General features: G+C 40.2%; 2 protein-coding genes, 1 long non-coding RNA gene and 2 other non-coding genes across 9 annotated transcripts; 4 read left to right on the top strand and 1 right to left on the bottom strand.

Moving 5' to 3' along the window:
- The first annotated feature begins 27104 nt into the window (after window positions 1–27104).
- LOC129173227 (uncharacterized) lies at window positions 27105–30924 on the top strand. The gene is made up of 5 exons (XR_008567196.1): window positions 27105–27638; window positions 27793–27826; window positions 28192–28283; window positions 29137–29220; window positions 29719–30924. It is a non-coding gene; the product is annotated as an uncharacterized LOC129173227 (long non-coding RNA).
- On the top strand, window positions 27938–28073 carry LOC129173714 (small nucleolar RNA SNORA9). The gene has a single exon (XR_008567291.1). It is a non-coding gene; the product is annotated as a small nucleolar RNA SNORA9 (small nucleolar RNA).
- On the top strand, window positions 29266–29399 carry LOC129173715 (small nucleolar RNA SNORA9). Its single transcript, XR_008567292.1, has one exon. It is a non-coding gene; the product is annotated as a small nucleolar RNA SNORA9 (small nucleolar RNA).
- A 599-nt stretch (window positions 30925–31523) lies between the features above and the next one.
- Window positions 31524–117290, top strand: myo1g (myosin IG). 5 transcript variants are annotated; one of them, XR_008567218.1, is made up of 24 exons: window positions 31524–31711; window positions 33413–33621; window positions 34381–34474; window positions 35239–35404; window positions 37151–37204; window positions 37343–37429; window positions 37516–37632; window positions 37712–37918; window positions 38728–38873; window positions 38964–39078; window positions 39279–39449; window positions 41081–41151; window positions 45405–45479; window positions 45622–45754; window positions 48196–48362; window positions 48466–48673; window positions 49125–49348; window positions 49459–49603; window positions 52499–52603; window positions 54230–54343; window positions 58270–58427; window positions 74381–74598; window positions 78121–78176; window positions 79886–80730. XR_008567218.1 is itself a non-coding variant. In XM_054764130.1 (22 exons), exons 1-22 carry the CDS (start codon window positions 31617–31619, stop codon window positions 74541–74543), a joined length of 3024 nt encoding a protein of 1007 aa, XP_054620105.1. In that variant the 5' UTR covers window positions 31524–31616; the 3' UTR covers window positions 74544–74892. The 5 variants fall into 5 exon arrangements, 2 of the variants coding, with proteins under 2 accessions (XP_054620105.1, XP_054620106.1); XR_008567219.1 differs by lacking the exons at window positions 78121–78176; window positions 79886–80730 and adding an exon at window positions 117224–117290; XR_008567220.1 differs by lacking the exon at window positions 79886–80730 and having other exon boundaries at window positions 74381–74594; window positions 78121–78159.
- On the bottom strand, window positions 82012–89476 carry si:dkeyp-92c9.2 (uncharacterized protein LOC571482 homolog). Its single transcript, XM_054764132.1, has 2 exons — window positions 89050–89476; window positions 82012–87477 (listed from the first exon to the last, which is right to left on the bottom strand). Exon 2 carries the CDS (start codon window positions 87349–87351, stop codon window positions 86362–86364), a length of 990 nt encoding a protein of 329 aa, XP_054620107.1. The 5' UTR covers window positions 87352–87477; window positions 89050–89476; the 3' UTR covers window positions 82012–86361.
- Window positions 117291–126263: the final 8973 nt, after the last annotated feature.

Raw genomic sequence — 126263 nt, 5'->3', positions numbered from 1 at the left:
GATTAGCAGCCAGTCATGCTGCATATAGACCTGTCAGGTGTGTACTGTATGTCTGTCTGACTTGAGTCTTGTTCACATGAAATGTTGATAGCTGACTGTCTGTGGTGCTTTGTGAAGAAAGTATACAAAAACCTGACGTTATTATCTGTTGTTATTGTTTTGTTGTTAGGCCTTTCAATAACGTGAGGGTGGAGTTAAGTAGTGGCTCATTTTAGACTTGGAAGAGCTTATCACTGACTTGCAAACAGGATATGTTAGTCACCTTAGAGAACAGGCTACCCTTAAGGGATCCAGTAAATGTTGAGTCACACATGCTATGAGTGTCAGACAACTTGTGGTGCATCGCAACACAATACAGCGTCCCCTTTTATTTATTTATTAAACAATTGTTCTAAAGGTACATAGCATAAATCTATATATACATAAATACAGTAATCCCTTGTTTATCACGGTTAACTCTTTCCCTACCAAAGACGTCTATTGACGTCTTCGCGGGAGTCTTATTAATCTTGTGTGTGAATTTCTGACTTGTAGGCAATGTATTTCTGTCCCAGTAGGCAGTCAACAGTTCTCTTTTCCTCCAACCAACAGCGACAGATTGTCTAAGAAGAAGACGGATTGTGGGTTGAGAGAGGAAAAGGGCGAAACACATGCAGAAGTCGAGCAGCGACAACAAATACAGGCAGCTAACGCTGTCACAGAGCTTGTCTGGCGGTAGATCTGCCTTTAGTAGTGACGTGATCGTGAAAGATAGAGGTGACATGGGTGATGTAGGTGACGTAGGTGACAATGGCAGCCGAAGCAACAAACGCGTGGTTAGCGTTGCTGAGCCATGTGGCGTGACACCGGAGCCTGACACTGGAAGCAGTTCAGAGTTGGGTGACTTAGAACCCGACCCTGATTCTTCTGATGAGTGGCTGGCGTGTGGATCGGTCAGCAGCAGGGATTCATCCCCACATCCAGCAGACCCCACCGTCACTCTGCTTGAATTTGCTTCTCTGCAGAAAAAGCTTGTTTTCTTTGTTTTTTTGTCAAAATCAGGTGTTTTTGCTGCAACTACCCTATGTTCTACCGCCAATATCGAAAGACCCAAAAAGGTTAGAAACAAACTTTTTTTCTGATGAAAGAACAGAGTATAAAGTTTCTTTAGATATGTGGTTTATGTAGTCCTATAACTCAATATTCTGTGGGTCTTTAAAGTTTAGCAAAAATACCCTGGCAGTATGGAGCTCTCCGCTCTGAACATGGCTGGCAGTCATTGGGTAAATAGGTTCCAGACCCGACCGTTATAAGTGAGTTTCCCCAAAGTAGGAATCTTTATTTTGAAATTGAATATTTTCGTACTTACGGCAACTTGTTCACGACCTTCTAAATACAGTTTTTAACATTATTAAAGCCCTTGAAATAACATCAATATAGTCACCTTTACATTTGTATTACCCAATATAGTAAATACAATCAGAAAATGAGCCATTTAAGGCATAAATAAAACTCGTGCTTGTGTGTGTTGCAGTAAATGTGTTCCATGTGGAGGACAGGAAGTGACGTCGGCGGTTCAGAGTTTGAGAGCTTGTCGTGGGTTACAGCCGCCATAGTAGCTTGTGTTATTATTAGGATTGTTATTAGGATTATTATCTTATTATTATTGTGCGTGTGAGATCATTTAAACCTGCAATAATAGCCTGTTGTTCCGGCGATCAAGTCTGGCTGACACCGAGTGACCAATGTAGAATACACCATTCACAATTTGAATGTGTCTTCTGAAAGCCTTATATTTGTATTCTAGTTCATTTAGCCATTTTTATGCTTCAAAATGCTTAATTTAGACACAAAATACATACAATTTTCTTAAATATGCATTTTTTAAAACTAACAATAGGCTGTATTCAACCATGAAACAGTATGATATATTAATTAATATATGTCTGAAAAACTGTGATAGAGTGAAGCTACAAAATTTCAACAGCGATGTGGCGAGGGACAACTGTATACATAAACAGATATTTATATTATATTCGATTATTATAATTATATTTTATTTGATATTCAAAATTAGGTGGACACTTCATTGGGTACACCTGAATAATATATTGAGATCGAATACAAAAGCTGTGTTTTGAGAAAGGTATTAATTTTGCATCATGCTTATTAATTGCACTTATTGCATTGGTGCAGAATTGCACTGCATTTTACTGTTTGGAATATTGTATTCTTACGTTTTGGATTGCACATAAAGGTGTCCCTAATGGGGTAGTACTCAAGTGTTTGCTATCCTCTTTTGGACTGTTACCTCCAAGAAGCCATCATTGTAAAGAAGGCACAACCCCACGTTGCTGAACTCTTATCAGGCGCTGTGAAGTTAATGTCAGAAAAGAGCTCATGTTTAATGCGGGTGCTGCTGACGGAAGAGCGGAAAGAAAGTAAGTTTGGATCATTTGTACAAATGAGGACACTTCCTTTTCATCAGTAATGAGGACATACACTTAGGGTGGACTATTGTAGGGCATTCGGCCAGTCTACCCCCAAGGACAGAGCAGAATGGAAAATGTATTGCACAAAAATAGCCCACTCATACGCTCTTAATTCTCAGAAGTCCGCCCATGTGTTTTTATGGGTTATAGAAGATGGTAATGACTCACATTGCATCACATTAAAAGCTGTCATTAATGTCACCTTGTCCTGGGGTAGTCACCTTTTGTATGTTATATCAGCGTACAGATGTCGCCATCTGCCAATTCCTTAATGTGAGTTTATTGTGTAAGCGTGTCAGAAGGTCAATACATACATGTGTGTGTGAATGCAGTGCCACAGACCAGTGAGCGGTGAGAGTTTAAATATCTCATCAGCATGTGTCATCCGAAGGACTTGCGCTGGAAAAGTTACAAATGTTAATCTTACCTAACGGAATCACTGGTGAGGTGGGGGGTTACTGGGAATAATGTGTATATGAGCTCACTGTGGGGAATTAAGAGCAAATTCGTATCTGCATGTATCTGCCGCATGCAGCACACACAGAAGGCCAATAATCAGCAGAAAGGAGCTTTTCCCAGAATGCTGCGGATTACTTGATTTTCTCTGGCAACGGCATTTGCTGAGTGTTGAATACTATTAGTATAAATGCACACAATCAGTCAGATATTAGCAACAAATTTTTAAAAAACTTACAGTAATAACAGTGGTGAGTGACTTAAATAGCTTATACTTTACAGTGGAACCTCGGTTAGCATACACCCTGATAATTTATGCCAATATTTTGCCTTGGTTTGTGTAAATTTTCCTGTTATCGTACAATAAAGCGTGTCTCTTGTTGTTTTATTAATACACTGCATAGGTCTAACTGTATTCTCAATGTATTTTTTTATCACAAAATGTCCACGTGAGCAGCCTATTAGCTTGCGAATACATGGAAACAGGAATCGGAAGTCGGCTCTATGATGTCATCGGCGGTTGATGCTATAGTTCTTTGCTAGGTAACACAGTCACGCCACAAGTCTCTGCCTTTTTTTGACCACGGCTAAAAAATAACCTAAAATGGATCCCAAGAAAATTGCAAGTGCCAAGCTGAGAAACACTATGGAATTCAAGAAATAACTCACATAGTTAAAACAGCATAACTTGAAGGTGCTGTCCGTGTTGATCTCTCTGCCACATCCCCGTCTTTGTCAACAATCACATCTTCAATGGGGGTAAAAGTGACGTTAAATGTTCCTTAATCCCTTTCATTTGGCATTTGTATGTTTTTATATGCATTTTGAAGTGTTCTCTGTATGTAAAACTATGATTATAAACCTATAAGAACGTGTTTTGTGTTAACATTTTTGTTTTTCTGGAACAGATTCATTGGATTTGCATAATTTCCAATGGGAAAAATTGATTTAGTTAAAATGTGTTTTGGTTAAAGTCTGACCTTCTGGAACGTATTAATGACAAGCCAAGGTTCCACTGTATTGTTGTTTGAAAATTGTTATCACAAAATGACAAAGGACATGGTAAAACCCAAGGAGGTTTTGCTGTAAATTGAGCTAAAAATGTATGGGAACTTCAAGAGGGTGTCCAAAACAGACCAGCTATGACCAGCCTATCGATAAATACAGTCCCTTGCTTGTCTCGATTAGTTGGTTCCAGACCGGAATTTTGGTGCAGTAGGATTCAATATTAAAAAAGGGAATATTTTCGTAGTAAGAGCAGTGGGAGCTATGGAGGAATGACAACAATATTGATGAATGGACAAGTATAACCATATAATACGGTATAATAAACATATGTTTAAAAAGAAATATGTCCAAGTCTATGCTAAAGCATGGTAAATATCTAAAAGTGAAAAGGTTTTTAAAGATCATGAGCTTTGACTCATGGAGGCCGTGCTTATGTAACAACCAGGAATGAGAGCCTCTCATGCAAGAAACCAGTTGGAGGGGGTTCTGAGCTGCAGGTGCAACCGCTGTGGGAGAATAGGCTGTTTTTAACTGGCTGACCCTGCAAATAAGCTTTGCATTGTACCCAAATACATTCAAGTCATGCAGAGGAGAGAAGGAAGAGTGGAACGAGGGAAATGTTTGAGTTGAGTCTGTCTACGGGCATTTTTTTTTCATCAACTCAATGCTTTATTAATTTTCCACTTGACAAAATCAGTCAGTTCTAAAGGGGATGCAGATGAGCATGCATTTACACACTCAAGTCAAAGTGAAGTGAAGACTTGCATTTCAATGTTTACAGTACATTAACTGCAGACACCCCAAACCTCGCTACATTAAGCCTAACCACGACTACATTGTGGATAAAAGTCCAGTAATCCCTCGTTTATCACAGTTAATTGGTTCCAGACCCGACCGTGATAAGTGCATTTCCGTGAAGTAGGATTCCTTATTTATAAATATGTTCATAGAGCATAGAAAACCTCTTTACGACCTTCTAAATACGTTATTAGCATTATTAGAGCCCTCTAAACATGAAATAACACCCCTATATCACCATTACACTCATATTACAGGAGACATAATCAAAGAAAATAAGCCATTTAATACATTTAAAAAAATTTGCTTGTGTGTGTTGCAATAAATGTGTTCCGGATGTGTGGAGGACAGGAAGTGACATCAGGGATTCAGGGTTGAGTTTTAGGTTGGAGTGGATTACGGCAGTGTTATTATTATGATAATGATTATGTTGTTATTATTTTTGTGAGATCATTCAATAAAAGCCTCTTGTTGCGGCAATCAACTCTGGTGATTGTCTCACCGAACATTACAGCAACATTACTGACACCTAGTGACCAGTGTAAAATACTAGATATCATCATGTCTTTGAATACATCTTCTGAATGCCTTATATTTGTATTTTGGTTCATTTAGCCATTTTTATGCTTAAAAAGGTTAATTTAAGCAAAACATACATCAAATTTGCTTAAATGTGCATATTTTTTATTCAACATGAAAGGGCATGATTTATTAATTGATATATTTGTGAAAAACTGTGATAGAGTAAAGTCGTGACATTCGAACGGCAATGTGATGAGAGACGGCTCTATACCCCAGACACGCAAAGACATTCTAACATTCCACACTACAAAATAAGTAATACAAGTATGTATGATTTGTGCTGATATCATTTCAGATCAATATTGGTAAACTATGTAATTTTGGACTGTAAAAGATCTCACACCAGCCTAATCCTGAGCTTCTTCTGCTCTGGAGAAAAACGATCAGTCAAAACATAAACAAGCAAATGACGTTTTTTTTATTTTAATCATGTTTTGATGACAGAATGGAACGTTTGTTGAATTTTAGCGCTAGTGGCTGCAGGAATGAACCACCTCCCTCATCTTTCATGAGAGGAAAAGCTGCCTGTTGCTGATGAGCGTATCAGTCTGTCTGACCTCTCGCCTTCTGGCCATCGTAAGAGAAAAGTTAGTCTTCTGAGTGCACGTGAAAGCTCACGGCACATATCATGTGGTTCTTACAATGCCAGCATGTGCAGTCATATTACGACTGCACACCATAGCTGAAGGAGGTGTACATTCCTGCCACCAGTAGAATTGGTCTTTTAATCACCCAGAGCTTTAAATGAACCATGTACATGACCTTGGCCTTGTACATGACCTTTGTGCCCTTTAGGGAAATATATCCAGGAAAACATCAGGTGACATGTTAAAGCAAACCCCAACCGGAGCTTCTAAATGTAATGTCAAAAAAATAAACTGGGTGAACCAGCTGCTTTTTGGAAATAGCTGTGCTGTAGTACTCACCCTGATGATCAGTTGAACAGCCAAGATCATTACTGCTGTACCAAAAACACCACGTAGATCTAACTCAGCAAATAGTACACTTTTATTAGATCATTATTAAACTGATTAAGGCCGTATGCACACTCGGTCATTTGTACAGTGCTGGACTTGGGTGTAATTCCTTCTCCCTCTCTGTATTCTGGTGGGGTCATTGCAATTTCCCTGACCTTCGAAATTATTCTGAGGCATTCTGATTATTTGTATTATAAAAGATGGCGGCGGTCATTATTTTCAAGAGGAGCGATCACATGAGTTAAATGAGTTGTCTTTATTCCGCACATGAATGCCGTCGCAGTTGAGTGAGCCTGCCATGGGTTTGGACTTTTGGATTATTTATAGTGTTCCTATTTATTCTGTTATGAGGGCCGCACGGCGGCCTAGTGGTTAGCATGTTGGCCACACAGTCGGGAGATTGGGAAGATATGGGTTTGAATCTCCGTTGGGTTCTAAATTGTCCATAGGTGTGAATGATTGTTTGTCTATATGTGCCCTGCGATTGACTGGTGACCAGTCAATCGGGTGTATCCCGCCTCTTGCCCAAAGTCAGCTTGGATAGGCTCCAGCATACCCGTGACCCTAGTGAGGATAAGCGGCATAGAAAATACATGGATGGATTCTGTTATGAAATGTGTGGGTTGTCAATAAGAATGTGCAAGGAGCGATTGCATTACTTTTATTACTGTTATTCTATGACTCTGTTGCGTTGTGTACCCGGGTCTTGGCCCACCGAGTCCAGATGTGCCAAAGGAGGGGGAAGTGTTCCAAACTTGCACACATATCACACTCACACTAGCCAAACATGCTGGACCTTAGGTGTGAAATGACTGAACTGAAGTGAACTATGGAGATTGATTTAGAGTACACATGCAGACACGATGGCCGCGGTGCTCGGTCACGGATGAAGATGCGAGCGTCTTCATCACATACACACGAATGGAGAGGCGACAGTGCACAGGGACACGGCAGGAGACAAATATAACACAGAGCAATTTTTAAGATCAGATTTTTTTTTTGAGGTGGCATTTTTATGATGCAAATGTATTACACTTTTGAACGCATATTGTTTTGAGAAGCCAAACTCTTTACTTAAATGACCCACCAACTAAGCAGAACTATCCCGTCAGAACGGGAGTGAGTCACTGTTGAAATAGTCCACTGCTGATGGGGATGTTATCCAACTTCATGTCAAAAAATCCGAACTATCCCTTTAAGTCCGATCTGTGATCCAAAAAGCACCAGTAAAGCAAGCAAGAAGAAATCGTATTTGCAACCAGTGTGACAAGTTTGATTCATGCAATTGTTCAAAGATCGAGAAAATGTACGAAAACCAAGGCAAAGTCTTTGATGAAAATATTAGTTGAAACCTGAATCACACAAAAACTAAGGCGTTCAAAAACTCAGGTGTGACTGTTTGCGATATCCCACTATATTAGTCAGAATGCGTTACTGGCTAATTTTTCAGGATTCTGAAAAAATGCGCTTGACGGCCGTGGACAGGTCTTCTGTTTAAGTTCCTCTTCAAGCTCCAGTGCACGTTGACATCATTCTAGGCTATCTCTTATATAAACTAAAAGGTCTGTGCGGAGAAACACAGATCCTTGTGAAAGAACAAAGCCCTGTTGTGCCTTTGAATTTTCTTGATGCCTGACTGCGTGCGCACTCAATCCAAGACGCTGCTACCGTCATCTAGCCTGAAGTGTTGCACTCAGTGAATGATTGTAACTCCACAAAACCACGAATGACAGTCTACTCTTTACATGGTTTTCATTCTTCTCATTCTTTTGTGAATCTTGGCAGCGGAGGAGGGATTAGATGGGGTTGCATTAAAATGGAGCTATTCTATTATTGAGGTTAAAGCTACTGGAGCGTGACTGAAAGTACAGTGCAAGGTCACAATCAGGAGATTCTCCACAACTGTAAATGTGTGTCCTACAACAGCTTCCACTGAGCACATTACAGAAAATCATCTAAGTCACCAGATTTAGGAGGCTGCTAGGGTTGTGAACAATAAGCCGATGAGACCGGATATCCGGTTTGACAAGTGAGAGATACAGCTACGTCGGTAGAATCCTCCTGGATCGATAAGAAACAGCTATAAAATCTTAGATTAATCGATTGTAGAGACATGCACCGGGTATCGCAAGACTAGCAACCGGTTGACAGAATATCTCTTAAACAACACAAGAGCCTTGGCTGCTGGCGAATGGATTGTCGCCCATGCTCTGTAGCTTACCATGACTGAAGACGAGAATGGATGTAAATAGTAGCAGTGTGTACATTATAGCGATCTTATTTATCTTATTTATTATGTATTGTCAAAAACTAAGACAGGAACAACATGAAATTAAAAGCACTAAATGAATACAGAATCGCCATCCACCAGTACGAGCCTGGAATTAGTTTTTCAGTGAGACGATTTTACGTCACTGTTTGCCAGCATGAATTAACTTCAGGTTGTGCACGAATCTAACAAACAAATATGCACATTGATATGTAAGTCACAGGAACAACCAAACTATGAAAAAAAGTGTGACTTTTTAACTAGTCTGGAAAATACGGTACCTAAGAAATACTTTTAAGACAGAAACGTCCACTCTCATAGAGTGCAAGTGACATGCAGAAAATCAGTATATACCCTTTGAAGTTCTTCCAAAAATGATTTCAGCACAGTCAGGGGCTCAGCTATAGCACGATGGGGCAGGTGTCTAGATGGTACACTTGGCCGCAGGCTGGTGGAGGATTAAGAGCTAGTGTTATGAAAGAGGGAACATCCTCCTCAGGCACCAACAGCGATGCCACTCTTTTCACATGTCAAGTCACAAATCACCTCACGTCCATGTTACACAACCCACATTCTGTTCTGCTATAGTGTGGTTTGACTGCAGTCAGTAGTTTGTAGATCAGTTGCAGAAATTTAAGACAACCTTTGTATTATTAATCATTCTTCTGTAATCAGGCCGCACGGTGGTCTAGTGGTTAGTATGTTGGCCGCACAGTCACAGTCTGGAGACCGGGAAGACCTGGGTTCGATTCTCTGTGTTCTCCCCGTGCGTGGGTTTTCTCCGGGTACTCCCTTTTTCCTCCCACATTCGAAAAACATGCATGTTACGTTAATTGGCGACTCTTAATTGTCCATAGGTATGAATGTGAGTGTGACTGGTTGTTTGTCTCTATGTGCCCTGTGATTGGCTGGCGACCAGACAGTACTCCGCCTCTCACCGGAAGTCAGCTGGGATAGGCTCCAGCATGCCCCCGCGACCCTAGTGAGGAGAAGCGGCATAGAAAATAGATGGATGTTGTGTAATCTTGACCCATACTGTAACTTAAGTACTTCATTCATTCCTTATCATTGCCCTGGTAGTTATTTGGGATTGACATGGTGATTCAATATTTGACACATTTTATATTGTGGTTGTCCTCAGTCAGCATTGCAGAGATATTCTTGAATTCTCCGCTCCTTGTGTGTGTCAAGCCATGCTCCGTCTTATGTAATAGTCCTGGAGAAGTAATTGAATTATTTGTGAACAACATCGCGGGTTAAGTGCTATGATATGATTTGCATCAGTGAGCGCTTGTGTCCTCTTTGACAGACCATTTGTAGTTATTGATATATGACTCATGTTGTCCGCTTGCAGTACTTTACAAATTGTATTTCCATGCTGCAAGTGGTTTTCACTGTATGATTTGTCTGTTCTAAGTTTGCATGCACATTCCCCTGCAAGGTTAGTCGAAGCAAACAACAACAGAAGATGAACACTCACAGGCACAAATCAAACATAGAAAACCTATTTATGACTTTGTAGATACAGTTTACAAAGTCATAAATATGTTTTCTTTGGACGAGAGGCGGGGTGCACCCTGGTCGCCAGCCAATCGCAGGGCACATATAGACAAACAGCCATTCACATTCATACCTATGGACAATTTAGAGTCGCCAATTAACCTAACATGCATGTTTTTGGAATGTGGGAGGAAACCGGAGTACCCGGAGAAAACCCACGCACGCACGGGGAGAACATGCAAACTCCACACAGAGATGCTTTTGCTATGAAACATTGCGATTATAAAATAAACAAAAACAATTATCGAAGTGACAATACAACCGCAGTCAAGGCAACACAAAAAAACTCAAGAAGATTTTTCAATTCATCATGAGATAATAGCAACAATAACAAGAAAGTATAGAAAAACACATTTCCTTGATGGAGTTCAGGGCGCACGCGGCGCCGTGAAACATTTAACCTTTTTTTTAAGGTTCTGCATGGAACTAGCCTCTACACATGCAATGAGGATATTTATTGTATGCATATGTATATTGTATGTGTATATGTATCTCACCGCTGAGTTATTTTATCCGGGATTTTGATAATAAAGATGAAAAATGCAGTTTTGCATGCCGCTTGAGACGGCGTCTGTCGCCAGCCACAACTGATTGCTTCGACCGGCGGGGATTTCATCTTTTCTGCGGAGGAGCAACAGCGAATCAGTAGGGGACTTTGATGTCAGCTGATCGATGTCATGTGACGTCTATCTGGGTTACAGCATTTGAATGTCCATTGTGCTATCGAACTGAGGCCACTGTATCAAACGGTTCAATACAGATACATGCACTGTTGCTATTTATTACTTTTGCAAAGAGGTCAGATGACATACAGAGTGTATGCCAAATATATTACCTGCACATATATTACTTATATCTATAAATTATATATTTTTCCATTACACTTCCTATGTAAATGTATATAGACTAACGAGTCTACTGTATGAATGCTTACATCGATAACCATATGGTTTTTATTATAGAACATTTAGCAGTAGGCCAGTGATAGCAAGTTCCCTTGGAATTGTCTAGTATGTACCTGTATGTAGTATGTAGATCCAAGGTTAAGAATCAAGGTCAAAAGCTTTCAGTTTATTAGGGAAGCTTTACTGCATAACTGTCATAAACCTTGTAAGCCTTTACAACAGAGGTAGGGAACCTATGGCTCGGGAGCCAGATGTGGCTCTTTTGATGACTGCATCTGGCTCTCAGACATTTCTTAACACCATCAAATTTTAACAGTATTAAAAATAACGTTCAAAATAAAAAAAACTTTGTCATGCATTTTAATCCATCCATCCACTTTCCAGCGCCATGCGGGTGGCCATAGCCAATGCCAGCCGTCCTTCCCATATTTTCCAGCTCAAACACCAAAACTTGATTATTACCCGGGTCATTGAGAGGTGAAGAAGTAAACTTCCCTCCTTTAAACAGTCAGCTAGCTAATTCTGCACAGCAAACCCTTTTGATGAAGAAGATGGCAAAAAGAAAGACCGATACGGCGTACGATGTAAAACCATACGGCACCAGAAGTTGCATTGTGTTATCAAAAAGAATCAATTCAACGACTTATTGTTGGTCTTGCTTAAAAACGCACACATTTAGTTGTATTCAGTGTTGCAAAATATGATGTGGCTCTCACGAAAATACATTTAAAAAAAATGCGGCTTTCATGGCTCTCTTAGCCAAAAAGGTTCCCGACCCCTGCTTTACAAGATTAATGAACTTTACAGAGGTTATGAGACAAGACATGTTACAAGAAACTGAGGGCGTTATCGTCATTTAGGTACCTTTATAATTAAAGCCCACCAATTTAACACTTGAATTTAACATGCGGTTTTCTGACTTCTTCTTAGCTGGTCATTGTTCTTGTGCCCAAAAGTGCTTTTCCTACACCTTCTGCTTCCTCGAAGCTCAGGAATTCCTCATGCAAGGCTGTTCTTATTCTGAACAATGCCAAGTTTGTCTTGTGAGTACCCACGCTGTTTGTTTGGTCACTGAAGGAGGAATTTTCCACTGTATCCTTCCCGTAGAGAACAGCTTTGTTTCACAGACACAGGTGGAAGTGGGCCACTGCAGAATGTTGCTGCATATGTATGAGAAGGTTTGTTTGCTTCTTGTGACTGGATCACGTCAGGACATGCGTGGGCACTCTTAATATTTGCTTTTAATTTTTCCTCACCTGGAACAAAGGTAAATAAAACGGGGTGTTACCCTGTTGACGCCTCGATGTTGTAACTAAGGGAGTGTTTGCCTTTCCGATAAAACATTAAAAACATGTTAAACCAAGTTAACCTTGTTTAAATGTTTTATAAGTGAAACTTAAGCATGCCTGCTTCACAACAGAGGCCTAATCCTCTTAAATATATGCTTGGCAAGATGAAATCCTGACTTGAACTCAATAAGTGACTCCACTCTAATCTTATTCCAGCTGGAACATGGCCCATGATGCCACAACTTGTACACACATTCTCACACTCTGACACACACAACTTCAGCAAAATTGTTCGTCGCTTTAAAAGCAAATAGTATGACACTCATAGGGTGTATGGCAGCGGTGTCCAAACCTTTTCCACTGGGGGCCACATACTATAAAATGAACGGATGCTAAGGCCAAGTGTTATATATATTTCAAGAAAAAACTGCATCTCAGCTTTGTGATATAGGTGAAAAAGCATATTGTTAGTATGATCTTCACTGTTTGCTCTTTTTTCACATTTTTGCTTCTTTTTCCCCAAAATATTTTGACTTTCTTCTCGTAAATTTACTTCTCGTAATATTATGACGAGAAGTATTCCCATAATATTATAACTTTTTCTCCAACCTAATTTTCCAAAAATGACAACTTTATTTAATTGTGTTTGTTTCTCAAAATTTTACGATTTTTAAAAAAGTTACGTGGCTTTAATTTCATTTTTTCCTTAATATTTCAACTCCCTGCTATCAAAATTACATTATTTTTCCTCAAAATATTTTGAGTTTATTCTCGTAAACCTGCGACTTTATTCTTGTTAGAATACGACTTTTTTCCATTAATATTTTGACTTTGTTCCTGTGCTGTTTTTTCCATTTCTGCTGTTTTTTTTTTTTTTTCCATTTTCCAACTATTTCAACTTTGTTCTCATACGCTGTCTTCTCATAACTCTGATTTTCTCCCCATAATACTTTGACTTTATTCTCGTTACACTATAACTTTTTCTCACCACCGAATTTTCCAAAAATTACAACTTTATCCCTTGTTTTGTTTGTTTGTCTAATATTACGACTTTTTTCTTTAATACTGTATTTCAACATTGTGCTACGAAACTGACATTATTTTTCTTTGTAATATTTCAACGTTATTCATTTTAAAATGACTTTTTCTCGCTATTCCTTCATTTTGTTTATGACTTTGAACACGCCTAGTGTATGACATATATGATATTTTTGGCAGATCTTATAAATAAGGAATATAAACGGTGCATACCAATTTCCCTAAGGATTTGTAGTGTTCCGCCTGTTGGTTGGCCAGATGAATGGATCTCTTCCGTCATTGTTATAACATAAATCCCTGTTTTACCAAGATTTCATCATTTTGTCATTGTGTAAATGACAAAACAGCCTTAAATTTGGATATTTTGCAAAAAGTTTTAACAACAATTGATTACAGTGTCATTTTCTGTATCAATTCTGGATTTTTGGACTGGATCAGAAAAGAGGTGAGATCAAATCAAATTGCTCTGATGATCCAAGGGGTAGAATCCAATAGTAGGGCGCACACAACCACGAAAAAGTGATCATTTATTAATAAATTGATTTTTGAAAAACCGGGATAGAGTGAGGGAGCGCTGTTCGAACCGCGATGGATCGAGGGACGACTGTACATCGTTTTCACCCAGTGATCCATTCCTGTAGGGATGCGAATATTTACTAAACAGACGCTTTGTGGACGCCCGACTCACTATGTGAGAAGCACTGCCTCATGCGGTGGCATCAAAAAGCAGCCAAACACACCTGTGGAGTTAACACACAGTTGTTAATGTGCAAACTGTGTGTGTGTGTGTGTGTGTGTGTATATATATATATATATACTGTATATACTGTATATATTTATATAAAATCATTACTTTAGGTAATGCAGCCAACTACACCATAGTACACTGGCAAGATGACTATACTATGGTAGTATATTATGGATTTTATGGAATTTATATGGTTTATGGTATCACCCCCTCAGTCCCTCATCTGTGTCTCTAACAGGAAGCTTTAAAACAGGGCAAAGAATTGAAAATAAGATGCAGGTTCTGCTCGTAGCACCACAGAAAACAGCTGGTTGATTCAATTAAGCAGGTCAGCGATCAAAGGGCTGAGCACAGACTTTGGCTTTCACTTCCTGATGCTGCATGGCCTTTGAAGTTTGGCGAGTACATGAATGTTTTAAAACCAGTGTGACTTTGCGGTGTGCCGGTATATTACTTCTCCACTTTCTGATCGGGAACTAACAGAGTAGCTTGAAATGGAGTGTGAAAGATGATGTGTCCTGTGTCCACAGTGACTCCAAACATAGCTCAACTTCTGCAGGCTGTGAATGATCCAGCGCTGTGAACAGTGTGAAATGCCATGGACATACTGTAGTAGCTGCAGGCAGCTGTAGTACACACTGTTTTTCCATGCATGTGAAACGGGGACACTGCATCATCAACACATCACTACCAGTAGAATGTAAAGTGTGCGTCATGTTACCACAACAGTTTCCTTTTAAATCAAACTTACTGAAACTTATTTCTACTTATTCATGATTCCCTCCCACATGTGATAGTGGGACCATTCTCTATGAACCAGTGACGTGCAGACAGAGCCTCATCAATCATGTTGAAAAATAATAATAATAATAATGAGAAATCCATCCATCCATTTTCTATACCGCTTCTCCTCATTAGGGTCGCGGGGCATGCTGGAGCCTATCCCAGCTGACTTCGGGCGACAGGCGGGGTACACCATGGACTGGTCGCCAGCCAATCGCAGGGCACATATAGACAACTAACCATTCATTCTGTCATTTGTCTTTCTGTTCATAAAATACAGTAAATACTGGCATATTTAATTAGAATTTTTAATAAAAACACCTAATTTTGGACAGTCTTACAGTGTTCTTCATTATCATGAGACAAAAAAAAACAGGGCTCCACAATTTGTCCACTTTCGTTTGAGGAAATGATTAATTATTTATTTTTCTTTTGTCATTATTGTTGTTCTTCTTGAACGAGGACGTGGACTGTTAACTTACTGATGGACCAAAAAAAAAACACAATTATGGCTGTACTTTTAGAGGCGACATTGAAAAAGTTATTTCGACCGAGCAAAATTTGTGTCCCTTCTTAGGCGTAAAACGCCAAACTACATGTGACTTCACCGTCACGTTCACTGATTTGATCATGAGAGTGGATGGTCCCTGAGCTGAATCACGGGAACCAGAGAGTGGTCACTCGTCTGCACCACCTCACGTTCCACCATCATATGACAGAAGTTTAGATGGAGCAGGAGATTGTGTGTGTGTGTGTGTGTGTGTGTGTTTAACAAGCTGCTGACATGTCAGGGTGCATCAGTGCACTGATGTTTGTTCTCATGGGAAGACTTCAGCCACTTGCATTCCTGAACACACCACATGAGACGAATTAGACTAATATCCTGTAAGAGAGTTATATAATGTGGCGTCCTGCGTGTAACATTCTTTGGAAACTTATGTTAATACAGAAAGGTTTTGTGACTTTGGACAGTACCCAACCAATACATTTCTGACCAAGATGGCAATTCTATCATATTATAATATTAAATGATACGTGTGGACCCAAATTTTGCATGAATGTTGGTGTCAGTATTCTGCGTATCTCAACAGTGAGGGGAGAGGGTTGGATTATACATCTGTGTGTGTGCGTAAATGGGTTTAGTTGTGCATGATTCTGTAGAGTAATTCTCCCAACAAAACCATCATTCAGGAAACAAAAAAAATCAATCCGCTTCACAGCGGAGCTTAAACAGCAGATAAAAGTGTTGAAGGGGACTGATGAGAGCGCAGGAGGGATTTAACAGCCCGCTTAATCTGACTTCATGAATGAGCGAGAGTGAGAGGATGAATAGAAGACGAGGCGGATGCACAGCAGCAGAGTATTCTCAGGTCGTGTGCTGTAGTCTAGCCACATCCTGTGGAAACCGGCTCATTAGGTTTAGCATCGACAGCATCATTTGAAATCTGTGTACCGCAATTTTTCCGTTTGATTTTCGACGAAGATGCACTGAATACACAGAAAGTGTGCTGCATTTTAACAAAGTAAAACCAAGTTAAACATTTATAAATAGGAATAACATTACAATGTAATACTGTAGATTAGCGCTGCATCTATCGAATATTTGCGGAATCGAGTATTCTATTGAAATTTTTTCGAGTAATTGGAAAAACATAGTTTTGCTTGGTTAAAGAGCAATTATAAATACATGAGAAAATAAAACATTTCAATAAAATATTCTTTATAAGATAATTTTTGCAGAGTTAGAAGTAAAATGAATTCACCTGTAGTGGAATAAATTACTCTCATCAACTGTAAGCGAATGAGACACGCACTTCCTTGTTCCATTACACAGTATTGTCTGCTAGAAATGAGCAGCTACTGATTAGTGAGCTGAAATGTTTTTATTTTCCATCTTAACTCACAGAGCTGTGTTATTGCAGATTAAATAAACCCTATACGAAGTCACGTTACCACCATAATAAACTACCACACATTTGACAGTAGTCATAATTAAGCGAAAGCTAGCTCTCCACACGGCTAATGTTACGTTAGTAAGGTACATTAACCTTAATCTCGCTGATTTGCGCTACGTTCATTTTAGCTTGTCTTGGATCTTCCGCACCATTTGAGAGGAGATGATGCAACATGCAAGATGTGCTGTTGTGGTGTGCAAGTGCCGCGTTACAACGGATACACGTCACATGTTCCACTTGCTGTTTAGCCACATTTTCTGTCTGTTTTTTACATTTTGTATCACTTCTCTTTTGTTGCCTTGTCACTTTCTCTCACCTCTTCAATCTTCCCGCGCCCTCAAACATCCGCTTCCTTCTTCCTCCTCTGCATGGGTGATGTAAGCAGTTCCTCGAGGCAGAAAAAAATATAATTTTTTGTAATTGAGTTACTCTACTGTAGTTATTTGAGGAATCGTTGCACCTGACTGGTTTAATGCTGGGGTGCCCAAAGGTTTTCCACCAAGGGCCACATGCAGCTCATCATCCTCACTTCTAATCAGATCACTTGGTGGATGACGCACTTTCACGTCTGACTCGCTACCCCTATTTTACACTTTCTTCTTGTATCCGAATGTGCGTTGATTAAAATGCTGCTGATTCATGAGCTCTCAACAACAGCTGGGAGCAGATACAAAATGTACTAAGGGGACTGGCACAGTTTGAACTGATAAAGAATAAACTTATCTACCTCAAATTTACAACAAGACAAGTTTGTTTTATGGCCTTTGTACACATTTGACGGTGATGTCGCCTCAGGTAGAATTTCTGTCACAAAACACTGTAAGGAGTCCAAGCAACTCTCCCTGCACTCTTGTTATGTTTGGCTCTCACTAAAGTTTCTAATTATAGCAGATATTTGCCACAGATGGCTTCAGACATCTGGTGTTATGCGCCTTTGTTACTCTGCCACTGCTGAGCGACTCCTGCTGAGCAAAGTTCACTATGAGACACCACCGCCTTGTCCCGATATTGTACGTATTATTTCCTTGTAACACTGTAACACTTCCTTGTAACATTGTTTGACCATCATAATATATGGGTTACGTTAGTTACACACAAGGGGCAGCATATTTGAAACTGCTCTCAGTAGTTTGCAGTGCAGTTTTTCATCACTGAGGTTAAATAAATTCAACAATAGCTCTTTGACAGCAAAGATCAAAGATGATAATTATCTTTATAAAGACCACGTTTTTAGTACAGCTCCAATAATCATTATCTTTATAAAGACCACATTTTTAGTACAACTCTAATAATACAGTGGAACCTTTGGTTTTGTACGCCCCAGTTTTTGTAGGATTCAGGAAATGATTGTGAAAAATGCCTGTTTTTTTGACTCTGTTTCGGTTATTGTACGGCCAAACAGTGCGCCTAACAAAGTAGATGAGTGGCCAAACAATGCATCCACTTGTTGGTGATTCAGTCTCGATGAAGAATGGGGAGCTGTTCTTTTAGTGTTGCGACAGTATTGGGACACATTCGGCCAGGGAATCCTTCAATCATCTTTATTACGTGTGTGTGCGTGGTTTATTTGTCCATAGAATGCACACAGACCTACTCTGTATCAAGCTTCTTCCGCTTAACAAACACAGTGCACCATTCGCTGATGATGTGTTCAAGCGCACTATGTATTTCTGTGCTTTAAAAAAATAAACAATAAATAAACACAGCTGCAAGTGCCAGAACTTTGACAAAGAAGGTGAGAATCACTATTAAATTCAAGAAAGAACTCACAGAAAAGTGTGAAGGTAACGTCTGTTATAATAGGATTGTAACATAAAGGTAGGAACCCTTAACACAGGTTACAAGGGGGAGTGGTTTAAGGGAGACACAACAGATAGGGCGTGTGTGTAATTATGATTGTACCTGCAGTAAAGTAAACAGTTTAAACTGTCTACTCTTTAAAGTGAAACAGCGTCCTCGTGACTCTTCCATCACCTCCTCCCTCCACTCATCACCGTGTTCACTGGAATCCTTTTCCACTCCTCCTTGATGACATCATGGAGCTTGTGGGTGTTAGAGACCTTGCATCAGAGGTGTGTACTTATGAGGTGTGTACTCACTTTTGTGAGGTACGGGTTCTGGCTTATAAAAAGTGCTGTAAAAGAAAATAAATGTTGTGTTTGTGTGTGTGCATTATAATTAAGTGAGAATTTAGGTGTTTTATGGGTCATGGAAGTTTAAAAAAAAATGTCATGTTTTTCATTTATACTAGGAGTGTAAAAAAGTGTTTGCCCCCCTTCCTAATTTTGTATTTTTTTGCATGTTTGTTACACTTAAGTGTTTCAGATCATCAAACAAATTTAAGTATTAGTCAAGTGACAACACAACTGAACACAAAATGCAGTTTTTAAATGAAACGTTTCAGAAAAAGCACATTCTACCAACAGTAACATATGGTGGTGGTAGTGTGATGGTCTGGAGCTGTTTTGCTGCTTCAGGACCTGGATGACTTGCTGTGATAAATGGAACCATGAATTCCGCTGTCCAAAAATCCTAAAGAAGAATGTCCGGCCATCTGTTTGTGACGTCAAGCTGAGACCAATTTGGGTTCTGCAGCAGGACACACCAGCAAGTCCACCTCTGAATGGTATTCAAGAAAAACAAAATGAAGATTTTGGAGTGGCCTAGTCAAAGTCCTGACCTGAATCTTATTGAAATGCTGTGGCATGACCTTAAAAAGATGCTTCATGCTTCAGTGTGACTGAATTACAACAATTCTGCAAAGATTAGTGGGCCAAAAATCCTCCAAAGCGCTGTAAGAGACTCATTGCAAGTTATCACAAATGCTTGATTGGAGTTGTTGCTGATACTTTTTCACACCACTGTATATATTTCAAGAGAAAACTGCATCTCAGCTTTGTGATATAGGTGAAAAAGTGTATTATTAGTATGAACTTCGCTTTTTGCTCTTTTTTGTCCTTTTTTTAATTTCCTCCAAATATTTCAACTTTCATCCACCCATCCATTTTCTATGCCGCTTGTCCTCACAAGAGCCGCAGGGGTATGCTGGAGCCTATCCCAGCTGACTTGCAGTAGGCATGTGTCACAAACAAGCATGCACAGCTCCAAAACATGCATGCAATGCTCCAACAACAGGAGGACGCCAGGTGCGCGTAATAAACAAAGTAAAGGCTGCAGAAAACAAAACAGGAGGTGTGACAAAATAAACCGGAACTATGACATAAACTAAGAAATAAGCCAACTGTCACACAAGGAGTCATGCAGGTTGTGACAATTTCAACTTTCTTCTTGTAAATTTTCTTCTCGTAATATTCTGACTTTATTCCCATAATATTATAACTTTTTACGCAACTTAAATTTCCAAAAATTACAACTTTATGTGTTGTTTTGTTTGTTTCTCATTATACAGGGCATTAAAAAATATCAATTTTTTTTATTTCATCTTTAAACTTTGCTAAAGCTACTAAAATGACGTTATTTTTCCTGAAAATATTACGTTTTCTTGTAAAATTATGACTCGTTTTCTTAATTTCATTCTCTTAATTTTCTCTTAATTTTCACTTTATTCTTGTGAAATTACTGCTGATTTTTTCCATTTTTGCTGTTGTTTTTTTTTTTTTTAAGTTTTCTTGGTAAATTATATTTTTAGGAATGACCCCCGGGACACACTTTGGATTTACACCATTCAGCACTTTACTCAAACAGCAGAACATACTTGGATTTCCAGATCCGTGTATGACAAGAACAAGGTCAATGTTTGCTCTCGGCCTCCGGGGGAGTCTGAAAAAAAAAGCAATAACTAAAGAACCTTGGAGAAAATGAAGAAAAACAAAAAACAGTGTGATGAAAATTAAACATGAACTTAGCAGGACTTTTTGGCCTTACAGCTCAGTTGGGACTAGAAGAGGATTTCGTGTGAATTAGGCCTCAGATAATGAACTTAAAGGCATCTCAGTGCAATCTTGACCCTCTTCTAAATTAGCAATATAAATACCAAGGCCACTGATGTGGAAACATGCCAGACGATCACATTCTCTGACCGTGACATCCAGAATAATTGATTGTGCTTTTGTTTGGAATTATTCCTATTCAATGTATTGAAGGGAAACAAAACGCAGTGTTGTTAGTTAAATATATACATTTTCAAGTCGAGTCATTTTATTTGATTATGTTGCACAATATTACATTTATTTCCGTGAAATAGTTGACAACCATCAGTGACGTGCGGTCAGACTGTCATGATGAAAAATAAATAAAGGAATCATGATAACATAAAATCAATAATGATATTATTATATCATTATTGATTTTATAAATGTTCTTTCTGCGTGATTGAAATCATTTTTAACATTTTCTTAAATAAAAGTAGCACGTTTCCTTTTCACAGATTTCCCGACCAAATCCAGGGCAGAAAACTAAGATGAGGGTGCTCCTCCTGTTAAAAAAAAAAACCCACAGCGTTCAGAGGCGTCCAAAACTGCTTTCAGGGCTCACTTCCAAATGCGCAAACCTCATTATCTGACACGTTGGCATCGTTTAACACGAGAATACAACATTGTAACATTTATGAGTCATGAAAGAGGAAAAGCATAATAGGTCCCCTTTAAATCCATTTATTTTAGTGAACAATGATATTTTACAAATTAACAGTGAATGTGATTTATAGGAATGCATGGAAGCTGTGGCCTCAATTGCTTTGCTTTATGTGCTATGTCTGTGTTTGCACATGTCATAAATATGGTTTCAACCAAAATTTTGTTTAACAATATAACAAATTCTATAAAAAGAGAAAAAAAAGTAGTAATATTACCTTTGCCCAAGGCCAAATGTCACATATGTACCCCCTTTTCATAGCCGTCTCAGGCAATGCCTGTTACGACGGACTATTAAAATAATATAAGATTTTGAGAATAAAGTAATATTACGAGGTTTTTACGACAATAAAGTCGTAAATTTACGAGAAAAAACGTAAACGTAAGCGTAAAAAAAGTCATTGCCTGAGACAGCTATGAAAAGGGGGGACTTGTGTGACCTTTGGCCTTGGGTATGTGGAGGAGGCGGGGTAAGGAAGGCGGAAGTGAGGAGGGCTAGACATGCTAATCTGTTTGTGATCAACAGTTGTGTTTTGCAGCCACGTTAGACATAAAAGTTTTCCTGAAGCAAGAGGAAAGTTTCTTTCCTTCCTGAAGAGCTATGCTCTATTTTCCCTCTGACACGTATGACACGATGGCACGTAATATTATGACTTTATTCTCGTAAATTTACGACTTTTTTTGCCTGTAATTTATGAGTTTTTTCTTGTAAATTTACGACTTTATTCTCGTGTATATATCTATATATATTTTTTTTTCAATGTGGCCCTAATACTGGGTTGTAATTTCTTGCCACTTTATGTTGTATATTTTTAATATGATATTTCCATCTTGTAGTAAAATAGGTTCTAACATTTTATTCACTATGAAAAGAAGGAATGTCATAATGGTTACACTAAGTTAAGTACTCAGTCAGAGAGAAGTGAATATACCGTAACAATCTGGTGCATTCAGACGTGTCTCGTTGGTATTAGCGTTAGCCCTCCCACCCCACAGCTGCCACTAAAACGTGTATAGAAGGATTAAATCCATCAGAGGAAAATTCTCTCTGTGACCATTAGCAACAATTAATTGATTTTCCCAGTCGAGCCCCTGCACAGCCCTGCATGGTAACCATTACAAACCAAATGGCTTTACTCATAGCAGGAGATGGAGTGGCCATCACAGTGGCCTCACTTCCAACAACACCCACAGGTAGACCGGGAAACAAATGACCAATTATGAACCACATGCAGCAGCAGATCAGCATGTTCTGTCCCGAGACCTCCTCCATGTAAGCTGGCACGTTGTCAAGTTGTATGTGTGCTGGGCCACCCCCTGCCTCTTTTCTGCCTCCTCACATCTACCTCACAATTACCGCCTTTCTAATGGAGACAGAATCACAGAAATGTTCCAACCAGGGTTCTGGTTCACTCCTTTTACAGCTACGACTCTTGTCAGACTTTAATCTTCAGGCAACTTGGTAGCGTAGTGGTTCGCATGTCTGCCGCACTGTGCGGGGCGGACAGGAAGAGACACCAGGGGTTCAGAGTTGAGTTTTAGCTTGCCGTGGGTTACGGCCGCAACAGTAGCCTGTGTTAGGATTTACTGTGTCTGTTGTGAGATAAGTCAATCCTGCAATAAAAGCCTGTTGTTCTGACTTGTGCTTGTGTGGCTCACCGAACATTACAGTGACATTACTGACACCTAGTGACTAGTGTAGAATACTACATATCATCAGAGCGTCTTTTAGTGAGTCTTCTGAATGCCTTATATTTGTATTGTAGTTCATTCAGCCATTTTTATGCTTGGAAATGCCTAATTTATGTAAATAATATGTAAAATGTGTTAAGATAGGCATCTTTTTGACCAATAAGGTTGTATTCAACCATGAAACAGCATGATTTATTAATTAATATATATTTGAAAAACTGTGATAGAGTGAAGCTACCAAATTCGAAGTGCGAAGTGGCGAGGGATTCCTGTATATCAAATTAGTTAATCAAATACAAATGTCTTACAAATTGCTGGTGTATGCGTAATTGTACGTATAGCCGATGAGTGAATATTAAAGAAATTGGGTCACTTACTGCGTTGTGGCTTTTTTAATATAGCGGATTCATTATCATGTCACTATAATAACCAATTGGGAACAGAGTTAAAGCATAGCTGCATTGAAATTATTAATAAAGAAGAAGGAACAGAAAGAATCGCATTAATGTCATGCGGATAAGAGCTTTGACCTCAGGATTTTTCCACGTGCTCTAATTTGTCTGTACTGTATTATCTTGTCTTCCCTGCATGTGACCTGCAGTGAGACAAAACTCACACATGCAGTTGGTCCACACGCTGTGCGCAAGGTGGAAAAAACCCACTGCAACAACACAGAATCACTCTTTGTAAATACTTAATGCGGTTATGGTGTTTTTATGACCTGAACTGCACAGGACAAACCTGGAAGGTCGTAAAACGTGACCTTAAAGCAATCTGTGTGAATAGAGGGTGAACTTTTGCGAAAGATGTTTGAGTAGACAACAATATAAGCCCAGTTGCTCATTATAAAGAGGCTTTTATTGCTGTTGCAAAAGCAGTATTGCAAAATACCAGAATGTTCTGCTGTTTGCTCGAGAACAAAACATTTTGTACCAAAAAAACACTTAAAAATAACAACTGTAGACTGTGAAATCCAAACACAGCATGTGAAAATACAAATTAAACATTGTGCTTAGTCATGCTGCAAAAGAAACACACACACACACACACAGATGTATGTGATGCCCTAATGTGATGTGAAGTATCAGCAACACCATTAAGGGAAGGCTCTGGCCTCTCAAAACAAAAATATAACATTCATAACTGCGACATGAAGGGCAAGTTAGGGTGGACTTGGAGACAGACTGAGAACATCCTGCGCTGAGCATCGGGCAGCACTAAGAAGCTGACTCACTGAGCTCAGTGGGAAAATCATGTCCTGGAAAACGTCTTAGTGTTAAGATTCATCCGGTGCATTAAAACAACGGACACAAATGAACCGAGTGCCCTCTGTACGAATGCTGACATATTTCTGCTGTGATTTTGATGGACCGTTATGATTTTGCATTGTTGTGACATCACCAAGGTTAAGTAGAAATGTACAGTACTTCATAAAAGTGAGTACACCCCTCGCATTTGCGCAAATCTATCTTTTCATGGGACTAAGGTGAAGAAATGGCGCTCCATGCCCAAGAGAGTTAAGGCAGCGCTGGAAAATACCCAATCTTGGGGTGTACAGTCTCCACTTCATGCTTTTAATTTCTTGGTTTCACGATATCCCGTTTTTTCAAAAATGCATTAATTAAGAAATCATACTGTCTCGTGAATACATACAGCCTATTATTATATGGCACATGCACACACACACTCACAATCACATACAAAGTTAATTCGGCAAAATGAATATATCTTGACCGTCTTCAGAAATGAATTTGTTGTTGTCCTAGTTTGCACCGACTAAATCCTGAATGCACTCTTTTTCTGTGACTTTCAGTCTTGTTAAAAAAATCAAAATGCATTCATAGTATTTGTCAAACGTAATAGAAGGCCGCATGGTGGCCTAGTGGTTAGCATGTTGGCCACACAGTCAGGAGAGCTGGAAGATATAGGTTTGAATCTCCATTGGGCATCTATGTGTAGAGGTTGTATGTTCTCCCATACGTGCGTGGGTTTTCCACAGGTAGTCCGGTTTCCTCCCATCCATCCATCCATTCTCCATGCCGCTTTGGTTTCCTCCCAAATTCCAAAAACATGCATGTTAGGTTAATTGGTGACTCTAAATTGTCCATAGGTTGTTTCTATTGCCCTGCCTGTGACTGGCGACCAGCCCAGGGTGTACCCTGCCTTTCGCCCGAATTCAGCTTGGATAGGCTCCAGCATACTCCCGCGACCCTAGTGAGGATAAGCGGCATAGAAGATGGATGGATAAGCAGTGCTTATGACTTGTAGCAACCCAAAAATGTCATGACTTGGAACTTGCCTCGACCTGTCTTGACTTGAGACTTCACTTGGACTTGCACGTTTTTACTTGACACTTGGGAATAGAAGAATGGATAAAAGCAGACATGAAATTAGCTCTGCTTCTTCCTCCTCATTTTCAGACATGTTGTGTTATGCAAGTGTAAACATGTAATGTACTCCTATGTGAAGCATGTTCAAAAATAAACCACCAGCATGACGTTCAGGTGAAAGGGGTTAAGTGCTCATTAAGTAAATCATACACAAGTTATCCAGAAAACTGCAGTGATTGATTGCGTGTTGGAGGAGTTGCAGATATGTGAGCTAAAGATTTAATGTATTCCCATTGGCACTAATATTGCTTTATAATTGATATATCGTGGGTATCTTGTAGCAGAAAACACGCACTTGCATAAATTGACATGAAGGCATTTGTCACATACAAGCCCTGTGCAGTCGTCAATCATCCTCCTCGGATTAGCATCACCCCTGAGCAGTGATGCTCATGCTTGCGGAACTTTTAGCGCTATGCTCCGACATATACGTCAGAACAAGATTGAGAGTTTGGCTCGGAGCCGTTTCTTTCGAACCGAGCGCATGGGACTGAGATACAGGTATATGTAACTGGAGCATGTGTCATCTTTAAGGCAAAGTTGTGCATTTTATTTTTTTTATTGTTACTGCTTATTGCCCTTGCCCACTATTTCAATAAAACCCTTTTACGAAGGAGTGTTTCCTGTGTTCTCTGTGAGCTAAAAGAGTAAGCATTTTTGTCTGAGATATTTCCTTATAGGTTATTCCAGTTATGATAAAGACTTACAGGTCCCTCTGATCGCTAACAGATGTGTAAATTATCCCAGGTCCTTAAAAACAAAACAATTAGGAGGAAAGCAGCTATAAAATATAAACCGGTTTCTCTATCGTACTTGATCTGGATGAAACAGGACCGTCTCTACACAGCAGGCTATGAAAACGAGGTGAATTTCCCTCGCACTCGGCTTTGAAGTCTTGTCTTTTCAAGGGGGAGATGTACCCCTTTACACGGAGTAGCCAGGTAGGGAGGCGCCGCATGTGACAGAAGAAGCGTGGTCTTGCACCACCTAGGTAACTACGGTTTAGACAGTACACATAATGTACACATAATACATAATGTAACTTGTAAAACTGTTGGAATGTACAAGTCAGGGCAGCAGATTAATTATAGTTAATGGCCCTGTTTGTATGTCGCAACTGTTGTTGAAGCTATATAACTTACCTGCCTGCACTTGCCTGAAGGCCTTTTTGTATACTTCTGTGGGGTTTTTTGGGGTTAGTGCAAACAAAAGTGGATTGTCAGTTTTGGATGTTATTCCCAACACAATGCATGTCAACTGTGGAAACGATCACAGCAGGAAAACAAAGCTCTGATAGATCTTGAATGTCTGCTGATGGCTCAGGTCACAAAGGGATCTGCTTCTCTATGGCCTTCATTGTTGTGCACCAGTACCGTGTGAGTCACACACCACGAGCATCAGCGAGGAGGACGCTCTAGAGCTGCCAACTCCCACCATCAACGGCTGTCCACTGCATTATGAAAGCCCTCCTACATAGGGATTGTCCACCATTGCCAACGCAATGTATCTGTCTTTTTGAAAACAACTAAATAACAAACCTACAGAACCCTCCCATTTAAATAGGGACATGTGTACAACATTAAGTAGCTTTGTTTTAAATAGTTGTAGAACCACAGACAAGTTAGTTCACATTCTTTATTTTATGATCATTTATGCCAGAGATGAGCATCATTGTAAAGTATAATCCACCAATCGGTGGATTGTTCACCCATTAATAGGATTGTGAGCTGAGATTAGACTGTTGTAAAACAGGTTAGTTTTACCCTACTGATGATGTGCTGCAATATTATTTTCTTCTATAGTCGTGTGTCCAATTTCTGTATTTATAATTCTTTAAAGCAATAAAATTTGTGTGAGCTATGTAACTCATAAATGCACATTTTTCCCCGTTCACTTATTTATTTTCCTCATTTCTCCGCAATCACCCTACAGCCGCTTGCGGCGCTTTACTGCCCCCACTGGTCGAGCACGGTAACTAAGTAGGCTTACGTCACATCCGGGTAATCTGATCGTTGAACCGCGTGTCGTGGCAGCAGCTACGAACATTCGGCATACGAATCTGCTGCCATCCAATCTACGTTATTTATTTTATGATCCAGTTTACGTGTTATCATTATTTACTAAGGTAAGGAGTGCAATCTGTGATTGTATGTGTCTTAAAACGAATGTAGTTATGCGTGTACTGTAGTGGAGTTTCCTTGCTACCAACTTCAGAAAAGATGGCTGCAGCTGTTGTAATTCGACAAACATTCAAACTGTTTTTTTGTTAATTGTTCCAGACATGTATCAAGCGACGAATGCCAACATGGATAGGTAAGCCTTTTCCCTTGATCGTAGATGAGAGCTACATTGAAGCCTGCCACTTAAATGTCATATTGTTCCGTGAAGCTTGGTAGCTTTAATAATGCTGCATCGCGATGATTGCTGCAGACCTACCAGCAAGACTAAGCCCACACTGGCTCTGTTCTTTCCTTAAGTGTCTGCAAGAGAGACGTGAGGCTGTTTGAGGCCCTGCTTGTGACTATTAGCAGGCAGGGTTATAGGTACACCTCCAACAAGATCTTGTACTAACCTACCACAGTATGCCTTTGTAGCATAGTTTTTCATTGACTGAATGCTGTGAGGCTGGCCTTCAGAATAATGTGTGGAATTAAACCTAACTGAAACGTATTTTACAGGACTGACGAGGTGAAGCAAAGGGTTGCCCTATTCAGGCCTCCTGACTAACATCTGGGACTAATGTGAAACTTGGACAAAATGAAGAATTCAGGTTAGTATTAGCCAAAAACATTGTGATCACAGACATTGACAGATTTTAGGGCATAGTCACACTCCAGTCGCAACATGCTTGGGCCCTCTTACAATGGTTGCCTATTGTGAGTGCCCCGATGATTCATGCTCAATTTTAGCACACTTTCCTTCTTCTCCCTTTAGAACTGCTGGAAGAGATGTTGTAGGGCACTGCATGATTCCATGCACAGGCTCAACATGGCCGAGTCGCAGAATGACTAATGTGAATTTCAAAAAGTTCAAAATAATAGACAGATTTCATCATAGAAATAAATACAAAGTTAAAACCCACAATGGACGCCTTCACCTGTGAGTATTTGTGTAATGAAGACGTCATTTAATTAATGTGACTGGAAATAATCCACAAAGTTGGGGAAATTTTAGTATTACAGTGGAATTTCCCTGCTGTGGGATTAATAAAGTACATTACTGTACAATACGAATAGGAGTGATTGGACAAGATACTGCAGGGGGTCAGAAGAGGGTGGGGGAATCATGCCTAGTCCAGAACTGTACTTATGGCCGAGTGTGAGTATTCCCTTAGGTTGTGTTTGAAGCCATTTAAAGATGTTAGGAATATACCTGATGGCTGCAGACCTACCTGCAAGACTAAGCCTTCTCTGGCTTTCTTCTTTTCTAATATGCTAGAGAGATGTGAGGCTGTTTGAGAGGCCCTGCTTGTGGCTCTTCACAGCAGGGTTATAGGTATACCTCCAATATAGTCTCTTATTACTAACCCACCTTCATAATACCATAGTTTTCATGCATTTCGACTGGCTAAAAACAAATGTACTCATGCTGGAATCACATGACTAAACATAACAACTTAACAGGTTTGACGAGATAAAGCAAAGGCCTCCTGGTCCGGTCGTCCAGCTGACCTGTGAGACTCATGTGGAACAAAGTAGAGAATTCAGGTTAGTCTTCATGAAAGACATGTTTCAGGAGTGTAACAATGATGGCTGCAGACCTACCAGCGAGACTGAGCTTTCTCTGGTTCTGTTCTCTCCTTGAGTGTCTGCTAGAGAGATGTGAGTCTGTTTGAGGCCCTGCTGTTGACTCTAATAGCAGGGTTATAGGGAAACCTCCTACACTCTTTAATAAATTGCCATTATTGGTCAATGTGTTAATAGCTTGCTTCTGCAGTGTGAGACTGTTAATGTTGACTTTATATTGTGCGGTTGTAGTATGGTGCCCTCTAGTGTCGAGTGCAGCAATGAATCTGCGATTTCAACATCAGTCATACTGTATCTTGCGCACTTGGAATAGATGTAAAGATTTAAGACAATAATAATGACCAACAAATAAATCCCTACAGGTTGTATTTATCTGATAACATATGTAACATATTATCCCTTAACTGCTTTGAAATGATTATGTACAAATATTGAATTTTCTTGCCTTTCTATTTAAAGGGTTGTTCAACTCCCTGAACCAAACAGAAAATGGTGCTGCAAATCCTCATACCCAGACCATACATAGGTGGTTGGTGTGCGATATCTCCTTGCGGTGGCCTTGATGTCAACTTACCTTTTGAGGCCATTTGTGGATCGACCTGAGGGAATCTACAGAGCAGGTCTCCTTGTGTAGGCGAAGGCAGAGGCATGGACCTGAATCAAGAGATGGGCAGGTGATGCCTCATGAAGTTTTGAGGCCTTCCTTCAAATTGTGTTGAAACAGATTTGGAGCTTTGATGCTTTAGTGAAAAGCAACATTTTTCAAGTTAAACCAATATGTCACTAGAAGGTGTGAAACACAGGTCGCCATTACATGCAGACAAACTTGCCAATGCTGTCATTACAAACCAACATTGTTCAATAGCTTGGTGGTTATTATATACACAAGTTGGCGCCAAAATAACCAGTCAAAGCAATGACAGCCACCAATTCATTTCAAACAGTCAATACGCGCTGTGACGTATAACGCTTCCAACGTTATAGGTCACGTGATATTTGCAGAACGATACAAGTGCCAAAGCACTATTTAGAAGCAGTGTGATTCGGGAAGTATGACACAAGCTTTGAGGCTTTGGGCTCATTTTACCATATCTACTTGTCACAATTTTGAAGACTGTGGACTCGGGGCGTGACTCTCTGACTTTAGTATGACTTAAATGCTTTTATAGTGAGTGTTTAATGTCCCCAGTTAAAGTACTGTATGCAACTAATGTGATCGTTCTATAATTTCCATTAAGACAACATCCCCTTTGAGTCTGCCTCATTTAACTTCCAGTCAGGTTTAAGAACAAACAATGAGGGTGTGGATTACCTTTCTGTGCACTGACTAAATCCTCAATCCTCTGTCACCACTCTTTCTGTGACCAAGTCTTGTCATACTGCTTAAATAAAAAAAAATCAAATCTTATATGCGTTCATTGTATTTGCCATATAGCGTGTTACAAATGGCATTTTATTTGGGAGACACTAAAAAAAATGCTTGACTTCTAAGAACGTGAACATTTCAAGCCTATGACTTCGGACTTGATTCGACCTCTTCTTGACTTGAGACGTGACTTGCTCCCACCACTGGGAGAGTCAAATTGAGATGCATGTATTTCATATACTGTACATCCTGTCCAATGTTTCAGTGAAAAAGAAATAAAATTGATTTTATACATTAAATTGTAGTCATCTGTTTTTGTGGTGCAAGGTATCCTTCAATTCCATGTCACTATATCAACCTGCAGGTAAGTAAGTGGAAATAATAGTCTAAAGGTAATGCTTGCGCAGTGTTTAAAAACAAATCTATACCTATTTACTAAACGCTTCTACAAACTAAATAGTATTTAGTTGGTAAGCGTCCTATGCTTTGTCACAGTTGTGAGGAAAGCTAAATGAGTTCTCTTATAGTTAGTTCTCTTAACTCTTACATGACTTATCTTGATCTGGTTGAGGAACTTGTAAGTCTTCCCCAAAAAGCACCTTGCAAAGCCCCAAGAAGCTGTGTTTCTCTAACTAGACACTGGCTGCTCTGCTTTTAGAACCCAAGGCTGAGTAGAATACGTTCATCTCCTCGAGACTGGCAATTAGAAGTGAATGTCAGGAAGTAAAGCTACAGAGGAGGATGGAGAGATAATTCTTCTGAGATAGCCGCCTGCTGACTGACAGGATGACATGCTGCTGCTTGCAGACCACAAGACTAGAACTGCAAAAAAGCACTACTGAGAATCCACCACGAGTTCGCCACGCCTCCATCACTCACTGTCTTCTCAGCAGGTCCTCTGAAGACAGCCATACTTCTCTTTTTTGAGTCACTTTCTGTTCCCTATACGTCTTGGTTTTTTTCCCCCTTATTTGCTGGATCCAGACAAAGGATGGCAGAGATGGAGGGCCTTGAGTTTGGGAAGTCAGACTTTGTGCTTCTGGATGAGGTGACCATGGAGCAGTTTATGGAGAATCTCAAATTGAGGTAAGTGCTGACATGGAGGATGAGGAAGCTGTAAGCCTTTCATAGAAAGGACTTTGTGGTATTTCGTCTGTTTAAAAGATTAACGTGTAAAATTAGCTTAGTCCTGCTCTTTGACACCCTGAAAAGTTTTAATCTGAATTTGGCTTTTCTTTTCAACCCATCTCTTTTTTTCAGCTGTGTTCTGTTTAATTATGACCCACGTTTGCTTTGAATGGCCTTTGTAGAGGTCTCAAATGAGTACCTTTGTAAAAGCATTCAAATTTGTACATAGTCATGTTCTTTTTTCGTACTTTGTTCAAGAGCTAGGTGCAGGAAATCAATAGTAGTAATGATCTATCAACGCCATGTTAGGCTGATAACACACATTTGCTTTTAATTTACCATTGTGATATATCTTCACCCCATCACCTCAACCAACCCACCAGAAGATTATAGGCTCTGACAAGTTTCATTTCCTGCTTTCAGTCTGTACACACTCTTGTGCCATTTCCTGGCAGCTTGACAAGCGTTGATGAAATGTTGAAGTTCAGCCTTAGTGTTAAAATGAAATGGAAAATGAGCCCAGGCTACTATTTGGCCTATAATAAAATTACAATTTGCGCATAATGGGGCCCCCAATGCATCGTGGAGCCCTACGCACCGCACGTTTTGCGTGTAGGGAGGGGGCAGCTCTTGTAGCTGTGCGTAGCTTGTGGAAAAGTATTCAAAGTCTCACCGTTAGTTGATTAAGCAGATGTCTGAGTACTAGATCACAGCTTCAGTGATTAAAAAAAAAAAAAAAAGAATGTTTAACTGCAGCTGGCAGTGTCTCTTTGGCAGCATAAAAGGTTTGAAAGCAACTTATTACTTCCAGTGACCAGTGTGAGAGTGATAACACCAAGTTTAACACACCTGCTCCAGATTCACACCTGAGACCTTGAAACACTGACGAGTCACATGACACTGGAGGAAAAATAGCAAATTGGGCCCAATTTCTACAGTTTAACATAGGGCTGTGTTTACTTTTGTTGCCACCGATTTAGACAGTAATAGTTGTGTGTTGCACGGTGGCCTAGTGGTTAGCATGTTGGCCACACAGTCAGGAGATCGGGAAGATCAGGGATCGACTCTCCGTTGGGCATCGCTGTGTGGCGTTTGCATGTTCTTCCGGTTTCCTCCCACATTCCAAAAACATGCATGTTAAGGTTAATTGGGGATTCTATATGAATGTGAGTGTGAATGGTTGTTTGTCTATATGTGCCCTGCCATTGGCTGGCGACCAGTCCGGGGCGTACCCAGCCTCTCGCCCGAAGTCAGCTGGGATAGGCTCCAGCATACCCGCGACCCCAGTGACGATAAGCGGCATAGAAAATGGATGGATAGATGGGTTGTGTGTTGAGTTGAGAAAATTCACACTGTCATCCAAGCTGCACACTGATTACTTTTCATCGTATCAAAGTGTTTCTTTAGTGTTGTCCCAATGTGAGAGGTGGAGTCACTTTTGTGACATGCATTACATGTTTGAACCAATATGGATTTTGACTATGTGTAAAAATAAAAATGAGAGATTCAAAATCATCCACCAAATTGTTTTTCAAAATAATTGAAGATGTATGTTGTACAATCATTCCACCCTTAAAAAAGACCAAAGGTGATAACATTCATTCCCATGATGAGTGCATGTCGAGACTAAGCCATCAATGTAATCTTTTGTGTGGCCAGGTTTGAAAAGGGTCGGATCTACACTTACATCGGAGAAGTGGTGGTCTCTGTGAACCCGTACAGACAGATGGACATTTACGGGAAAGAGACGATCGACGTTTATCGTGGTCGTGAGCTGTATGAAAACCCACCTCACCTCTTTGCGGTGTCTGATGCTGCCTATAAGGCCATGAAGAGAAGAGCCAAAGACACCTGCATCGTCATATCAGGTTGGTCTCCTGACTGTAATTGTGTGCCTCACTTCATTCATTTTGATCTGTTCCATATCCACAAAGTTAAGACTTTTCTTGTCATAATTAGTGGCAGGAGGCATTATTGTATATTGTAATATGAATAGTGTACTCTAAAATATTAAAAACTATTTCTACTACTGTAGCAAAATCTACAAATGCACCACATACATACAGGTATATAATACCATACCATTGTTAGCCTGCTTATATAACTGGTCTGATGAGTTTCTTTGTCTCTAACTGCAACTATCCACTAATGAGCCCTTTCAGCCTTTGTGTTCCCATTTTGGTTTGACCTTGTGAGTTAAATAAACACATAAAATTACTCTTTTCTGGGCAGCAAAATAGAATAAGAACTAGAATATGCCTAATGAGCATACAAAGACAAAAACACACCATGTGCTTTCTTGAGGACTGAATAGGCAATTGCAAGAGAAGTATCACTTCACATAAAGGTATTTCACAGCACCCGTACCTGGCATTTATTAATAAAAACTAAAATAAAAATCAGTATTTTCAAGTGATCCAAAAATGTTCTACTGACAGTGTATTACTTTTTTTTTTTTTTTTTTTATAAATGAATCCTCTTTAATCATTGTCTATTCAGAAATGTGTAGTTTGTTAAATATGCTTTTGCAGATTCCACTTCACGTTCACTTTGAATGCATACATTTTTGTTGTATTATTATTATTTTTTAACCGAATGCCTTTGTTGGGATGTCTGTGTGTTTTTAGGTGAAAGCGGTGCCGGGAAAACAGAAGCCAGCAAATACATCATGCAGTACATTGCAGCCATCACAAACCCAAGTCAGAGGGCGGAGGTCGAAAGGTGAGCGGCGGTTGATACTTTTCGACACCACTTATCGAATCCATGTTAAAATGACTCACATATGGACGATCTCAACTTCAATCCTACATGCTCAGACGAAAATCAGTTACTGCCACGTCTGTCTCAACAAAGACGTGATATACTGTAGCTCTTTGTTGGCATTGCAATTCTCTGCTGGGACGCTAGGGGTGGTGTTTTCTGGAGAATCAACTGGGTGAGCAACCACAACTCTCACCGACCATTTAGCTTTCTTTGTCGCTAGTGAACAATTGCAATTAAAGAGAGACAGCGAGTGTTATTTCACTTTTATTGTAAATGTCGATCCAAAATCAGAGGAGAAGGTGCTGTACGCCCTCTGAACGAGTCGTATACACAGAAAATGATGTGCTAAAAGTCAGCAGGTCCGCGTCGCCGTGATGTGAGGTTAGTTTTTTTTTCTGGAGGTGCATGTCTTGCGCATGTTAGAATTCATGTTTCCCTCATGGAACCACAGCTCCCCAGTGTTGGCAGCACTCGTGCAGATGATGACACAACCACCGCAATGCCTCACCAAGCATGACACAATTATCTGGCTACTCACTTGTGTGGCCATCTAGCTAGACAATAACGGCTGAGTCTTATTAAATGGGTAGTAAATGTGTACAGCCATACATGCTGTACACTGACTTCTCTAACATACGGTTGCTTAAATGTGAGGGGTACACTTACATTTCTGCTCTTTTCGTCCCGTATGTTTTCATTCCCACTAACATGGGATAAATCAGTGTGAAGAATGTGCTACTGAAGTCCAACTGTGTGCTGGAGGCTTTTGGGAACGCCAAGACGAGTCGTAACGACAACTCCAGTCGCTTCGGCAAGTACATGGACATCAACTTCAACTTCAATGGTGATCCCACAGGGGGACACATCAACAACTACCTCCTGGAGAAGGTGAGAGTAGTATATACAGTATGTGTAGGCTTTTAAGGCATTTTTTTTTGTGGACATGAATATTTCATGAAGAGATGAAAAAGAGGTGTGAAGGATCAGCCATGAATAGAAAAGCTGGTGCGCTGCATGTTAATAAATGGCTCACCTGGGGGTTCTTAATGCTGCTTTATTTATCAGCTCCTTGAATGAGAGCTCCATAGTCATTCTTGGAAGGTAGAATTGATGAGAAATCATTGCTGAACCACCTTATTTCTCTCTCAGAAGCCGCACTCATGGAAATTAGTTATTTAGGAGTTGACTTTGTTTATTGCCAAGTGTTGCTGTGCTTAGCAACAAGACTCGACTTATACAGTACATGACAATACTTACTTGTTACTATTTTAAACAAAAAATGCCAGGTTTGGTTGTGACTTACAGATGAAAAAAGCTTTTGCATTTGTCACCACTGAGCCATTCTGCCATTCTTTGCGTTGTTTGTATGTTTTTTCTGGGAGGCCCAATGTCCACAGTCTTGGTTAGTTTTACATACCTGAATCTGTTTATCTTACCCTTTTTTCAGTATATCGTCAGGTGTGCGACTGTACAGTTATTTTTTCATATTTACATCGTGTACTAACACATTAGGCCTAAAATCACACCCAATAACCTAAAATCCGAGTCGGGAAATTTATTTTTTGTGCGTGTAAAAAGTCTAACATGTGAAATGACCCCTTCTTATCATTTAGAATGTAAATATTAAAATATATTATTCAAAAACTCATGTACAAATTTAGTAGACACCAAAATAAAGGTAGTCAAATAGTTATTGTAATAATTATTACTTTCAAAACCACTTGAGGCCACAGGCAGTTCCAGTTGAGTATGTACACAACAAATAATGTGGCCTATTCCAAAAAAATATTTTTTTTCCACCTCAACAAAACTCATATAACATTCTTGATCATCCAGAGGGAAAAGTCAGGCCTGTGTTGCCCTGTAAACGCCATGCTGTGAATCTTGGCCACTTGATGGCACTGTTGGCTCACCTTTCCCCCTGTCCGTCTGCATACATAGGCTGTTCAAGCTGACAAGCTTTTTTTTCCACCAATAGGAAGGTGGTTGTCATGTTTCATTGCCTGTTTACTTTCGCATTGAAAGCGGCAGCCTTCTTGCGCCAAAAGCTCTTACAATTGAGAAATAACGTGATGATACAATGACAAAATCATGGTAAACATCATCAATTTGGTTTGCTTGATTGATTTTTACCATTTAAAGACTCGTAGCCAGTTTGAAGTCTGCACTTTTTCGATGGGAGCTCTGTCATGCTGCACCACTTATTATGCTTTGCCTGTGTTTCCCTTGTTACTCCGAATATTTAATGTCCAACTCTTACCGTGTGGTTAATTGTAATATACCACCATTATTTAAATTGTGTTGTTTTCATGCAAAAACTACATAATCAAGCATGTTGTTTCAACTAACTTGCAACTCAATAGCTTGCACAGCCACTCATGGCTACTCCACTTACCTGCACGACTTGAAGAAACTATTTACACGCATTTTTCATTTAATTTGACACCTCATCTCGCATATTTGACTGACTAAACTAAAACACTTGTGAGATTTCTAATGTCAGCCTACTGTATTTTTGTCTTTTTAAAATTATTATGATAAACTTCTTTAAAAAATTGTATTTTTACAAACTCTTTTCTACAAGTGCACTAAACAACATTGATATTTTATACATTTTCGTTATTTTTGCTCAAGTCCAGGGTGGTCCAGCAGCAAGAAGGGGAGAGGAACTTCCATTCATTTTATCAGGTACAGCATCATCTGCGCTGTGGCTGCAAAACATGAAACTTTGTTCAGCAGCTGTCCTCATGGAAGGAAGTCAAATATTTGTAATGATTTGCAGCTCAGTAATGCTTGAGAATGGATGTGTTTGCTGTGCTTCCATAGTTACTGCGAGGTGGATCCAATGACTCATTTCATCTACAAAGTGATCCAAGTGTTTATGTGTACACTAAAGAGGGATCTGCATCCACTGTGAGTTATCTATCTTTAAAATTTTAGATGTGCCGTAAACATACAAACTCTTATTCTTATCTTACCGGTTCCCTTTTCCTTTCTAGACCTCTAATAACGACCACGCTAGCCACAAAGCTGTGATGAATGCACTGGAAGTAATTGGCTTCTCCAAAGAAGAGATTCTGTCAATTTATCAAATTGTAGCCTCCATCCTGCATCTGGTAATTGTTATCATCTGGTACTTGGTAGCATTTGCCTTAATGTGAATCAGGTCTAATGATGCCGTGTTGTCTTTTTTAGGGTAATGTGCAATTTGAGAGTGATGGTGAGAGTGTTCAAGTTTTGGACCTTGAAGCTGTCAGCTACATCTCAGAGTTGACTGCCACAGATCCAGACAAGGTCATCAAGAGCTTGCTGTACCGCACCGTAGCCACTGGGGGTGGCGAGGTCATAGAGAAGGGTCACACAGAAGAAGAGGCCTGCTTTGGGCGGGATGCTTTTAGCAAGGTACATTACAGCACAGTAATCCCTCATTTATTGCGGCTAATTGGTTCCAGACCAGACTGTAATAAGTGAATTTCTTCAAAATAGGATTCCTGATTTACTGTATAAATGGAATATTTTTGTAGTCAGATCATAGAACACCTTCTAAATACGTTTTTTAACATTATTATAACCCCCTTGACATGACATAACACCCCTATAGATACATTTACCCTCATATTACTCAATATAGTAGACACAATAAGAGAAAATAAGCCAATTAGGACATAAATAAGACTTGTGCTAGTGTGTGCTGCTGTGGAGCTGACAGGAAGTGATGTCGGCGGTTCAGAGTTGAGCTTTAGTTTGGCGTGGGTTACGGACGTAACAGTATCCCCGGTTAGGGATTATTGTGCCATTTGTGAGATAATTCAAACCTGCAATAAAAGCCTGTTGTTTCGGCGATCAAGTCTGGTGCTTGTGTTTTCTCACAAACACACTTAGTGACACCTAGTGACCAGTCTTTGAATGCGTCTTCTGAATGCCTTATGTATGTATTTTAGTTCCTTTAGACATTTCTATGCTAGAAGATGCTTACTTTACAAAAAATATGTAAAATTTGATTGAAGCCTCAAAATTCAAAGTGCAAAGTGGAGAGGGATTACTGTATATACACAGCCTGGCCAAAACTATGGTACAAAAAAGGGTCTTAAAAAAGAGGGTGTTGTCTTACATTTGGATCAGTAATGTAATGTAATATAATTGACTCCTTTTAACCAAGCTTTCTGGTGTACTTGTCACTGTTGTCTCCTTATGCCACCGTCTCAATGTAGGCTCTCTATGAGAGACTTTTTGGGTGGATTGTAGGCCGCATCAACGACATCATTGAGGTCAAAGACTACAACCCAGTACTTCATGGGAAAAACACAGTCATTGGTGTGCTGGATATCTATGGATTTGAGATCTTTGATAACAATAGGTCGGAGTTGTTTTTATAATCTTTTTTTTTTTTTTTATTGAAATACATAATACATTATAATTTTGTTGACATGTTTGTTGTTTTCGTCAGTTTCGAGCAGTTCTGCATCAACTACTGCAACGAAAAGCTGCAGCAACTTTTCATTGAGCTGATCCTTCAACAGGAACAAAATGAATATAACCGAGAGGGGATCCAATGGCAACACGTGAGTGCCAAAAAACATTCCCGACAATAATAATATTCACAATGATGCTCAAGTTCAACAATGTCACTGTATGGACAAACACTATGCTTGTGAATATTAACATCAACTTCCATGCTTCCACAAATAGTAAAATCCAAATAATGCTGTAAAAAATAAATAGGAAATGTACATATCAATAACGGTGTGTTATTCATTCGCAGGTTGACTACTTCGATAACCAGATCATTGTTGACCTTGTGGAGCAGCCACACAAAGGAATCATTTCCATTCTGGATGAAGCTTGTCTTACTGTTGGGAAAGTGACAGACACAATGTTCCTGGACAGTATGGACACCAAACTGGCGAAACATCCCCACTACATCTCCCGCAAGGTGAAAATCATTCACTAAAATCATCAGTTATCCCTATTAGTACACCTTCATTCAATACCTTATTCCTTTATTCCGTTATTGTATGACACACATACCAGACGGAAGAACTTAGCTTGCATAATAACCCACATTAAACCTACTCGTGTATCTAAAACACTGAATATTAAGAGCGGAAGAGTTGTCCGTAGGTGTGAATGTGAGTGTGAATGGTTGTTTGTCTGTATGTGACCAGTCCAGGCGTTAGCCTGGCTCTCACCCAAAGTTACCTGGGATAGACTCCAGCTCACTTGTGACTCCAATGAGGACAAGTAGTTCAGCAGTGCTTAAAAACATAAATAAATTAATAAATAATGCACAATCTAATAAAAAACAAAAAACATCCTTATTAGGCCACAGGTGTCAAACTCAATTTCGGCCCACCATATTTTTTTGTGTGGACTGTGAAAATATTGTAAAATAATGGGAATGATGCATGTCAAGAAACACTTCATAAAAATCTAAAAAAAAAAAAAAACAACAACATAATTTTAGTTATTTATTAATATTAGTTATTTATTTTATTAATTTTATTATATTATTTCATTTTATGGGCCGCACGGTGGTCTAGTGGTTAGCACGTTGGCCAACACAGTAACAGCTTGGAGATCGGGAAGACCTGGGTTCGATTCTCCCCTGAGCATATCTGTGTGGAGTTTGCATGTTCTCCCCGTGTGCGTGTGGGTTTTCTCCAGGTACTCCGGCTTCCTCCCACATTCCAAAAACATGCATGTTAGGTTAATTGGCGACTCTAAATTGTCCATAGGTATGACTGTGAGTGTGAATGGTTGTTTGTCTATATGTGCCCTGCGATTGGCTGGCGACCAGTCCAGGGTGTACCCCGCCTGTCGCCCAAAGTCAGCTGGGATAGGCTCCAGCATGCCCCCGCGACCCTAATGAGGAAGAAGCGGTATAGAAAATGGATGGATGGATGGATGGATTTCATTATTATTATTTCTTATATATTTGTAATTGTTTTATATTATATATATATATATATATATATATATATTACATACACATTTATTTAAATTGCTAAATGTCAAATTTGCACTGCATGCAATTTTTTTGTTGTTGTCAAACCCCATTTAAAATGAATTATACAATAGTTGCACTCTTTACTGTATAATTTCTGCTTGGCATCTTGACTTCTGATGGCAATGTAAGCAAATGAGGTGACTATACATTTCCATGAGTTTACAGTTACACGCAGCCCTCTGAGGGCAACCATACCTGCGATCTGGACTATGCTGAAAGGGATTTTTGTACACTAGGCTGTAGTTTTGCAAGCAAATATTTGTAATAAATTAATTCACTGAAATTTATAAATTTGAATTATAAACAAATCCTGTACAAACAAAATAAAAGAGGGGGGAAAAAATTAAGAACTGACAACAAGCTCCTTAGCAAGCCATGAAAATGACTACATGAATATGCAATTCTGAGTTCATGCCAGAAGAGGGCAGAGTTTTTCAGTCTTTGGCCTTCAATTTGTGCTGCAAAAAAACCTTTAGTGTTCTTATAGAATTAAAAAAAACAACAAAAACACTCATTTAGTGCCGAACTCACACACGTTTGCATTTTTACATTTCTAGCTCAGCCCCACGGACAAAAGCATGGACTTCCAAAAACACTTCCGAATCCGTCACTATGCTGGGGATGTCACGTGAGTTTGCCTTATAAACTATCTAACCGCTGTGTGCTGTGATTCTGTGTTTTGTGCATGTCAGGGGGAAAAAGTCAGGGTTCAGAAGTGTAATCCATATGATCCTATTAAGAGGTCAGTTTAGGACGTTTGTAGCAGTGCGTGCATTAAAAGAAACATTCCAGTGGTGTTATTACTGCTTGTGCACAGTTTTCTGTGCTCCAGACACATACGTGTAATATTAAATACAGATACAGTAGGACTTCTCTGATGGACTCTAAAGGCAACAATGTTGGACATTTTTGTATGATAAATGGAGCATTGACGCACTACTAGCATTACGGGGCGTAAATGTGCAATTTACTATCTTGTTTGTGTTTGTGTCATGGCAATCAAGTCCGGCCTCGCTCTCTTTAACCGCTGCACCTCCTTGATGTGCTCACTGATGCTTAATGTCACAGAGGCCAAATGGAGCCTGTGGCCGTCAGTGCAGCCATGGCTTTGGTTTCAGAAGAATCACACTGCTCACGTGTACTGCCCTCAATCTCAAGAGGGGCAGGACATGACTATATCTAGGGAACACATCAGGGAGGAGGGTGAGGACGGGCAGGGATGAGTCACTTTTGACTGTGATGTAGCAACAGCTGTAATCAAGAAGAACTGGAGTAGGATTTGCTGACCGTTTTTTTGACTTGGAATCCAGGCTAACATGATGTTGGACACACACTTAAGCGCAGAGCAATTGCATCCATATCTGCAGCTCAGGAAAGCAGACAATTACTATCCTGCTGCCATAGGGAGTATTTGGTATGAATAAATCAATAATGACTAATGACGTGGAAAAAACTGCACGAGGACATCAAAAGTGAAAGTGATTCATGCATATTTGTATATCATGCATTGATGTGTAGGGTTACGTATCTTTTCATTAATTCATTTACAGCAGGACGATTTAAATAACTTATCCATTTTCAGAAAGGTAATTTGTATATAAAATGAAAATAATTTTGTATATAATGTCAATGAAAGGCTCTGCCATACTAATAATGTTTACCTCGTGAAATGGCTGAAATTGGCACAGTTGTAAGCTAGTGATGGAAAATATAAATATAAAAAATAGAAATATAAAAATACCCCCACTGGCAAGCATTTTTCCAATAGTACTTCGGCGACATGAGATGATACACCAGATTGGGTCTACGAGAACGAGACGATACAAGATTTTAACATTACTTAAAAAAAAAAGTACAATGAAAAATGTATACAATATATTGAAATCTGCTAATTTAATTTCTACGTTACCTTGCATTTCTCCTCACGAGGCTACACTCTTCTGCACTCTGTGTGCATGCTAGCGGCCCCGCCTCCACCCAACAGAAGGGCTCACTCCATTCATGCTGTTGAACAAACGCGCCAAGGTGCTGAAATCAGTGCACAGAGTGAACTCTCTTCCTACCTGTTAGGGGTCGAGAGACAAGGAAACAGACACGCATGCGCGTGACAATATATTGAAGCCGGTAAAATGATCAAGTTCATTTTCATTTATTGTGTGATTAATTTATTATTGGCCCAGTGCCCACGAGACAGTTTCTTTCTGAACAAGAAATCTTGCCACATTTTAATCTCACGAGGTCTTGTGACATGCCTAATGAACAAGTTAAGCTTTGTAAACATTTTTTTCGATCTGAATATGATGATTGTTGCTCATGGCGGTTTCATATACACATACATGCCCGTTGTGCCGTGCACATACGCAAAAGCCGTTTCAGAAAAGCAACCGACAATTTCAAATCATTGTGTGTTTCAATGTATTTAGTGATGGGTAATGTAAGTAGCTAAACTTTATCAAATTGCTATCATTAAACAAACATGCATGTGCGTGTATGTAACGTGGGTCATGGCATGGACATCAGAGCAGGAAGACGGCGGAATATACACATTCCAAAAAAGATAGTTACCCCCATGTAGTACCTAAACAGGCAGACAGCACTTTTAAGGGCCTACCCAAAACTCATGACCATAGGTGAGGGTGGGAATTTCCGCGAAGTAGTATTCCTTATTTATAAATTTAATATTTTCGTAGTTAAGCATAGAAAAACGATTTACTACTCTCTAAATATGTTTTTAAACATTAGAGCCATCTAGACATTAAATAACACCCCTATCGTCACCTTTGCACTTGTAGTACCTAGTATAATAGAAATAATAACATTGAATAAGACGTATTACATACATAAGACATATCATAGACTCACACATGGAGAGCTTTCTGGACAGCATACTTCCTGCGGTGGCTATTGTCTCATCAGTGTAGCATTAGTGACAACTAGTGACCAGTGTTGAACAATACATACTGTATTACGTCTTTGAATGCGTCTTCCGAATGCCTTATAATGCATATGTGTATTTTTGGTCATTTCCCCCATTTTGATGCTTGAAAATGCTTTCATTTGAGCCAGGAATATGTAAAATTTGCTTAAATGTTTATACTTTTGGGCCAATAATAGGTCGTAGTCAACCATGAAACAGTCATAATTTATTTTGAAAAACATTGATAGAGTGAAGCCGCGAAAGGCGAACCATGAAGTGGAGGAGTCGGCTGGACAGTAATTGACAAATTTGTTCCTCATTGCTGTTGTACTTTCATATTCTACATTATAGCGTGTTATCATTTGTATTGTGTCAGACTTACAAAGTGTACCAACCCAACCCCTCTCTAACGATAAGTAATATGACATTACCTTTTGTTAAATGTGGTGTTTGAGTCAATTACAGATGCTATCATAATTATGACAGACAAGTGTGTGTGTGTGTGTGTGTGTGTGTGTGTGTGTGTGTGTGTGTGTGTGTGTGTGTGTGTGAGATGGAGCTTGGTCTTTGTCACCCAGTGTTGGGCAATGTCCAAGGTCACTCCCCATGAGCTGTCACTCCTCCAGGCCGGTGCTGCCCACCCTCTATCTCCTCCTATCTGAGTCAAGCCTGACTGTGGCTAAATATAACCCCCGCCCACCAACCCACCCGCCTCCCTCTCTGAACCAACACAAGCTTTGACCTACTTCGCCCATCCTCTTTCTTTTCCCGCAACCTCTTTTCCTCCCTCTGCAATACGGCAACCTTTACCTGATGTCAACTTTGTCATCAACACAAAATTCCCTGCAGCAATTCTGCCTGCACATGCAGCTGTTCAACCGATCAAGTTCAATTCCCTATCTTGCGTGATATCTCACATCTCGGTCACCTGGGTCTCGCTGACATACTCTTCTTCCCCATGTGTCAGCTTTGACCTTCACTTTCCTTTGAGGTGTCTCATCTCCGGAGAGCCTCTGCCCTTATCTCTGCTTGTCCTCCCCCATCAAGCCTGTCTTTTAAGTGAATGCTGCGGCTTGTTCTCTCCTTCTTCTCCTCTGCGCTCTTTGGCAAACTTATACCGGAAATGCGGTCAGGTGGTTGTGAGCCAGAGGACACATCTGGCATTGTGAGCCTCTGCTTGTCTGGGTGGTTGTGACAGGCGAGGACGTGGTCACAGGGCCACGCAGACGGCACCTGATAGACTTTGTTTATATGAGAATAGAGAATTGGCAGGAAATCTTTTTATTGAGGGGTTTTCAACTGAAACACACAATTCTCTTTGAAATTCTGCTTGTTTTTGCCTGAAAATGCAAAAAGGTAGCGTACATAACATTGAAATAATGCAGAAATGTATGCACCTTCCTTTATGGTAGGAAACATTTCTTATAAACAATTTAATTGTCTCATCTGCCTGTGTCACAGCCAGCAAGCGGTGCAGGGTGATGACGTAATGAGAATCATGCGCTGTCCCATTTCTTAGTGGCTTTTCCCCTTAGCCTTAGGTTTTAAGGGGTAGGGGAAGGGCTAAAGTGTAGAATTGGGATTGAGCCTAATTTATGTAACTGGTGCCATGGATGACATCATGACCTCCGATGCCTCACAAAGCCACCCAAACATTTTGGCGTAAAGCGGACAGATTAAATTGTAGACAGTTCACGTTTTTTGCCCCCGTAAACATGAGCTGTGTTCCTGTTTTGTAAATCTGCTAAGCAGTGTGGCTTTAATCCTCTGAGTCCCTCAGAAGCAAGAGTGAAGAGAAATAATGTCACAGACGCTGTGTAATCTGTCTTGCTTTGTGTCTCACTTCTCCTGTAATTTGAACATCTTGACTCTTGCCTAAGCGCTCTTCAGCGTAACCACACACCTTCGTCTGAACTACTTCTGGTCATAAAGTCTTTTTTACTCTCCCTCTTGGTCCAATACAGATACTCCGTGGAGGGCTTTTTGGACAAAAACAGAGACCTGCTCTTCCAAGATTTCAAGCGCCTCATGTACCACAGGTGCCAAACACGCCGTCATCATCAGGACACTCGTAACTGGGCCAATGGAACACATGGGTTTCCTCTTGGCCCTGTTAGCATATCATGCCTCGGCTCGCTGATTGAATCATGTCTTTTCTCTCTTTTTTGCACTCTTTCAAAGCTCCAACCCAGTTATGAAGGAGATGTGGCCAGATGGCCAACTCGGCATCACCGAGGTCACAAAGCGACCTCTTACAGCAGCCACCCTCTTCAAGAACTCCATTATATCCTTAGTGGATAAACTGGCCTGCAAGGTCTGTATAATACAGTTTCTGCTTGGCTTCTTATCTTTTGACCCCCAAAGGGAAGCTATAGGTGTTCATTTTGTTAACTTATTTTAAAATGACAGATTTATAGCTAAGATGTAGAAGCTCAAAGGTAACAAAGGTTACCACACACAAGTGACATTAGTATTGAAAGATTGAAAGGGTTGTATTTTTGTTATAAGACAATAGTAATAATACTAAAAACCAAACATTTATATACATCTAATTGGGGAAAAAATGCCATTAACATCATCACCTTGCGTAATTCATTGATGTATTTAAGGAAAATGGTGGCATATTCTCTATTTTGCAATGTTATGCAGAACACATTCTTAGATCACTCCACTTATCACTGATCTGAAAGTAGTACTGCTCTTTTTTCTTTTTTTTTTCCTGTGAAAATGTAACGCTTTCTTGCTGCTCGACCTCATCTTGTCCTGCGGTGAGTTATGAGGATGTGAAGGCCGCGAAGTTTCCTGCACCTCTCCTGGCCTTAATAGCTTAACGCTGGTCTGTTATTTCGGGATGATCTAGTGTCACGTTTTTGTACGGCTGAGGTCAAATGAAAGGAAAGTTCTCTTTGGTTCACATGGAAAGAGTCATATCTTACTTCAGCATCTGCACAGGAACACCTGTGCCACAATACACCCAGCATTTGTTTTTTTAGAGCTTCTCCGGTAATGTGTACTTTTTCAGTAGAATCTCCGCTATTCAGGTTACGATCCAAGAACCCCCCCAAAAAATTGTGAATCAAGGACATACCCTTAAAAACCCCTAAAAACGCTTATTTTTATGCTGTAAATATGCCTTTCACTGTTACTTAGCACATTTCAAATTCAGTTTTACACATTAGGAAACAATTCAGGCGTACAGTACACAGTATTGTACTTCAAAAAAAGAACTTGCAGTTACAGTACACAACATCACGTGTGGTCAAAGCATCTTCCTGCTGGAAAATATGAAGTGATTTGACGTTGAGACAGTGCCCTCTGCTGGATATAGGTGCCGCTCTCTTGTTCACTCAACCCACTTTCTATTTAAGTTACTGTAAAGAAAAACTATTTGCCTCAAAGAGAATTGGCGGGGATCTATTCTACTACGTACGATGGGTACCTGTGCAGATAAATGCTATTTTTAATACTCTTTTTCATGGACCCAGAGGATAAGTAGTTGTTGCCGTCGCCAACAGGTGGTCTGGCAAACTCATGACAGCGTTTTTAGTCGTTTTCGCAGGTCAGTGTGAGCAATGTTGTCTAAAATGTAGCATTTTGTGCCCCGAGTCTGCTGAATAGTGTTAAAAGACGTAATCGTGCACGAGCATCATAGATCTCTCTGCATGTCCTGAGTGCACCCACTTTGTTTCTCATACCGTAGAGTGAGCGTAGCCGTGCTCGAACAAGATAGTGTTTCCCTTGTGAAAATCCTGTTGATGTGAAGGCATCCATCTGCACTTAAATGAGCTTTTAATAAACTGATATGTTAGATGAGCCTCAGCTGCTGTGCAGTTCAGTTTTACAGTGTGGTGTACTACCGTTGGTATACTACACTGTTGATGGGGATGTCATACAACTTCATGTCAAAAAATACGAACTATCCCTTTAAGCACATTTACAAAATTTCTGACACGCTAAAGTTGGGGTTTTTATTAGCTGTAAACTATGATCAAAAAGATTCAGAAATACATTCTTAAATATTATATCTAATGATTCACTTTTTGGGGGCCGCACGGTGGTCTAGTGGTTAGCATGTTGGCCAACACAGTAACAGTCTGGAGATCGGGAAGACTTGGGTTCGATTCTCCATTGGGCATTTCTGTGTGGAGTTTGCATGTTCTCCCCGTGCGTGCGTGGGTTTTCTCCGGGTACTCCGGCTTCCTCCCACATCCAAAAACATGCAGCTTAGGTTAATTGATGACTCTAAATTGTCCATAAGTGTGAATGCTTGTTTGTCAGTATGTGCCCTGCGATTGGCCCTGCGATTGGCTGGCAACCAGTCCAGGGTGTATGGATTCACTTTTTCAATTTATCACTGAAATAAATATTGTATATAAGGATTCACTTTTTGAAGTAATCACTGAAATTCAGTTATCACTGAAATAAATGTGAAAAATATTCCAATTCATTGCGATGCCCTTTATAAAATTGATGTTGAGTTGTAATGTGATGTGATGTAATGTGTCTTATATGGAATTCTGTCAATAAAATAAACAATGTCTCATATAAGATTAGAGAGTTATTTCAGTATTATAAAAACGGGGCATTGGTAAGGTAATGATATAAGTTATTGACCCAAGTTTACATTCTCATTCTATTAGTTGTTTTCATTCCACAATGTCACTTTTGGTCATTTCTTTTTGTAGCACAGTGACAACACAAATAAAATAGGAAGGGAAAGTTGTATTCTACTACCTGTCCAAACTTGCCTTTCAGGAGCCTTATTATGTGCGATGCATTAAGCCAAACGAAGTGAAGTCCCAGCTGCTATTTGATGACGCTCGCTGCCAGCATCAGGTGGCCTATCTGGGGCTGCTGGAGAACGTCATGGTGCGTAGGGCAGGTTTCGCCTACAGGCAGCCCTACGCTCGCTTCTTGCAACGGTAATGGAGATACTGTACTGTACTGTATATGTGGCTGAACTGTGTGGTGTTCGATTTCATTTCATATTTACTCAACACTGCTATTTAATCCTACATTCTACAGGTATAAAATGACGTGTGAGTACACTTGGCCCAATCACCTGATGGATTCGGACCGAGAGGCCGTGGAGGCCATTGTCAGACAGCACGGTTTCCAAGATGACGTGGCGTACGGCTGCACCAAGCTGTTTGTGCGAACACCGCGGTCTCTCTTCACTTTGGAACAGGAGCGAACCATCCTCATCCCCATCCTGGTGCTTTTCCTACAAAAGGTCAGCCATGCAGGCATAGCTTAGCACCAGCTAGCCTTTGCATCATATACTTCAAAAATAAAGCATAAGAACTTTCTAGTGGGTTCTGAAGTTATAGTTGTGTTTTAATGAGGATTCATTGATCTGACAGTCCATTTAATTGACACGTAGGCCTGATTTAAGGTCCCGGACATCTCCACGTATGCTGATCCCTTTTAATCACCCACTATTAATGGGAGCCTGCAGTCGATGTGTCTTCTGCTCATGTTTAGATGAAATGTATGCTTGAAATCCAGTAACAGGGATAATTAATGAGATCCAGAGCACAGTTACATAAAAGTCAATTACAATGAAATTACCATCTTCCTTCTTCTTACATAATCACTTAGTTGGATGCACCTACAGAGAAGTCTGCTTCTTGAATTGGAGCATGTTTGTTTTCAGCTCAGTTTTCATTTTCAAATTCACATAGGTGTGGCGGGGGGCTCTTGCTCGTATGAGGTGCCGCCGGATGAGGGCCATTCACACCATCATGGGATGCTTCAAACGCTACAAGGTCAAGGCCCACTTCTGGGAAGTAGAGCAGAGGTTTGCTAATGTCAGGAACATGGCCGACTATGGAAAGAGCGTCGAGTGGCCGACCCCACCCGCCGCTCTGACTCAGTTTCACACCATCACTGTCATGCTGCATCGCAGGTGAGAGTCCAACAAAAATATAACACTATGAAATATAATCCTTGCAGACTACCACATTAATTCCCGGGTTCACGCTTGGATCTATTCCCTCATACCCGTCTTGTTTTCAGGTGGTGGGCGAGGCAGATGGTGAAGAAGATCCCACCATCTGACATGCTGGAGATTCGTGCCAAAGTTGCCGCTCTCACTGCTCTTAGCGGCGAGAGAAAAGACTGTGGCTTGAGTAGAGCTTGGGAGAGAGACTACTTGGCCAATGTAAGGATCAACAGCCAAGTCTTTTGCACCTGTGAGAGTACAGTATCTCACGAAAATGCACACACCACTCTGGTGGCGTTTCAGAAAGCATTTTATCACAGTGTATCTTCTCAAGGCACAATACTATAAAAATTTAACTTGGATATAACTTGCATAGGCAGGGTAAAGCTTGAAAAGCTCAGTATTGAATAAAGCGAAGTTTGTTCTTGATCAAAAATCCCTCCACACTCTTTACTGTTCTCTGGTATTACCATATCTAACTTATTGTGTGGAGATATGGGGTAATAACTATAAAAGCACTCTTCACTCGCTAAATGTACTGCAAAAATGATCAGTGGGGATAATTCATAATGCCGCGTATAGAGAACATATAAATCCCTTATTTTTGAAATCACAAATATAAACATTTGCTCATTTAGTAAATTCTTAAACCGCTAAAATAATGCATAAAGTTAACAATAACCTGCACACCCAAAAATGTCATACAGTACTTCTCTACAAGAGAGGAGACATATGATCTTCGGGAAAAACGCAACTTCAAACACTATGCGAGAACAACGCTTATTAAAACCCACAGTATTTCAGTATGTGGAATGAAATTATGAAACGGATTGAGCAAGGAACTCTAACAATGCACCAAGATGAGGCAAAGAAGTCTAAATAATGAATACTGACCAACTTCTCATTCATAACTAAGCTAAATTGCAACAGTCGTTTTTAATAAGGAAGTCCCTAATTCAAAATGTAGGGTAGTTAATTGTTCCATTTTACATTTCCTATATTTTACTTTAACATACTCGGGGTTCATGAATCAAGTTTCAGTTTCTTATCACAGGAAGACCCCATTTGCTGTGTTCTTGTGACTTTTCAGAAACAAATCATAAAAATGCATTGCATTTAATTTCATTTTGTTGTCAGAAGGCTTTAACATGTGAACTTTGTGCCTGTTGAGACTCGCAGCAATAATCTGCTGTGAATACATACAGTATACTATAGCGTGCATGTCACAGCCCTCACAAGAAAACAATGTGACCAAGGCACTTGTAAGCACAGTGGTCCTCCTATGAATCCCACACTCTGTTCTTTGAGTAGCTTAATCTTGAGGTTGTTTGGTCGCCGGAGGCTTTAAGGGACGCCTTCAGGGGGCGTGAGCATGACTTCAGCACAGCCCTGAGTCACTCCTGCTATGTGTTTGTGACGGCCCGTGACTCAAAGTTCTCATTAAGGCCGCCGGCTTCACGTGATTGGAACTTAATGCTACAAAGATGTATAAATGCTTGTAATGCAGCATGCTTGATGCCTATTATGTGTGACAGAACTAGTGCAGAAAACGCAGAGGGTATACGAGAATTAGAGCAAAAATGTATGAATCACAAGTGAACAAGTGTGGTACTTCGGTTTTGGTTTTGAATTTGTTCCAAAAGATCTGACAAAAACTGGAAAAAAAGAAATCCCAAAGGAGATAATAAATCCCATCAATCTGTTCCAGACACCCAAAATATTAACAAACTATAGAAGCACTCGGAGAGCACAGACCTGCCAAGCGCCATAGTTCCCCCCATTTTGTGACTCACAATAAAACAATAATAATAATCCTACATCTTTTGGATCAGTCTTTGCTATTTTGTAGAACCTGTTGGAAACTTGTCCTGTATTATTTTTCCATGTGCTCTGACCATTTTTCGTGGAGTTATATACGCAAATGCCGAAAATGGTCCTATTTCCAATGTTAAAGAATCCTTTTTAAAAAATTCCTGGATCCAGACGGTGATCTGGTTCACCCCCGGAATTTAATCATTTCGTCCTTATCCCATTTCTGACAATTCCTGAAAATTTCATCCAAATCCATGGCGGAGGTAAACATATATTATATAGGGAATAACTATAGTTTTACGTGCAGAAAATAATGTGAAATAATTATAAATCATGAATGAAATGGGCAAATGAACATCTAACGTTTCACCTTTTCATATAATAAGTTTGCGAAGACGGTGAGGAGTGCAGATAGAGAAGTTGGACGCCATCTTTCTACTTCAATGATTTCTTAACTTTGATAGTTTTCCTTAACTTATTTATCATATTGCTGGCACTCGCAACTTTCTTTGGCCCCATGGTGAGTTATTAAGCAGTCGCACCAGTGAGTCACCAACACATAGGGTGCTCTGTCTGAGCTCTCGACTCCGCGGAATGATACAATAATGTTAATGTTATGTGCAACGTTACTCGCAATGTTGTATGATAACCGAGACAGTGTGTGAAAACCGGGGCAAATCATACGAAATGTGGGGCGTCCGAAAACCGAGGTTTGACTGTAATTCACTCTTTGCAGTTTTGGGAAAGATGAACATAATATTACAGCCTTACTGTTTATGACGGGCAGTTTCCCCAAGCTAAGCGTCAGGTTTTATCATTTGTTTCATCCGATTTACTGATTGGCAAATTTGTGGTTCGTGTTGGCTACACAGTCAGGAGATCGGGACGATCTGAGTTTGAATCTGCGGCATCTCTGTGTGGAGTTTGCATGTTCTCTCCACCTGCGTGCATGGGTTTTCTCCGGGCACTCCGGTTTCCTCCCACATTCCAAAAAAAACATGCATGTTAGGTTAATTGGCAACTCTAAATTGTCCATAGGTATGAATGTGAGTGTGAATGATTGTTTGTCTATATGTGCCCTGCGATTGGCTGGCGACCAGTCCAGGGTGTACCCCGCCTCTCGCCCAAAGTCAGCTGGGATAGGCTCCAGCATACCCACGACCCTATTGAGGATAAGCGAAATAGAAGATGGACAAATGGACATGATGTATTGTTAGTTTAGGTCATATTTCTTATTGAGCTGACAAAGTCTGGAAAAGTCTGGATTTCTCACAAAATGACACGTCTTTGATTTACCTGCAGGTGCGAGACTGCCCTCAGTCCAGTTCCGGCTTCGTTCGCTTCTCCCGGGAGCTGAGGAACAAAGAAGAGTACAGTCAAGTCCTCTTCTCAGGCTTCTGTAGGAAGGTGAATCACATGGAAAATAAACACAACAAAATGAGAGTGCTTCCTCTGTCACCACAAGGATCTTCTCTCCTCAGCTCTTTTCATTTTAATTATAGGCAACTTATACTTGGGAGAATTTAGATAGGGTGGCAAAGTTGTCATGGGAATTAATGTAAAACAAACTGGAATTAACAGGAATAAAGAAGAATCAACAAATATCTCAAACCTACTCAACAAACGTGCCGGCTGACATTGTTTTCCATTAAAAATGAAAAAAAATTGAAAATGGCATACAGTAATTCTTCGTTTATCACCGACAGTGATAAGTAAATTTGAATATTTTCACAGTAGCATAGAAAACCTGTTTATGACCTAAATATATTTCATAACATTATTAGAGCGCTCTAGAAATAAACTAACACCCCTATGGTTACCTTTACATGCGTATTACCCGGTATAGTAGACATAATCGGAGAAAATAGGCCGTTTAAGGTATAAATAAGACTCGTGCTTCTGTGTGTTGCCGTAAATGTGTTCTGGTGCTAGGGGAGCTGAGTGGAGGGCGGACAGGAAGTGACATCGCCCGTTCAGAGTTGAGTTTTAGCTTGGAATGGGTTACGGCCACAACAGTAACAGTGTGTTAGGAATGATTGTGCCTGTTGTGAGATAATTCAAAGCTGCAATAAAAACCTGTTGGTTTGGCCAACAAGTCTAATGCTTTTGTGTCTCACCGAACATTGCAGTAACATTACTGACACCTAGTGACCAGTGTAGAATAGTACATGTCACCAAAACATCTTTGAATGCATCTTCTGAATGTCTTATATTTGTATTTTAGTTCATTTAGCATTTTTATGCTTGAAAATGCTTCGTTTCGGTAAAAAATATGTACAATTTGCTTGTGAATTTCTCTTAGAGATGAATAAAGTATCTAAATATGCATTTTCTTTTAAATAAACGGCCCTATCCAACCAGGACAAAGCATGATTTATTAATGTATTTTTAAAAACCATTAGAGTGAAGCCGCACAATTTGAAACACGGAGTGGTGAGAGATAACTGTATTTTGACAAACAGTAATTCCACAGTGATCATTTTATATATTGTTTCCCCAAAGCGATTCAGATAAAGTTTTTGCAGTACACCTTGTCATGTTTTTAAAGATTTCTCTTTGATCCTACTAAACTCTTGTCGGCTGTGTTTTCTCAGTTGCTTCCTCCCTCTCTTGCTGCATTTGTACCACTTAGTCTTTCACTGTGAAAGACATCGAAAGAAATGACATCGAGGTATTTTTAAAGTGATACAAAAATATACATTTCTGAAGGATTTTCCCTGAAAGGGGCCGAACTAAACGGAGTCACCTGATGTTCTGCTTATTATTTTGCTGAACATGCTGTTATCTCCCAGAGGATGATAATGGTCACATTTTTCTTAAGAACAATGGAGAGTGCAGCCATATAAATCTAGTTGAGTGTTGTGTTGTTTTTTTTTGTATTAGCATTTCTCTACATAGTCGTATTGTGACTTTTTTTTTTTTTTACAGCTGGTAAGATTAGAAGCCGCCATTACCCTGCGAAGATTATGCATGTGATAAAGAAACACTCTCAATGTGCAACATAACCCCCTCTTTTCTTTTATTCTTTCTTAGGTGAATAGGTTCAGTAAAAGCACAGACCGTGGCGTACTTGTCACAGACAAGTGCATCTACAAATTAGAGCCAAAGAAACAGTACAAGGTCCTAAAGAGGATTCCTTTAGACACTGTAAGTATTAACACGCCACCATACGCATGCATAACAGTCATCAGTCATGTTATTTAAAAAAATAATAATAAAAAAATGTAGGTGTTTTCCATAAAAGAGAGTGTTGTATAAAGGTTACCCTTGGGTGAATGCTTGACAGTGGAACCTCGTATTTTCATGCTCGCCAGTTTTCGTATGATCCGGTTTTCCACAAAAGTTATTACTAAAAATATGACACTGTTTTCGTATAGCTAAACAATGCACCAAACAAACTAATCCGGGGAATTGAGTGCCCAAAGAAAGCATCAACACATTGGTGACTCAGTCTCCGTAAAGTATGGGTAGTGGTTCTTTCATAGCCAGGACACTATAGAGAGATTTCGGCCAGGGAGTGCTTTAATAATTTCCGTTATGTGTGTGTGGGTGGTTTATTAGAATGCACACAGGACAATGAGCAACTCTTATTATCCTTCCTCGAGTAAGCCCAGTGCATCGTACGCTGATGAAGCCTTCAAGAGCATATTTCTGAGTGCTTTTTTTTTAACACTATTGAATTCAAGAAGTACAAGGTTAGCGTCTGTTGTAATGTAAAGTTTCCTAGTTACCACAGGTTTCAGGGGGAACCATTTAAGGGTGACACATTACAGTGAGCCAGTGTGTGTAATGATGAGTGTATCTGCTGCTGAAGTTTACAAGTGAGCAAGTATACAGCTTGAACCGTCCAAATCTTTAACGGCATCCGTGTGGCTCTTCCATCCCCTCCCCTCCTCCCTCCACTCATCACCATGTACGCCAAGAAGACTTCAATAAAGGTCAAAGTGATGTTAAATGTTCATTTATCCATGTCATTCCTCATATGTACCGGTATTTCACTTTGTTTCCTGCATGTCAATTATTTTCTGTAAAATGTGTTTACACTATTTCTTATGGGGGAAAAAATATATTTGGTTCTCGTACGTTTCGGTTTTCGTTTGACCTTTTTGAACTGATGACTGCAACCGAGGTTACGGCGTATATTGCTTTGAGGTAGATATTATTCAGCAAGAGTCTTTTTTTCCTTTTTTATTCACAAAACTTTGATGATGAGAAATGAAGATTCATGAACCGCATTGGAATTTATTACAATAAACGTTCATTAATTCGGGAAAGGCTGTGCAGCGTCGTTTAGTTTTATGCACTGGCTTTGTGGATTGCTCAGAACTTTAGTAATAATTGTTCAACTTAGTCTTCACTGTCATGTTTTCGACCTTGACCTGCGATCTCAATCTTTTATACGTGATGACTGAAGGTAATGATATGGTAGTGTCTACTTTTCTTGAAGCTCTTAATTCTCTTTATGACTGACCTGGATAAGACTCCTAACCCTCAGTATGATCAGGAGCAGCAGAGCCTAACGCCAGCTATCTTTAGCCCCTCTGTTGCTGCCTAATGATGGTTTTTAACCTCTGGCATGTTTTATGCTTTTTATTTCACTCTGTCTGTCTTGCCCACCAAACCCACTGCATGCTGGACATGCAGTTCATGTGGATGTTCTTGATAGCAATGGCTTGATAGCAATCTGAGGCTCTAATAATACAGTATACTATACTCGATCATACAGAGTGTTTCTATTGTTTTCTTACTTATCTGAATGGCAAAGTTTAGAAACTCTTCCCGGTACTGCTGGCCAACACCACTGCAAACTACGACTCCAGTATAATAAACACTGCCCATCAAATGTTGTGAAGAGTTATGGAAAGAAATTTGTGTCTTTTTGTGCAATCAAACAAAAGAAATTCTTTATTTTTTATATTTATTTATGTAAAATATTCTTTTTAAACAAAAATAATGGATTCGAAATTGTAAAAAATAGAAAAAAAAACTATTTTGACCAAATAAAAAAAATGCCGCTCTTGTTTACAAATCATAAAAAATGTTCTCATTGAACTATAAATTTTGTTTGCGTTTCAGCTGGGCGGGGCCTCCTCTGAACGATGTTAGAGGCCATTTATCTTTCAATGTGGCGGCGCAACGCAGAGAGAAAGAAGCGACGTCAAAATTTATAGATTCATGACAAAAATTTGTTTATTTGTAAACAAAGCACCATTTTTTTTATTTGGTAAAAAATAGGCAAGGCAAGCTTATTTCTAGAGCACAATTCATCCATCCATCCATCCATCCATTTTCTATACCGCTTCTCCTCATTAGGGTCGCAGGGGCATGCTGGAGCCTATCCCAGCTGACTTCGGGCGACAGGTGGGGTATACCCTGGACTGGTCGCCAGCCAATCGCAGGGCACATATAGACAAACAACCATTCACACTCACATTCATACCTACGGACAATTTAGAGTCGCCAATTAACCTAACATGCATGTTTTTGGAATGTGGGAGGAAGCCGGAGTACCCGGAGAAAACCCACGCACGCACGGGGAGAACATGCAAACTCCACACAGAAATGCCCAAGGGAGAATCGAACCCAGGTCTTCCCGATCGCCAGGCTGTAACTGTGTTGGCCAACATGCTAACCACTCGACCACCAATTCATACACAAGGTAATTCAAAGTGTAGAGAAAAAAAGGGTAAAATCACTTCATACAATCATTCCATAAAACATAAAATCATTCCATAAAATTCAATAATCATTCCATAAAACAAAAAAAATAAAAAGTGTGTCGATAAAATAATTTCAGTTATATAATAATAATAATCATTTCATATGCACAGTTGACTAGAAGTGTTTTCAGCCTGGATTTGAACATTGCCAAAGTTGAGGATTGTCACACATCTTCTGGAAGACTGCTCAGACAGATTTTGGCAGCATGAAACTGAAACGCAGACTCACCGTGTTTAGTCCTGACTCTGGGCACCCGCAGGAGACCACTTCCTGAGCTTCTCAGAGCCCGAGATGGTTCATGTGGCTCTAACATGTCAGAGATGTACTTTGCCGTAAGACCATGAAAAGACTTGTACACAAGCAGAGGTGTGTCAGTCTATTCTCTGAGCAAAAGAAAGCCAGTGCAGAGACCTGAGTACTGGATTAATATGGTCATATTTTTTCCTGGTTCTAGTCAGGACTCGGGCAGCAGCATTCTGGATGTACTGCAGCTGTTTTACTGCCCGGTGAGAAGGCTGTTAGAGTAGTCCAGCCTGCTGGAGACAAAGGCATGGATTAGTCTCTCTAAATCTGGTTCAGATGCTATTCCCTTGATTTTAGTAATGTTTTTAGGTGGTAAAAAGCTGATGATGTTATTGATTTAATGTGGCTGTTAAAGTTCATGTCTAAGTCCATTATCACCCGTAGATTAGTAGATTTCTAACCTGATGATTTGTGGTTTTTTTCCCCCCATTTCAAAATCCATTATTTTTGTTTGCAAATACATGTTTTTATTTCAAATCCATTATTTGTTTATTTGCGTAAAAAGACTGCATTTCTCTCCATAAGGGGTGAGTATCTTTGAAGAATTAAGACAAATAACAAAGGAATACAATAATCAATGTATTAACTCTGTAGTTTAGTCGCACCACAGGCAGCATTTTTTTCCCCTTGCATATTGAGACAAAATGATCCTGCATGGTTTCCCCTCCAGGGTATACACTGTGGTAATGGCAATTGTAATGCTTTATTTTTATTTTACATTGAAGTGCCTCACATTTACATTTGCATAATTCAATATGTCCAAAAAGGAGTAGGAAGAAGCGGAGTTTATTTAATCCTACCCCTTCACATTGTTTTAAATTCACAGGTTTAATGCGTACACTCCTGACATTTAAAAACCAACAAATTTCCGCTCCTTTAATCTGTGTCACTGCACAACAGTGTTGTTTGTGAGCATATAGTGCACGTGAGTAATTAAAATGCTTTGACGCTTCATAACAAGTTCATCATGTCATCAAGCATCAGAGCGTGTTTGTTTTCCAAGAAGCGCGTAATAAATCCTGCCGTCTCATGACTGATTATTTCCTCAGCTAACAGGACTCAGCGTGACCAGTGGAGTTGACCAGATGGTGGCGCTGCACATGTCCTCTCAGAACGACGTTCTGCTTTGCCTGCAACGCGGTGAGCTCTGCCCCAACCGGGACAGAGTCGGCGAGCTGGTGGGAATGTTGGTGGACCACTTCACACGGTCAGTAAGATGCGCAAGAGCAGCCGTAAATGTCGTATAAATAGATGAATGCCTTCGGTGACATTAGACGTATCATTGGACTGAGGACATTTATGCAGACTTTTGCACAATAAGACAGCTTTATTACAGCCTAACGACATATTTCAGTATTGCCAATCATTATCATATAAATACACTGAGGTCAGTGATGAGGAAATGGTTGGGTCGTTAAAAGACATCAGCAGGTGAGTGGTTTGGAAAGTTCCATTAGAAGTAATCCTTGTCTGGAGATATGAAAGTGTGGTACAGACTAAAATTGACTATAAAAATAAAGGTACTGCAGCGCTGACCATGTAAGAGCATCTCTCTGTTAGAAACACACAACTAAAGTGTTATAAAGTGGCAAATATTGACCGCTACACCCCCTTATACAGTACAGCATGTTTATTCTAACACATTCATGGGTACGCTGTATACAACTTGCCGTGAACTGAACTGCAAGCCATTTCGAAAGGCTGTGCAAACACAATGAAAAGAGCAGGTGGGACACTTTGACGAGTTTATTTGCCCCAAATCATCTAATTTAGTACTAGATAACACAGTGGAATACGTGTATATGTCACCAACCCATCTATGTCAAACACCTCATCAAGTCCTGGTCCACCATGTTGTTATTACTAAAAACGTGCCCGTTCAAGTCAGCGTCGACATATGTGACTTTTCTCAACGTAAGATTTGAGACCTAGAGGGGTCATTTCTATGAAAATTGTTCCGTGTATGTCGACATGTGTAGTATTACAGTAACTTCATTATCGCTAAGCCACAACATCTGCAATTACTTAGACTTACTAGCTTATTGTCTAGCTACACAACATTAAGAGATGCACACACTAACTTCCTGTTTGGTGCAAAGTAAGCTTTAAAATAAAAGTATGGCATTAAAGTATTAACTGGGATTCTACACCCATTTGTTTTTTGTTAATTGCTTTGAAGCTTTATGCGTGTACAAAACCTTTATCACCATTGTAGTTAAGACATACTGTAGAACACAATTGCTGCAGCCGCTATTCTGTTAAATAAAGTCTAAAATATTGTAATGCCAGAATGAAGATGAGGGAGGACGACACACAAATGTGCCTTTTATTGGTGTGTGCAAAACAGCACTGTATACCTCAGACCTCAGAGCAAGACGCACTCCATACAGTCATCCCTCATTTAAGTTCATTGGTTCCAGGTCCAACCACAATAAGTGAATTTCTGCAAAGTAGTGATTAAATATTAACGGAATATTATCGGGTGATTTTCATAGTTAGAGCATATAAAACCTGTTTATGACTTTCTTAATGTGGTTTTTAATGTCATTAGAGCCCTGTAGACATGAAATAACACCCCTATAGTCACCTTTGTGCTCCTATTATTCTTTCTTTACACCACATTTCGCAGGCTATGGGATCACTACAGGGACAAAACTAGTTAGCCTCTCCAATTGACTTATTCTAAACTTGACTTATTCTAAAGTGTTTCAAACGAGGTGTTAAAAAAGAACAAAGTAGGAAACAAAAACTCACCACTTCCACACAGGATGAGAGGATAACCTTTTTTCACTCTATCATGTTGGACATGCCATGGCTGACTCCATGCAGTGTTAAGGTGATGTAATGTAACGTCATGTCTCATCAGTGTAACATTAGTGACATTAATTAAGGTAAACTGACAAGTAAGTGAGACTTAGTTCAGAGAGCATCAAAATAATGTTTGTGCATTTTTTTTTCCATTGGCCTACTATATTTTTTTAAGATAAAATGATTGTAAAGCAACACTGACAGATGACAAATTTTGAACTATTCACGTGTATTGTCTCTGAATAAGACTCTTTCCGGTCAAAAGCGTCAGCCAAGATGAAGCTTATTAATGCCACATAACAAGTATGCAAATCATATTCTTGGCCTTCATCGCTGTCACTGTGTCATGGTTGCCCGTGTGTGCGCACCTGCTGTGAATCCCGGCTGCTAAATGAATCAGTCACGCTGACATTTATCGCATCCATCACTCCGAGCTTGATTTGTCAATGCTGTTTATAGATGTGATTACCAGGCTGCCGCATCCGCCTCTGCGAGACCTGCAAGCTTTCGCACTGAGCAGATGGTTATGATCCTGTTTGTCTCAATTTCGCACAATAATGCAGTGTACACTTTAGTGTGCTGATTGCCTAGCCTCTGGTGCTGGAGAGCAAGAGAACCGCTTGCACATTATCATCATCACACAGATGAACTAACTCCCTCTTGTCAAAGTTGTTGTACTTTTTATGTTTATTTTGTCTGGAGGGCCGTTGAGAGCAAGTCCAGGCAGTTTTATTAGTTTTAGATGATTGTGCTTTTTTTTTTTTTTGACCAGGGATCCTTGCAGCAGCTGCTTTGCTCTGCACAATGTGGCAGCGGCGCCCATTGGGAGTCAGTTTCTGCTCGCGCCCCCCGCACTTGCTTTTGTGGCACCATCTGTGGTGAAAGCAGCAGGTTGTGACCTTCGACTACGCTGCTCATCAAAAGGAGACTTATGAGACGAAGTCAGGGGCGTGCTGTGGAAGTGTGTGTGTGGGAGGGGGTCCAGTGTATGACACACTCTTGTGCTTCCCCCTGTCAGGAAATGAGATCTGCGAGTCACATGCATGTTTGGGAAATGGTGGGGGTCATAGGGGGCACTCTGGGAATGAAGTTATGGCTGCTGTTGTCCTCATCTCTCTCTGTCATGCGAACATGACTAAGCGGCTGTACGTTTTTGCTGTTGAGTGTTTGTGGCAGTTGTTTAGGTGCAGAGTTGTACAAAACTGGGTCAACGAAGGCATCATTCGAGGCTCAAGGTAAAATGTGACTTCAAAGCTCGTCATAACACATCCGTGTCTTGTTTCCTTGATGAAGCGCAATCCTTCTCCCCTCCGTCTCTGACTCTCTCTTTCTATCACCTTGGCTCAGAACGCCAGCACACAATTAGAACCAAAGGGAGGGTCTCCTTTGTTGTGCATTTAGGGACAATCACGCCAAAGCAAAGTACGGCTGAAATGACCCAGTGTCAGTCTTTCGTAAGACAATAAAGAGCCACAAAACGTGGAAGTAGGATACAAACACATAAATGTACTTTTTTTGTAAGAGTGCATTGACTTGAGTATGTGTTGGTATGTATAGTGTGTGTCTATACTGACAGAGAGGTAACGTGTATTGTGGTGGTAGGGGGGTAGTGCGTTGGGCTCGTGGACCATCTGCTGGGACAGCTGGGGGAGTATGAGTGGGCTCAAGGCAGGATTTAGGGTATGATCTGTCCCACCCTTAAAAGACAGGCTGAGGTTCGTTGTTTTAAAAGGTGATTTGGGGATTTTAGTCATCCCATCAACTTTTCCAACATGAGGATTTGCAGCTCTTTTCTTTCTCCAAGCAACTTCTCTTACATCCTAAATTAGCATTTTCATTTATGAATATGGAAAACCCAGGAAGATGCTGAATAAATCACAGTCTTCTGGGTCACCCCTCCCCTTGCCGAGCATATGCGAGCAGTCTTGTGATGTGGTTTAAATGGCCGCAGAGAGGCAGCCACATGCTGCCTGCCTGCTCACTAGCGGACTTGTTGATGTCTGACCTCACCGGACAACGTGCAGCTCATGTGCAGTCAGTCAGTGTGGACGTGAACACAATGTACCCATTTCAAATGAACTTTTTAGGTCGTGAGTGGCGTTACGCTCCTCTAGAAATAGCCTCCACTGTTTCTCTGCCCCCCCCCCCGTCTACATTTTGTCCCACAGTGGCTGTCCTCGATGTGTTCGTCTGTCTGGCCCAACTCGAGAGGCTGCTGGTGTGCCGGCCTCTCATCTGCCATCTCGTCCCTCAATCCCACCACCTGTACAGCTTTTGATTTGATGTATTAGGATCAGTGGTAATGCGGTTTTGATCATATGGAGAGTAACTATGGCAACAGCTTTCAAGCCAGGTGGAAGTAAATAGTGTATAGACACTGACCTATTTCCTACTATGTTTTCATCAACCTGGTTGGCCATGTGGTTCAGTGATTTTCCTCCTTTTAGCCCATCCAGCATCTAGTAAAAGCAGCAAAACACAGATCTTGCCTTTCACTATTGAGTGAAGAAATAAAATGTATGTCTACTACTGGCAAGTCCACTGCTTCTGTTGCTATATATACATATATATGTGTGTGTGTGCGTGTGTGTGTGTGTCTGTGTGTGTGTGTGTGTATACTTATTAATACTTATACTTACTAATATATATACTAATACTTACTAATACATACATATGTACATACAAGCCAAGGGAAATCATATCTGATGTTGAATTGGAGGTCCTCCGGATGATAATGGTTGACTATAAAGTGAACAAAATAATTTTAAAAAGGACTAAAAACAAATAAAATGTAATTTCTTGCCTGAAAGGCATGCACAAGAGACTTGCACAGATGCAGAATTTTAATTAAAGTGTGTCATGAAAGACTAATATATTTATGAGGCTGCAGTTTCTCAGGCTGTAAGGACTTGGACGTATTGACTTTGGGAATTGGAAGGTGTAGGTTCAAGCCAAAATGAAAATAGACACTGACAATATTCCTTCAATGATCAATAGCATATATAATAATTACAATGAGAACATTTGCACATCTTATAAAGAATGATGACTTGGTCGTTAATACATGGTTACTGTTTGTCTGATCATTGCTGGGTATTGACCTCAAAACGTTTTCTGAATGGGCCTCTTTGTGGCTTTTTGTGGAATTGGACAGCCGTCATGTACTCTAAATTGATCTCAGAGTGAGGCAGGACAAACAAACAAATTGACAACACGAACACGTGTTGTAGAAGTGAAGGCTGACCCAGTTGGTGTCATTCCAACATGGAAAGTGAGCACATGAGTTTGGAAACTGGAGCACAACAAGAGCTGAAAATGTTGATTTGGCCTCCAAATACACTAAATGTCAATCTTGAAGACTTTACAAGACGCAGGTAAAGTGGTTAGAGTGGTTGGAAGGTTGTGGGTAATTTTGATACCTGGTTCCTGTGATCTGTGGAGAAATGCACTGTGACACTTATATTCAACTTTTTTTTAATTTGACACGCACAAAAACATGAAGACTGGATGTTTTGTTGTGGAAAAAGGTCCAAATGCAGATGTTTAAGGTGTTTCCATGACTAAAATATTCATTGAATTAATTGACAGAACATCAAAATACCACTGCTGGTTTGTTCGTAACTTTTTACTTCATCCTGAATTCGGACGTAGGTTGGGTATATGGGTATAGTTTACGTATTATCCAATACTGGTACCAAATACTGGTGAAATGACTGTGATTGGTGGATAATGAGGAAGTGTTGTGTCGCTGGAGTGCTACTGGGAAATGTGTGTGCAATGTTGGAACCGAGCACTGCTTTTGGTGTGTTAAAGTCGGCAATAAAGTTTAAGAAGAGCAGACTCTGTGTGCGTCTGACAGGACGCTATGTTACAGTCGTCCCTCACTCCATCACGGTTCGAACATCGCTCCCTCACTCTATCGCGGTTTTCCAAAAAATAATTAATTAATAAATGATTGCTGTTTCGTGGTTGACTACGGCCTATTATTGGTCAAAAAATGCATATTTAAGCAAATGTTACGTATCCTTTGCCTAAATTAAGCATTTTCAAGCATAAAAATGTTCTAAATGAACTAAAATACAAAGACAGTTTAAGGCAATACAAGACGTTTATGAGCTGTAGTCTACACTGACCACTAGGTGTCACTAGTAACACACACCACACTTAATTGCCAACGACAGGCTTTTATTATTTTATAATTATTTATATCACAACAGACACAATAATAACATAATAATAAGATGTTATCATTATTGTCATAATGATAATACGGGCTACTGTTGTGGCCGTATTTCAGCTAAAGGTCCACTGAATCCCTGCCGTCACTTCCTGTCCACACGTTTGGAAGGCATTTATTGAAACACATTACTCTTATTTATGTCTTAAATGGCTTATTTCATCTGATTATATCTCATATATTGGGTGATATGAGTGTAAAGATGACAACAGGGGTGTTATTACATGTCTAGAGGGCTCCAATAATGGCACAAATGGTATTTAGAAAGACATATATTTAATTCTACTTCGCGGAAATTCACTTATCACTGTCGAATCTGGAACCAATGAACCGCGATTAACGCAAGACGTGACTTGCAATAATATATCACCTTCAAGTTGGCTGAATGCATTAACTTAGCACTGAAATGAGGCACCGATGGCTACTTTTTTTGCACAGTACAGTTTATATTGAGTTTCGGTACGCATTCGACACGTTTTGGTACGCATCCTTAGTGCTAACACATGAACAATCAAACACTACAGTCTTTTCACAGTTGTTTGGCCTTGGCTGATGTCTGACCTTGACTGAGTAACATTCAAGTACTTGATGTTCCTGCAATGCACATGTCACGCAGCACAGGATGTATCGATCAAGGTTTATGTTACGAAGAAAGTGCCTTTTCAGTTTTTGGTGAGAATCTTGATAAAGGTGCATATAGAGAATTTAGTTTCACTTTTTACTATTTTATCCACTCTTGGAAGAGTCCACCCAGCAATTAAAAGGGCATACCCTGCAAACTAATAAACAAAAAAAAACAACTAAATATGACTTTTTGCTTTCACTCTCTTACTTTTGGTATTGGTCTTTTCTCCATTGAATGCCATTCAAAGTGTTTGCACGTGTTTTGACTCAAAGTATGCTCAGATCAATAACAGGCACTGTCTAATAACTCTAATAAGAAATAATCCTGCTTGGTTGGCTTTATTGATTATCGATCATGTCATGAGCGGCTCTGCCCTTCCTTTTTGTCCTTCAAATCAGACTCACTATTAAACCGATTTGCTGTTTGATTTGAGCTCAGAAACGTGTCGATGGCTTCAAGAATTTATTAACCACGAAGTTTGGAGTCATTGTTTCAGCACATCGCATTTGAGGATAGTTTATTCAGATTCAGTACATGTTCCAGTTGAATAAAATACACACCTGTGATTACAGTTTGCTAAACTGTTGTCAACATATGACTCACGTTTTCCTATAATGACCCTTGAGGAGACTGAAGATGCGGGGGTAGCTGGCTGAGAAAGCCCCGCTGTTTCTGATGGCAGTGGTGCTTATTATAATAGAGGAGAATACTAATGATCTTTGCAATGACGCAAGACTAACTGTGGGACAGTCAGGTGGATCGAGCGGTCTTAGCCCACATGGTGATGTGGACGTAGATGCTGCCGTTGCCCCGGCGATGGTTGCCATGCAGTGGGGAAAGTGTTCATTAAGATTAGCTTTTCAAGATCAGGAAAGTTTCGGCGTGTGTTGACACGTGGGCAGAGAAATAAAGACAATGGAACTTATAATTGTATGAAGTGTTTTTCAACTCAATGAAAGCCGAGTGTCCTCTTTTTTTGTGTACTCTCTTTTGATGTGATGCTTGAGGGCCCGATCTGCCTCATGTTTACTTTTATGACACTGTCTGCCACTTGATTCTCTCCTGAGGCCCAATTACACCTGAAGGAGGTGACAAGGATGGAGTCAGGAAGTTTTGGGGAGGAAAGGAGGGCAGAGGGCAGCAGCAAGATTGAAGGAAAAGGTGACAAAGAATCATGAAGCCAGAGGAAAGGTGGCGCAATGATGAGCCCCACCCTTGTGACCCATTACGCTGTGCAGTGGTACTTTTGCCCGTCTGAATGTTCGTGGGTGTTTTGTGTTTGTGTGATGCTGTCAGTGTGAGGGATCATTATGAGCAAATGTCACTACTTCTTGGTGATCCGCAGCGCCAATCTACAAATCTGCAGCCCCCAACACAAAGAGCTTGTCTTATTTTTTGCCACTCATCTACACCACTATGCACACAAACAACAACGTGATCCGAGTTGAAATGGCATCCCTGTCATCGGTTGGTTTAATTGTACTCAAAACTGACTGATTGTGCAGTGGGTTGAAATAAATCAAACTCGGTGACTTTAAATTTCCTTCCCTGTAATTTAGTCCCCCCCCCCAAAAAAAATCCTTTTTTTGGCATCAAGGTGAGTTATCCTGCAGCTGTAATAAAAAAAAAAATTAAAAACACACAAAACACCCGGGAATCCGCAGTGCGCTCGAACGCCTCATCAGCGCAGGGCACACAGTGCTTAATAGGAGGTAGAAAGAAGACAGAAACGCAGTTGTTCATTGTTACGTATGTGTTTCTGAATTAACCACACATACACACTAATAAAGACGTTTAAAGGATTCCCTGGCAGGAATCTGTCTGTAGTGTCCCGACTCTAAAAGAACCACTATCCATTTTTCACAGAGACCGAGTCACCATGAAGTCAAGGCAACGTATTAAAAAGGTTTCAGCAATGGGCACATTTTCCAGTTAATCAAGAAATAATACTTTAAGAAACAGAGGTGTAGAAAACACGCATTTCTATAGTAGAGTTCAGGACGCTCAGCAAAGCCATCAAACAATTCACTTTTTTCTACATAACTAGCCGTTACAATTGAATGGATAACTTTTGTTATACATATAAGCATCTTACCGCCGAGTTAGTTTATCCGTAATCGGAAAAATAAAGTGTGTAGCTTGCGACGTCTGCTCACCACTTCATCTTCGCCAATAGCGAATCAGGAGGCGAGCTTAATGTCAGCTGACCGATGTCATACGACATCTTAGTAGTAGGTATTGGTAATTTTTTTTTAAAGTTTCTCCAGGGTCACATCCATTTAATTCACAAATTGTGTTGGGGAAGAATGCCTCATCACAATGATTTGATCTGTGACGGCACATTATTCCCTTGGAGCCACTCTGCATAAAGTCTGACGTTGATCTGATTGTCCCATAACAAGACAAACAGCATCAGTAACAGTAGCATGAGGCTCGCTGGTTGTGCCTCACCACACATACACAATAAAATGGCCTGTGATTCCTCCATAATGGCGCCACCAGAGGCACATATTCACATTGTATTAGCTGCACCCTACACTTTAGAGGGAGTGACAGGGGAAAAAGATGGAGGACGCATGGAGGGTGTGAGAGCAAGCTGGGATGAAGAGTAGGAGAGCGGGTGGTAAGAGAAGGTCCAAGGGCTAGCGGCGGGAGTTGCCTCTGCGCCCCAAATCTGTCTGCAGCGTCGTCTCTGTGGTGGTAAATTATTCAACTTCTGCTTGTGGACTCTCATGTTTATTTAGAGTATCCTTACAGAAACACATCATGGACTCTGTCCGGTGAAAGCATGTATCACCACATTTTGAGAAGTGCTGTTCTTTGGACAGAGAATTTACAAAACAAAACAAAAAATGACAAACCAGCAAACTAGTAATAAAAGTAATCTTATAGCATTAAGTAAATAAAATCATAAGTGAGTGTACTTTTACTGAAAAGTATATACTGTAAACATCCTTGAGAATATCTTGCTCATACAACCAAGTACAGTGGAACCTTGGTTAGCATCATGAATCAGTTCCAGAAGGTCAGACTCTAACCGAAACATACTCTAACCGAATAAATGTTTCAGAAATCATGTAAATCAAATTAGCTTGTTTCAGAAAGCCAAACATGTTAACACAACATGCTTTACATGCAGAAAACAGTAAACATACATATACATATACATATACATATACAGTACATATACATATACAGTACATATACTGTAAATGATACCAAGTCCTTTAAGGGAGCTTCTCTCCTGATTGTCGTCCAGGAAGTAGGCGTAACTGCTTCTTAACTACTGTATAATTCAGTGCCTTTCACACATCAGTCACAATGTGGCACATGGTTAGTTATGATTGGATTTCATTTGATTAGTTGCCAACTGTGTGTTTTGTGTCTGAACTGCTTCCAAGAGCTTATCCATCACATCATCTGAGGACACTTCTCTACGGATGGAGTATTGTCGCATGAGATTGCTGTTTTAAAAGAAAACAAAAAGCAGTCCACATCAACCGAACGTGTGAATGTGTTCATCAGACCGACCAACTGCGGCTTTAGCAGTGAGCAGCCGTCTGACTTGTCGTCGTTGGTTTACGCACTTAGAAGAAGGAATTACGCATGATAAACTCTCACACTGCAGGGAGTTTTTGGCACATGACCATGATAGATTATGCCACATTTTATGCTCTAATTGGCTCATTGGCAATAGCTTTTGAGTCACTGAGTGAGCCATTTTGGCCTGTGTTCTTTGTCAATGACGGCTCAGTTCACACATGCTTGTAGCACAGATGTGCATCTCGTCTGTACTTTTGCAGCCAAAACAGACGCATGCATGCATACTTTACTGTGGTACTCTCACCAGGCTACAACAGTAGGTCAATCTGCATAATATATATTAATCCAGTACAACATACTTGTATATTGTAATGCTCATTTATGATTACCACTACCAGAGGTATTAATTACTTTTTGTGTCCGTCGTGGGGGAAGTGCTTTGAACGCCTTCTGTTTTGCTTCTAACACACACCAGCTCCAAAGCCGAAAGGTAGGCTCCAGTTATGGGGCCAAATTGAATAAAACATGTGAATAAAACATAAAGTTAAATATGTATTGAGATCTAAAAATCACGTGGTGTCCTATCATCACAATTGTTACCACTGACAAGAATGTTTAGTGAGTGCAAAGTTTTGCTTTCACTATTTTCCACAATATTTTCTTAACGTCGTACAGTTATCTTTTTACATGCTTTCTATGATATGGCGGTGATTGAAAACTGCAGGTTTTGTGTGCGCTTCTACTTTAAACTTTGACTTTAAATTTTTGTCAGCAGGTTCAGAGAAAGCATAATCTATGATATATAATCATGTGAACATCAACCAATACAAATGAATGCCAGAATAATAAATGTTCTTTAATTGATAACTCGGTCAAAACCTATCATCCTTACCTTTGGATGCGTTCACACTTGTAGTCCGGTACTCCGGTTTACACCAGAGATTAAAAAAAAAAAGATACTTGGTCACTTTAGTGTGGTCTTGGTTTGCGTATTTTTGTCAGTGGACCAAATAATCCTCACAGTTAAGCATATGCATAAAGTTGCGCCTCAATTAGGACGATGTTTGGAACGTGTACATTGTCTGACGACCTCACAGGTACAAAACATGACTCGTTCCCGGCTCACATGCACATGTGGGACTTTCATTTCAATGGAAGATTTCTTACCAGCTGAGATCTAACAAAGACGTAACATCAAAAAGGTTGCAAGGACGACGTCAGCGAACTGTAATAATCAAACACCCACCCCTTTGTTGAAAAGAGCCTGCGTTCACACTAGTCTGTTTTAACCGGTTCAAAAATGACAAGTGTGAACTCACTCTTTGTGTAGGCAGAATGTGACAAAACTAAAAGATCAAGCCGAATTACCCTGCAGCATCTTCTCCTCAGGGGTCCATTTTTTCCCAAGAACGAGTATTCACTGTTACATCATTTCTAAGTAGAGAACATGCACTTGTTGATGCTGCTTGGATGTGTTTAAGCGACAGACAGTGAGCTCTCTGTGTTCAGGTTACATACTGCACCAGAGGCCTCCCCTGTCCATCATGCAGTCCTCTGGCAAGGCTGGAGGCTTTTCTCAACATGTTCCACCGGTGTAGGCTTACACTTGTGGTCGCCAGTGTGATCCCATTCTCATCACACTGGTGACCACAAATGTATTCCAAATGGAAATCCTCCATAGACGGGTCAGCGGGTTCCTGTGTTGTTGCTACCCCTGCAACACGCAAGACAGCTGGTTTTGTTGGTCCAGTAGGCGGAGCTTGAGGTGGATGAGGACGCGAAGGGAAGAACTTAGAATGTAAGGCAACACCTGTTGGTAACCAAGCATGAATGCTGACACAGTTTTGAAATGTGCAGTCGTGGAGCTCCAATGTCATTATGTCTCAGTATGGTAGTACCATGTGTGATTTGTGATTACTGGACACAGTTGGAAGACTGGCCTTTTTTTATAGACAGTGCGTTCAACATTAGCATTAGTCTTTTTTATTTTATGTATAATAATATTGGGTATTGTTTTAATATCACAAAATATTAAAAAAAACAGCTTTCAGCACGGTGCAGTGTACATTAGTTATACATTTTCTTGCTTATTCTTGTGTGCTACTATTGTCTACTTTGCTGCTGTGAAACTTGAATTTCCCAGTTTTACAGGACTAATAAAGGCATCTGTTCTACATCAGAAAACAGCGGAACCTTGGTTTCTGTCAATATATTCCAAACGGTCCTACAAAAAACGAAACATACAAGTACAGAGGTAATTTTTCATACAGGAAATAATGTAAATCCAATTCATCCAAAAATATTAATACAAATACTTATAGTTTTACATGCAGAAAACAATGCGAAATAATTATAAACGACGTTTGGATTGAACCTATTGTTTATATGGACTTCCTGTAAATCCTGTACATCGATTTCAATAGTGTTTCTTCTTTATCAAACGGCTGGCACTCGCAACTTTCTTTGGCCCCATGGTGTTGTTACTTTGCAGTCACACTCAATAAAAAGCGTACACAGTGAGTGAGCAATGCATGGGATGCCTTGTTTGGCCACTTGATTTTGCGGCATGATACAGTACAGGGCAAATGGACTACCATCATTTCCGGACTATAGAGCGCACAGATTGTTTTCCAAACAGTGTGTTAAACAGTTGCCTACCAGTAAAGCCATCCATCGCTGTCCTCGCCCTCCTCCTGGGAACTAAAAGCACTAAAGTCGTCCTCTTCAAGTGTCGGAACCGAACAGCCCCACAATTCCCTCAGCACACATGCCGCTCTCTGTCCTCCTTTTGTTGTCGCTACCAGCGTCACCCCGAGGCAAATTAGCCCTCAAGCCAGTGCTGTCCTCCCCAGCACACAGCTGTCCAGCTCCCCGAAACCTGCTGGTGACAGTGAAACTGTATACGTTGCCAAGATCCACCGGCAGGCCCTATCAAAAGCCCCTAGATCTCCTTCAACCTGAAAGCCACATCAAATGCACCTTTCCACACTTTCTCCATGATGAGTCGTGATGTGTGGCTTGATACTGAAATATCGGTACCGTCGATACCAGATCTTTAGGCCCTAAAATCGATTCTCAAATCAAAATATTGATACTTTGATACTTCAGTCTTTTGAGGTAATGTATATCATTAACAGGAACCCAGTGGAAAGTAACTACATTTTTGAGACCTTCTCTAAATGTATTCATACATTACTCTGATGTCTTATATTCTTTTTACTCCATTGAATTGGATAATAAATCAGTGGTGTCACACATCACTAATGATGATGGTGCCCGCACGAAATGACTGCCCCGAAGCACACGAGATTCGCGAGACCAGAACGCGGCCACAAATTAGCCACATCACTGTACAAACAGTAGCGGCTTATACACCACAAATGACGGTATAACAGAAACTAAATATCATTTTATTTAAAATGTTGAAGGAGAAAAGTCAGTGAAACGTTTGAGTCATTGACTTTTTGGGTTGTTCAACCTCAATAATAAGATACGTTATGTGGGCAGCACTGTGGTGTCATGGTTAGCACGTCTACTTCGCATTCTGGAGATCCAGGTTCGAATCTCTGCTGGACAATTTGGGTGTGCCTATGTGGGTTTCTGCAGGTACTTCGGCTTCCTCACACATTCCCAAAACATGCATGTTTGGACTAATTGACAATTCTAAATTGCCCAATGTGATTGCGAATTGTTGTTTGTTGATACGTTTGCTGTGATTGGCTGATGACCAGCCAGTGAGTATAGGCTCCACCACACCCATTACCCTAATGAGGTATAGTAAATAGATGAGCCAAGTATGTCCATCAGACATACTTGATGAGCAAATAATCCTGATGGTACCTTGCGACATTGTAATATCTCCTTTTTTTTTGTCCGTTTGCTGTCAGTGTCACATACTTACCTGCGGCACACAATGCCAAAACGATTTAATAACCAGCAAATATTATGTAATCCTAGATTCATTGAACTCAAGTTTACCTTTTAAAAAAATGTAGCTTCTCCTGCTCTCAGGAGAAAAAGAGCTCGGTTGCCAAGCTGGCCTGTATGCATGAGCCAATCCTGCTCGCCCGCCACATTACCAACATTCAAAGGTGTCCACAAATAGCTGGTCGGCATCTGCTTTAGAGAGTTTTCCAGTTCAAACCCACAGATGGAGAAAGGCATACGTTTGATTACACACGAGATACATCGTAACCACAGCAGTGATGCACTGCAAGCCCTTAATGGGATGTTGAGGTATACAGTAGGAGACTTTGTGTATGGACGCTGCTGAGGCTGTGTCATGGGTTGTGCCAGCTTGTGTTTGCCACAGTGGGGTGGGGTGCAGGCGTGCAGCTGGGGGGGTGTTTGCCTGAAGGCCAAGAGGAAGTAGTGGCTTCACGCTGGATCATCTTTAGCTGAGTGTGCAGCGGTTGAACAAGCCCAGCTGTCAGATAAGTCGAATATGGAATATTCTGGATTGACCAATCTCGTCAGATGTTAGCGGGAGTGACAGAACAGAACAGTCGCTACACCTGCACGAAAGAAATTCAGTGCAATCAAAACAGCATATTATTTTTGGAAAGGTAGAATTTTAGAGTAGATTGCAGTTTTACTTTAGCAAAATGTGTTGTAGTGGTATTTTATTTAAATACTACTGTGAGATATTTCAATTTTTGGGCACCTCTATTTCTGTAGCCCGTAATGGAGACATTCAGTGGAGCACGTTTACGTCAACCTCGTTTATGTTGTCAACCAACTCATCAAGTCTCGGCCCACCATGCTCTTTTCATTACTAAAAAGTACCCGCTTAAGCCATGACAAACGATCAACCGCTTTCGTCTGCATAAATATTGAGACTCAAAGGGGTCATTTCTATTGTTAACTTCATCATTGTTGCCTTTGTGTTTTTGCAAAAGCAGATTTGTGTTTATGTCAAAATATATAAAAACAACAAAGGGGCAATAGGAAAGGAACTATCACTTACCTTCAAAGCTTTAACACAGAGACAAAGGTCCTCTCTGTTTTCGCAGACTTCAAATGCAAATGGTGGAAGACAAAGTAAACTGCCATAGGTTCAAAAGGCCTTTATTATCTCAATGTCTCTGGCCAAAGTCGCAAGGAAATGTGCACGAAATGGCCATTTTCAGTTATGTCAACTACCGCTTATGTCGACATGAGTCAGGCAATCCGAAAGTGTGGACTCAAACAGGCTCCATCGTATTTTTTAGTCATTGAGATTGTTAACTACTGCATTTACAGTTTTCATTTCAACAGTTTCTGTATTTACTGTAAAAGTCCGGCTATGCATTTTTAGCTTATGATTATGTACAGTCATGGTCAGACGTTTTGAGCATGACAAATTAAAATTTTCACAAAATCTGCTGCCTCATTTTTTATGAAGGCAATTTGCATATACTCCACAATGTTATGATGAATGGCAATTAAGTCCCTCTTTCGCTCCCAAAAAACATTTCTACAGCCTTTCAGCCCTGCCACAAAAGGACCAGCTGACGTCATGTTTGTGATTCTCTGGTTAACATTGTTGAGAGTGTTGACAAGGACAAAGGCTGGATATGACTGTCATCCTGACTGAGTGAGAATAACAGACTGGAGGCTTTAAAAAAGGGGGGCTTGAAATTGCTTGAAATCTTTGTTTTTCCTCTGTTAATCATGGTTACCTGTAGGGACACATACAGTCATCAATGATTAGCATGAAAAGGGCTTCGTAGGCAAGGATATTGCTGCTAGTAAGACTGCACCTAAACCAATAATTCATCAGGTCATTACAAACTTTAAGGAGGGAGGTTCAATTATCGAGAAGAAGGTTTCAGGGCTCCCAAGAAAGTCCAGCACGCGTCAGATCAGGCGATCAGGAATTACGTAACTTGCATAACCAGTGTTTGTGGATAAAGTCATTTATGGGTATTTTGGTTTAATAATGTCTACGTGTCATTTTGTCCCATAGGGTAAGAAAAACAGCATTATCTGTGAAGGTGTGCCCATCAACCATCCGGCTGCACATGCGGGGCAAACCAAAGACTGTTAGCGTGGAAACCAAGGCGGGCCAAACTAACGCTGATTTCAAGAAGAGCAGAGATGGTTTTGTTCTATGGGTCCCAGCCAATTGAGGTATACCACTGTGACGTGTTTGAAATATAAGACAACGATGGAACGTAAGTGTAAGTAAGTGCAGGCAAACAAGCTGGACTTGAAAAACTTGCAAAGTACACGATTCATATTAACTCTGTGGTCTCGTTTATAGTGAATTTTAAGTATTTCAGGCTCACAGAACTTGAATTTGAATCCATTGAAACCGCGTGAATACCTTAACAGTGAAAGAGTCAAGTGTAAAGTTGCGGAAAATAAATTATTCTAGAATGACTTCAAGTGGACCCTGGTATGTTTTTATTCATTCTTACTGCTTCCAATGAAGTTGAACCTTTTCAATGACAAGGGAGACGCCAAAACAAATTGTTATTTGAGAAATACAATGACGCAATGTTGCGGGGTTTCCTGCACAGTCCACTCAGTTATAATATCCTGGCGTTTATGAGGGAAGAAAAAAAAAACAGTTGGTTTTATCTTTAATCCAAAGTATCCTCTGAATGCATGCAATCTGGCTGACTGACTGCAGAAAAATGGAGTAAATGACGCAATAGCTATTTCCTGTCCTGTCCCTTTGGTGTCCTCAGGATCAGATCAGAATTTTTGCAGACATTTTGGCGCAGGAAACCTCTTTAGTGCCATTTGCAGATAATGTGATGCTAACCCACTTGCTTTTGGTATCTAGCCGCTCACTCTGAAAGTGAATTACAATAATTATATGGACTGCTTCAATGTACTATGCATTTTGCATAAAACATATCTTAGTAATAATCTATCATCATCTACACACAACCATGTGTCTAACAGTCAAAATGTACATAATTATATCTCTGAAGTTAATAAAAAATAAACACGAGGCTCTCTCCATTGACGAAACACAAATAGAATCAGATAAGTGAAAACATAACAATGCAAGAGAATAAAATCACAATGAATGTGATGTAAAGTAGCCCTTCTCAGTTAAAAAAAAAAGATGAGTTGGTGACCCCCTTTTCCCAGAACGCATGGTGCCTCCAGGTTTTTGTTCCTAGATGAATTTTTATTTCTTTGTGTGGTATATTCAGAGAAATAAAGCGATATCTGCCATGTGGTATTAGAAAGGACATATTGATGACAACAAAGGACTAACATTAATTAGAGTCAACGTGCAAAACCCTCCTGACATCCTTTCCCAGACACTCTGAGAGTAATTCACACTTTGATACTTGTCTCTCTAACGGTCCTCACATCAGTGTGAGCGAATGTGTCAGTGCATGTGTGACCTCAGCAATCTTCAGGTGTGAACGACTTGAGGGGGAGCTAAGCTGCCACTTCTTTTTTGTGTGACAAACCCTGGAAGCTGACCGGAAGTTGTTACGTTGGCCAACGACATGCACTCGGGATGGGAATATCTGGTCTCTGCCCGATACGATATATACATCTCGTTTCACTGGCAATTATACATTTAAGCTACCTATTCATCAATTGGCGCTTCGATTAGATGTGGTTTACCCCCTGATCACAATGCATCATGATTCAAATATACCTGGCTTAAGAATGTATTTTTTGTAGAAGTTGCTTTGCATTGATTAAAAATGAATTAAGCAATTTGAAGTTTACATATTTATTAGGGATGTCCGATAATATCGGTCCACCGATATTATAATAGGTACTTACAATCGGCAAAAAGTACATTTGGAATACAGGAGGGGTACAAATGCATTGCATGTGATGTGAAATGGATGAGGGGTAGGATTAAATAAGCGTTGCTTCTTCCTACTCCTTTTTGGACATGCAGCACTGTGAATTGTGTTATGTGATGTGCTCCAGTGTAAATTGTGTGCATGCTCAAGATGAATTAAACCATTACCCTTACCATAATAATAATACACAATAGTAATAATAATAATACAGTTCAGTCCAGTCCTTCCACGACAGGAGATACAGTATGTGATATTACACATATTGATATCGGAATCAATATTGGCATATCGTTTATCGGCAAAAAAGCCAATATCGGCCATCCCTAATATTTATGAACAAAACTCTCTTTTACACGAGTACCTTGGACAAAAATAAGCAATTTCAATTTAATTATTAAGAAAAGATGATTAAATACGGTGGTGTGAAAAAAGTGTTTACCCCCTTTTTGACGGTATCCACGCTTGGGCAACAGCAATCTGTGAGGATAACGGTGCAGCACGCTGGCAGTGGACAGCTGAGTCTTGCCAGTGGTGATACAATGGTACAGTCCTGTGCAAAAGCTCTAATTCTATAGTTTTAATTAACTTTTATCACTGCAGTCGTTTTCACAAACATGGTGAAACATGAAAGCAAAGGGTAAAAAACACCCAACTGTCAACAAACAAAAGAGCACTTTTCCCACCCACTCTGCTCGATAGGTGCTGCTGTGACCTAGTCTCTATGATTACCGTAATGACCAGTATATCACTCGAAAGCACAGACTCTCTCGCTTCAGAAACCATTGGAATAATTTTGATTGTTTTAGACATATGGTAATTTGAAAGTAGCATTATTGCCAGGCTGCGACTTTGATGTTGAAGATTGTAAAAAAATAATAATTTGAAAGGCTTAACAGGTTGGATACAGCCCACGGGGAATATGTTGTCCACGTCAGGACTGAAATTAGAATGTATTATTCCACTTTTAGTCACTATGGCATCAAAGGAACAGGTCACCCTCCACAATCACATTGGTAGCCCCTGTCTGTTTGTCATCCTCCATGAAGCAGCCTGATAACGTTTTTTTTGGTCACAATTCAGCCTTGGTGGCGGTCTGCGCTATACAGAGACATAGTTATACGCTATATTGTCACTAAAGTATTGCTAAAACATACTAAGTAATTATGGCCAAAGACTTTACTGTATATCTTTAATGACTTTTATTTACTTAGGTTTATTTGTGGAAAGTATGTTTATCAAGTTAGTTCCGTCAACAACAAAAAACATGTATTGTATTTCCTATGACCTCCCTCAGTCCTTAGAAAAATGAAGTTCCATGCTTTAGGCTGACCTGCAATTCAGCACATTTCAAGTTCACTCCCATGGAGATTGGTGGTGGTGGTGTAATGGTACACATTTCTGCCTTTCATTATAGAGCGCATGGGTTCGATTCCCGGTCAGGAAGAGCACATGATGCAAAACGTCACAAAACGTAATTGACTTGTTGTGGTGTCTCCTGAAGGCGGGGGGGCATTATGTGCGGATAACCACCACAATACTTTTATATGTTTTATATAATTTTGTCAGCGTGGGACAGTGGAACCTCGGTTTTTTTTACACCCCACATAGAGCGCAAACAGAACGATGAACAACTTATATCTGTCGCCTTACTTCATCCTAATAAGCACAGTGTGCCGATGGCTGGTGAGGCGTTCAGGCATACTCGGTATTTCTGAGTGTTTGACGAATCTGTGGTTTAAAAAAAAATTGATGAAATTTGATGAAGAATATGGTGAACGCTATTAAATTTGAGAAAGAGCTCATAGCTACGTGTGAAGACAGCGCATGTTACAGTAGGATTGCAATGTAAAGCTAGGAACCTTCAACAACCTTTCAAATGATGTGATGTGACACACCGCCTCTCTTCTCCTGGTTACAGCCCCGCCAATCAGAAGAGTCCTCCTCCTTCCTGCGCTCCTTACTGCATCCCATTTAGTAAGAAACAGATTGTACATTTGTTGCTATGTTGTAATTCCTTAATCATTAATACAAAAGCGGTGATTTACAAAGTCCCTGATTAATGAGCATTATATCCATGATGTATGCTAAGGCAGCATGTTTATTTCTACATTTATTGCATTTTGACAGCACACAATAGCGTCAATGATTTCTAGTCTCCTTCCACTCACTCACGCCTTGCCTTCCCTGTAATTTTCACAGTAATTTTCCCTTTCAGAGAGCTCTGATCACGTCCCTCAAGTGGGAAGTGTGAACCTACTCATATGTTTGTTGAAATGGCTGGTGAGATTAAGTAAAATTACAGTAGACGACACTTGTGGATAAAGATTTACATTAGGGCAGGGCATAGTATTAATATCAGCACTGTCGCTGTTTGATGTTAAAGTCAATTTAGATTTACATTTTTGATGGTAAATTAAAACAAAACACAATACAGTCGTCCCTTCGCCGCTTCGCACTTAGAATTTCGCGACTTCACGCTCACGTTTTATCAGACATTCTGTATATTAATGAATGAATCATGTTTCGTGGTTGAATACGGCCTAAGGAGCTATCCACACGGAAGCGTTAGCAGGTGAAAACAACAAAGTATTTTATCGTTTCAGCCTTTCATCCACACAGGTATATATAACCTACTGCAGATTTTTCCATTTTTACTGTTTTGTTTTTGTAGTTTTCTTGTTGAATTATATTTTTTATAAAAAAAATCAGCCGCGGGCCACAAATGGCCACCGGGCCGCACTTTGGACACGCCTGTTCTAGCTCAAATTTAATTGATCAGGTGGGTTTGATTGTTGATGCAATCACTTAAAGTCCATGCAATTCCATTACAGAGAGGCTGGCACCTGGTCTGTCTCTCTTTAGGGCTTACCAGCCGTGCAGCTAGGATTTTGTAATGAGTTGGAGAGGATTTACCATAATATGTGTCCCAGAGCTGTGTTTTTGCCTCTAAATCCTCTCAGGGCAGACCCACTACTGCTTTGGTGAGCCATGCAGGTTTTCCAGCATCTATTCCATTATCAGCAGTGAAGAGAGGTCACATGTTGGAGATTACAGTAACGTGGGGGGGGGGTGCTATTTGCTTGGCTCTCTCTAAATCAACATGCCATCAGGCTGGATGCTTACTAATCAGGGCATATTTGAGATACCACAGAGTCTTTGCTTGGTTGTTTAAATGAATTATAAATAATTAATTGGGGATTTAGGATCTGTTCTTTTATGACCAGCTGCTACTAGGCAAAATGTCTTCATAGGCTAATTTTATCAGCTTCATCAATTTTTCAGACACCTTCTTTGTTTAATTAGCATTGCGATCTAGTCACTATTTCTATTCAAACTGATTCTCAAACAGTGAGGTTTTACTTTCATGCAAATGTGGAATGCAAGCATAATACCGTACATGGTATGAGAGGGGCAAGGGGACGAAAGGGGACGCATTCACGCAAATGCGCAAAGGATGTGCATTGCTGTCGTGAGGCCTAGAGCACCAAGAGAGTCTATTTTGGATTTTCTCATATGTACTCAGGGTCATAATTACACAGACAGGCTATAATTTATACATACGGTCACATTAATATACTAATAAAGGATGCAGAAGCTTCCAGAATGTGATTTAACCAAACAAGCACTATTACTTTCCGGTTAGTGATCATGATTGACTGAAGTTGGATATTTCTCTCCGGCAGCATAAAAGTATTTGTTTGGGAGCACTCGTTGGATTACCAACACTCACGCAGGACAATGGGAAAGTCCAAGGAACTCAGTGAGGATGTCAACTTTCTAACAGTATGTACAATATAGAATGTAACACATAAAAATACTGCTTAATACAATGCCTTACAGTTGTTTGCCACTTTCTTGTGTTACTTCCAGCTAAAACATACCCATTCAACAAACTGAAAATTGTTTTTTTAATATAATTTGACTTGGACATGAACACTTGTGGACTTATACAGTGTTAGAAACAACCAAAGAGGATGTTCGGTGGGATACATTGTCATTGGCTATGTGTGTGTGCAATGAGTGCCAGCAGGAATGACTGTGCAAGTAAACCTCATTCCTTGATGCCTTAAGAGTTGACAGCTCAGACTTTTACCTCATCTGTGGACCCTCGTTCGGTCGCCTGGCGTGCACAGAGGCGGACCAGTCAGGTTACATCGGTGCCATAACAAGGTTTACGTTGGTGAGTGTTTGAGTAAACCTCACCTTTGACGCCTTAAGAGTTGCGCTGGACACCGAGTTGACAGCTCAGGCATTTGCCGTGCATCTCATGCTCCCGACTTTCATTCGGTGAGCCGCGGACCAGACAGCTTACAACATGCATTTCTACTTATCTTTGAAAGGACCACTTCATTGCATGGTGCAAGTGAACCTAATGTTTTGGCTGATATTACGTAGTTAAATAGGAACTGCTGTTAGAAAAGACAAGTCGTCGCTGGACTTGAATGGTTGGACATAAACAAACACGGATGACATAAAAGTGTACATCTTGCATCCAGATCTAGACTATAAACACTTTGTATGGAAAGCATTGACAACGGGGGTGTTTGCAACATGCGTGATCCCAGCAGGCTCATATAAGTCAGTGAAGGGCAGCCGGGGCCTCTGGAAAGCAACCACAGAACAGAAGCACCGAAAGTTCTGACATGAGGAGGCTGAGCTGTGTGATTTGTGTCCTCTGAGGACACAGGAAAGCTAGAATGGACTCAATAAGGGCGGCAGCCATCTGCAGCATCCCTCCACATCTTGCCTCTCCTTTTATTTGATTTTTTATCAAAGCATCCTGGCCTGGCCTCCCCTCACCTCTCTTCCCTCTAAGGGGTCGGACCCGCCTTGACCACTGACCTCAAAGCCATATGGCTTTCCCCCTTCGCTGCTCTCTCAGCACATCTTGCACTGTGAAGCCATTATTAATGTCACTTTAATAATAACTTTACAATAGCAGAAAATATCTTAAATATATCTTACATGAATAACCTTCTAATCTTCCGTAATCACAAGCACAGGCATTTGTTGAAGATTTTGTAGCAAAATGTGCTGAGGCTTTTAGAAAAGTTACCTAAGCTGCATCCATTTCTCAACTACTGGACAAAATGGACCAATGATGTATTGCATCAATAAATGTATGGATTTTTGCATTTTATTCCCAAACCCAAATAGCACACGCTCTATGCTGGTCAAATAAGTGGAAAAGGTAAAAAAAAATGGAATTTGGGAAAAAATAAAACGGGTTTCATAGGGCCCTAAGAGAGTTGGTTAAAAAATGTCATATATTCTTAATCCACAAATTGATCAATAACCATGTCAAATGATTAGTCCTACCCTAAAAGTATTTTGCACGCCCATTTTTTACAATCTTATCTTTTATTGGATGGACTCTTATTTGATCTTTTATTGGATTAGGGACCCTTGTTACAAAAGCCAAAAAATATTGTTGGTCATGCTGTGTACTAAAAAAGTAAATTCAGCAATACAGTAACACCAGAAGTATGTCCACTGAGCTCTGCACGGTTCCCTAATGCTTAGAAGCAGCACACATTTCCATGCCAGAGTCTGAGCAGGCAGCACTTCCACCTGTGGTTGCAGCGCAGGGATGATTGACTGCACAGGCATGCTCAGATGGAGCACAGCCCTCCTCACAGGAAGCCAAAAGGCCATCTGCACCGCGGGCTATTGTGAGATGGGGCATCAAGCTATTTCATGTCTGACATGAATCCACCAGCAACCTTAAATTGGCTGGAATACAGGCAGAAATGTGCACCATGGAGGTGACAAAAGCAATTCAGTTGCAACAAACTGCATGGACACCAAATTAACAGTTCATATCAATACTTTATTAAATAATCAACATCAGCATGAAAAAGGAAAACAACAAAAGTCTGAATGCATGTTTTGTCGTCCAGTTTTCCCCCATTTTGTTTAGAGTGACATGCTTTTTTTTATGAACGTTCAGAATGTTCTAAACAATCACATTAATATACTGTATATACTTGTCTTTGTTGTAACATCTGCCCCGGCACACACATGATGCTGCCATAAAGGAAGCTGTGAAATATTAAAAAGGAGTTTAAACCACAATCTCTGTTGAGTGGAGGCTGACTGGAGCCGCCTGCGGCAAACACCGCAAGTACAATGGCCGCCTTTGTGTCCCGATCTGGTGCATTAATGGGGAAAGCTATTGATAGCCTTTAACTCGATCAGTTCGATAATATGCATGACTTTAAAGGGGCCAGTGAGGTTCGTCAGATCTGAACAAAAAACCCCCCTCACATGCTTGCCTTGAATCTTCTCAGCATTCCGTCATTATGAAGACAGTTAAACCAGCAGTTTTAAATAAACAAATAGTAATAATAATATTTCATTACGTATAAAAAGCCAACAGAACAAGAGCAAGTAAAAAAAGAAAGACCAAAAAATACAGTACATGTCTAAACTACCAGCCAACATGCGCTCTACTACACAACAACAGTATTTATTTTTTCCTCTCCATACTTTGTTTTATTGAATTTTTTGGCGCACCCCCGCATATTTACATTGGTCACCAATTTAAGTCACGCTAACCATAACACAACTCACAGAGCTGTGGCCACTTACCTGATATTTCTATTCTACATTTTACTTAAGAATATTTTTTTAAAAAACACGCATTTTCCAGGACAAGTTGACGTACTAATTGAGTTGACTAATTGAGAATGTGTTCATCTGTCGTGGAAACAGGCACAATTCATATCGAGGAATATTTCATCAATTAGAAGTAGTTGTGACCATTTTTGTAAGGTAAACAAGCCCACATGTATTACACATTGTCCACACAAGCTCTGAGCTCTGCCGCCTTATTTGTTAAGTCACATCCAGGTCGCGTTTACAGGAGCCCAACAAACCATGAAGTCCTCACGATGTACCGCAGGCATCATGTGTTTTCTGTCCTTCAGGTAGATCTCGGTGGCCTTTGATTGGATGAAGTGAATTAGCGCTCCAGCTGAAATGCCGTTTAATTTGCTCCGCTCTGAGGAACAATTGGAGGTACCGGATGCAGCGCCGGTGGTGATTGGGCAGAGGTACTTAAAGAGGGGACAGTTGCCTTTTTTGTTGTCACATTTGACACAGTACACGGCTCATTTAGTGTGTCTTCCACTAAAAAGCTTTGACAAATGAGCCAATTGTTAGTGAGACTAAATGTGCACAGTAAGGTCAGTCATAATTCAGGAAGTCACAAGTAAATATCATTAGGGAGCTCAATGCACGCCGTCCTCTCATTTAATTATGTTACATTTCACTTTGTTCTCTCTGGGTAAAAACAAATATGACGACTCACATGCCAACAACTCTGCCCTTTCTGTGTCCTGACAAGGGCTGGCGGGGTTGGGGTGTCAAATCTAATGAACAGCTGAGTGGGGATGGAAGAGGAAGGAGGGAGTGAGGCAAAACACAAGTGTCCTTGTCAAAGATGTGCAAAGGAGTGGGGGTGCACAGGCAACAATAAGCCCAAGATGGCTGCCATTTGAAGGCCAAGAAAAGGAGTCTCTCTTTCTCTGTGTGTGAATCACGCTGTCACTCGTCTCTGGTTGACTGTTGTGACTCATGTGAGGTCCCTCAGGCGTACGCCAAGCCAGGCGAGCTAGACTCCCAACAGGACCCACAATAGGCAGCTTTGGGCCTCTGTGGCCTTCGCTTTGTTAAGACGAGGATTTGAAGGCTGGGCCGAAGGTCAAAAACTGCAACACCCGTGTGCCACAAAAATCTCAGAATTGCACCCCCCCCCCCACCACCACCCCGCCCCCACCCTCATCTTGTCATCCCTTGCTCCGTCTCTCTATCTGATTGGGCAGGAGGATTAGTGCTGGATTACCCATTGAGGGGATGTGCGCCGCAGTGTTTGTTTGCGTGTGTTAAGGTCAAACTGTGTGTCTTGTCATATGAATTTGGGGGGAGAGGACGTGGCAGAACAACAGCAATATGTCAAAGGGGCATACATTATTACTGTTCCAAAGTATTGGGTCACCACCAATGACCTTTTTCAGAGCAGTTAAATTAAAATTAAATACAACCAATCAGGGCTGCCCCGACCTGCATGCAGAACATGCGCCGTGTGCAGGGCGCGAGGGGGCGCATTCATGGCAAATGCGCAAATAATACGCCTCATAAGAGAGTAAAATGGCAGAACTCACCTGTCAGTCCCTGGTGGTGTAATGGTACAGCTGCTGCCTTTAAAGGCAGTGGGCCGGGGCTTGTCTTTAAAAAATGTTGTTAATGTGTTATTTTGCTGTGCAAATCATTTGTTGAACATGTGTTTGTATATAATACACGTAACTTTGAATGGACCAGGTATGCGGCGATCACAGCTGCCCTTTTTTTCCCCATGGGGTCTAGAATTCCTGGAGGGGGGTTGCCCCTCTCTGTGACAGTCATTTTGTGATGAATTCTGCTTCGGGCCCCAATTTGCAACCAACTTCCATGCAATTGTCTCGGCGCGTGGCAAGAAAAAAAAAACCAATACAGTTTGGTGACAATCCGGATAAAGCCGCGGATGCAAGATGTTTCACAATTTTACTCACTATGATCCATGACTTTTGTACACTGGGGGCGTATTGTGCATAATTTCCTACTACGTTTTCTTTATAATTAGTTTGAAATGTGTAATTAAGTTATCACATATTATATATAATTATAATATATCATGATATATACATACTTCTAAATTTACATATACATATATATATAATAATCTTTTATAATATATATATATATATTTTTTTAGCCGCTTGTGCTGCTAGGTCTAAAGCGCACACTGAAGCTCACATTTGGGATTAAAGTCAGTAGAGCACAAGTGCCAATGGTTCATCCCAAGGAAGAATTTAACAAGAGACTAATGAACTCGCTGTCCTCTTGAGCCTCTACATGACAGATGAGAATGTCCGGCACACTCATGCGACATGGAAGCCAAATTCTGCACTACTGAGCTCTTATTGGACCTTGAGCGGTGCACGTGTGTCACACTTTTATTCAGCGTAGAGCGCACATGACAAGGCATTTAAATGCTTGCTATCCAGCATGGCCTGGATTAGTGGGCCCAACTCCGCAGGGGTTGCCGAGTGGACAAGAAGGGGTGGTCATGAGGGAGAGGGTGGGGCTGTAATAATCTGGTAATCTAATTAATACCCGGGCTGTGGCAGTCTGTCAACAAGAGGCAAGGGAACACAGTACGGGCTAAACAGCTGATGACCCTGGCGGTTGTCCACAGCACAACAGGCTTCCGCTCACATCCTAAATCAGGCTTCACCACAAAACTACTTAGATAAGTAAACACAGAAAAGCTCATTGGTGAGTTTGATTAGAATAAAAATAGGCAACTGTCCCCTCTGGATAGATGACCCACAAAAGGCTTTAGACTAAACACAAGCAGTTTGTTACACAGCAGGACCTGCATGGTACCGACATGCAGCTGTTCCCATCAATCCGGGTCCGTTCTCTCTGCTGACTGGTCGGGATCTCTCCATTGTCCAGGAAAATCTAACTAAGGCGGATTAAACTGTCTGTAGCACATTTTATTATTCAGTCTGATGAAAATGTCAATCCAATCGGCTTGGATGTTTAGAATTCGACCACTGGAAATCCATGATGGTGCTCGGCAAGAGAGAAAGAGCGAGGGGATGGCGTCCTCCAGTCTGCGCCGTGCACGCTGATTTATCACATTCAAAGAGGTGCATGGGGATGCTGAGGGAATGCCTGCTTGTGCTGATCCAGAGAGGCAGCTGAGACAACTGGAGGCAGACGCATGCCGCGCAATGTTTGAAGGGCCAAGTGGAGCAAATGGCTCCGAAAATTCAAGTAAACGCACGCAGATTTTGCAGGTAAACAACACAAACGGGACTCCAATTATGAGCTTCCCGAAGGAGGTTTCATAGGTATTTGTTGGGGGTTAGGGCAAAAAATTTTGATGCATTTTGCTACATTTCTCCTTAAATAACACACATGCCATAGTTGTCAAGTCCAATCTAGTGTGTGAATCTCAAATTTCTACATGAAAGGGACATTGGCAACCAACATACGACACGAAATATTTAAATATGGCTGTTTCTGCATGAATTAGAGTGTGTGCCTGTGCGCATGAGCATAAAAAAAAAAGCTTGCTGAGGGCAAGAAAGTGCAACCGAAGCTCCTCTCACCGATCCAGAACCCTACTGTAATCTTGAGGAACACAGCTCCCTTCACTTTTAAGTTCGGCAAATACTTGCGTAAAGAAGTGAGGGTCTGCGTTGATGCGCAGCATTTTGGAACTGGTGGCGTTGATGATGGCCAGGCAGCGGTCCCAGAAGGCTTCCTTACCTGCCTCAACCAGGAAGGGCTTTAACGGATAGGAGATTTCATTGCCCATGTAAGAGTAGGACAGGTAGAGGCAGGTGAGCAGGATGGCCTGAAGCTCGTGCTCCGATGCTACCAAGTCGCCGTCCACGACGTCTCGACACAGCATGTAGACGAAGACCACGTTGGCAGGCGTGACGAAGGCCTGGTCCTGCCAGCCCTGCAGCAGCAGCGAACGATCCACGGCTCGCAGCCAGAGAACCGGATCAGCCGGGGACAGATGCTTGAGGCGGTAGCAGCGACAACACAAGAACTCCCCCAAGCAGCGGAGCAGCTCGCTGGTGGACGCCTGGACGATGACACGTTTAGGGGATGTGGTCAGTGTCCCCTGGGGAACTTTTTTCACTGAGGAAAGTTGCTGGGGTTTCATGTAACCATATCCATGACCCATACCCAGTCCCAGGCCGTAGCCGAGCCCCAGGCCCAGGCCTGCTGAGACCTCGTAGTTGGACAAGTTGGCACACGACAAAGACTTCCTCACATTCTCACGGTTGAGGTGCAGCACAGGATCCTTTTGGTAAACGTTTATGTTGTTGTTGTTGAGAGGGTCACCGAGGGCAACTGGAACATTGGAGCTTTTCTTGGCATTCCCTTTCTTCTTGGTGGAGGCCACCAGTCGCTTCCACGTGAGCACCGGGAGGAAGATGGACTGGCCCCTCTTTAGTCCTCGCTCTTTCTGACTGTTGAGAGAGCGGCTGCTGAGGCTTGGGTAGTGGCTCAGTGAGCCAGGACGGTTGTCATAGTAGCCTGACTTCCGTGAGCCGGGTGACAGTGACAGTACGGTACCCATGATGCACCAGGAATGATGATGATGCGAGCTCTCTCTCACTTGTCTTCTACTGCTTCATATGCAAAGGATGTGATCTTTCAGAAGACAAAAGCGGGATGGACATGTCAAGATGAACGGGGTTGTGCTCTGCAACACAAGAAAAAAACACCACATGGGGTCAAAATGTACTAATGTACTGAAGCATATACTGTATAGCACATGACAAACATTCAAAGCAAATCCAGTTTATTAAGAAGAAATATATTGAAAAAGTGTATTGCTTGTGCAGCATTAAGGAAAAGGAAGACAGAAAAATGTAAAAAAATAGGCCAAAATAAAAGCAAACATTTGAATAATGAAATAGGAATCATTTCTTCATAATAGAAAAGAATTAAGGAGTAAGACAAGTAAATAAAAATGTAAATATTGGAGTAAAAGTTATAAATGGATTGTTGATGACTTCAGGATGCATCAAGTCTTTGTGAGTTGTGTGTTTTTTTTCCTGGTAATCAAGATGACGCCATCTTCAGTATTTGTCCAGTTCCTTGATGTCTTTGACAACAGGTACTTTGGCTTCGTCCGATTTTCCATTTGACTTGACGTAGATCTTTACGTTTGGCGCGCCAAGTGTCTGGAAATTTCTCCTGCTTCCTTAAGTTGCGTGCTTTCTTGGCGATGCCACTGTTGCATTTTGTCAGATGCTGGTTGATGTAGACGTTTGTTCCTCTCAGTTTGCTTCTTTGCCACAGCAAAGCCGCCTTGTTTGCTGTATGTATTATGTGTCATTTAACTCGTGTTGTAACTATTCTTTAGTGAAGCTGCATTATCTTATCTCTCTTTAGGAATAAAATGTTTCATAAAAAGATATATTTTACAGAATAATACTCAGTGTACACTAAATGTACTAGATACTAGACACTGCTATACTACAGTGTAGGATTACTAGTGTAACTACACGGGATACTACTTAACTCATGACAATACATATTCTAGACTGTACTACAACAGTATAAGTGAAGCCCGGGGGCCATTTTTGGTGCGTCCCTCGTTCTTTATTGGCCTCAGCATGTTGTAAAAATAAAATAAATTCATTATTAATAAAATGTCATTAAAAATTACACAAGACGTTTACGTTTTCACCTATAACACAAAGCTGAGATGTGGATGTTTTGTTCAGGGTGCTTAGAATATATTGACCGAGAACTGTATTGGCTTTAGCAATTTTAATGTACAAAATGTATAAATGCCCACCCCCAGCATCCTTCAGTTTTTCTGTATGCATTCCTCTGTGGAAAAGGGTTGGACACCCCAGATGTATACTCTTATGCCTAAAATGACCAATTGAAGACTGTGTGACTAGCATTAAAAATCTAGTATCTGGTATAGTTAAAGTATAATCTCAGAATTGTGTATGTATATTTTGGTTTGGTTTTTGTCATATTTATTTCACATTTTATTTGTAAAGAGGTTTCTGTACGTGTACCTTAATATGCCTCACGTGATTATCTATATCTATATAAAAACATCACAGAATTTCAAGAAGCTTCAATGACTTTATTCCCAATCTATTTCTTCTGTAAACATCCTTGCATTAAAACGATGTTACCGTGAACATGCAGTAAGAAGTGCTTTGCTATTTATAAAAGTTGTTTTTGTACAATTTACAAAAAAAAAAGGATACTCTACATCCTATATCAGGTTTCATTCAAAGATGCTCACCTGAGTGTGTCCCTTCCCAAGACCGTTATGTCGCAGTCAGCACTGAAACGACTGGCGCAGTCGGTGCACTCATTCCGTAGCCCAGTTTGCGGTGAAAAGAGCGGAACGTCACTCTTGGAGAAGCTTTGAGACACTTTCCAAAGACGCCAAGAACAGTGTCTTGTCCACGGCCATGCAGAGGGGCAGGTAGTCCCCCCAGTGTTCTCCTCTGCGCTTTCAGAACCACAGCAGAAAGATGCGAGGAAAAACTGCAATTAAAAGCCACTGCATTTGCGCCTCCATGCTTGAAGGTGCAAACTTGTACTGCTCCTTTCAGTGCAGTCCATCTTTTCAGCGAAGAAGATCTTCCTTCCCCGCTGATCTAGTCTTGCTGAGGGTGTGCAGACTCTATCGAGGACCGGTGTGGGTCCTGGCAGTCCGACCTCTGAGCGAGCTCTCAGACATAGTCCTTGCAGCCAGTGGGCGCACAGAGCGGCTCACAGCCACGCCCATCAAAACCGGAACCCGCCCACAAATGCAGTCTGAACCCTGAACCCCAAACAAACCGAAATTAATAAAAACCACCAGCAATAACGGATGAATAATGATCAATGAATGAAGTACGTTGTTATAACTGGAATACATGCACCTGCTGTTGAGATCAGTCATCATTTATTGTTAAATTGCTGTCTTGTTCCTGCATGTAGTAAAAAGCAGTTACAGTAATTCCCTCGTTCATCGCTGTTAATTGGTTCCAGAAGAAGTAAGATTCAACATTAATAAACTGAGTATTTTTTTGTATTTACAGCATACAAAACCTTCTAAATACGATGTTCACCATTATGAGAGCCCTATAGTCACGCTCACACTCGTATTACCCAATATAGGAGACATAATAAGAGAAAATAAGCCATTTAAGACATAAATAAGACCTGTGCTGGTGTGTGTTTCAATACATTTCTTCCGGATGTGTGGACAGGAAGTGACGTCGGGGATTCAGTGTTTAGTTTTATCTGGAGTAAGGCCACAACAGCAGTGTTATGATGATTATGGTGACTATTATTATTAGTAGTATTATGTTATTATTGTGCCTGTTGTGAGAATTATTTTTACATTTAACATGACATGTAACATTCCGCATATTCTGTGCAAGCGGCATAACTCTGGTCGCTGGTTCGATCCTCAGTCGATGAATAGATTTCAACACAATTGTAGGCTATTACAACATTCATTCTACATTTCAGTTCAGCTTCAGCATTATTATTATTATTATTGTTATTATTATTGCAGTGGTCATCATACTGAGAGTTATTTCTCTCTCGAAATGATCAGTGAAGTAATTCTAGCATACACCGTCATGGGTTTAATGTAGGTAAGAGCAAATAAGCCGGTTGTAAATACGCAAATAATCCCGCTGTGTGTCAGGTAATATTATGTAAGTGTCTTCCTATAAGTCCATCTTGTGTTGTAGGTCATCTTGCTGCGTGAGCTGTCAGGTGGAAGAGGATCACCATAAGCATGAGCCTCTTGTCATCCTTCATAATGTGTATTGATATTTTGTCTTATATGGATGAATAACATGAAGGGATGGAACTATACGAGGTGCATGGGATGAGAAGAGGGCAATAAAAGCTTGCATCTTGTTTTCCCAGAGGTGCACAGCTGTAGGAAGCTACAGAAAAAACACAGCAATCAAAGTGTGATGGGGCGGAGGAGATAAGGAGAGTACGTGGGCGGCCCGAAAAGCAAACGTAAACACAATTTATGGACAGCTATAGGGAGGAAGGATTTAGCAGCAAAACAGATATAAACTTGCGATTGAATACAAATATGTTTTTTTTTGCAAACGACTGTCTGTTGCAGGCGGCTGTTTAGAATCTGTAAAAAAAATAACATTAACACCAAACACTAAGCCATCAACTCAGCTCTTTTGCACATTGAATTAAATATTGACAGTACAGTAATCCTTCGCCAGTTCGTGCTTCAAATTTCACAACTTCACTCTATCAGTTTTTCCAAATTATATCAATTCGTAAATCATGCCGTTTTGTGATGATATGTAGTATTTTCCACTGGTCACTCGGTGTCAGTAATGTCACTGTCATGTTCGGTGAGACACACAAGCACCAGACTTGATGGCCGGAACGACAGGCTTTTATTGCAGGTTTGAATTACCACACAACAGGCACAATAATGCCCAACACGGGCGACTGTTGGGACCATAACTCACTCCAAGTTTAAACTCAACTCTGAACCCCTGACGTTACTTCCTGTCCAGCCCCCACTCAGCACCAGAACACATTTACCGCAACACACATACGAGCATGAGACTTATGTCTTGTATGGCTTATATTCTCTTATTATGTCTACTATATTGGACAATACAAGTGTAAAGGTGACTATAGGGGTGTTATTTAATGTCTAGAGGGCTCTAATAATGTTAAAAACCATATTTAGAAGGTCGTAAACAGATCTTCTATTCTCTAACTACAAAAATATTCCATTTATAAATAATTTGCGGAAATTCACTTATCACGGTCGAGTCTGGAACCAATTAGTTGCGATAAACGAGGGATTACTGTACTTCCTTTTTGTAAAAAAAAGTATTAACTTTTGTAGTATTTGTTTTTGCGGAGCCCTCCACTGATATGCAGTGACTTAGAAACTAGAAGATAGATAGATATTACCTATTGTAACTTTAATGTTCCCATTTATGAAGAGCACATGAAACTCTGTCCGAATCGTTCCTATAGACGTTTCATCACATACATGATATTTACTTGATTATTCTCCCTCTCGGTACGCTCCAGATACTCTAAATGATAGCAAACACACACACTCAGGCTCCCTCTAACAGCTGCAGGACTCTCTCGGCATCTCCTGCCCAGCTGACCCGGATGCACTGCAGGCTATGAAAAGAACTGTTGTTATCCAGCGATGAAGGATACAAACACACACATTCACACACACTGACATGAGCCAAAAAAAGTAGTCTCGTGATGGTGTTTGTCAAGATTTTAGCTTTCTAAGCCACAGTTTAATGTGTTGGGGGGAAAAAATAGATCAAATGTGGATGAATGTCATAAATTCTATTTATTTGGTAGCGCTAACAATGAGATTTTATTTTGATGAGTGGTGTTACATTTTAGTACATCACATCCACAAGTCAGCATGTCCGAAAAAGACACATTTCAGCATTTACTCATAGTCTGTTCACTTCCTGTGTTAATACGTTCACATTTATTTTTGCATCGTCTAATCGGGAAAGAAAGTATAAATAATGTGCAAAAGGTGGGATTTCTTTCCCAAACCTTACTGAATTAGAAATACTTCCCTTCGCCATTTGTTATTTGACCTAATTTAATGGTGCTTCTGTATTTATTTCTTTTTTAAAAAAAGGGATAGTGCATATTCATGAACATTTACATGTAAATATGCCGGAATTAGCCCAAAGGCTACTTTACATACTCTATGTAGTTCCTGGCAGGTCAAAGGAAGAGACAAGGACCAAACACCGAAGGGTCACACAAGAAAACTGTGTGCCAATGACAATACATGGACGGTAAAATAATAAACAATAAAACGCAATGACAACATACAGCAATGTATAAGATAAAACTATCTGACAATTCATGATGAATAAATACATTGAATTGAAATGTATGGAAAGAAATAGAGTCTCTTATAGCAACTGGGATGTTGTTGTTGTGTGTCTGTCAGGTATTACACAGTCACTTCTGGTCGAGGCCCCTCTTTTTATCCTCTCCTGATGGGGAAATGGTCACATTTAAACACAGGAATTGAAAAAATAGAATCGAGAAGGGGTGGGATAAATAAACCTTGCTCCTTCCTACCACATTTCAAATATGTTGAAAAGTCTAAACCAGTGATGGTCTTCAGTGTGACTCGTTGAGGATGTTTGAAACAAATAAACCACAACCAAAGATATGAAACACGAGTGTCCAAACTTCCTCCACCCAGGGCTGCATACTGAAAAATGAAAAGATGCAAGATATTCTGTAAAGCATCACATGTAGATATGCTTAGAAGTTCTATATATTTCAAGAAAAAACTGCATCTCACCTTTGTCACATAGGTAAAAAAGCCTATTATTAGTATCAACTTCTCTCTTTGCTCTTTTTTCTGTCATTTTTGCTGTTTGTGTAAATTCTCCTATTATGACTTTTTCCCCTTAATGTAATAACTTTTTCCCCAACCTAATTATCCCAAAATAACAACTTTATTTTGTTTTATTTCTCCTAATGTTAGACTTTAAAATATATTTTCTTTAATATTTCAACTCTGTGCTGTTAAAATGATATATTTTCCTCATAATATTACAACATTACTCTCGTATATTACTCTTGTATATAACTTTTTTCTCTTTACAATACAACTTTTTTCTGTCAATATTTTGACTTTGTTTTTTTTTTTCTTTTAGTTTTAATTTTTTTTTAAATTTACCATAATATTCAAACCTAATTTTATAACAATTTCACTTTGTTTTGTTTTTCATAATGTTGAGACTTTAAACAAATAATGTATTTTTCTTTAATTTTTCAACTCCATGCAACTAAAATGACGTTACTTTTTTTCTCCATAATATTACAACCTTGTTCTCATAGAATTGCGGCCTTTTCTCGTTAGATTACAACTTTTTCCTCAATATTTTGACTTTATTCTTGTAAAATAACTGCCGATTTTTCCTCAGTTGCTGTTTTCTTTGAGGAAAACTGCACTTTGTAAAAAAAAATGTTGCCCATCATTCACAATGTTTATGTGAAACATGAACACATATTTCTTTCCCTTTTCTTCGCGTTCTAACAAGAGAAAACGAGTTGCTGTGAGCCAGCTAACAATGCACGTCATGGGAGGTACCTACTTGCATTGTGAAGAGCAGTTTCATACCAAGGAACCGTTTGACGAAGGTGAGAGAAGAATAAATGGAGGGAGGGGAATGAGGACACAGCAGGTTCACACGGTGACACATCTGTCCATCAGACTGGCTGATCTCCTGCTTGAAGCAGCACATCACGTGTTGTTTCAGGCAATTCAACACCGAAACAAACCAAAACGGACAAACTTTGGAATTAATAATAAAATATAATTATCATACATAATAGATAATAAAAATATCTTCACTGTTTAAAACTACACAACGATCGTTAAAAATTCTATAATTAAGATATTTTAAAATCATATTCAACAAAGTATTTTTCATGAAAGAAAAAACGGCAGTGTGATTAATGCAGCAATACTGCCCTCTAGTGGAACTATATATATCTTCTCGTTTTAAAGTGCAGTTGAAGCACGTTGCAGTATGTTCCACTAGAGGGCGCTCAAGACACGTGATAAAGCTGTGCTCATGCTGTGAAGCCAATGAAGTCAATAAAGTTAGTACATACTAGAATGTTTGTTTTAGTATAGTTTGATATTTACAGCAGCAAAAATAACACATTTAGAGGCAAACCTGATTTTTGTATTCATTAAATCCAGCCCAGGCACGCTTCATACACACAAGCAATACAATACTAACATGAATGACTGCTATGGTTGGTACGCTATTTCATTGGGACTGAAGCAAAGTTGAGAGATCATTGGAGGCTTTGGGGTAAAAAGCCTCAATGAAAATGAAGAATTTATAATTTTGGGGGGTTACTTTTTCTTCCAATATGATTTTATGCTATTTAATTAAAAGTGACATGGATAAATCTAGTTAAAGTGTGATCATTTCTAAAATAAAAAAATTATATTATTTTAATGTTTAGTCCAATTTCTACATGTATCATACCACTTATAATTCAGTAAATGTAATAATAGATAACAATAATACGGTCAAAAAATAAAATATATAAAAAAAAATCGGTACCTATTTACCTATTAAATTACAGAGATGAATTACGAGCCTAATTTTGGAGGTGGTATGTAGTTTAAAAAAAAGTATACGATGGAAAAACTCTGCTTCCTGTCTTCATATACACCAGGGGTGTCCAAAGAGTGACCCAGGGGTCCATTTGCGGCCCTCAACTCATTTTTATTAGCCTGTGACAATTCCAAAATTTGGAAAAAATAGCGCAAAAAGGCACAATGCAAGTAAAAAAAAAATGCTGAAATGTTGATAGAAATAAGTAATAATAATACAAAGCTTTGTTTTAAACTAAATTCTAAAAATATCTATATAAAAATGTCAAAGTGGCCTCCCGCGTCCGTTGATTTTTCAGTATTTCCAGGCCCTCGGTGGAAAACTTTGGTCACTCTAGTATACACAGTCACTGGACAAAACATTAAGTACACTGATTCAACATAAGAGTTTTTTTTTTTAATTCAGCCTTTACAAGGATAATTACGCTCAGTCTGAATCACTGCTATCATTTTAACAGCTTGTTTGTTATTGTGGTTGCAGTTGTACCTAATGAAGTGTCCGTGTTTAGCTAACTTTTCTGTCTTTGACCATCGCGCCTTTGGGCAAGGGGGTGGGGGGGACAGGGTCAAACCTGTTAACCCCTCCATTGACGAACACATCATCGGGGGGGCTGTTCGCTACACCTTTAGTCACACAAACGCACTTCCTGATCCCACAGGCAGAATCTAGCTGTCAGCACACAGCAAACATTTGATCCGGCAGCGGATCAGTCCGCTAACCCTCACCCCCCATTAGCTCAATGTGTCTGCACGCTGAATAGATGCTGGAGACAGGATTTATGTTCATAAAGATGACATATAAACAACCTCGGCCTGGAGAAATTGTGCTGCTGAGAAAAGAAATCACTTGAGCTGGTTTTAGGGTGCGATGCATGATTTATAGGACCAGTGAGAGAATCCTTTTAGCTCCTGTTTGGGGATTTGGGGACAACTTATTTGTTGTTTAAGCGCCGCCTGTGGCCTTAACCCATGACCCCGCTGCTGCCCTGACCTTCGGGAGGACAGTTCTATCCACGCGTCAGGGAGAAGGCCTGTCACTGCTGGGGAGGCCTGATCAAAAAGGCATCCTGAGTTTGTCAGGCTACCGGATACATCTAAGTGTCCAAAGGAAAAGTGTGAATAGAAGCCACTGACTGAACAGACGAAAGCCGATTAAGAGCTTGAGGAAACCGTGTGTGTGTGTGTGTGTGTGTGTGTGTGTGTGTGCAGGGAGCATGGCACTGAGTCAACCTGCCGCTTTATCAATAGTAATTATAGTCATAACAACACAAATGAGCCTCTGCGGTTCATGTTGATGGTTAGAAAACACGCTCATTTGCTTTCCTGTTATATTGAGGAGAACCTCATTGAGCAAACAGCAGAGCACGTGTCAAATAAAAAGCATTTGTTTTTATTTAACATACATTTAGTTGCCTCAGTTACATGGAATTATTCAAAATAAACACAAGGAACCCATGTTTTTTTTTTTTTTTAAGTAAGTTGTTCAGTTTTGATGGGAGGCGCACACAAATCATCAAACTTTACCCCCCAAAATATGTTGGCTATCATTTGTGTTCATGTAGCATCTGTAGAAATAATCCCAGTCATGTAGAAATCCCCCAGAAGCCATTCATTTACATAAAATTAGACAAATCTGATGTGTTTTTTTGCCTAAATTAAGCGTTTTCAAGCATAAGAACGGCTAAATGAACTAAAACAGAAATACGAGGCACTCAGAAGACGCATTCAAAGACATTGCGTTGATATGTAGTATTCTACCCTGGTCACTAGGTGTCAGTAATGTTACTGTAATGCCCGGTGAGACACACAAGCACCAGACTTGATTGCCGGAAAAACAGGCTTTTATAGCAGGTTTGAATGATGTCACAACAGGTATAACAATCCCGAATAAAAATACAGGCTACTGTTGCAGCTGTAACCCATGCCAAGCTCAAACTCAACTCTGAACCCATGGCATCACTTCCTGTCCGCCCCCAACTCAGGTCCCCCAGCACTGGAACACATTTACAGCAACACACACAAGCACAAGTCTTAACTGGCTTATTGACTTGTACTGTATTGGGTAATACGACAGTAAAGGTGACTATAGGGGTGTTATTTCATGTCTCGAAGGCTCTAATAGTGTTAAAAACCATATTTAGAAGGTCATAAACCTTCCTATAACTATACTCTAACTACAAAAATATTCCATTTAAAAATAAGGGATCCTACATTGCGACAATTCATTCATCACTGTTGGGTCTGGAACCAATTAAACACGATAAACGAGAGATGAATGTACTGGACTGAAAAAACTTGGACATAAAGTACATGCTTTTCATTGAACCACAGCAATATTGTATGATTTTCGATACACAAGTGGACACACAATTATAGGTTCTTTTACCTAGCAAGGAGGATGGAGATGGAATTGTTGGCCCACGTCATCGAATGTTAAAGTCCTGTAAAATGTATAATATGAATATTTAATATTAATATGAATGTAATAGTAATAGACTTTGGTTTAACATTGGATGCAATGGTGACAGGTTCATGCAAACGCAAGAGAAAAGTGTTTCCTTAATGTGACGCCACATCATCTCCTGTGGAGCAAACTTGCATGATGAAACATGAATACGGACCGGATGGATCCTCCTGGGGTGCATATCCATGCCTTTATTCAGGACGTGGACGCATGTCCTCGCTGATGTGACCTAATGTCTGAGTCTGTGTGGACTGAATGTGCTGATGGGTGTTTTTTCTTCCATCAATGACATTTTCAAGCTGTCAGAGGGGAATGTGGAAGTGGGTGAACACAAACACTGCATCAAACGGGGTCACATTATCTTCAAAGCCTGTTGCTTCCAACATGTGATATGACTCAGGGCTTTCAAAAAAAAAATGGCAGACATCTAACATTCCTGAGCCCATTCCACAAAGTACAATAACTTCCTAGAATTCTTCGACCCTCGACGGCGGAGCCAGGGCACATCCTGTTGTCCTCGCAGCACTTCCTGCCAATGCCGCTCGATCAGTCTTCCTCGTTGCCATGGCCGCTTGCAAACACTGTGCACACAAACCGGTAATGCTCGCATGATCACAGAACGCAAATGCCTGGCGGGCGTCCCGTAGAGAGATTATGCTGGCATCTAATTGCCTACGTGTGTGTTATTATGTCAAAAACATCCCACAGTGGCCGTAATGGGAAGCTTTGCATTGGAGCAAATCTTCACAATGTTTGTTCTTCTTCATTTAGCCCCCAGCTGTTGACTGCCGTGGTCTCCAAATGGTGATTTCTTACTTTGAACGGCGCAATAGCTGCAGACTGTCTTGTCCACTTTGTGTTTATTTGTAAGTTATCAGCACAACAAAGCTGGATTCTTCACAAACCAGATCAAATGCAAACTGCGCGGAGGAATGTTCAGCAAGTCATTGCACGTGTAACGTGATCGACAACTTTTGCCAACGAGGTTATGTTATGCAAGAAAATATTTCACCAATTCCCACAAAACCTTGTGGGGTGCAAATGAGTCTTGTGGCCACACTGACAATAAATAAATAAATAAATAAATAAATAAATAAATAAATAAATACATAAAAAAGTTAAATTAAGAGAAAAAAATCCTGAAACAAAAATGAATTAAGTTGTCTTATTTTGAAAAAAATGCCATTGGAGAAAAAAAAAGGTGACATCATTAAATATTAGTTGAAAACATGAATTGAATGAAAGAGGTAATTTCAGACGTTTGCACAATAAATATTGATTAGATATTAATATATAATATTTCGTTGTTTGTCAAACTTTTACACCGTTTTCATAATAATATTACTACAATAACAAATAATCTTTGGCTTAAAATTCTTTACTTTATTCGTTTAATATTCCAAATGTATTCTTGTAAATGTTTTATTTTCTTCTCCTAATATTTCAACTTTGTTCTTGTAAAGATGTATGACTTTATAACATTCAATAATTTTCTATGCCGCTTACCCTCATTAGGGTCGCGGGGGGTACGCTGAAGCCTACCCCAGCTGACTTCGGCCGAGAGGCGGGGTACACCCTGGACTGGTCGACAGGCAATGGCAGGGCACATATAGACAAACAACCATTCACACACATTCATACCTATGGACAATTTAGAGTCGCCAATGAACCTAACATGCATGTTTTTGGAATGTGGGAGGAACGCACGCACGAGGAGAACATGCAAACTCCACACAGAAATGCCCAAGCAGAGATTCAAAACCGGGTCTTCCCGATCTCCTGACTGTGCGGCCTTAACCTAACCTAACCTAACCTAACCTCAGTTATGCTTTATTATTGTATTTTTAAATCATATTTATTTCCTTTCCTTTCCTTGGCCTAATGCTCAGTTTTCTTATTTTTTTTGTAATGCATATGCAAGAAGAGGGTATCTAGTGCTGATCCAAGTCAGGAATGATGGTGCAGGTCTGTGCTCGAGTGCCACTGTGTGTTATGGCATGGGATCGCACATAGTGACTGTTTCCATTAATAGCATTAGCAGGATATGATTTCCACAAAACTTTGTGGCTTGATAGGAAAAAGGGCTTCGTGCATGAATTTTTCATATTTTAATGGCAGATTTTCAAGAATGGGCCCGTAAACAGCGGAAGTATGTTGCAAACCCTTATACCCCGATGGGACGTGTACTGTACTATATAAGCAACCACCTAGGATGGATGGACAAAAGAGATGGCGGTTCATGACATCATACTTCAGGAAGGTGACACTGCCTCACCTCCTGCTGTGGTTGACTCATTTGCCAAAACCTGTAAACATGGGGGCTGGCAGGAATGTCCAGCACCTTTTTGAGAAATCATCCACCTTGTCGGCCCGGGCTGGAAATAATTCACATTGTCTGCGTGAAGTGACATCACTGGCGAGACATGACTATCGTTCCTTGTAGCTGAATCAGAGAAATGTTGTATTTGGTGGAAAAGCTCTCCCAATGACATGGTGAGGTGAGGGTGTTTGGTTTCTGGATGACGCGTCCCCTTGTTTGTTATTCTTGGTAGATTTCACAGCCTTTAGATTATATCAGGTGGCATGCCGGATGCTTGCGTTTTGTGGAGCGTTATCTGAGGGAGACCCCTATACAACCAACCCAAAACACGCATCAACATTTTTCACTGTACAGTCTATCTATATTTGCTACAAATACTTTCTAGTGACTTGTAAGCCTTTGTCATCATTGGCTGGCATCTCACCCACTGTTCATCCAATCACTGGCCGAGCTACCGTGCTTGTCAATCCTTACAGATCCTGATACGGTCGTCCTTTGCCACTTCGCACTTCAAATTTTGCGGCTTCACTCTGTCATGCGGTTTGAAAAATATATTAATTAATAAATCGTGATGTTTTGAGGTTGAATATGACCCATTATTAGTGAAAAAAATATGTATATTCAAGCAACCTTTGAGTATTTGTTGCCTAAATTAACTCATTCAATCCCATCCAGCTTTTTGAAGATACATATTTAAATAGTTTTTGTTTTTGTGACAGCTCAAATACCTAAACAACTACAGCAACATAAACAACACAAAAAGAGGTTGTTTTACATCAAAATGAGCATTTATTTACAAATATAACACCATGAACTATTTACAATTTTCACATTTGGAACAGGACTATGTGTGTGCATGTGTGTGCGCGCGCGTACATGCGTTAAAATTTCCCTACAATGCGTAAACTTCTGCGCACTCTTTCATTTCCTCCTTCCTGCCATGTGTGATTCTTCCATCGGAATGATCCCTGTCGAGCTCTTGTCAAATGCACTTCTGCCACCTTGTGGCCGTTTTTTGGCTTCAAAGTGCTCTGAAATGTTAATGCATTAGCGGAGAGTTGCATCGTCACCTCTTTTTGCCTCTCCCGCAAAAAAACGTAAAAGACGTACAAATACGTTGTTGGGATCGGGCGTTCGGGATTATAAAAACGTCTTTGGTATTGAAAGAGTTAAGCCTTTTCAAGCATAAAAATGACTAAACGAACTAAAATACAAATATAAGGCATTCAGAAGACACATTGAAAGACTTTGTTGATGTGTAGTATTCCACACCGGTCACTAGGTGTCAGTAATGTTACTGTAATGTTAGGTGAGACACACAAGCACCAGACTTGAACGCTGGAACAAACTTTTATTGCACAATAATGAACTAACGCGGGTTACGTCACCTCCTGTCCGCCCCCCACTTAGCTCTCGTATCACTGCAACACATTTACAGCAGCACACATGAATATTTATGTCTTATGTCTAAATGGCGTATTACAATATTGTGGTGTTCTGAGGAATATGCTGTGATTTTCTTCTATTACAATGTGATTCACGTTTCATATTCATATTCCACCTTCTTATATAGCATCTAAATGTCTAACAGAATATAATATATATAACAGAAGTACCGAGGTGCAAAATGCACTAAAATTGAGTTGCTGAGGTCATGAATTCCTAGTTTTTGTGTGATAGATCAGCTCTTCAGATAGATTGATACTGTCTACGGCGCTGTGACTTGCCTTTCTTTTGCACTTAAATGTAGTGACTCTTGTCCGTCATTGGCCGGTCTACTTTTCACGTCCTTTGTCCTCAGTAGTCACTGTAATTGCACAACATCTTGTGGCAGTAAAGCTTGAAAAGGAGCTGTAAAGATGTCTAATCGCAATGCAGTTCCAGTACGTTCTGTGGCATGTTGGGACAGATGCATTGCACACAGATATTCTCCGAACTGTTTTTGGGCTCCGTCGTGATCAGCCACCACGTCTTTGCTCCGGCAGGCTCATCAAACGTCACTTAAGTATGCTATGATCTTCTAAGTGCTTTCTACAGCAAGGCAGCATGTATGGAATTCTGCTTCATGTCAGCAGCTGTCAGTCCGACTTAGCTCGGTCGGTTCATGCGAACATGTGTGATGTCACGGCGTGGGAGCTTTCGCGGAGAAACCTCCAGCACGCGATGTCGTTGTAGGGTTATGCAGGGAGACATGGAGAACAGACCGGTCCAATCAGAACCCTCCCAAAGGGACTCAATGAGGAGATGTGTGGAGATCAACACAGATTAGGAGGACTATGAAGGAATTCATTGTGTGGTCTCTTGCAAATAATATGAACTGGAAGAAAAAACTGTTGAACAACATTTAACCGTTTAATTCTCTCAGGAGTTTTTATTGTACATTATTATCTTGTACACGGTAATTTTGCGGTAATTATGGGCGCTTGAGTTTAATCATTTAAAGTTGCGCAATACCTCTAAGAGATGCACAGTTGCTGAGCAAGTTTGACTTTTGGATAATTAAAGGCGGAGTGAACTGCAGTAAAGCTGACCAAGCCTGACACACCTCAAGCGGCCTGCGGTTGTCTTTTTAGTGGCCCGCAGCACGTACAAAAAATATAATTTAATAAGGAAACTAAAAAAAAAACAATCGCAAAAATGGAAAAATCCGTATTTTTTTTTTTTTACAAGAATAAAGTCAAAATATTAAGAAAAAAAAGTTGGAATGTAACAATGAAAAGTTGTGATTTTACAAAAAGACCATCATAATAAGAGGCAAAATATTGTCATTTTAGTTACTTAAAGTTGAAATATTCTACAAACAATCAAACAAAACAAAATAAAGTTGTAATGTTTGGGAAAATTAGGTTGGGGAAAAAGTTACAATGTTATGGGAATGAAGTCAGAATATTATGAGAAGAAAATTTACAGGAAGAAAGTTGAAATATAGTCACCCCTCGTTTATTGCAGATAATTGGTTCCGGACCGGATTAATAAATGGAATATTTTTGCAGAAGTAGCATGGAAAAGTAGCATGTTTTTTTACCATTATTAGAGCCTTGTACACATGAAATAACACCACTGTAGTCACCTTTGCACTCCTGTAATTCTTTGTTTACATCACATTGCACAACATTTATGCGGAAGCGACAGGGATCACTGCATGAACACAAGAGACGGCCGTGGCTTTAAACATTAGCGAGTTAGCCAGCTAACTAGTTCGCCTCCAATTTATTTACTGTATTCTAAACTTAAGAAAGGGTTTCAGACGTAGTGGCAAGAAGTTCAAAGAAGCAAAAACTTACCACTTCCACACAAAGTGGGAGGAGAAATTCTTCTATTATGTCGGACATGCCTTGGCTGACTACATGCAGTGTGAGGGTAATCTATTGTCATGTCTCAACAATGGACTCCTCTTGTCCAGTCAGAATACTTCAAATAAAAAAAAACAAACAGCAAAAATGGGTTAAAAAAGAGCAAAGAGCAAAGTTCATACTAATAATAGGTCTTTTTACCTATATTACAAAGCTGAGATGCATTTTTTTCTTGAAACTTATATGTTTTCTTAGCATATCTGCATGTGTTGATTTACAAACGGAAAAGGAAAAGGTTTGGACACCCCTGTCCAAAAGGAATTAATCAACAAACTTACATTCGAATTGGTACAAAACAGTATAGGAGAGGGAGTATACTGATTTTTTTGGGAAACTACCATACATTTTAAAATGAAAGATCATGTTCCGACATGTTCATGTAATAAAACACGTACAATAATAAGTATGTTTTAGACTAATTTCAATGCAAAAAAAAAAAGGCATGTAATGGAACTATTCGTGACTTCAAATATCATATTTGCGTGTTTGCATGCTTGCAGGTACACGTCTTGAACTGACACTTAAGGTCAGCACAGTCAAAATATCTTTGAGTGAAAGAAGAAGCAGCAAACACACCACATATTTAATGCTCTCGGCTTTAAATTGCACCGTGCCTAGATCATGATACCAGTAATGACCATAGGCATGTATAAATAAAGACTGAAGAACATCTTGCCACGTTGTGACCTTTAATGCTTTTATAGTGTAGTAGTGTGAATGGAGCCTATTATGATAAGAGGCACAAGAGGAACAGGGGTGGACATACTGTATGTGTCAGATAAGGATACTAGTAAGCAAATATCCAGCATGCTTTAACAGGGAACAGCTTACGTTAAAGCAGGTTGTGTCATGTTTTTAAACTGCTCATCCGCAAACTTAGAGTATCTCACTAACGTGAGCACAACCCTCGGATTACTGTACGGTCGTCCCTCGCTACATCGAGGCCCAAACATCGCTCCCTTACTCTATTGGCTGGCGACCAGTCCAGGGTGTACCCCGCCTCTCCCCTGAAGTCAGCTGGGACAAGCTCCAGCATACCTGCGACCCTAATTAGGATGAGCGGCATTAAAAATGGATGGATGGGTTATACTTTACATTGCACTGATAGCATTGATAGTGTCCTTTTTTATAGCCCAGATGTATTTAACATCACTGTGTGACAGGGAAGAGGAAGTGGAAGGCGTGCTACTGCATCCAGCAGCCTGGACGTTGATGCATGCAGTTGCTGCAGAGGAGCTGGTCGGTCGTTGCCTTGGTTGCCTCACTTGTTTACCAACGCCGATGTGACGTCGTAATGACACTGCTATCCTAAGATTGACATAATGAGAGCGAAGCTGTCATTTCAACAGACGGTTTATTGGAATGATTGACTGAAATTGTCTGCATTTTTCGAAGTAAGTTCTCAGACCCGTCAAACTCAAAGCCCGCGACAGCCTGGAAATAATATAGAAATCACAATAAATCACCTCATCTTTCTTGCTAAATGTATTTGTTCTTTCAATTAAAAAATTATGTTAAAAAATACTTGAATATCTGCTTGTCACCTTGACTTATGACAAGGTATCTATCAATTTGTTAAACTAATAATATACAATAATAACAACAGCGTTATATAAACACAATAATAATAATACAGTGCAGTAGAACTAATATATAAACATAATGAAAACAATCAAACATGGGCAACTAATGTAATGTAATAATATCATGAGGCAATTATACATTTAGTGCATATTCATACACAGTATATTCGCTGTTACAACAGCCATAACTGTGATGTGGCCCTCAGTGACACGCATCCAATCCAAGAGCACTCTCAGAGCGATTTTATTTGCATATTATCTACAGCGTGATGTGGCCAGTGAGTGTATCTCTTCATGACCTGCCTGTTTGCTATGCTGGTTTACTCCACTAGCATTTTTTCTGCTATGATTTGCTGCCTTGTTGACATTTTAAGGTCATGATGTTAGTGCAAAAGGACAGTCAAATTATGCTGTGGTGTTAAATACAGGATTAAAACATGCATTAAAACACAGTTTATTGCTCTGATTAAGGCACATCTGAAGCCATCTGTTATGCCAAGGCTGTCAAAGTCAAAGTACAGCCTGGGGGCCATTTTTTTATTGGCCCGCGGCACATGTCATTTTTGGAAAATTAGGTTGCGGAAAAAGTTATAATGTTACCAGAATAAACTATTATGGGAATAAAGCCATCATTATGAGGACAAAATTTACAAGAACAAAGTTGAAATGGTTGGAAAATTAAACATAAATGAATAAAATCATCTTATGTAAATAAATTCACAATGTTAAGAGAAAAAACAACAACAAAAATCACAATTTTATGAGAGGAAAATTAAGTGGAAATATTAAAGAAAAAATATGGTATTTTTTTAAAAGTCATAATATTATGAGAGACAAAGTTGAAATTTTTTAAAAATTAGGTTGGAAAAAAGTAATACGATTATGGGAATAACGTCATACTATTTCACAAAGCTTATTTAAAAAAGAAAATTTAAATATTTGGATTTTTTCTTTCTTTCTTTCTTTTTTAACGACAAAAATGGGGGGCAAAAGAACCCATACAGGAGTGGGGAACATGTCCGACAGGTTAGAAAACTACACCACGCAGTCAACCTACAGAAATGCTACATTTTGTCATTTTAAACTCACAAAAACCAGCGATCCCTCCAATTTCCCATCTTTATTTTCCACTCAAAATGTCTGACACATAATAAGCCTTGCAGGTTGAGTCGGATGGCATCAAATAAGATATTTAGAAACAGGAAGTACCTTTGGTGACTCACCTGCAACACTTTAAAGGGAGTGTTTCGTGGTGCCCATAGCAACCACTTTAGTGCACCTCACATCCAGGTAATTACAGTAGCGCCCCAATCACACGTCTTCTAGTCATAATAATAACCTATTGCACTTCCGCACTTTGATTGATGGCTCAAGAAAATACTTAAGATGTCATTGTTTGCCGTGAAAGACCTCACTATTTCCGTAGCAGAGCTCCTCGTATTTATTTTACGTTTCATTTAATTCTCTCTTGATCTGTTGTCGCGCTCCTTTCAGGCGCTCACCCAGAACAGGTTTGTTGTTTTGATTGCCGGGGAACTCTTCGTGAGGAGTGGTGGGAATGTTGCTCTGGCTCGTACACCTCACAAGTCCTCAGGGCATCAAAGTTCGCACAGATTGAATTCTCTCCATTGTCACGGCTGACTGGCTTTATGGTTTGAAGAATTGAAAAAGCGCTTTGCGTGGGATTGTTGTTGTCACGTGTGTTGTCCTTTGAATATGGGCTACCATGCTTGACTTGAACTCAAATTATTTACTGATGATTCAATCTCACCAAGACTGCCATCTTCCAATTTCATTCGGTGCCAATTTTAAAAAAATAAGAGCGTATTTTCTGGACGGTAAGTCGCATCAGTCAAAAATGCGTCATGTGGAGGAAAAAAAATATATATATATTTATATTTATTTATATTATATTATTTATAATTATTATATTATTTATAAATATTAAATAATTATTTATATTATTATATTTATATATTTTAGATTTACACACACACACACACACACACACACATCTATCATCGTCTATCATCAGAAAAAAAAAGTTTGTTTCTACCTTTTTCCGTTCTTTAGTAATCAGCAGCAGAACATAGGTAAGTTTCAGGAAAAAATCAGTTCCCGACTAAAAAAGGGAGAAAAGCGGCTTTGAAAGCTACATTTCAAGTATAACTTTGACTTTGACACAAATATTTGTTGCTTTTGTGACAGCTGAAATATCTAAACAAGTATACCAACATAAACAACAGAAAAAAGGAGTTGTTTTACATCAAAGTAACAATTTATTTACCAACATAACACCAGGAACTATTTACAATTTTCACATTTGGAACTGAACTATGCATGTGCACTCGTTTGCGCATGTGTGTGTGCATGTGCATGCGTTAAAATTTCCCTACAAAGCGTAACCATCTGCAGGCTACACTCCTCCACGCTCTCTCACTTCCTCCTCCCTGCCATGTGTGATTCTTCCTTTGAAATGACCCTGCCGAACTCTTTTTAAATGCACTTTTGCCACCTTGTGGCCATTTTTTTTTTACTTAAAAGTGCTCTGAAATGTTAGTGCAGAGTTGCCTCTTTTTGCCACTCATGCAAAAAAATAAAAAAAACGGATAAATATGTTATTGGGATCGAACGTTTGGGATTATAAAAATGTATAAATACGTCTTTGGTATTGAATGAGTTAAGAGTCGCACTGGACAGCTCAGGCTTTTAGCGTGATGGCTAGTGCCCTCCACTCTCATTCTGCAGACGTTGGTGCGAGTCCTGGTCCAGGCGGCTTACATTTACATGTTTCTTTTAGGCATGTGAGTAGAAAACACTCAGTTAACTTGCACTGTTATGCAACAATTTTATTTTGTCAATGTTACCCGTCTTAACGAAACCAGGAATTTGATTTTCACAGATAATTTTACACATACACCAAACGACAAAGACATGTCTGCTAGGCTGCTCTCTGGAGGCTCTACAAAGAGAAGCAGAATGCTGCTGCTCTAGTGCTCCCTAGAACTAGCGCCAGAGTCCTATTTGCTGCACTGGCACCCTGCAAGATTTACAACTGAATTTATAATCCTTCTCCTCACCCGACAACGCTCTAAATTATGAAAGGTTTTCTTTAATAAGGTGAACTTAATGGCTTTATTAGATCAGACCTGCACTGCATCATACTGACCGCTGGTTCTTACCATATTTAGCTACATGAGACTTGCAGAAGACTAGAAACATAACTCTGTATGGTGCTGTGTACACAAAAATCGAGTCATTTGTACGTTCTTGCTGATAAACAGTTTCTCAGCTTAAGTTAGACCACACACTGTCATTTAGTTAAAAAAAACCCACACACTGCAGACTCCACAATGACCACTCAAATAAATCATCATCTCCATCAAAAGAGGACATTACAGCGCATTAGACGGGAGGATTTATTGCAAGGCTTCTGTTTTGTATTCCAGCATAGTGCAGCGCATAAATCACAGAATGAAAAATGATGATTGACGTCCAAAATTCGTCTCGTAGCGTTTGCAAGATGTATCTTGCTGGTGCCCCTTTTTTTTGTCAGCGCTTCAATCACAAGCAGGCCTGTTATGCAAGAGCTGTTATCTGTATTTAAAATGATTAATCTGCCTTTGAGATGATTAAAAGACCTTGAAGCTCAAGTCAGTGCAAACCACAAGCGTGTTTATGAGAAGATTCATTTTGCTTTTCATGATCACACGGCGCGGTATCTACTTTCAGCACTGCCGTTAGTCCACACCAGCCTGTATTGTGTGGTAAACACGACATGAAACACTTGGCATTGTTTTACCACAAAAAGCGCTGCTTGCTGATGTTTAACACAAATAAGCGTGTTTGTTTTTAATTATTCTCACAATATTTTCACCCAGAATGACCGACAGGCCAAGACTTTTGACTCTAATTGGAAGTCGGCCCAGAGGATGAGAACATTTTTCTTTACATCAATACGACCACTTTCTTTCTGTGTGTGAGGGCGTTCACGTTAGAGGCTTTAACATGAGACGGCATTCCAGGAGTTGCTGTCTTTATGTTTTCCATGACTTCAGAGCCGTCTGAAGTCTTTGAAAAGTAGAAAATTGCTGTCTATTAGACAGATGACGCTCATAATGGGCATGTAGACATTGTGCATGTGTTGAGGAATAAAAAGTGATCTATATGCACCATATGCTAAACATTGTTTTCTACACTGCAAAAACACCGACATTAAATATGATATCATAATCTAATTCATAATTGTTATTATTTATCATATAAGTATGAATACTATTATAATATCATATCGAATACCTGAAATCAAGAGAAAAAATGACTTCTTTTTGACCAACAAGATATTTTGTCCGTTTTTTTTTTTTTTGTTAGGTTAATTGTTAGCTTAATTGGTGAGTCTAAATTGTCCATAGGTATGAATGTGAGTGTGAATGGTTGTGTGTCTATGTGTGCCCTGCGATTGGCTGGCGACCAGTCCAGGGTGTACCCCACCTCTCGCCCGAAGTCAGCTGGGATAGGCTCCAGCATACCAGCAAATCAACACACTTGTCCCTCACACTGTACACAGAAGACACGAAAGACACGTCAAATACAGTAATAAAAAGAGAAAAATTCCTTCATTTTATCCCTGTGATTGTCTTGCAGACCTTTCAGCCTTCTTAAAATAGGCAAGTCCCAGGCTAGTCTGGAAAAAAAGCCTCTTCTTCCCCTCCCAGATCTCCTTGTAGCAGCGCATGGAATCCATGACCCCACTAGCATTCATTAGCATTCAATAATTCATTCATTTTCTATGCCGCGTGTCCTCACTAGGGTCACAGGGGCATGTTGGAGCCTATGCCAGCTGACACTGGGCGAGAGGCGGGGTACACCCTGGACTGGTCGCCAGCCAATCGCAAGCATTCAATAATCTTTACCCTTAATGATGGTTGCAACAGTCGAGCAGTTCGGACCAAAAGAAGGGCCAATATTGTTGGTTATGATGTTCATTTCCACCTCCATGATGATGGCTTTCCTTTTCTTTGGCACGCTGTGAAAAAAATTGTGTCTCCTGTGGGGGTATGACAGAAAACCACTGGCCCATCACGAGGCACACACTGTATTTTGGCCCATATTTACAGGCCAAAATTACGTTTTTTATTCATTTAATAACACAGAATGCTGTAAACTGAGGACCACCTAAGACGCCACAGAATTCACATGAGACCTCTTCTTAGGTTTGTGGATTTTTATATATTTTTTTGTGATAGCGCCACAGAATGATGCAGCAATGGCAAAAAGTCAAAGTGCGATGATAACCATAGAACCGGACACTTGATGCGACATGGGAAACCAGTCAACTTCTCTCTCACCTGGCTGGAAAGAAGAACGGAATGCACAACGCAAAGTGTGCTGCAGGGGATTTAATCTTTATGCGAAGAAACGCACCTGTCAAGCGCACACAAACCTCCGTGTCAAATTCTGTAACATGCAAGGGCAGTTAAAATGACCCTTTAAACATTGTGTGTACAGTAAATAAAGGTGTTATGATGGTGACAGTTTGACCCTGGAACAGAAGAATTCAGTTTCCATCCCTTCCTATGGATGCGAATTGATTGTAAGTCAAATCAAAGCTGGACCAGCCTATTGTGTTCAAGCTTAGAGGTTCCACTGTACATGTGAGTTTGGCTATTATTAGGTTTATTATATTACTGACACGTTTTATGGCAGCCGAGACCCTTTGGTTCCACATCCAGACCAGTTCTTATCTGTCGTGCTGCAGGGGCCACTGAGTGGTTCCTGTTATTGCGGTCCCTCCGTGCACAGGCTCATACGTGCACCCGCACTGGCTGCGGCCTTTTCCACCGCCTGGTAATTCCGATTGTGTAAACCGCGATGGCAGAAAATAAGGATTGTTTGTTATTACAATGCCATTCCACAGCGACTTGAGCGTGTGTTGTTTTGACTCTGAGAACAATCATCTGTTACACTAAAGCAGTCTGCCTCCCTCCCTGCTCGGCTCACCTTCGTCCCTCATGTTTATGTACGGCAAAGATTCCTCCAAAATGCCAGGATCACATACTGAACTTTTACTGGAACACAGGAAACACCTCTGAATGCCACATTTTATGAAATGAAGGAATTTCCTGTTGTGTTAGAAGGTCTGATATAATTTGATGGTGAATTAAAGGTACTGCCTGTTTGTAGGGTTACAATCAGTGACATTATGACACAAGTGATAGAGTAAGTTGAGTCACGTCCGTGCAGGCTGCTTAGGTTCCGTGAGACAACCGGGAACGCCGACCGGCCAAAATGATGTCACCAAATCGCACTTCTCAACATTTGTGTTGAAAAATAGGGTACATTTTCCGTAAAACAGTTGAAACTAAGGGAAATTGTGGCATTTGCCACCAGAAAAAATGCTAGAGTAAGGAAAATCCTACAAGTGTATGTGACCTGGAAGACGTCGTGTAGTTTTGGGTATCTGAGGTTGTCCGACACAAACGCCGTCCAGTCGAGGGACGACTTAAGCTTAACTGAGAGTATTATTTGGTCTGCTGACAAAAATACAAGTGTCAACACAAACCAGACTACAATAAAGTCTTTTAATTGACATAATAAACAGAACAGAGTCACTGTTAAACGAGCGAGTCTATTGTAGTCCTCCTGTTGAAGTTGGATTGTATTTCATTGGTAATGCCTCCGGAGAGTTCCTTCCTTCTTTTATTATTGTGTGCGTGTTTTGAGAGGGTAAAAGTGTTTTTTTGTGCCTAAATTAAGCATGATCAAGCATAAAAATGGCAAAATGAACTAAAACACAAGTATTAGGCATTCAGAAGACGCATTCAAAGATGTTGCAATAATATGCACTATTCTCCACTGGTGTCAGTAACGTTACTGTAATGTTTGGTGAGACACACAAGCACCAGACTTGATTGTTGGAAAACACAGGCAGGTTTGAATGATCTCACAGCAGGTACAATAATCCCTAACGAGAGCTACTATTGTGGCCGTAACCCACGCCAAGCTAAATATCAACTCTGAGGCCCCAAAACAACAAATCTTACAGTGTTTACCTTTTAAATGGCTTATTTTCTCTTACTATGTCTAATATATTGGGTAATACAAATGTAAATGTGACTTTAGAGGTGTGGGTTATGTCTAGAGGGCTCTAGTAAAGTTAAAACCCGTATTTAGAAGTTTTCTATGCTTCAACTGTGAAAATATTCTGAAAATATCCTACTTAGTGGAAATTCACGGATGGGTTCGGAACCAATTAACCGCGATAAAAGTGGGTTTACTATACAGTATTGTCATTTTTTAAACCCCTATTTGATTTTTTTTCATCACCCTCCTTTCTTTTCTTTACACAGAAAGTGGAAAAACTTTGAATGACGAAACATAAGCAAATATTGTGTTAACATGTCAAAATATACGGTGTGAATGAATTATCAGTAATAGACGAAGAATGGAGAACGGGAAGGATGGGATAAACTCTGCTTCTTCTTAGTCCTTTTCGGACATGTCGTCTGGCAATTCAGTGAGTATTTTGGTTTGTGATGAATAATTGACAGCGTATCGTTCTGGAAGAAAAGCTTCCATGACATTTCTAGTGTCTTTATTTAGTATTGTTGCTTAAACGGTGACACAAAGCAGAGTCAGTCACAACAACAGATGGTAAGAAAATAAGTTGACACACCAGATTTATCTATGAAAACATTTGTGCTCAAGCTGACCACTTCCGTTCACATTTCAGCACCACGCTCTCTATGGAAAGTTTGTGATGTAACACCTCCTTGGAATGTGGCTGCACTTCTCCTTAAAAATAAGATAAGACACAGAAGCTGTTCTAAAATGGAAAACTACTTCCTAATGTGGGAAGATTATTTTCCCAGCTTCCTCCAGACTTTCCATCCATTTCTTACTAAATGAAAGCGGGAAGGAGGTGTGGGGGAGGTGTTAAGGTGGGAGTGGGAGTCTCTCCTTTCAAAAGGAGCCCGAGAACAAAACAGGAAATCATCCCGTTGTTTTGGCTCGTGGGCGCTACAAGTGTTTGGAATTCTGAGGAGGTGAATTCACATGTTATGTTCACGTCTGCGCTCAGGTCGGAGCATGCACACACACACACACACACACACTCACAAACATTTCCATGCACACAACACACAAACACGCGTGGAGGGAATGTCTGGCATGCCTTGATAAGCGGAGACATGAAGCCCGAGAGCCCCCCGTGGATGTTATGAGGAGCGATGGCTGAATAGACTAAATAGCTGCCATGTTGCTTCAGTGACCTTGCTTGAATGTGGACGTGTGTTCTAAGTGGGTCAAAGACATGTTGATGCTTGGATCTTCATCATTTTGGCTTTGAGCTTTAAAAGCGTCTTGACCTCTTTTTCTGCATATAAACTTCACACATTGGCACTGGCTAGTTTATCTCTCCTGTCTTGGAATTTGGTAGGATTTTGGAAATGACACAAAAGCAAAGAGGGTTGGATTCTCGGAAAACGTCTTATCGCCTCCCAAAAGGCACAACAGCCGTTTCGAAAGAAGGACTCGTTCTGCGGGAATATGCACTGTTGCTGTGCGTTCCTACTTCTTCTGCTTCTTGTCTTTGCTATCACGTTCCGTTGCCATGATCGCTGCAACACTAAATGGGCTCGATAGCATCCTGACCGTCTTCAGACTATCTGAAAAATGGCTAAACAGTTAAGCAAAGCATTACATCAATAGAAATGATACTATATATTACACAATACTTGGTTTACCAACATGCATGTTTTTGGAATGTGGGAGCAAACTGGAGTAGTCAGAGAAAACCCACGCATGCACGGGGACAACATGCAAACTGAGATGCTCAAACGGAGATTCAAACCCAATCTCATGACTGTGTCGCCAACATGCTAACCACTAGGCCACCGTGCGGTAGGTTAATTGGTGACTCGAAATTGTCCATACGTATGAATGTGAGTGTGAATGGTTGTCTGTCTATATGCGACCCTGCGATTGGCTGGCCACCAGTCCAGGGTGTGCCACACCTCCTGCCCAAAGTCAGCTGTGATAGGCTCCAGCACACCTGTGACCCTAATGAGTACAATCTGAGGTTATCTTACCTTTATGCTTTCCCACATAGTATCAGTATTTGGAACCAAATATGAGGTAAAAGAAAAAGGGGGGGATACAGTATAGTAGTCTATCTGTGCAGTGTGGGAGAAAGTTTCGATGGTGCATTCAAAGACCGTCGAACAAAGTGGTACAAGTCACCCCTCGAATTAAACATGCAAAAACTGGGAGGTTTCTAACTGTACATTCTTTTTTAATAAAATAATGACCCATATTTCTAAATTGATATGCTTTTACGTAAAACGTGCAGAAAAAAACGACCTATTTTTTGCAGAAAAAAATGAAAATATGATTTGTATGCAATGATCTACTGTATATGCATTATTGGATGTTGAATATAGAAGATTCAGGTTTCATCCTATATACTTGCCACTAAAAACATCCATCAGCTCACTCAGTCAGTGGTTCACAGTTACAAAAAAAAGCACCAAAATAAAAAGAGCTAAATTAGAAACATAAATGACTTTTATGTGATAAGGCATGACTATGTTTTCCTTTTGTTCCTTTGAACCCAAACTTTTCTCTCATTACACTTTTGTTTGCATACAGACGTTGTCACTCACGTCCAATAGCATTGACCTTTGACCGGCGGAGAAGTGCTTCCAGGTGGGCCCTCTCTGGTCTCATCCTGACACCGTTGCAGGGGACGTCCTGCAGCTACACACCTACACACACACACATATTCCAACCCTAAACAAACAATGACCTGAGGGCTCAGAAATGTTGCGTCCTTCTTGTATTAGTCGGAGGTCATCAAGGCTGTCCGACATCTTTCATGTACTGCATGTGTGTGGAACAAATAATCTGAAAATGAAACAGCAGAATGCATGATTGCCTGAAATATTCCCAAGCAAAGATAAGTCGGTCATTCTGTTAGTTTGAGTTGCAGCGCTGTGTTGTTCAAGTGTCTTGATGAGCAGGAATCCAAGCGAAACCACAGAACTCCACAGAACTGTACAGTCATGTTATTGGCTATTTGCCACCTGTTATATAAAAGTAATAATGCAGGTTTCACTTTTATGTGTGCATCACTTTATTTTTACACGCCACAAGATAAAATTCTGGGTCAAACAGATTGCAAACCTCTCACAAGGACGTGCAACGGTATTGAAATGATTTGACACTCATCTCATGAACAAAACATGTAACAGAACAATAATACAAATAGAAATGCTAAGACCGGGACTTCCATCTCCATCAAACTTTCACTAACAGGACAAGCACTTTTAAAGTAACATTTTACAAGCCTTTACTGTGAAAGTGTAAAAAGAAGTTAATTGCTGTATAACAATAAAATGTCAAAACGTGCAAAGGAGTTAGGAAGAAGTAGAGAGACAAGTAATTCTCTGGTGTACACGGAGGTTCTTCTTTTGTTATTATTGTTAATGTATTGTTGTTTTAGCCATATTGTACTGAGCAGCCATGACAGAGTTCCATTTTCCCTTCTGTAGTCTTGTCTTTTGTGTTATATGTTTTCTCAAAAATGGACTCGACTGACTTCAGTTGCATTATTCTTTATTCTTTGTTTTGTTTCTAGTATTACACATTAAAAAATGTATGTCTTTATTGAATATTTCAACTTTATGTTTCAAAAATTACTTTTCATACTTTTCTTGGAACTTTCATTGTAATATTTCTATTTTATTCTCATAAAATTACTGCTATTTTTCCATTTTTGTTGTTGTTTTTGTTAGTTTTCTTGTTTAATTACATATTGTAATTAATTAAGTGTAATTTATTTAATTAATGACACTTTGGACACACCAAAGTGTGTCGTCTATATGTACCCTGTAATTGACCAACAGTCCAGAGTGTACCTCACCTCTCGCCCTTCTTCTTTGGATAAGCTCTCGCTCACCTGTAATCCTAATAAGGACAAGCGGTATAGAAAATGGATGGATTTTCACAAAATTTTTGGTTGAATCCTGAAACACCTGAGTGGGGATCCATTGTATTCATTGCCGTATTTTCCAGAATATAAATTGCACCGGAATATAAGCCACATCGGTTAAACAATGCGTCATGAAGAGGAAAAAAACATTTGCAATGGAGTCGCATTTACCGGTATTGATAATCGAGCCATCATCATGGTGAGCTCTTTTTTACGAACAACATTAAATACACAAGAGAAGAAAACACAGCCAAAGACATGACACCTGCACACATCCCAATGTGTAGAAATGTATCAAACGTCTGTATTTTTGTATTCACAAATGAAATAAAATAGACTGAAAATCAAAAATGTGTATTTAGTTAGTCAGTGGCTGACAAAGCAGCTACAATCTCCAGGCTGGACATACTTAGTGTCCTAATTAAACAACAATGCTGTCTAAAATGCAACATTTCTCAATCCACACAGGTATAATGTAAATATAGTTGCACATTACTTACAGACACATAGTCTCCAAACTAGAAGCGAATCAGAAAGTATTCCATCACAAAAAGTGTCTGATGTGCTTCGTATTATTCAATTTGTGTGCCTAACTGCGTTACAAACTCAACTCAATGAATTATTTTCACCAAAAAAAAACAAAACACCACCCCACTTTAACTTAAAGGCAGCACATGAAGTTAAGTTCTATCTACAGTATTTTGGTACGCTGTATATGTCGCACCTGACTATAAGTCACAGGAAAAAGTGTGACTTTTACCCTGGAAGATACGGCACCTAACTATGAACCCAGTGACATCACAGCTAAAACACCATCGAACTGTGCAGCATCCCAATGCTAGCAAGCCTTGTGACGCAACAAGCCTGGGTTAATAAAATGAAAATCAGGGAGAGATGCACAGTTTATGCTTACTGACTCTTATCAACATCTCATTACAAATGATAAGCCACTTGCATGGCCGGGAAAGTGCAACCTGAGCTGCTTATTTCACAATAAATCTATTGCGGGTATGGAGACTACATATCAGCCGCCTTTCATGTACGCATTTGTAGTGCCTGAACGTAATCAGCTGCCTGAAACCACATCTTCTCCGTGTGTGGTAAAGAACAAAGACTGAGGTGTGTTGCATCAGCTAAACTGAAAAAATAAAAAAAAAACATCAGTTCATGGTCCAGTTCCTCAGGAATGTTGGTGTGTAGACCAATGGGTCTCTTATGAGCACATTAATGCAAGGAATTTACAGTTTGACGATTCTTAGCAGGTGCCTGTAAGCATACTTAGTGCACGAGTAATCTTCCCAAAGGAGCCTATGGCGGTCCGGATAGCACGCAGGTCTTAGTCATGTCATTTTTTCACCTGAGCCCTCCCAGCATGTCCATGAAACATTAAACCCCAGTTAGTGATAGAATAACTACTACAAGTCAACTTCAGACTCAACACTTACAAAAAGAAGCTGAACTATCAACAATCTTTGCTTAACTTGTACATGCAATTCCTTCATTTGTCAATTGAGCTCACTCAACCTAAGCGGCATTTCATAGAGGGTTTTTTTTTTTTCTCAGGAATTCCGGGAGGTCCGTCTCCTGCCTGCACAGACGAGTGAACTGGAATACGGCAGTCTTGAGGAAGAGAATTCTGTTCACTTGTTTGGTGCTGAATGAATGATGCCAGGTGCCTCCTGCACCGGACAGACCCCACATGCTGCCCGGGTCCAGTTCCAACCTGTTTACTCCGTCGTTTCTGTCCTCACATTCAACATGTTGATGTGACATAGCAGACATCACACACAGTTCCTGTGCTTCACTGCCACCCCTCACCACCTTTCCTTGTCTGTTCCAACAATATCATTTATACGTATATACAGCATATATAATATAACCATCATTTCCAGTGTATAAGACAAGCCGGTGTTTAAGCCACACCCACTAAGAAAAACAGACTAGAAGCCGCACATGTCCACGTCATGAAATGTCATATTGTGGTGCGCATGAGTCCATGAGGACCAGGTAGATCTTTCTTTGGCAGTAGCCAATCACGGGCTACTAGGGAACTCAAGACGAGCTTGTCAACCCACCGGAAGTCGCAGGAGGTCATTACTCAACATAACAGTCTGACTGGTGTCATCTTAGAAAGAAGGCTAAAATCATCACACAGCAACCTAACACAGGTAGGAAATATACCACACAAGTGCCAATACGAGTTTAGAATAAACAACAACTATTTTAAGTACTTCCAATGGGGTTTTTTTGTGTGCAGTTTTTTTACAGTGTAGCATGCTTTTTTAAAAAAAATTTTTTTACAGCGTATGAAAACATTGTGTTCTGCGCCCTGATTCGCTAAGGGAGAACCCGCATTGGCTTCTGCGTCCCGATTGGCTAAGGGACTGTAGCTCATCAATCAGTCTCCTCCATGCCATGTGTCCTGTACAGTAAAAATGCGTTCAGCTTGCCTAATTTACATAATTGTTGGATCGCTTCAAGTGTGGCTCTTTTTCTCCCTGACAAAACTCACAATGTCGACTAAACACACAAAGGCACCTGCAGTTGCACCCAAAAGGCAGAGGAGGATGCTAACGATTGCACAAAAAGTTGGAATTCTGGACATGCTTAAGGAAGGTAGAACTTACGCACCATTACGGAATAAATGAATCTTCGGTAACATAAGGACGACAGCAGCAATAAATTTTAACAAGGATGTCAATGTCCACAGTGAGAGCACCGAGAGGCCGCTTCTCCGTAGACGCATACATGGACAAATTTCAAGCCATCATCGAGGAAGGGAGATATAAGCCTGAACAAGTTTTTAATATGGATGAGACAGGCTTATTTCGGAAACACTCCATCGCTGATTCAGCCCATGGACCAAGGCGTGATCCGAGCTTTCAAGGGCCTCTATTTGCGCAACATATACATTTTCTCATGTCTGAGAAAAGTGTATAACGTGTAAATAAAAACATACCCTGTAAACAACAAAACCTGCACTGTAAACAAAAAAAACGAAAACACATCTAAAAAAACAAACAAAAAAAAACTTCTACTACACGGTTTTCACTTAACGCTGGTATTTTTTGGAACCTAACCACCGCGTTAAACGAGGGAACACTGTATTCCTTTTTTTCCTCAATTAGTGAGCAGCCTTTCTACCTGGAAAAGGAACGTAATGTTAGGCTCACTTATGGAAAGTAGTGTGTCACTTTTTTTTTTTAGAGGATTTAATTTTTAGAAAGCAAATATTTATATAACATTTAATTTAAAATAAAGAATAATGACAAATTAGTTAAAGATTTAGAAAAACAAAGGGACAAAGGGACACATTCAGTTTATTGATGAACTTTTCATGTCTTACAGCGATCTCAAAGGAGTCACCTTTCTCCCTTTGGGCATCACTGGTGCCTTCAAGTTCTCTCCGTTGAACCCCCACCCCACCCACACATCCCTCAGCTCATTTACCCTCATCTGACTAAACCTGCAGTGAGCTCCGGGATTACCCCAGTAAGAAGCTGTCTGTCGACGCCTGCGGCCCGTGGCATGGAGTTAATGGAGCAGTTTGAGGTGCGTATCTGTCAGGCGGTGTGCAGGCTCATGGCTTTGGGATTAGCGTGACTGGGAAGCCATCGAGCTGTTTCCTCAAACATGAGCTGAACGGATGACCTCATTGTCAGTGGAGTCACGGTGCATGTCATTGGTTTGCCACACGAGTCACTTTAGCAACATGAGGAAGTAGTTCATGGAGACGACAGACGGCAAAATGATATCATCTTTACAGCATATGCACGTGTTGTCTCTGAATCTTTAATCAGCCCACCAGGGGCCTGAACCCTACGACCTTTGTGTCCACCTTTGATGCCGGGGGGAAAGTGTGACATAAAGAATGAGCAGACATCCTGCCAACCGGAGGTGACACTTCCGAAATATCTCACGCTTAGTTCGCCGTGCTTTCTTAAAAACTCATTACCAAAGTGAAACCTTGTAAAGTTGGAGGGGAGACACCGGGCGGCTGACACCAGCGTCGGGCCCAGATGAAGAATGTGGATAGGACATTTTTGATAACAAATGTACAGATTGAAATCGTGGATTTCGAGGCTTGTAGCACGTGCTACATGAGACTTGCTGATGTTAGATAGCGCAACAAAGAGGCACTCTCACTATTGTCTGAAAGCGCTGCTCCAAACTCCATCCATGATGAGGTTATTCCCTTGTCTTAACAATTACTAGGCTTTTTATTATAACATGATTAGAGATATACCAACATTGTCCAGCATTTCATTTCTGATACTGATATCGACCGATACGGACATAGGCAGCAGCTCTTCCCTCCAACTAATGTCATGAACGCACACATGATGCTTCTTGATGCCGCTGGATGCATTTCACAAACAAACACAGTACAAAATAAGACTGCAATGTGCAGTGTAAGTTCTACAAAAAGTGCCATTTACTTTCAACTTTTTGTCTCAAGAAAAGTCATGAAAAAATCCCAACCTATAGTCAACTAAAATAACGTGTCCTAGAAAAAGGTTTGTCTTAATACATTCAGAAATAAGAATAAACTCTGGACTGATGCAATAAGTGAAATTATAAACTGGGCTCATTCAGCACGCCACACATGACGTGAGAATGAACGAAATATATTTAGTACAGTTGTTACTTTACCCTTAGTCGCAAATTGCGTATTTACAATCCAAAGCCCAAACTTGTTTGGTGAATGTACCCGCCTCACAGCCAAGTGGTTTTGGGTTTGAAACCCTACTTCGATATCGTCGTGTGGAGTTTGCATGCTCTCCCTGTGGTACTCCACATCCCAAAGACATGCATGTTAGTCTACTTGGAGGTGTGCCCGTAAGTGTGAATGTTTATTTCTCCTTTACAGTTTTTTAGTTTACACTGTATGTCACAAATCCTGGATTATGTTGATGTAATTCCATATTCCAGGGATACTTTTCCTTAACAACCATCCTGCATCCCATAAACGTGGCCGCTGTGCAGAGAAATACACTTTTTTTCTCCACATTTTTTCACAATCTTATAAAATTGCCTTTGTGTAATTATTGATTTATTTTTTAATAACATTTTTAACACCATTAAAGTGCAGTAAATGGTCACACACATCATGTAATTAACATACACCTCACCTATTTTAGCTGAGGCAAGTTGACCGTATTCTCCTCGTGACTCACTTGAGGAAGACTCTTAATTGTGGAAGCAGGTTCCTGCAAAAGAGGAGCATTTTCCTCGACACGGCCATCTAATTTCTTGCTAAGAATAACAAACAAGCTGCCAAGATAAATCATGCCATGTTTTTCAGGCTGCCATTCAGTCATGCTTCTGTCATCCTAACAGTGCAGTTCCTCAGGAAGATAAAAGGGTCAACGAGACGAAGAATGTGCGGAAAGTGATGTGTCTCACCTCACACACACATGCATGCACACACACGTAGCCAGCCTCCTATCTGTGGCTGCTTGGCAAATGAGCCTGGGGGGGATATTTACACTGATTTGTTTGGATGTCTGCAATTCAGTAGACAGCATGTTGATAATGAGGTGTTTTACTAACCAGATAAAAGTGTTGCACTTGGACACAACACTAGCAAACAGGAGCAATGGACAGGATGCACTCTGCTAAATAAATACTGATCATTGATAAATGTGTCACAGCGCCAATGTCACCTCCATCCTCTATGACACACAAGCTAATAGACTTCAGCCTTGTTCCATATTTAAATATATTATTACCACCATTGGACTGTGCTACGTTTGCTGGAAGAGATAATATTATGGGCCTGCAAAGCAAAGCGCCGCAGCCCATTCTATTATTATATCTTATTCTGCCGTAACTAATGCAAGTGTGCTATTTATAGTTTGTAACATTTTGTGCAACCGTGGCCACGTAACTGACGAATTTGAAAACAGGCCACGTGATTAGGAACCCCCTCTTCAGCCCATACCGTGCATTTAACATGCGAGCAACACCGGCCCAGAGGTAAGCAACAGGAAGGCCCATTAAAAATTCCAGCAGATTTTTTTGTAGTTTATTTTATATTCTTATATTAAATTACTATTACATATTGTATATATAAATGATAAAATATTATTCATATAAGATTATTATATTATTAAACGTGTTATCACCTTCCATTGTTGAAGACTGTACTGTCGACATTGTGCATCTATTCTGAAATGCACACAATAATGACCACCATGGCACTGCAACAAACCATGGACAATCAACGCAAGGCTAAAGCATGTTAAAAAGAAGAAGATGACGTGTTCTACGGTGACTGGAAAGAAGACAATGAGCAGATACGCTTGTCTGAGCTGCTATCACTAAAAAAAACTCTGACACAGAACCAAACAGCCTGCCCTTTATCAGACCCCTAACACCCGGAACAAAACTTGTTACCTTCCCCTTTTTTTAAGACTGATTAGTCAGCAAACATGTGCAAGTTCTGGTAGGGTACAGGAAAAGACTTTTGGATGGCCAGACCTCTCATGCGATCAAACGTAAGTTGATGCAGTACCTGCACTGGCCTGGAAGAGGCAGCAACGTGCCACAGGGCATCCAGACTAGCTGTTAGCTTATCCGGTAAGTGAGAAAAATCACGTTTGTAGCGCTTTGTAGCGTCGAACAACTCATCCAGTCTTGCTCGAGTGCGTTATTATTATTAAAAAGTGGCAACATTAGTGGTCGACCGCTTTTCCCGACATAATATTTGAGACCCGAAGGAGTCATATCCATGAACTATTATTTTTACACGTCGACATGAGCTGCAATGTGAAACGACAACTACTACACGCTAGGCAACTCTTCTTCTCTTTCAGTTGGCAGGCAAACACCACTGCCCGTGCGGCCTTGCCCCTGAATTACATCAACACTGCCATCACCATCACATGCGACAGTCACACAATCTGTGGCTCAAATGCCCTCAGTGTTGACAAGAGCACTTAAAAAAAAAATCCCAAATATTGATCTATGATTGTCAGGCTTTTTCCTAAGCAGATCAGAGAGAAAACACTTTAAGCACACTTCACACCGCAACACAGTTTTTAAGAGAGTTGCCTTGGTGCTAAAGAGCGAATTGGGCTCACAATCAGCGTGATTATCTTCATGTGCGTACCCCGCTTAGCATAGTTGCGTATGAAAACTGCTGTCCTTGATGGATGACACTGTTAGGCGGTTGTAAGAACACTTTGAGAAGTACACTGTAACCTTAGGGGTACACTGTCTGGGTACCCTCAAGGCTACTGACTTCGTTCCCTTGACGCTTAACTTAGAGATGAGGAACATATCTGTACCTTTTTGGTCCTGGAAAATACACACACACACACACACACACACACACACACGCTCACCCTTGAATTCGGTAATGAGCCCCATTAGTACAATGTACTCCTGACAGTGTCCAAGTTGGTGGAGACTGCCGGAGGACCTTTCGAACCCCTCAGAGGAGGAACATGTGCCACCATGACCTGTTCTTTGTCTGTCAATGCTGTCTAGTCTACATGTGTGCTGACATTGTGTCTCCATTGGGAATGTTATCGGACAGTAACCTACCTACTGCACCATGCGGGCATACAAATAAATATCGCCGCACAATACCCGTGCCCAAAAAAAAACACCTACATACTGCCGCCGCTAGGCATGCTGGGTAGCTTGTGGTGCTCTTTCTCCCATTTTGCCGTGTTTGTTCCATTTTTGCCTAATTGCAAAATAAGTTGATAAGTAAACAAGGAGGCGTTAATGCGCTTGATATCCAATGATTTATTGTTCACGGTTCATATTGTTGTTGCAGCTGGACTACCCAGCATGCCTTGCGGGCATTTGGAAACAGTTTTAAGTTGAGCTTATCACACACGTAGTAGTAGTTGATTCATGTGATGCATTAACTTACTGTGGATGTGTTGTGTTGTTGTTGCGTTGCACCGTGAGCAAGTATGTCGTTCTGTTTGATGACCACCTATATATAGACCGCCCCTCCGCCAAATCTTTGAACCCAATGTGGCCCGTGAGTCAAAAAGTTTGCCCACCCCTGTTATAGGAGGTCATATTGTTCTATTGGGACCACTGACCTTTGGGCCTAACAAAAATGCAGAGTTGTGTTCAGGTGCTCGACTGTTGGCCTTACCTTGACTCGAACTGCCAGATTTTTTGAAAAGTTTTTTTGTCTCCAAATAAAAAATATGGCGGCTTACAGCTTAGTATAAGGTACCTGATTATCTCCCACTGGAATTGTTCTGTTCATGTAAAACTGCAAAGCCAAAAAAGTACCAAAGAGATATTCAGGACTAAATTCAAACAGGATGAAGAAGGTGCACATAAGGTGTCTGACAAAGGTGAGTACACCCCTCACATTTCTGCATTTGATTATAAAAGTCCCTTCTTTATCGCGGTTAAATGGTTACAGACCCAACTGTGATAAGCGAATTTCCACAAAGTAGGATTCATTATTATAGATAGAATCATTTTGTAGTTTCGTAGAGCATAGAAAACCTGCTTACAACCTTCTAAATATGCTTCTTAACATTATAAGAGCCCTCTAGACATGAATTAACACCCCTATAGTCACCCTTACACTCGTATTACCCAATATGGTAGACATAATAAAAGAAAATAAGACATAAATAAGACATAATATACTCATATTAACACTGGGGGAGTTCCTTGTTGTTGTTCTTTTTTTACTTCCAAAAATATTAACAAAAAAATCCATTGTATCAAGGATAATTGTTTTACATGCAGAAAATAATGTGAAATAATTCTAAGCGACAAATGGATGGAACCTATTATTGATGTGGACCTTCTTTATCAAATTGCTGGCACTCGCATCTTCCTCTGGCCCCATGACAGGTTATTTAGCAGTCCCACTCAATAAAAAAAAAAAAGCACGGACAATGCTTTGTTTGGGCACTCAATTCGCAGAACGACATGGACAAGCTCGCTAAGTACAAGACTGTACAAAAACCCATTCGGCGGACCAAAACAGAGGCAAAATTTGGGTCAAAACTTTCGACAGCCATCCAAAAACTGCGGTGTACAACGGGTGTGACTACATAATAAATTCCTGTGTACTATACCCATCAAAAAGTTGACAAAAGGACATTTCTGGACTGAATCCAGGATTGGCACGTTGTTTTGTTAGAAGATTTAATTTAAAGAACACCTGCCACTACGAGCTGCAGCCTCGATAGACTGCTTGGATCCTTTTCACATTTGCATACTTAGATAGCTATTAGCTATTCCTATGTAATTGATAACCACTTTTCAGTAGTATCTCCATGACGTGTGTATACTCGACACATGGAAATATTTGACTATTATGGAACACGCTGCTCAGTGTTTACAAGCTGACAAGAAGCAACAGTCTCATTTTCTATCTCCAAAGCAAAGGGAACAATGTCGGTAGGGACATTCAATATTTAAGTTTATTACAACACCCAAACAAACACAATCGTTGTGTTGTTTCTGTTCCAGACTACAACATAATGATAACTAATTCTAATAACAGCACTTAGTTTCATGTCAGTGTTGCGTTTGGGGTCACACCTGCAATGTGCTACTGTAACATGTGTGAGCGTGCAGGTGGTACAGTAGATGGGAGTTGGCACATCTGCACAATGCAGCTGTGAGTGTGTATAGCATGAAAGTGCATATCACACATTAGAAGATAAAACCAAAAAGCCTGTCATGGGACTCCTTTAGTTGTTTAAAAAACACAACACTTTCACCTCACGTGAGCCTTTCCCAGCAGTGCGCCGCCGTATTTCTTCACAGCGTGAGAGCTTTGGACAAATGGAGGCCTTTAAAATAAGGAAAGGATGAGGTTGGCTCCTTTCTCTCTGAAGGTCATCAGTGGCTGAATGGCGTCCCAAATAGCCCTCACAAAGCATGTGTCGGTGCTTGGACCCCTGTGGGGAGCAGCTAGCTTGGTATAAAACCAAACCAAATGCTCTGTGCCTAATTAAAAAAACAGTGTACAGTGTAAAAATATCATCAAACTCGGTCTCCGTTCCACTTTAAATAGCATGTAATGTAAGAGTTTTTGCTGTGCTTTGTCATTGAAAAATTCACAAAATACACTGCATATGATCAATACAGTAGACGCCCCTACAACGTAAATAATCCGTTCCGAGAACCTTTATGTGATAGGGATTTTATGTTATACGAAGCGTAAAATACATGTAAATAGCCTAATCCGTTCCAAGATCTTCCCAAACTCACCCCTTTGGCACTTCAAAATATTCAAAGTCCACCAAATATGGTGGGAAAATATAAGAAAACATTAGCATAAACATAGTACAATAACATTCCAATATAAAATCAGGTAATAAATAAGATTACTGTACTATAAATGAATAAAACTGAAAAACAAAAACAATCCTACCGTTCACGAGATGTCTTGATCAGGAGCGCAAGTGGAGGCAGGAAGGAGGAGGAGGACTAGCCTGAGTCGAAACGCGACTCAACGAGTCTAAGAGTCAGCTGGTCTCACAGACAAACGCACCCGCACTACATGATAATGCTGTGTGCCAAATTTTAATTTGTAACTTAACTTAATTGTTTAAGTTAGTTTAAGGGCGACTACCAAGAGGAAGGAGTTTGAAGGGAG

The sequence above is a fragment of the Dunckerocampus dactyliophorus genome, chromosome 20 (assembly GCF_027744805.1).
Source record: "Dunckerocampus dactyliophorus isolate RoL2022-P2 chromosome 20, RoL_Ddac_1.1, whole genome shotgun sequence".
NCBI classification, from domain to species: domain Eukaryota; kingdom Metazoa; phylum Chordata; class Actinopteri; order Syngnathiformes; family Syngnathidae; genus Dunckerocampus; species Dunckerocampus dactyliophorus.
The sequence above is the reverse complement of the archived record's forward strand: the minus strand, read 5'-3'. Positions and strand labels throughout refer to the sequence as shown.

Excerpts from the sequence above, each read along its gene's own strand:
- myo1g (XM_054764130.1), top strand. The coding sequence starts at position 31,617 with ATGGCAGAGATGGAGGGCCTTGAGTTTGGGAAGTCAGACTTTGTGCTT. Across the intron at positions 37,205-37,342 it reads ACTTCCATTCATTTTATCAG|TTACTGCGAGGTGGATCCAA; the intron begins GTACAGCATCAT and ends GTGCTTCCATAG. Across the intron at positions 38,874-38,963 it reads GAGATCTTTGATAACAATAG|TTTCGAGCAGTTCTGCATCA; the intron begins GTCGGAGTTGTT and ends TGTTTTCGTCAG.
- si:dkeyp-92c9.2 (XM_054764132.1), bottom strand. The coding sequence starts at position 87,351 with ATGGGTACCGTACTGTCACTGTCACCCGGCTCACGGAAGTCAGGCTAC.